General features: G+C 36.2%; 3 protein-coding genes across 4 annotated transcripts; 1 reads left to right on the forward strand and 2 right to left on the reverse strand.

The window, feature by feature from the left end:
* Positions 1-23,459: 23,459 nt before the first annotated feature.
* LOC120768906 (cysteine protease ATG4B) lies at positions 23,460-25,804 on the reverse strand. 2 transcript variants are annotated; one of them, XM_040095669.1, is made up of 6 exons: positions 25,422-25,804; positions 25,019-25,361; positions 24,878-24,957; positions 24,469-24,818; positions 23,987-24,362; positions 23,460-23,844 (listed from the first exon to the last, which is right to left on the reverse strand). In XM_040095669.1, exons 1-6 carry the CDS (start codon positions 25,561-25,563, stop codon positions 23,741-23,743), a joined length of 1,395 nt encoding a protein of 464 aa, XP_039951603.1. In that variant the 5' UTR covers positions 25,564-25,804; the 3' UTR covers positions 23,460-23,740. The 2 variants fall into 2 exon arrangements, with proteins under 2 accessions (XP_039951603.1, XP_039951602.1); XM_040095668.1 differs by having other exon boundaries at positions 24,224-24,362; positions 25,422-25,658.
* A 905-nt stretch (positions 25,805-26,709) lies between these two features.
* Positions 26,710-29,557, reverse strand: LOC120769019 (protein asteroid). The gene is made up of 2 exons (XM_040095861.1): positions 28,510-29,557; positions 26,710-28,452 (listed from the first exon to the last, which is right to left on the reverse strand). Exons 1-2 carry the CDS (start codon positions 29,488-29,490, stop codon positions 26,791-26,793), a joined length of 2,643 nt encoding a protein of 880 aa, XP_039951795.1. The 5' UTR covers positions 29,491-29,557; the 3' UTR covers positions 26,710-26,790.
* Positions 29,558-29,962: 405 nt separating this feature from the next.
* On the forward strand, positions 29,963-121,665 carry LOC120767961 (protein Star). Its single transcript, XM_040094352.1, has 5 exons — positions 29,963-32,282; positions 87,605-89,040; positions 117,641-118,179; positions 118,267-118,437; positions 120,174-121,665. Exons 2-5 carry the CDS (start codon positions 87,810-87,812, stop codon positions 120,390-120,392), a joined length of 2,160 nt encoding a protein of 719 aa, XP_039950286.1. The 5' UTR covers positions 29,963-32,282; positions 87,605-87,809; the 3' UTR covers positions 120,393-121,665.
* Positions 121,666-121,896: the final 231 nt, after the last annotated feature.

Genomic DNA, 121,896 nt, shown 5'->3' on the forward strand with positions numbered 1-121,896 from the left:
TTGGGCCGGTTCGGCCGTCGTACATTCCAGTTAAGCTTCGCAACAAAGTATATTTCCAACACATCTCACAATTTCTCACACCCTGGTACAAAGATCAACTTTTAAAACAAATTAGAAGCTAAAATACATTTGGATGTCAATGAATATGACGTACAGAAATGGTTCGCTCCCGTATCAGCTGCGACGATCAGCGCTATGCCACTACATCTAGCGCTCAGTTGCCCGTGCAAACAAACTGATCATCAACGTTTCGACCGCGTCCACCTCTTGATATTATCATTCTTCCAGAGCATGAGGGAGGCAGATATTGTTTAACGCATGATCGACAGATTCACATCGTAGCGCCCGCAACTACTCAGTTAAAAGATATTTCGGCCTACACGATAACGACAAAGCTTTTATTCAGCATGGATCTCTACTGCTTTCGGTTCCCCGAAGACCATAACAACAGATCAGGGTCTCACGAGTCCGCACATATCCCCAGCATTGGCAAAATGGTTGGCGCACTTTACAAGATACGCACGATCAGCTTACCATCCGGCGCCCAACGGCACGATTTCGCAGAGATGGCATCGTACGCTAAAAGCTTCACTCATGTGCAATCGACAAACCTCCATGGCCAATTTCTCCTTCCAACAGTGATGTTAGGACTGCGCTGTTCCGTCAAAGAAGACATTGGAGCATCCCCAGCAGGAAATGCTGTATGGCACCTTAATCTCTTTTCGTTTACTCCGGCGAATTTTTGATAACGGGGATGGATCATATAATCCACAGGAGTTCATATCCAAGGTATTCTTCCCGGTTTACAATTCAACACGGTATACAAAAACAAAAAATTTATCTGTGGATACAAAAAGTGACGAGTTTACACCACCAAGCTGAACCTTTATAAAAAGAAAATGTAACATTTGCAGACAATTCTAAATCGTGATTTAATCACTGGGAAGGGAGTAGCTGTGGCAACCTAATTTAAATATACGAGCCTTCTTGGCAACATTTTTTAATGTAAGAAAATCGAACAGAACCTATTTTAAGCATCTCTGGATGATAACAAAGAAACAGAAAAGAAGCCAAATATTTCGTTAAGCGTTTTTCTTGGAATTCTTCCCTTTTTATACAAAAATTTCAAAATTCTATATAGCGAGTTTCTTCATTATTTTCACTCATTTTTGAACAGCTGTAACTCCCCGAATTAAATTTTTTTTGGTTAAATGAAGCTTAAAATCTCACCTTTCCACTATACTATATGGCATAACACAATGTGATGGGTAGCACTAGAGATATACGACTGCAACGACATCTATTGACAGAATACGAAAACACTACCCAATAAATAATTTTAACTTATTAATAGAGGAGCCTCACAGGCTATAAGCGCTTTGAGGGTGGTTGAATTTTTCACAAAATTATACACCGCGCGGCTTGAAATCGAAAAAATATTCTTACTATCAGTTCACAACCAAATTGCCACAGCACAACAACTTATAACGACATTATTCATTACTTTATTCGTCGTTAGCTTCGTTAGTGAGGGAAAACCCTAACCCGCTACCGCAACAAATTCTAGTTAGCTATTTCCTCTTTGTGCACTATTTTCGTGGGCGTTGTTGATCGTCATTTTGGTTTTAATCAACTGGTTTGATCTATATATTTCAAACGCTTGATTTTTACCTTGACAATTAAAGTTGAAATTAAAAATTCGCGTTCATTTGTTCTGCTTGCTCATTTGACTTGACGATCGCTCAGCCGCTTGGTCACACACGTTAATTTGCATATTGTCGCCACATTGTATACTTTGTTGTTCTTCGAACGAGTGATATTCGCGATTAATGCTTCAAGCATGAATGCGACACTTATGAATGTTTATTAATTATGGCCGCATGCGTTGTTAATTGGAATATAGAGATTTTTAATTAATCGGCATATCGCGGCAAAGCAAAGGGTTCCGCCAGCCACATTAATGTACATATTTAGCCAATATTGCACTAAGCCGAGCTGAGCTGTGCTGAGCTCCACTCAGCTGGCATGAGCTCGGCTAAGTAAGTTGTGTCATATGCATGATTATTAGCTCTAAGCTCTAAAATAGCAATTGACAAAGAAGTGGGGAAAATCAGAAACGTTTGCTTTGTCGGTAGCAGGTCCGGTAGCAGAAACATGATTTTGATGGATGGATAAACGGCCGGTTGAGAAATTTATTGGTTATGTGCAATGGTACTTGGACAGCGTATGAAAGGATGAAAGAAGGCAAATGTGTTTGGTATCCATACTTTCTTGATACCTTTGTCCCATCACTTTTATATCTAGTGGAACGCTTCTCTCTGTTTCTTACTATAATTTCCTAAATTATCCGGAAACGTATCCAGATGATGCGAACTTAGAGCTTATATTTGCTTTATGGAAATTTTCAATTACCTTCTTCTTTATTGGCGTAAAACGGGTGCATATATTGGCTGCAACAAGATAGTGGTCTGAGTAAATTTTATGACCTCTGAGCGTAGGAACATCTAAAACACTGACAACGTGTTTTTCGTCTATCACAACATGATAGTCTAGATAGGTTGGTGGCCTGTCGATACGGAGACAGCCAGGTATCTTGATGAATTTTCCTATGCTGGAATCTAGTACTATGGATAACCATATTTCGGGCCCCGACGAAGTTGATCATCATGGAGGCTAAATTTACCAACTGTTATGCCTTCTTTGCCCACCCTAGCGTTAAAGTCACCAAGCACGATTTTTACATCGTAGCAAGGGTAGCTCTCATATTTGCGCTTCAAACGCTCCGACCGTTGGGACGTGGACGCAAATCAGCGTTGAAGAGCTTCGCTTTGATGCGAATTGTGGCTAGACGTTCATCCACCGGGGTGAATGACAGTACTCGGCGACGGAGTCTCTCGCCCACCACGAATCCCACACCGAATTTTCGCTCCTTTATATGGCCATCGTAGTAAATGCCACAAGGACCTATTCGCCTCAGTCCTTGTCTCGTCCATCGCATTTCTTGAACTGCGGTGGAACTTTCCTCACTTGCGTGAACTTCTACATATAACTTCATCCTCCACTTATACCCTAAATAAATCGAGAGCGTTATCGAAGTTGATAATTAAAATTTACTAAAATATCGATAAATATTAATCGTTAAATATAATAAATAAAGTAGTCGGAAAAAATAAAAATAGTAAACATACCATTTATACCCGGAATAAATCGATATTGGAAATTAAAATTTAAAAAACATATGTATGTATCAACAAATTTTAATCGATTAATATAATCGAAAAAATATTAAAAACTTACCATTTATGACTGGAATAAATCGGTATATGCATGTATGTACATTAAAAATAAAAATAAATATATATCGATAAACTTAAATCGATAATTATAATCGAAAAAAATAAAAATCTTAAAAAATTATCATTTATGCCCGCAATAAATCGATATATGTATGTATATGTGTATATTAAAAATAAAGAAAAATATATAGTATATCGATAAACTTAAATCGATAAATATACTCGGAAAAAAATAAAAATATTAAAAAATTGTCATTTATTCCCAGAATAAACCGATAATTAAAATTTAAAAAAATCGATCAACTGTAATCGATAATATAGTCGGAAAAACTAAAAATATTTAAAACTTGCTAAACACACGTGTTCCTTTAATTTTAGTCACTCAAAACAAGCAAACAATTTTTTGTGCATTTTCAGCTGAATGTGTCCGATATTCGATACAAATGAATCATCTAGTGCAATTTTAGTAGCCAAAGTGGAATTTCTGTTTGGAGACAAAGTTAACTTCTATTGTATTTGTTGTTGTTTCTTCATTTAAAGAACCAAAGCAGTTCTGCCAGTAACTTTTTTTTTATTTTTTACAAATTTTACGGTTCTACCCACTTGTGCTACTGAATGCATTAACAGCTGACATTTTGATATATGACTCATGAGTGGCTACTGCTTGAGAATTTTTCAGGTGATTAAATATTACTGGTGATATATAATATACATATATGCATACATATATATGTATATTTACTTATAAATATATACATATACCAAATATATTCATTGTTTGATTTTGTTTGTTTGTATGTGTACATCACATAATAAATATGAGTCCACACCCAGTTATTAGATTTTGAAAGCAAGTTTTGCCCCTTAGAATATTGATTGAAATCTATAATTCAAAAATTAAGAAAAAATATGTACACAAATCGCCTGCTTATGACAGCTGCTGCTCAAAAATTTATTATTGAGCAAACGGTTTGACAGAACGGTGTTTGCTGCTGGACGCCAAGCGCCAGAAATTTCATTGCGATTGAAGTGTTTTTGTTACACCTATATCTTTGTATGTATATGTAAGTACATATGCTTACAAGTCAGATAAACACACTTGGAAATCTTAAGCTAAAAATCTAAAGAACCAAACAAAACTACTTAATAACTGTGAATTAGAGCGCCAATGCCAAAGTTGGCAAGCGCATAAGGCACCCACAGTTGTATGTGTGTTTGTTGGTAGATTTAAATGCAGAAAACAAAAAGTATGAAAAGTACATTAAATATACACACCCGCAAGAATCGCAGCATATGTAAATTAGTTTCCGATAGTTTTTGGCTCGCAACTCCAACGCTTACTCAGTATCCAACGCTGACAATGGCAGTGACAGTGGTGACGGCCACACGGCAGCTTGCTACAGTTATAGCGCCATTTCAATAACAGTTTCAATTTCAATTGTTCAAATTTGAATTTTACATTTTTGTATATTTTGCATGTTCATAAATTGCAAGACACACTTACATACACACACACACGGGCACACAAGCGAGCACTTGAAATTTATGTCGTTTCGATGGAATTTGAATTGACAATTTGACAGCAGCAAAAATGTATTTGACGCGCCAAATGAAACGTGACAAACGATGTCGATTTTAACAAAAACAAAAATAAAAAATAAAAACACTAACAACGCTAACATTTACTCTACGCAGTGACGTTGTGACATGTTCTGATAAGTGTGGGTGGTTGGCGGTGGTGACCGGCTGTGGGCTGTCACCATGTGTGGCATGGCAGCACCATAAGCCTTGTTGATTGTGTAATCGCATGCATTGTTTCTGTTGTTGTTGTTGCGAGTGCTGTGGCAGCTGCCAAGCATAATTTGTGCGCATAGTGTTAAAAGTTCTTAACCATAAGCTTCATTACCATATATGTCTAAACTAATATTTACGTACATACATATGTATGTATGTTGTTGTATATTTTAGATTCGTAGTTTTTCTGTCGCAAAAAGCGGGAAGCTTAGTAAAATTACTTGTTGTCCCACACGACACGTGAAAATGTTATTAGCCAAATTTGTACGATTTTTTTTTGCAACAGACACTTAGCACAGCAATGCGTATGAGTAATCATGCCATGCTTTCTATGTATTTTTCTAAAAGCCTTTTTTCGAATCGTTTTTGGCTATTCCCAAGTGAATGGCGTTCAGAGAACTTTCTTCATTTGCTTGAACTTCTACACATGGCTTCATCCCCTTGGATCTCTGCATTAAACAAATTTGGAAACTTTTAATGATCCGTTCAGAAACAGTTGATAGTCAAATATTGTCCACATATTTGTCCATTACAGGCCTTTAAATTGTCTTTCTATACTTATATATATACTCTAAAATATTGGGTGGCTATAAGAGTCAACAGAAGTGAATGAAGCCCATTTAGGTGTTTTTGAAAACCTCAATATATGTGGAATGGTCTCATCAACAGCCAACTTCTTTCCCAATTGTTCAGTAGAAATATGAAATTAAAGTATTGAGCTACACATGTACTTCCAATCTACTCTTCTTGAGCCTTGATCCTGTTTCCTTGCCTTGATCATATACTCATTCTTTAAATATTCCCGTGCCTTAACTCAGTTCTTTAGCAACACCCCCGTTTTAAGGCTACTGACCATTAAAAGCCTCAAAATTCGCTTTTAATTCATTTGGAATCAAAGGGTAAGGGAAGGAAACCTGTTCTTAATGTGGCACTTAGGCATAACCAATTCTTATTTGCATATTTTGACACTGTATTTCTTTTGTGCGAGTCTTTGAAAGACCAAAAGTTTCCTCAAGAGGGAAAAGAATACTACAGACTTTGTTTTGCTGCCTCATAACTGCCGAACTCATATTCAAATATTTTAAAACATATGATGAATTTTCACACATCTATTTGTGAGAGAGAACATGTGATGAAGAATTCGCTGGCTAAGTGGAAAAAGATATATATTGCCGCAGAAAAATTAAAGGAGAAAGTGATGGCTGTACTATATATAATAGTATAAAAAGACGATTGATATATGATTTATTTGATTGCTTTGTAAAATATATACCAGGTTGTTCAATAAGTTTTGTCGTTTGATAAGAAAAACACAATTTTATGATGCAAAATACACTTTATTATTCAGTATAATCTCCCCGAACATTAATACACTTGCTCCAACGATCCTCCAATCTGTGGATCCCATCCCTGAAGTGAGAATCCGTAAGGTCTGCAGAATACGCTTCAACAGCCAATATGACCACTTCATTTGATGAAAAACACTTGTCACGCATACATTTTTTTAAGTTCTGTAAACAAAAGGAAGTGAATACGATGGCTGCTCCAACAATTCGAATTTTAATTCATGGATTATAGCCAATATCAAAATGCTCTTGTGACACTGCGCAATTTCCTGATGAAAAAGTGTTTTTTTCTTCTGAAAACCGGGTTTTTTTCACGAATTTTTTTCTTCAGATTTTTTCAGACAGATTGAAATGGAACTTCACATACGTTCATGTAAAGAGTTTTCCAACAAAACAAAAAAAATTGGGCTAGTAGTAACGCCCTCTCTTATCGAACGACAAAGCTTATAGAACAACCTGGTACACTGTAGTAAAAGGTGCTATTTCATGTTAAGAAACAGAATTTCAGATTTTCGGTTTGGGCGCTGGCTCTGGTATTGTAATTAGGATTTAAAGAAAAGATTTCTAGTTTATCTGAATCTGTAATAATCATTTTGTATTAAACATAGCTGGCTGTATAAATATTTTTGGTATAAGTATTACAGAAAAAAAATATATTTCTAGGTTAGATTTTACTAGGTCTATAATAATTAAGCGCAAAATTATTTTAACACATATTATTAAACCATCCACTAGCACAGTCTAGTCAAGCTGTCAATATACTATTGATAAGGCTTTAACTGAATTTTAAATAATTTTATTTAAGTACATATACACATAAGTATGTGTTTCTGCAGCCTTATGAATTTTCTCAAACATGTGTCTGTTTGTATGTTTGCATATTTACATTTGTGCCACAGCTCTTCAACGAATAAACGCCTGCTTGTGGTAGCATGCATAATTAACAATTAATTGATGTATGAAATACGCATGCGCACACTTATATGTGCATACAAATATACATAAATGTATGTGAACACATAAACTGCGGTGTAAATTGACAGAGTGACAGTGCGCCGAAACTGGTAAGCGATTACCGAGACAAAATATGAGCGCGCAATGCTGTACAAGAGTACATATATGGTTTTGTTTATGCAAATCTCACATATATACATATACATCTATGTATACGAAAATATATGTTTTAATATGTACGCAGTGTTTTTCAAGTAATGCGAAAATTTATGAATTTATGCTCCATTCAATTTGACACAGCTACTTTACAGAATGACTGATCGTCTACCGCTTTTGCTTTTTATTTACTTAATTGCAATTTATTGATAGGTCGTGGCGATATACATAGTTTCTTATATATATAAATAATTTATGTTTTAATTTTTTTTATTTGTTTCTTTATTTTATTTTTTGCGGCCATAGTCTACTTAGCTAGGGATGGTATTGTCAGAAAAAAATTAAAATAAATTCCAAAAAAAACTAAATAAATTGTCGAAAAAAATTATGTTGACAGCATTTAATTGTGTGTATTGTTGTAGTTGACAATATAAGCAGCTGATTATAAATAAGCATAATATCGAGATATGAAATGTGAGCTGTGAGCTGTGCGATGAGCTTCAAAAAATTATATGATTAAAGCGCATATCTTTTTGTGAACCCAAAAAGAGATGTACCTAATTCAAGGTGAAGCATTTTTGTAAACTCAATAATAAATATGTGGCTTAACAGTTATATTACACACACAGACATACATACACGCCGTTAATTTCAGTGTTTTGCGGCATAAAATGAAGCATTCACTACGCACAAAAGACTTAAGCGACAAACCTCAATGAATTGCACATTCTTTATGCTGTCAGCAGGCGTCTGCTACAGTTACCTTCAAACTGCAGTGCAGAAATATGTATGTATGTATTATAATAACTAATCTGCCAGCAACTAATATAACTTTTAATTTAATTATATGCACGCAGCGCTATGTACGTGTATGGCATATGGTGGAGAAGGCGGAAAATAAGGTGCGAATGTTCACATTAGAGATACGGTGCAATTATTCATTGGCGAAGGCATATTTAAATTAGAGCGTAAAAGCGGCGTGCTCATAAACATTAAAGCTTACACACCCATTGTCATAGAAATAGCCACAACAGCAATGGCGGAGTCAAGCACATGTAGAGGTGTTTACTACGGAAACTAAATACTACACTAGAAAAATATAACAAAAAAAAATAAAAATAAAAAAAAATTAAACAACAAATTCGCTCTGAGGGTGGCAGCGATTTTCATATACAAACACATATATCGCAGTGCGAATTTATCTAGAGCAAGTTTACTTAGCGAATGAAATTAATGGTCTTCTCATATTCCTTTTGTTTTGCCCACACAGTTTAGATGTAAAGTTGATTTATGATATGTTTTGGCGCCTAAGATAAATTCGAAATAAATTTGATTTATTGTAATAGTTATATAACCCTTTTGGGTACTACAAAGGTACATTAGTAATGGGAATTATCAAATATTCCGGGGAATAACCATAGATATAGGTGAATACTAGCCTGGTAAGAGTCGTATCATTACCACAGAAAGCCAAGTATTGCTCTAAATGAAATGTAGTAGGGGTTTTTTGGATATTCAATTAAAATTACTAGTCTCTGTTTAATGTCATTCAATTGTCATACATCCTTGGCTCATATATCTCATATTCGTGTGCAATTATCGCAGAAGAGAGAAGACATTAGTGTATCAATTAAACGCATTCAATTTGAGTTTCCCCCTAAGTAGACAGCTTTTCTTCACAAACAGATGCAATTTCCCTCAATCGTTTTTTAATAGGTCTTTGGCTCGCTATGTAGCACTGCTCTGAGTGCAATGTATCATGAAAAAGCTGTGCATTAAGTTCACAAATGGCTTTGATACAGATCCAATTTTTCGGTAAGTATTAAGGCGTCAATACATTTGCTCAATATTCTGCCATTTTTAACTGAATTCTTAAATTGCTGAACTGTGACTCATCGCGTAAGATTATAACTCTAATCAGAAATCTATAAACTATTGGTCCCCTAATGTAAAAAGTATTTGTGTTCAGCATATTGATATATTCGAAATTGTAAAGGCTCAGAGAAAGATTCAGCCTATGTGATGATGTCTGGTATTCCCGGAATTTGAAACTTAATTTTTAGTAAAAAGTGATTAAATTCGAGGTTCTCTATTTTTTTAAAGAAAAATCACAGAAAGTTTCTATAACTTTCTTAGCTCCCATGTGTGAAAGATTCAACTTCTATGATGAAACATGTGATTTGATCTACTACTTGACATACATACTCTCTGGTCACGTTTAATTTCGAAAATATCTCGGAAAATATTTACAGACATCAACAGACGAAGCAAACTATATAGCATTTTTAAATGCCATAGATGGAAGGGCGAACAAAGAACCTAAGAAAACAGGCTTGACCAACTCAATGCGGAAAATTTAGTCAGCACATCATAACCGGAGAGGAGACCTGGCAGTAAATCGCCTCATATGTGGAACATGTACCACGCATTAAAAAAGATATTTGAACACATACTCTCCGGCCGGGGAGAATTCGCGTCAATAGAGTGCGAGCGCAATAGTTTGTTGATGGCTACAAACTTGTAGGCTTCATTGGACGCATGCATAATAGAACTAAAACATTCCCTGAAGTGATGCGAAGGGGTCTCGGGCACGCAAAAAGATCCATGAGAGAAGGGTCAGTTTTTTTTCTAAAACGGCTGCACCGATTTTAAGGGGTTACATGAGTTTTCTCGGGTGAAAAACATACTTTTTTTTACAATTTTTTTCTCATATTAAAAGTGAAATAATTTTTTTTAGAATTTTTTATTATTAGAAAGATACATTACTTATTAACGAAGAAATTCAGAAATTTTTGGAAAAAGATATTTTAAACACGGCCATGGTGACGCCATTCCCGGTGACCTTTCGGAAAAAAGAAACTCCCGCGTTCGCAGGATAACTCCTCACAGTATCATCTAAAGAGAGAAAATACGTGTTTTAATTAAAACCTGAACTTGGACGAAGGAAAAAAAAACTGAAAAGTGGATTTTTGCCAGGCATTTTTACAAAAAAATTAAAATTTCGTGAAATTTTTTGAAAAAAAAAATTTTTTGGAAAAATCACGTTTAAAGACGGCGCACTTAGCCTAGTTCTTAAGGCTGTATCTCCGAAACTGTTACTCGGACATTTTGAACAATATTCTAGAGATGTTGTAAAATTTAATAAGACAATAAAAAAATCGATTTTTTTAAACCATGTGATCCATCCAATTTTAGAACTTCCATTTATTATAATAATTGGTAAAACCCGGTTGAAGTCACGGGCATAGCTATTATAATTTTAGGTTGTAAAAAAGTCTTGCGGTATTTTCGCTAGTTGGCATTGAAAGCGCGTAGTTCTAGTTTTATTCGTCGCATCGGGTCATGCTATACCTTTTTGGAAAGCTCATTTCACGCGCTAACACGTGTTTGATTGATTGTCGTTTCTTTTAAATTGTTCGTGAGTTATAGCGTCGCAAACATGGAAGCAAAATAAAGAGAAAATACGGCATATTTTACAGTACTACTACGATAAAGGCAAAAATGCATCTCAAGCCGCCAATAAAATTTGTGCAGTTTATGGACCCGATACAGTTTCCATTTCCACCGCACAACGATGGTTTCAACGTTTTCGTTCTGGTGTAGAGGTGGTTGAAGATGCGCCACGCTCCGGAAGGCCTGTCGTCGAAAATTGCGATAAAATCGCTGAATTGATCGAAAGAGACCGGCATAGTAGCAGCCGTAGCATCGGTCAAGAGCTGGGCATGAGTCATCAAAAATTCATTTCTATTTCAATAAAAAAAAAATTCAATAAAAATACCGCAAGACTTTTTTGACAACCCATTATATAAAAGTACTCATTTACCATATAAATCTTAAGTGGTTTGTTTTGTTTACAAATTCGACCACGAATCTATCGTAACCATTTTATTACCGTTATATTCGTATTTATTATTATGAATTTACTCACACATGTTTTTATACAGCAAACAGTACAAGCGATAGCTATATGAAGCTTATGGAATAATCTGCATCCAAAACTTCACTACTGACCTTGAGATGACAATTAAAATATTATTTTAATTATTTTGTTTATCTATTTTACGTATATATTTATTTTTTTCTTCTAAATATAAAAGTGAAATTGTTGCAATTTCATATTTTTATTCCACTAACAAAGATGTGTTACAAGGAAATTATTCATTATTGTACAAAGGAAGATGTACGTATGAATGTGTATGTATGTGTGTATATGTATTTATATGTAAAATGAAAGTGAAATGTGAAGCGTTTTTGCAAATGAAATTGTGGCTTCAAATTATTGATTGATGCTTACCGCTTTTATACAATAACAATTGGGGCTTTCACATACAATGGCGAGTGTTGAACGACATTTCATTTATATATACATACATATATACACATATAAATAATATCTGGTATATAGTAGTAATGGGCATTGACTGCTTTCGAATGTACTTAAACCACTTTGTAACTGGCGCAAGGTCAACGCTTTTGAAGATTTGAAGCTTTTGGCTTTAATATCATTAGACAGCTTGTAATTATTAATGAAATAACAACATTAAATTGCAACAAAAATCCAAATAGTATTTGTAAAAGTGGCATGTTTGAGTTGTGGGTGTCAAAGTGCTTTTAAAATGTTTCACATTTTGTGTCTTTGTTGTCTGGGAGAAAGGAAATAACGCCATTAAAGTGCAGGTGTATGCTTCTCATGAGTTTTTTTGTTTAATGCATTTTCATTATTTTGAGGTTTAGTTAGCTGTGGGATAGCTTCTTTGTTAGTATTAGTTAAGAAAACCTAAAATTTTTGAATTTCTGATCATAATATTAGTATTGAATACTTTTTTTTTTACTTTTCCAAATCCTCTCTCTCAAAAAAGCCTCATCTTGTCTACTTATTCTGAGAGCAAGGAAAAATGTTGCGGATTTCGTTCTTTCAGCCTTCGAAATCGAATTTCTATCGTTTTATTGCAATACTACACAATTTTAGACTATTTGAGCAGCGCTGGAATACCATATCTACAGTCTAGAGAAAACGTTGGCCAATTTCTAACACTGCTAGTACATCTTCAACTTTTATCGCCTAGCATTTCACTTACCAATATAAAATAATTATATAAAAAGCATACATTTCCCCCAACGAATCGGTAAAACTCTCTGGCTCCTCAACAATTATGTTATAAATACTAATCCATTTTGACTTGTTCATGCGTATCACATGCGAAGCATAAAAATCAGCGCCAATAAAATAATAAAAACCGAGTTTCAAATTAAACTTGTCAGCACAATAAAAGTTTCGCGCAATCTGCACATATGTAGCTACCTACATACGTATACCTTTATATGTATATAAATATATATGTACATACATGTATAATCATAAGTATATTAACTGTACCATTCTGGACAGCTTAGCATAAGCCAACACCCTCCTGGTCAGGAAAAAAGAATATGCAAAAAACCGCAGAAGCCAATAAAAAGACACGCCACCGCTTGATTTCCCGCTTATTTGTAATAAAAATAATATCAACAACAACAAATAATAGTGGCTGTACGGTGGCGTTATTGTGCTGGTTTCTATTTATTATATAACTTTTTAATTATTGTTTTCGAACCACATAAATGTTCTGAATAATAGTTTTTTGTTTTTTCAATAACAACACTTTTTGCTGTGGTTTTTGTTTTTTTTTTTTTTCTATTGGTAAAATTATTTGGCAATATTTCAGCTTAATTATGGCACGTTTCAGTCAAATTGGTTCTAATTAAATTGGTTGATTGGTTTGTTGCGGCGTGCGGTGCGGACAAATGTTGTATGACAAGATTCTGGCAACACTGAAAAGTGACTGTTTGAGCTTCTGTTTCCAAGAAATCTAAATACTAGTTTAAAGTCGATTATAAAAAGCCAAAAGAGTTGACAGAAATGCGAACAATTTTTCCCCTTGCCTGGCAACCTTCTTTAGAAGAAAATTTTTAGCTTTTGCTCCAAGCAAGGATCGAATCTACGATGATGAGCGCCGAGAAAATTTATAGAAATCTTTTTCGATGGTGACGGAAGCTCATGTCAAGGTATTAAACTTATATACGATCTTTATTGTAATGTCATTAAGATGAAAAGGGATATATGATAAGGTTAAAAAAATTATTTGAGTATGGATTCGAGGCTTAGCTCGGAACGTAACACCGATTACAAAGTTAAACATAACCAGAGAAAAGATTACAAACAGTTTGTATGGCAGCTATATTCTAAACTGATCCGATTTAAACAATATGTTCGGAGATTAAAGCATTGTCTTGGACAATAATTCGGATTTCGGTAAGATATCTTGCCAAAAAAAAAAGTTTTCCATACAAAAACTTGATTTTGATCGGTCAGCTTTTACGCAGCCATATGCTGTTATTATGCAATATCGGCGATTCCGACAAAAGAGCAAAAGGACGTGTGATTTTCAGATTGATTTCTCAAAAACTGACGAACCAGCTCCAGTATAGACAGAGGGTCATATCTAAATTGACTCAGCTTGTCAATTATTGATTATTTGGATATATACTTAAAGTTGAAAACATAGCCACAATTTTACTCCTTTAAAGCAGTCAGTAAAGTTCCAAATTGTACTATATTTCGGCAATAATGCATTTTATTATATCCTGCTACCTTTGGATGATTGTGAAATACGTTCGTAGTATTGTTGAATGCTTTTTTAATCAGTTAAATTTAATTTTTTCAATATTTTATTGTTCTTCTCCGTTCCGCTCTTTTTTCAGATTCTCATATATATGAATGTTATAGGAAAAATTACGCTAACCCACAAGTCATTCTATATACTGAAGAATCCCGGCAAACATATTGGTAAGTTTAATTTTTTTCTTCTAAATTATTATTGTAATTATAAAACATTTGAGTAGCAACCATTTTTCTATAAGTATAGGGAGATCTATTTCGAGTTTCCCTACTTTTCTAAAGAAAATACACAGAACTCTGTTTGACTCACCCGTGACCTGTCAAAAAAGGTTATTGCAAAAGGTACACCTACTTGGTTATATAGCATGTTTAATGAAGTGCTTGTAATGTGTTAGTAAGACTCAAATGCCAATAAATTTGATACAAACTATAAAATCGGTATTTTTCGGAGGCTATGTATCGGGTTCTTCAGTCTTTCTCTATAGAACCTTATATGCGATGTTGAGGGAGCTTATCCCACGGTTGTCCCAGTTGGAGCAGATTGTAGGGTCTCGCTTTTTATGAGTTGAGAACACACTTAAATTCCAATGGCCGGGCATGCTTTCGTCCGACCATATTCCACAAAGAAACTGATGCATGCTCCTAATCAGTTCTTCACCGCCGTTTTTGAATGGCTCGGCCGGCAATCCATCTGCCTCAGGCGCTTTGTTGTTCTTCAGGCGGATAATTGCTATCGAACCTCATCATAGTCGGACAATGGAACATATGCTGGTCCTGGACCATCTCCTGGTGTTATGATTTCACTGCCATTCAGCAGGCTGGAGAAGTGTTCCCTCCATAATTTTAGCATGATCTAAGCATCAGCCGCTGCATCACCTCTGGGGGTACTACAAGAGTATGCTCAGTCTTAAAACCATATGTTAGTCACCGCATCTTTTCGTAAAATTTTCGAGCATTACCCCTGTCGGCTAGCTTTTCAAGCTCTTAAAGAACTTCACTTTGATGCGGATTGGGGCTAGACGTTCATCCTCCGGGGTGAATGCCAGTCTCTCTCCCAACACGAATCTCCCACTGAATTTGCGGTAGTTTATATGGCCACTGTAGTAAATGCATATTCGTCTTAGCCCTTATCCCGTCCACCGATCTTCTTGGACGGTGGTGATGTCTGTACTTTTACAAGCTCATCCACTATCTGAGAGCGGCACCTTCCCAATTAAGGGACCGGATATTCCAAGTGCATGCTTTTAAATCATAATCCTTAATGCGTTTGCCGTGTTCGTCATCAAAAGAGGGAATCTCATCCGATGCTGTTGTTTATTTCTATTGGGAGCGTTTTTTACCTGGCGGGTCCCAAACCTAGCGCACAACCCTGGGGAGGGGTTGGTCGTTTCCTTCAAACGGATATTCTTTGGCTACCCAGAGGATACTTGGTCTAAAACTGGAAGTCATGAGTTGCTTGAGCCATAAGTAGAAGAATAGTTTCTGCCCACTCCCAAGTGAATGGCAACCAGAGAACTTTCCTCACTTATACATATAACTCCAAGATTATGTATCGGATTCATACAACTCTACCGCTTTTCATCCTTATGTCGGCTGCATGTGAGAGTTTGACTTCAAAAAAAAATGTCTTTTCGAAAAAATAGTTGATGTAATGCTAAAGATACATACTATATACATATGTACTTTACCAGGAAGAAAGTACTTTGTTGTCCCGAAAACTTAATTTTTTGGAAATATTTTTTCTCAGAAAGTATAATAGGTAAAAGGATCAAATTTTCCCAATCCCTGGTACTAGAACGAAGTAGAGAACATGACAAACTATGAGTTTTTGAAAAATAAAATCTCTTTCTTGTCTCTAATTCTTTTTAAGTGAAAACTTTTCAAAATTTTGGATGAACACGTGTAAAAATATTCAAGGCGATTGCTCAATTTTTGCGCTCGTCAGAATTTTCAGTAATTGGAAAAATGTGTCTTTGAGAAATAAACCTTTAAGCAAGACCGAGGCGGATCAGCGCGTGCTAATAGAGACAAAAAAATATATCATATTTTGAGCTGCACCAAAATGCCCCCTCTTTATTAATATTCCTAAGACTAACTTGTTACACAAATATTTGTGTATATTATTAACACGCGCTTGACACCACTCCACTAAAGGGTCGATAACTTTCGTCATTTAACAGATTTCAGATTTTGAGAGCATATTCTCTACATATTCGCAAAATATAAAATGCGATTTTTTTGATCTTACAAGGTAGAAACCTCCTTTAGGCTAGAAAAAAATCACTCAATTCGGAATTGAAATGCTTGCTTTCCAATAAGACGACTTAACTTCCGGACATTTAATGAATATAAAAATTTTCCGATTATTGTTAAATGTAAAACTATAGAGCAGAAATATTTATTTGTTGCCGACTTTTCAAAATACCCTCGTATTTCTTATACAAGGTCTGTCGCAAAAGAAACAGAACTTTTTAAATATAACTGTTTCTGGTAGCGCCACCTATTGGTGGGTATATGAAATAAAAAGTTTGATCTCTTGTTGACATTTCGTAAATATTTTAAGACAATTGGATAACTACAATCGATGTTATCGATCAAAAAGTGACAGTAGCTTTTGGTCATCGGTCGTAAAATGCAATTTGAACAAAGAGCAAATATTAAATTTTGTTTTAAACTTGGGAAAACGTTTACTGAAACATTTCAAATGATGAAAAAAATTTATGGTGATCAGTGCCTATCCCGTAGTAATGTGCATGAGTGGTTTAAGCGATTCCAAGAAGGTAGTGAGGACCTCTGTGACCATCAGAAGTCGGTCGTCTTCAGAAGTCAAAAATAAAGACAATGCTGATTTGTTTTTACGATTGCGAGAGTATTGTACACCTAGAGTTCGTCCCACCTGGCCAAACGATTAATGCTGTGTTTTACCTTGGTATTATGAAGCGTCTTTGTCACGCATTCGTCGTGCTCGACCACAACCGTGAGGCAGGGTCCTGGCGCCTGCTGCACGATAATGCGCCGTGTCATCGGTCGACGCTTGCCACTGATTTTTTGACAAAAAACTCCATATTAACCATTAATCACTCACCCTACTCACCTGATCTGGCACCCTGTGATTTTTACCTATTTGGAAAACTTCATTTGCCCATGAAAGGACACTGGTTTCAGGACATTTCAGCTATCCAAAAGGCGACGCCCGATATTCTCAAGAGCATTCCGAAAAATGACCTTAAACACTCATTTGAAATGCTAATTGATCGGGCTAAAGGCTGTATCGAAGCACAAGGAAACTACTTTGAATAAAAAAATATAACTTTTGAAAAATATTAATTTTTTGTTTTTTTTTTTTAACAGTCCTGTTTCTTTTGCGACAGACCTTGTATTTTCGTTGTCAAATTGGCATGCGTAATAAGTTTTTTTCTTAGCTGACACGCTTTAATTTGCCAATATATATTTTAGCCATAATAAATTGAAGTCTATTATTTATTAATTTTGTGTATTTTTACCCCCGAGCGATCTACACAGTTTTTTGTGTTTCGGAATTCGCGAAAAAGAAACCGAAAAGTGCTCTTAATTCACCTAATGATTCTTTAGCATTTAAAGCACTTTTATGAGCCAACCAGTTTGCTCCATCGACTTCTAAGCGACTATATTATTTCGTTTTTTTTTGTATTTACTTAAGTCAGCGTAACCGATGACGTTGGAATGCGGCGCTTATTATAATAAATGTTTGTCACCTAAACAAATAGAGGCAAAAGAATGGCGAAAAGGTAGATCAAAATGTTAAGCAGCAGTCAAATCATTAAAATCAGATCAATTAGTTTGATAGAATTCCATTTCAACGTAAATTAATTTATTGCGTAATAATTTAAAGTATTTTTTTATAAAAATACTTCCTTATTGAAAGTACAGAGGTCACTTTATATATTATTTAAATACATATTTCTAACTATAAGTCATTGACCTATACAATTGTAGAGTCGTTTCTTTCGTTGAACCATTCCTAAAACACTTCTGAGCGTGCTGGCAACATCCATGTAGTGATTTAGCTGTCATTGAGGATGATACACTGATTATAGCGATCTTTCCTTTTTCAGTGCCATGTTTTGCATCTTTTTCATGGGACTCCATACCACAGCGAAAACGACCATACTTTTCAAAACGAATTATTTCCTGCTTTAAAGTATGCCACAGTCTCGTCAAATATCTACTCTGTGTTCATAAAATCATAAAGCATCCTTTTGAGGTCAGCAAACAGGATATTTTTCAGAGTCAGAGTCATATGGAGACTCGTTGCATGCTGGACATACATATGTTTGAAATGTCGGAGTCGATTCTGGATAAGTAGGAGTTTAACCTGCCAGTATCCAGAGCGAAACTGCGCAAGGGTCACTCTCATTTCTCACGACAACTCGAACTCTTCGTCTGCAATGGGTGGTGGTTTGACTCCAAGTACGCCATTCACTGAGAGGAAGTCGGTGAAAGTGTTTATGGCTTCACTGTGAATGGCAGTCAGTACATGTCTGAAGTTAGTTGTGTACGAAATCTGGTCGGCGTACTGTCTTATGTCAGCGACGTAGTTGAGGAAGGACCTCTTAGTGCTCCTAGGAGGCCATTCCGCTTCAAGCAGATTACTGCAGGAATGATTTCAACGAGAACACCTTCACTGCGAGCGCACTGTGCAGATGTTCAATAAGAGACATCAAGAGGCATCCATAATAGTCCGGAGTGCCGTGTTCTGACATGTATGTAGTTTCCAAGTTTGCGTTTCACTACATCCAGGCGACTGTATTGGTGCGGCGTAATTAATGGCCGGCCGGCCGATAGCCTTGGATGTCGCCAACAACGTTTCTTTGTCTGCCCCATGTGACTTGAGGATTTTGTTGCGGCTTTGTACTTTGGCGGTCGTGTGAGGAGTAAAGAAGCACAGGCTGCCGAGTATCACACCAAAAATCTAAGGGTTACTGACAGTCGAAATTTAACTGCAATATTAAGGTCCAGTCTGTACTCCTTCGTCAAGTTTATGAAACTAGTTACTTTGGATTTAGTGATGGAAGAGTGTTAGGTTCCGTGCAGCGAGGAAGCGAATGAATTTTTGTCTTTTCAAGGTAGTTATTTTTGACCTTTGGCAGCTAACGGTTACATTTTTCGATGCTTTGGTTTCTGTTCATCGCATACTATCGATTGAGCTCCGCAATAGGGTAATTGAAATCTGTCGATCAACTTATGAATTTTTAATGGAAGGTTAAACATTTTATGGCATGGAGCTACTACAAAAACTTCTTATGGAATTTTATATTTTGTTTCCGTCGAGATTTGAAGGAAATTGAAGGACTTGTCTTATGACAGCTTAAGGTTCTTTCGAATACCTTCACCTAAGTTTTTGAACAGTGTTAATCCTCCTTTTCCAAAACAATCGACTATTTCTTGTAGTCTAGAGCTCCTTAGAGATAAAAGAACTTAGTTATATCTTAACAGAAATTACGAAAGTAAAGGAGTAGTTACCAGGTGTTTGTACTCTAGTGATGCAGTACCAGCTGAAGATGTGGCTGTGCAAAGGTGTTATTACAAAATTTCAGTGGTGATAAATACGAGGATAGACTTTGAGATCATAGAGCACGGATACTGCTATGGGCTGTGTATAGGCCAAAGCATATCTGAACGTAAAAACAGCCGAGGCAAGTGTAGTATACTTTGGACTAGTCCGTATTTGCCTGATATACTGATTAGAGATCATGTTACCAGCCTGAAACTTAGGACTTTTGTTATTCTACTTCTTAAACAATCATAACCCTACTATATCTCGAGGTTGGACCCAGTCTTAAGGTGTTACATACATTACATTATTATACTTAAGTGTAATAGAGTTTGGATAGAGGCTTTTTGTATCACAGGTATTCCTATTTCCCATATCGATGTGGAATTAGAGCCAGCTCAGCTCAATCAGATAGCTTTGAAATAGTCTCCCACGGATTTAATACGAATTTATTCCCTTGATTAGGATCGGAAAAGTTTTAGATGGATATTTGAAAAATTGATTGACTAATCCGCGTATATACAGACGGCAGGACATGGCTGATCATTTATAAATATATTTTATAGGGTCTACTTCAGAGTATTATAAACTCCATGGCAAACTATGGCCTGTTCAGAGTCAAAACATAAGCCAAGTTTTAGCCCGACATCTCTATTGTTGAATAAGTTACTTACTGATTAGTCAAATAAGGTATTTTATTACATTTTGGTTCTGTTTATCGGTAAGTGGTAGTACCGACTGATGGGCAGTTAAATACCGGAAACCCATTCATTACGTCATTCGTTACGGAGAACTCTTTATCTATCTTTATAAGGTTTAGGTATTGCAAACAAGTTGTTTGTTTGAAAGAACCGTTATATTAAGAAAATGTAACTTAATGCAACTTGTGGTTGTTGTAAGAAAAAGGGGTGTGGCTATAGACATGTGCCGCACATGCATGCTGTGAATTGGCCAATAAACTCTGAGATGTCAATGCAAATATTATATATCGGCGAACAAAATTTTAATATATGCAGATATGAATTTTTGCAATTCATACATACAAATATACACAATGTATTATTAATATATTTATCGCATATGCATTTAGTGAATTCATTTTCTTGTCCGATCTTGGCAGCATGTCAAATGCGAGCAATATTTAATGCCGAAAGAACAGACAAGGGAATGCATACATACATACATATATATATGTATATGTTGATTTACACTTATACCATTTTTATACCTTGCACAGGGTGTATTAATTTTGCTACAAAGTTTGTAACATTCAGAAGTCAACCCTATAAAATAAGTATACTACTGTGGGCAAAAATATAGTAAGACTTTTTATTTTAAATTTTGCGCGAAAACCCATTCATTGAAATGCAATAAATTTTGTGTGCGGAATCAAATTTCTGGTGCCGAAACATTCAGAATGTTGGAAAAGACCTTCGGTGATAATTTTTTGTCGCAAGCAAGTGCTTTTGCTTAATATAAATTATTGAAAGAGGGTCCAGAACGCGTTGACGACGAATCACGTCCAGGACGGCCATCGACATCTACTGGTGATCAACATTTGGTTGAATTAGTGCTTTTTTACTGGTATCATTGCAATATCGGAAGGATCAGTGGAAACCATTTTGAAAGATCATTTAGGCCTAAGTAAAGTGAAAGAATGATTGGTTCTAAAAACTCTCATTTTCTTCGAAAAACAGAATCGTATTAACGTCTGCAAAACAATGCTTTTCGACTACCAAAAAGTCATAAAACGTATTGTAACTGGCGATGAGTCTTGGATCTATGCTTGTGATCCGAAAGCAGATGATCAATAGGCCGATATCGTGGCAAAGGTGAACCAAAGCCGAAAAACCACCTCGAGGCAGGCCAAAAATCAAGGGTATGTGGGCTGTTTTCTTCAATTAGCGAGGTGTGGTGTGATCTGAATTTCTTCCGACCGGCTAAACTGTTAACAAGGAATACTATTTACTAATACTAAGGAGTCCGAAATTATGGGCCGACAACTCTTCATTTTTGCACCACGATAATGCGCCGTCGCATACGACATTGATTCTTCGTGAGTTTTTCGCAAATTTCCAATCAACATCGTGTCCCAACCACCGTATTCGCCTGATTTAGCTCCATGTGAGTTCTGGTTGGGCGCTTCGGGGAAACCGTTTTGAGTCGTTTGCATTGAAGACATTAAACTTGAATAACTACGAGCATTCAAGGCTATTCCGTTAATTCACTTTAAAAACTGTTTCGGAGATTGGCACAAGTGTATTGGGATCAACTGGGATTACTTTGAGGAGAAGGACATAGATTTTTAAAAATAAATTAAGTATTTATAAATTATGAATAAAGTCTTACTATTTTTAGCTCATAGAATGATTAGCGTGATGAGCTGAGTCGATTTAGCCATGACCTACCGTCTGTATATTCGCAACCTAGACCTTGAATTTTTAAGATATCGAACTGAAATTTTCCACACGTCCTTTTCTCCTCAAGAAGCTGCTTATTTGTCGGAATCGCCGATATCGGATTACTATAGCATATAGCTGTCATACAAATTAAACAAACGGAATCAAGTTCTTGTATGGGAAAGTTTTTTATTTGAAAAGATATCTTCACGAAATTTGGCATAGATTGTTCTTCAAGGCAACGCCACAGTCGCCGAATATATTGTTCAGATCGGACAACTATAGCATATAATTACATACAATTTACTCATAAAAATCAAGTTCTTGTATGGAAAAGTTTTTTATTTGAAGAGAAATCTTCACGAAATTCGGCAGGCGTTATTATCAAAAGCAACAATATAATCTCCGGGGAAATGATCTAAATCGCACCCCTGTAGAATATAGCTGCCATACAATTTGACTGATAAAAATCCAGTTCTTGTATGGAAAAGTTTTTTGTATGACAAGATATCCTCACGAAATTTGGCCTACATTATGGTCCAAGCTTATGCTATAATATTCAAAAAACTTGTTCAAATTGGAGTACTATATCATACAGTTGCCATACAAACTGTTCGAACCAAATCAGATTTTTGTATGGAATCTTTTCAATTTGTTTATTTTTTTTTGTATTTGTGTAGGGTATTATAGCTGCTTATGATCATATTTTGTAATAAAAATATTTCAATTAACCATTGCTAATTAAAAAAATCCAGTGTTGACAGCCTTTTCCGCCTATAAACCGGTAAATTGCATTTATAAAAGAAAAATTATTTCGATTTCACACTTTTTATTTTATTTTTATTTTTGTTTTTGTTTTGCATGTGCACAAGCATTTGTTGTACATTGAATTATTTAAAAATTGTTTACATAAATTGTGTCGTATATTTGTTTTTTTTGTCTGCTATTTATGAATTCATTGCATTTTTACTTGTCTGCATGCATAGGTTATATATCAGCTATACTATAGTTAACACGCGCCATATAGTACACTGGGTGCCACTTAGTGTTCGACACATTTGAAACTTTTCCAGCGCGCTTGTGTACATTTGTATATGTATGTGTATGTTTTTTCGTTTATGAAAAATTTATGCTACTTTATTGACTATTAAAAAACCGCACTATTTAACGCTATGTAATTCTTATTTGTCGCATTCTGCACTGCTTCGTACCAAATCTTTTGGCTTTATGACCAAATGAAGTCAATCCTTCGCTAAATTTTTGTGACACGCTGTACGCCTTTTTGTGGTACTCCTTTTATTAAAATAAATAAAAAGCATTGGCTTAAAGTTAGTGTTAGCATATACATACATATGTATATGTATTTATATAAGGAGCTGTATATTTACATTGTTAAGTGTGCTTTTATATAGTGTATCAAAAGGATATAACTAACAGTATTGCAAATTATAAAAATTAATTACATATATAAATTAAAATGCTGTCTTTCTCTTGCATTGTATTTCATACAGTACAAACTACCGTTTTTTTTTTTTTTTGTTTTATAGAAAAAGACACTTTTAAGATTCGTTTTGCTTCTATTTAGTATAACGATTTTCCTTAGACTATGAAATTATCTCGAAATCTTCATCCGAGTCGCCATCAGGGTCAACATCGCGGCCATTGCGCGTCAAACTGGTGGTGTGTATGTGATTTACATTTTCAAAGTCTGCGTGAAAAGAAATAAAAAAAACACTTATTATCACGTAAAACGAAAAAAAAATATTTTTTCAGAAGAAAATTTGCAAAAAATGTTAGTATTGATAAATGAAAGTTAGTGTTATAGTAAAATTGCATGTAATTTCAAGGACCTTCAGAATCACAAGAGCTTAGTGTACGATAGCAACGATTCTTATAATTTTCTAGGGCTGCTGCCGCCTCTGCTGCTGCGCATGTAGCACGTGCAGATGTGCCCAAAGATTTCGCGATAGTTGTGCGCGGTGTGTTGCTATTGGTAGCATCACTGGAGGCGGCCGTGGTTGAGGTTGTAGTTGTGTTACAGTTAACCAAACCCACCGTATTTATTGTAGTAAAATTTGACTCAATACCTGCCGATGGGGTCGATACCCATTCCGCCGAACGCGACTTTGTAATCTCGAGCAGCGGTTGTGTGCAGGCAGCCAAAACTTTAGTACGTAGGTTATCCAGTAGAACTTCGAAACTCAGGCGAGATTTGCAAAGAAAGCACTGCAAGCAACAAAATATGATAAATTTCAAAAAAATTTTAATAATAAAATTAAATTTTTTTATTATAGTAGTAATAAAACAAATTCTTCCCAAATCCCTAACATACCATCGCCATTGAAGGGTCCATCTGTTGGAAGCCAATACGTCCAGCATATCGTTGATGAAATGTGGCATCGAAATCAATCTCATCCTGCGTAGTCTTTTGTCCCACCGAGCCCGAGCGCTGTGTGGTATGTGGATCTAGGTACAACACTTCATCGTCCACGTAGCCAACAAAATAGAGCGCTTGATTTGGGCGACCGCCAATCATGCCACAACTGCCAGGCAGTTCGAAACAAATTTTCAATGCTGGCACATAAATTGGATTTATTTCACTGAGACCCAAACGCAGTGGAATGATGAGTAATAAAGGTTTCCAAGTTTCATCATTACTTGGATTTTCAAGGCATAGTGAATCTAGAGGTACAAAAAAATATTAGAATTCTGTAAAATAATGCATGAAGCAAGAAACTCACATATATCGTCAGTCACTATTGTGTTGTCCATAGCCACATGTATAACAATTGAGCACCAGTCGTCGTAGCGCACCAGTTTTCTACAAATCAAAACAAAATTTTAAATTTCGAAAATCTTCAAAAAAAAAAACAAACACTCACTTTAACACCTGCGCCACAGTGTTCGGACCAAACCACTGGCCAACTTTTTTATCTTCCGAATCGCCCATTAAAGCGATCTGATGTATTGAGAAGTAACTTTTGCGTGAATCCTCGAATCTATTGACTATTTTCAAATACGTTGCATCTCGTATCTCTGGTGTCCAAAACCATTCGCGGCCAAGATGCAAATCAATTAAGGCCTGTGCCAAAACCATTTGACCACAACGCAACGTGCAGCCCCAGCCTTTGTCGGTAGTTAATTGTGGCGCGCCAAGTGGCACGAAACCGCGGCGATATGTGCACCATAGACGTGATTGTATGTCTCGGCGTATTAAATCGAGTTCTGCAAAACCGTTGTATTTGGTTAATTAAAGAATTTCACTTTATATGTAATTAAAAAAACCTTGTATAGCATTGTAGCGTTTGCCCAGCACCCAAACGGTGGTGTTTGTTTTTGGTATATCGTCGGGTTCACCGACAGCGCCGGCCACAGCACCCGCCAATACGCCATCTGGACCTAAGTATGCTTCGAATACGCTATCCATTTTGCGTGATACATTAGCATAAATTGCAACTAGACGATCTATTTTTGCGATACTCTGCAAACGCAAGTAGTACGCACTCTCGCTGTTTCGGAACAGTTCGTCGGGATGCCGCCGCAGCCAAATGTACTCTGTCGCTAACACTATTAGGCAACAGATGACGAAAACACTGAATGCGAAAGTGATTAGGTTAATCCACCAGCTGCTGAAACAGCAGAGCTCAATGAAAAAACGTAGAATTTTGGAAATTCTGCAGACGCAATACAAGTAAGCAGATGTAAAACATTAGACGTTTAAAATCTATTTCACTGGCAACTATAGTAACTTTTAGTAATAAATACTTACTGAAAAACCAATAACAATATTGTTGATAAAACCGTTTATAGTGCGTCACCCACTCCGCGTAGTTATGTATGCCCTTGAGCTGTATTTTTTCTACATACAACTGGTTACTGATTTGGCACAGATATTTACTTGCTATAGCAACACACACGTCGTATCATCGGACTTCCTTCCAAACAATCCGTATTTGGGACACCTACACAAAATGCTGAAATCATCGGCAGTGTTTTTCGTACCTGAGTTTTTATCCTTTTTTTCGTTTTTACCTGTACATTACGCGATGGAAATAAAAATTTCAAAACAAAGACGATTTGTTTCCTCTTTGACAGAAACATAAAATTCCATTCACAATAAATGATGACGACAGATTATAAGCCTACTGAGCACGGTGGGACAAATGTTTAAAATTATAAACACATTTGGAGCTACTGATAACGTAGATGATAAATTAAATAATATGCAATTAATATACATGTATAATTTTATAACTCCTTTTGTAAAGTGTAAAACCATATCGATAATAGCGGTATTTAGTTAAATTTAAAAATAAATTTTAAATTAATTAATTCTCTATAAAAGAGTCTATCGTGAATGTAACTGTATTCACAATAGAATATACAAATTATTAGAAAAAAAAATAGTTGTAAGTTTATTTTTTTGGTATTTATGAATTCAAAAATTTATTTAAAGACATTATACGTTGTTATCACCATTTTTCTGTTTTTGATAGAGATCGTATACATCACTATAGTTTACTCAAAATACTTAAAAACAATTAACTTATTTAAAAAAGTTTCGCTAATATAAAACATTATTTTTATTTTTCGCGGTTTTCTATGCATACATACATATATAAATGTACAACAAATTTACAATATTCTTACATTTTTATCTCACTGTAAGGAATGTGCTAAACTTGTTATTCAAGTCTTCGAACACTTCTTCCGCAACTGCAGCCTCATCACTTCCGCTGCGATCTACAATATCCGCATTGGGATCCGCATTCTCCTGCGCAGCTGTAAGCTTACGCGCAGCTTGGCGTTTCTTTTTCAAAGCTTTTTTATTTACGACTGTTGTAGTTGTCGATGTGGAAGGTCGTTTCCAATGCGGCACAAATTCATCACACGATTGCCATAGATAGTTGTAGAAGTCAAACATCATTTGTGAGTCACGAAAAATAAAGTTTTTTATGTAATATGTAATATCAACACGCGTCTTTAACAAATCGTATAAATTGTAAATGAAGACACCACAAAATAGTTGACCCATTTTTGCTTGCTCATAGGGCATATCAAGCAAACCGTTTAGTCCATACAACTGAAAGACAATCGATTGGAGTTCTGAGAAGGCATGCAAAACAATTGTCGAATATGCATCGTATTTCTTTTTAAAAATTTCCTGCATATGAAAATGCTTTAGTAAATTATCCATGACGAGGTAGCAATCGGATTTTGGTATATACTCCATGCGTTCCGGTATAGATAACGCGAGCAGATGGTCCTTAATCGTGCGTGGATTACCTTTAAGCGCTTCAGTATCACGAACAATTTTTTCTTTTTTGACAATTTTGCCAAAACGCTTCTGGAATTCCTTTAGATCACGTTCGGCGGGTATTTTCGAGTCGATTGTACGCAGTACAACCACACATATAATTAAAGCATGAAGATGTATTAGGTCACAATTTTGTGATTTATGCAGCCAATAAACTATAGCAAGGAAATACAATTGTAGGTCTTTTGGGAGTTGTTCAACTTTTCCAAAAAGTTTTTCACTGTCCAAGTGAGGCATTTTATCTTTAAAAACGTTTCGTAAATGTTCAGGTTCAGGTTGCGCAGGTGTAAATTCAAATTTCTTTTCACTTTCAATGGCATAGCGCGTGTAATGTATATTTGTAACTCGCGGTCTTCGACCCATATAAGTAAACTCAATAGGGAGTGGTTCACCGTTCTCGTCAAGCGCGGGTTGCGTTTCCTCACCTTTTGCACTGTTCAATAATGTAAAAATATATCTTAAAATTGGCAGTGCAATTTCATTGCAATCGTTATAGGGAAAATGTTCAATTTGTGGACTGTTTATATATTTTCGAAGATGTACGAGATCCACAAAGTAGCGTGGTAGGTGTGCAGGATATAACTTTTCCAAGAACCAAGTGGGGAATTTTGCTGTCTTATCTTCACATTCATCCTCCTCATCTTCATCTCCTTCTTCGTTTTCGTTTTCATTCTCATCTTCATTATCTTTGTCTTCACCACCTTCTATTGCTTCATCTTTGTCTCCTTCTTCGAGATCAGAATCCTCTTCACTATCACTGTCTTCCCCACTGTCATCTTCCGGACATTCTTCATTACTTTCTGCGACATCGTCTTGTTCTTCTTCGACGCCTTCGACTTCATCAATAACATCATCACTGTCATCCTCCAGTTTCTTTGGCGGGTACCTTACAAATGCGTTATCATAATGTTTTATAAAAAAGTCATAGGAGTGACATTTTTCAATTGAATATCCACTGATTGCTGCATTCATTTGATCCAACAAAGACTTTCTCTGAACCTGTAAACGATTGAAACATTAAATATGTTTTTGAATCAATTTTCGGTTGGAACGAACCTTGCGCAAACGACTTAAAATTTTCGATAGTGCCGATTCCACAGTTTCATCTTTTAGCCACTGTAATATTACTTGTATTCTTTTCTGTTGACGTTGCACTTTTCGACTTCGCCCAACTTTGCCCATTCCTGCGGCGAAGAAGTTTTTGAAACAAGAACGTCCAATGTAATCATTGCCTAGCAGTGCTGCAAAAAGTGGTAACTTCTCTTTACAAATCGATCGTCGCGCTATTAAGTGCTCAATTCGGTATATGCAACAGTCCAAGAATTTGTAAGTTTTTCCCTTTTTCGGCGCGCGTTTTTCGATGTTATTCACCTGAATTTCACTTACTATGCGATTCGCCTTTGTCAATTTCTCCACACGTTTCGCTTCGTTTTTGCGCAGTTTACGCTGGGGCAATGTATCTTCCTTCGACTCTTCTGCTTCATCTAAACGCTTTGTATGCGCTTTTACTGTCAATGTAATTAGTGGTATATATTGCACATTATATATATAGAAATCAGAATCATAGGTAAGCACTGGGCATCCAAGCTTCCGGCTTAGTGTCGCCAACTCGTCATCTGCCTCAAACACACAACGCATCACAGACACTCCACAATCACGTACTGCATCAACAAATACTTCCTTCATGAGTAGTGGAAATATTGTGTTGGAGCCACAAGGATTTATGCGTTTGATTATGGCTATTTTTCCTCTCAACCGTTTACCGACTGTATGCAATTTGCGATATTCATATCCACCATCCATTAAAACATAAGGTTCAATATTACATTCAGCTAGCACTTGAAAGAATTCCACCACAGCACGATAGAAGTCATCATAGTCGCCACCAAAGGCTGAACAATTCCCCGACACGTCTTTGAATAAATTACAGGACAAGCTATCGCCATCGATCACCAGATTGCAATCATGTAATTCGTAAGGCAGCAGATATTGCTCTGCATGACGCGCTATATAACCGGTGAGTCCTCGCACACCCATTGAAAATTTTAATTTATAATCTTATTTGCGAGTATTTATTTGACCTGCTCACAAATTTGCGGTTTGTTTTGATTAGACCATTGGCCATGTGTTTTCCAATGACTACTGTCATTCACAATAAAATGTTTATTTATTAAATAAGCAAAGAGGATACAAAAAGAGAGTGCCACTCGATAAGTAATAAAATTAATAAAAAATTGAAGAAAATTAATAAACAAGTCACAGATTGTTTCTAAATTGGAAAATATTTTTTAATATTTTAACATTTTCATAAAAAATATTTTCCAATCAGCTGTACAGAATGCAAATTGGAATATTTTCCAAGTGGCACATACGAGTACATAGGTACGGAATGAAATTTTTCGTTCGCTAATAAGAAGAAGAGAATTTATATTTGCTTGCGGTGCAAGTGCACGGTGGATGTTTCCTATTTTTCGCAGTGTGTTTTAGAATATAGCAAAGTGTGCACGTATTTTCGTTCCAGCGCTTTATACATTTCATTTCGACGCTTTCTAGTAATACAAAAATTTAATAGTAACGATTTCACATGAATACGAATTGCAAATTGCAATTATTTCGCAATCAGTGAATAATATTGGGTCTGAATAAGCTTAAAATAAGTGAAGAAGTGACGAATACTAGCTATATATACTCGCAGCAGTAAATATAATTTGGAATTATAGAAAAGTGCCTTTTATTTGTGTGTGCGCGGCCATCGTACGATGAATCTTTGCTGGTGGAAGTGGACAACAAAAACACAGTAGCTTATAAAAAGAGTGAATGGTGCAAATAAAATATAAATTACGAATGCGAATTTAAGAAAAGATTTGTGCTTAGTCGCAAATACCATTAATAGTTGTATGAATTTAATTAAACCTGCGCAAACTGTAAACTTTACTCGAGCCCTACTTAAGTAAGTTGCTCTTGTATATTTAATTTTCCAATCGGTTTTACAAATGCCAAGCTTGTGTTAACTGCTTCTACTTTTTGGCCGCATTCGTAGTGTTTTTGGATTACATCTTCGCATTACACTTCTCTGCTGCACGGATTGCTTCATATTTTAGCAATTGGCCTTTTGACTACCGCTGCCGACAGTGCCGTAGTAGCAGCAGTATTTGAAGACGCTGTCTGCTTTGCAGCAAAAAGTTGACGTCAACGTCGCAGCCTTTGTTACCGTGAACGATTTTATGTGTCTTCTCTTGCGACGTTCATTCATATGTGCAGACATAAAATTTGTGTTAAAGCAAAGAAAAGTCAGAAGCATAAAAGTAACATTGAACGAATGTATGATAAAAAATGTGTCTAAAAGAAAACAAAGAAATTTTCTTCTTCTGCTTGGTATTGTTTTTCTTTAATGGGCGCAGCAAGTAAACGCACATAACTACCACCAATATAAACAGCTAGCGGCACTGGAGCAACCGAGACAGCAAACACACCAAAGAGCCAGAAATCGCTTTAAGACAAGTGTGTGTATTGCTTTTGGCCCTCTACTATTATAACATTGGCTTGTGAGTTTGTGTATTTGGTTTTTGTTATTGTTGACTGATTCTTGGCTTCTTACTTCTGTTGGAGCTTCATGCGGTTTCTGTGCATATGAGCAGTGCAGTGTGGCGCCGAAGCATTGACCGCACTCGGTACATTCACATACATACTATATGCATTTATATCAATCAGTATACTGGACTCTACACACATTTAAAGAAGTAAAATTTACAAAGAATTGCAATAAAGTAAGAAAGCATTGAATAAGAAAACCGTAACATAACGTGCAGAAAAATTGTGAAAACGATAAAATATACAAGTTCGTCTATTTTTGCAAAAATCCGAAATGAAAATCGTGAAATTTTGTTTGTGTGTATATGAAAATTCTTAGTATAAAGTGAAAAAGAAAAGTGAGCGCAGAAAATATCACCTCATCGCATCCGTCAAACGATTGCAACAATAACAAAAGTAACAGCATAAACGGGAGCAACAATTAATATACATACGTTGAAAAATTTGCTCCAAAGAAACCAAAAATACAAAAAAAAAAAGAAATAAAATAAAACACGTACTCGCGAACTGTTCATATTCGCTCATTTGATTCGTGTTTTTCGCAGTGCTATCCATCGTCGTCGTCGTCGTGGTCGTGGTTATCGTCGCTGCGGTTATTTTGCCGATTTCGTTGTTATTGTGGTCACAATTTGAACAGATTTTCTTGTGGAAAGTGTTATTTTGGCGTATTTTGGCAATTGCGCTCCAAACGACAAGTGTGTTTCGATTCGACGCCACGAGCGACATCGCCTCGAATATTGCCAACGCAAGCGCCGGTCAGGCAAACAAGCAAATCCAAAAAAGCATTATAATACGTGCAATCTTCTTCCGATATTTGCATTTGCACGCAATTCGCCCCCCTAAAACCCTTTCTATCGAAAAAAAGCTGTATTAATACATTCTATACTATTCGTCGCGTTTTCGCGCTGTTCCCTATCACAAGTTTCGCGCATTTGACATTTGCCGATTTGACGCATCGCCACATTCCTGCGGTCACACAGTGTTTGTTGGTTGAGTAGCGCTCGTGCAGTTCCAGTGCAAAGTGCTAAGCGAACAGGCATTCAGGTGTTGAAAGGATTTTTTTCAACAGTTGTGTCAGTTGGATGCCGGTGGCCTAATTGGATAACGTGTTATTTAGACATATTGCCTCGTTTTCGGATAAAAACACACACATTGAGTTTCAACATAAAAAAACAGTGAACTTTTGCAGTGGCACCGGAATTTGTGGATTATTGACAAATGATTCGAAAGCATTAAAGGTTAGTTGTTTTAATTTTTACTTCTTACTTAGTAACACAAAAAAGAAAAATTATGTGAAAACATATGACAATAAGTTCAAAATACCGAGTGAGCCTTTTTTTTACATTTATTTTATTTCGTATAGTAAATTAAAATAATAAATAAGTCAAAGATTTTCTGCCCATCTTTTGCTTGACAAGAAATAAGTTAAATTTTTAGTGAAACAAAGTTTAATAGTGCATATTTATTGAAAAATAGTTAAAATCAAATTTTTTTCATTATCTGCGATTATACATTTGAAATCTGGCTCTTTCCAATTACTTCTGTTCCCACGCTCATTGTCAATTCAGGTAAAAGTCCTCATTATTCACGAATCTTCCAAAACGAGTTTACAGACATTTTCATATGCATTTTGTGTGTGCGAAAAAATTTTCCGCAATTAATTTCTTAGAACTTTACTGTATTAAAGGCCGCACACAGTTTACGTGCATTTACTGTTCGCAATGATTGAATGACACAGTAGGTGGCGAGACAGCAGTACGTGTTTACTTGAAAAATGCTGCAAATCTTTGTATTTCTTGAGCATAAATGTACAAATTAACCACCCGCAAATCCTAATCAGCCAACAATTTTCATAATTTTCAATTGAAGAAATGACTTGGCACAAAATACCAGAAAAATGAGCATGCCATTTGTATTAAATGGGCGGAAAATTACTACAATTTTCACAGCGTACGAAAAGAAAATATGGAAGGCCAATTTTCGGGAAGTCTAGTAATATAAAAATGTGGTGTACATATGAATTAGGTGATCATCGTAAAAAAAGTGAAAATACGCATTTTTTTCTGATTCAAGAAAATAAAAAACATCAATTTTGTACATATGTATTTAGAGAAATTCGGGAAAAGTGATAACCGGGACTATGTAATTTTTTTTTTTAACCTCAAATAGTAAATGTTTTTAAAATTGATTCCTCTAAGTTATCAACACTCTAAAGAATGTTCATAAATATTTAACTTGACTATGAAAGTGCAGTTTTAAAATATTCAATTGAAAACCTTTGAAATCAATGAAATTGAGTTTCCATTGTACATGCCTTCAATCTCCAGACCAGTATAGCATACATCCGTTATATAAACTGATCGATCTAAGTCAAAGCTTTGTATGGAACACTTTTTTATATGACACTAAATCTTCACGAAATTTGACAGAGTCTACGGTACCATCTCCAAACATATTGCTCGAATCCGACTGCTATAGCATGCAATAATATAATATATTCATTGAATGCAATATAATCAAACCGATCAATTTAGATTTTGATTTCTATCGGACAGAATTCTGCCGCTACAACAACACCAATCAAAATCAAGATAAATCTCTTTTTTACCCTCTTATGCTGTGAGAATCGCACCTGTGAAGGGTATTATATCTTCTTTGCAGCCGAAGTTAATGTTTTTTCTGGTTAGAAATGCATTATGCATTAAGAGCATATAATATAGATAAATAAAAAGACCATTCCCGTGGCAGTTGGGTCTAGGTAACCGGAATGGAACTGTAATATTAACCATTCAACTCGACATTATTCCTTGAAATTACTTCGGGAATGTTTTCTGTCGCTAAAACAACAACAACATAAATAAATAAATAATTAAAAAAAAGCATCAATCAAAAATTTATTTCGAAAATGTATGATGATTTTTTTTATAGGTTTTCTGTCGATTTAAATATGTTTTTATGTTGATACCGCTTTATTTTTTAATTGGTATTATCAGGTTCAATTATCTGAATTGCACAGCTGAATTGCTAACGGTTAAGAACTGTTTAGTTTTATGCCCATCTTATTCTTATAGGAAAAATCTGAAAAATTGAAATGCACTTATCTCTTACCTTTCTATTTATCTAATGTCTCCATCTTCATATGTACCACTAAACTTAATGTATTTTGCACAATTTTCCAATTCACTCTTGAGACTAGCGATTTGCGCTCCACTTGCCAAGTTATGCCTGACACTTTGTTCAAACAATAACGCCAGCTGAGCGCAGTGCCCACTGCTGCAGCGAATTGAGGACGAAAGTTCACTGGAATTGTGGTGTCTTGTCGTATTTTTTTGGTGTCTTTGCCCAAATAATTGACGATTCCACACTTTTTATTATTTTTACTATTTTATTGCAGTAGTTACTATGCAAATGCGAATTGTGTGTGCCTTGACGGCATTTATTTTTGTACAATACTGGCTAATAAATAATATTTTATTATTTCACACATTGCACAACTTTTTACTTTTTTAATGTGTTTCCTTGTTTTAATCGATTTAGTTTGGGAAATTCTTGATTTACACACGTTTGTATTTTTGTATACTTTCCGCAAAGGTCTATGGTATTTTCAATGCTTTTTCGCTTACGTCAATCTAATCTAATTTTTTGTGGTTACTTTTTATGCCTTGAAGTGCAATTTTATTTCGCATTTTTATTAAACCACGTGTATCTGTAGATTATAAATGTTTTGTTTAGCTTTTAGTATTTTTATCTTTGCAAATTCCTCACGGATGAAGTTCATTGTTAAATATCATAAAGAGTACTAATTATTATTATTTTTTTTGTTTGTTTGTCTGCGTTTGTAATGTTAGAGTATTTTTTATATGCCTATTAACACTTATTCTTCTGTTTGGGAAGATGGAAATAATTAAGATTGGTCACTGAATTCATTATTTTTAAGTTAGAATGCCAACAACAACAACAAACAAATTGGAAAGTAATATCGAAATTGGTTTTTATAGGAAAATAAATATTCAAAAACTTAATTTGCGTATTTCTTTTTTGGAATTTTTAAAATTATTTACCTGTTAGCAACAAAAAAATATATTTCTTGTTTTGTTTGTGAGAGGGGCTATACCAGTGTGACGCATGAAAAATTAGCCGATTTTCGTGAATTTTTTTAAAAGAAAGTACTGGATTGAATGTTTCGACATTCTATGGACGTAATAAAGTATATTTTTAGCTATATTAAATTTTTTTTTTTTTTACAAAAATATTGAAAAATAACGGAGTTTTGTGCTGTCTGCGGAAGTGCCGAAAAAAAAGTGCCTCAACGGCTGGCATGATTGCGGTCGATTGAGGAGCTGAAACAAAGAAATCCAAAATGTTTATTAAACTTAAATATATTTTCTATACAATGAACTACGATCTTTGAAATATATCAAAAATTAAGAAAATGGCGTAGTTTTGAAAAAAAAAATCGTTTTTTTACGAAAAGAATTGTCGTTTTTTTTAATGCCAAATTGACAATTTTCAACCAATCAAAAAGATCGTAGTCTATTCTATAGCAAATGTATTCAACTATATCCAGTTTTAATTTGAAGTCGATCGGTCAATTTCTCGTTGAGTTATAATGTCAGCAATTTTGAAAAATGTCGTTTCGAGAAAAACGCGTTTAAAGTTTCACTTATACATGTTTGCACTTCTGAGCGGTCGCTATTTAGAACGCTGGCATTCAAAAACCGTTTAAGATACGACCTCGCCGATTTCACAGAATATTTTTGAATATATGTATAAGCTATCGAAAAAGCAAAAAAAAAACAAATTTTTTTTTGAGAGTGTCACACTGGTATAGCCCCTTAAGTAATTTAATCTCCGAGTAAATTGTTCAGTTTGCAGTAATGTATCATATAGCTGCCAAAGAAACAGACCACTCAAAATCAAGTTCTTGTTTGGAAACCGTTTTTTGACAAGATAGCCTCACAAAATTTGGTATGGATTATTGCCTAAGAAAAGTCTACAATCTCTGAACTTATTGTTCGAGTCGGACGACCACAACATATTGCTGCCATACAAACCGGCCGATCCACATTTAGTTAATGTGTGGAAAACTTTTTAAATGGCAATATATCTTCACTAAATTCGACGTAGATTATTGTTTCAAGCAAAGCCATAATCTCAGAAAAAATTATTCAGATCGGATCACTATAGCATATAGCTGTCATACAAACTGACCGATCTAAACGAAGTTTGTGTGATGCAAAACTTTTTTATTTGACATATTCTTCAAGTCAACGCTACAATTTCGAAAAAAAATATTCAGATCGGGCCACTATAACATATAGCTGTCATACAAGTTGACCCTTAAAAATCAATATGCATTTCTTATTATAACCTTTTATGCTATCAAAACATACTTCTGAAGCGTATATAGCTTCGATGTGGCTCTTGTTAACGTTTTTCTTATTTTGATATATCTTTCAATATAAACTCCGATTTCACATTTGCCACCAACTCACAAAATGCCTGATTATTTACAAATTCTCTCATTTGCTGCATACATTTTATCATAATAATTTGTGCAGTTGAACAATTCTTTGGAATTCCACTTTACATTACAACAACAACAAGGCAAGCAACATGTGCGTACAAACACACCTGCATTATGTTTGTTGTTGCACTAACGACAGCTGTAAATCCAAAAGCATACACACACGTAGCTGGATGGACAAACGCAGCAATCAGATCACCAGCCACACCAACAACAACAACAGCATGTGCACCACCAGCCTCACAAAAATAACAACAACAACAGCATGTGTACCACCAGCCAAGAGTACAAGCCCGGTGGCTGCGACGGCGACTGCATATTTGTGCTGCTGAGCATTACAGCGCTGCAGACGGTAATAATCACAGTAGAAATGTCGGTGTAAAAACTAAGTTAAATGCTAACAATCTGGCCGCCGCAACTGCCCCGCAGCATCAACAGCCAGTGGCAATGCCCAGTGCTTGTGCACTATTTAACCGGAGTCTGTGCTGTGAGTGTGTGTGTGTGTGTATATTGACAAGTACAGAATAAGTGCTGAAGGTATCGCTGGCGTTGGCAAACACGTTTCGGGACACCATACCAATATGTGCATACAAATGTGTGGCAGCAACAAAAGCAACAACAAAAAACATAAGTACTACTTGTCCAAAAATGTGTGTGTATTCATCTGTATATACGTATGTGTGTGTTGGTGGCCGCCAATGCACAGATGCTACAGCCAGAGCAGACGTCTGCTGACGTCTCTTGGCATTCATTCATCCCTAGATCATGTACACGTTCAAATTATTTGCCCTGTGTCCATTCTTGGTTTGTTGCTTTGCTCGTAAGATCAGCACGGGTTTTTTATGCTTTTGAATATTTCTTTCTCATGACTTGTTGTTGTTGTTGTGTTTTTATTACTTTTTTCTCATTAACATGAGCAGCAGCTGAGCCCAAAAATATGTGTGCCGGGCTTATACACAAACGTATCGTCGGTATGTTTATACATAAAGTGATCTTGAAGTCTCAAGAATTCCATACTGCTGTGCCCTAGCAGTAAAAAAAAAAATACAAATAAAAATTTTTTCCCACTTCTTCGGTCGCTTATGAAAATCCAAACTGACAGATGACAGTTTTTGTTATTGCTTTTATTTTTTAAATTTTATTTTTATAGTTTTTTCTCAGGTTTTATGCAGTTGCATGCTTTCTGCCGCTCTAATCGCCCCCTTCCCATACCTGGAGTTTGCTTTTCTCATTTACGTGTACGCTCTATGCTTCGCTCTCTTCACATTTTTTTCTCGCAGTCACTCCTGTTCCCCCGCATAACGCGGTTTTTCTTCCGTTTTCTCAGACGTTGATCTGCTTGAGATCGCTGATCCCTGCATTGTGCACACAACGGCAGTTGTTCGCCGCTGTCATCTGATATTTTGGGGAACTATGCATTCACTTATGTATGTCTTCCGAAGTACTTAGCAACGTGCGTACCTCGATATGTGACGATAAAAGTATATTTTTTATTATTATTAGGGCGCACGCGTACCTAAGTATGCACATATGTATGTATGTATGTATATTTGTGCGTTCTTTAGAATAGAAAAAGGAAGCCTTCTTATTTGCTGCTTCATATTTCCTCATGCGCTTCCTTCCAGCTACAGCTCTTCCTTTAGGCGAAGAATTTTATTATTATTCTTTTTTTAGCAGCTTCTGTAGTGTTTCATTGAGTTGCCATATTGATCAGCGATCATATCTTGTTTCCGTGTGTTGCTCTGCTAAGGGTGTTTTGTGTATTCTTTTTGCTTTTGAATATTTAGTTTTGAAATTTCTTGTTGAATTTCTCATACTCAATTCAATTTTGAATTATTTGTATTTGTCTCTAAGTCTTCAGTGATTTTTAGGTTATAATTTAGGCGTTTTGATTTCAGATATTTAAAGAAAATTTAAAAAATCCAGGCATCGCAATATTATCTTAAGCGGTTTCATTGGTTTCTTCGGAAAAAAATTAGCCTTTTTTCAATAATTTTTTCTCATTTAAAAAATTAAATACCTATTTTATTAGAATTTTTTATTGTTAGAAATATACACTATTAACGCAAAATTTTTGGAGTTTTGGAAAAAAATATTTTAAACTCAGCTATTGCGACACCATTTTCGGTGACCTTTCGGAAAAAATATGCGGCGCTTTGGCAGGTTAATCCTTATAGGATCATCTAAAGTGAAAAAATACGTGTTTTAGTTAAAACCTTAACTTAGAACTTGGACCTTACAAAAAAAAAATGAAAACTTAAGTGATAATTTCGCGACCTTTTTTTCAAATAGTTGTAATCGAACAAAAATCCTTCGTCCAAGTCTTTAAGAATTATATCTCAAAGACCTGAGTAAAATTTCAAGAAGATCGGTTGAGTAGTTCTCGAGAAATCTTGTCTACCGACTTCAAAAAACTGTTTCGAGAAAAACGCGTTTAAAGACGCAATTAGCCTAGTTTGCCTAGAGCGCACAAGTTCTCAAGGCTGTTTATCCGAAACTATTACACGGATCAACTTGAAAATTTGGCACCATATTCTAGAGGTGTTGCTAAATTTAAAACGGCAATAAAAGAAATCGATTTTTTGTAACCCCATATTACAAGTTCGTCTCGTTCGTCGAATGTTCGTTCGTTTGCGCTACACCGTCACCGTGAAATACCTTTTATTCTATCACACAATATGAATTCGTCCAAAGTACATATTTTTCCACCGAATTCCGAATTTTCAGTCTAAAAAATAAAAATGGTGTTCTGTAGATTTCATTCATACCCCTTTTTTATTCATTACTTATATACTTAAATACTATATATAGTATATAGGTGATAATGATATATCCGTTATACAAGTATTGCGCAATATAATTTTAATAGAATCAGTAATTTGGTTACAAAAAGCCTCTGCAAACTGGTCATTACAATTCCATATCTTTCGTTTATCAAGTATTTCAATTCACACCTTGCCCACAAGCAACAACAAACTGTGATTTTGTTGAAAGCAATGATTTGGCATAACATGTTCTGCTGTCATCGAGACGGATGTTTTTTCCCATGCATTTCTGCCTGCAGTGATCACTTTGAGTCATAGCTGCCTAACAAGAGTGAGTGAATTATCTCCATCGTTCTTGGCTGGCTAAACTGACGATTACATACACTGATCGATGCAGATTTTTGTAAAAAGCGGATACTAAGCAATTTTATTACATGTTGTGCGTGAAAAAAAAAAATAAGTTTACCACGAAGTTTTTGTTTTGTGTTTGACGAGCGGAGTCGTTTTAGGTATGTCCTTTGTTTATGTGAAGAAGTCTCTAAGTTTGTGAGATATCGGTCTGAAATTTTGCACACGTTCTTTTTTCCCCAAAAAACTGCTTATTTGTCAGAAGCGGCGATATCGAACCACTATAGCCTATAGCTGCCATACAAACTGATCGTGAAAAATCAAGTCCTTGTAGGAAATGTTTTTTATTTGACGAGATATCTTCATGAAATTCGGCTTAGATTGTTCTTGAAGGCAACGCTACAATATCCAAACATACTGTTCGGATCGGACCACAATAGCATATAGCTGTCATACAAACAGACCGATTAAAATCTAGTTCCTGTATGGGAAACTTTTTTATTTGAAAAGCTATCTTCACAAAATTTGGTATGAATTATTATTGAAATCAACGGTACAATCTCCGAAGAAGTTGTTCAAATCGGACAACTATAGCATATGGCTACCAAACAAAACAATTGATTAAAACCCAGTTTTTGCATGGAAACTTTTTTGTGAAAGGCATTATACATGCGTTGCATTCTATGATAAAATTTTTTCCTCAAATCCTCTTTTTAATTTTTCCAAAATTTATATTTTGAAAAACATTTTTCATTCAATAATTCTGTCCGGTTGAGGCTCATTTGCTACTTTTTGTGAAATTTCTGCACTTGTGAAATACATGCAGCACATCATTTTGCTACTTGCTGATGAAAGCTTAGCGTAACGTGCGGAAATCGCTTAATTTATACGCTGACTAATGCCCATGCTAACGCCTAACGATCGTCTTCAATTAAGCCAAACTTAACCGCGCTACATCATAGCTACATTTTTCGCTGCAAACTAGACATCATTTCCACATATAGAAATCCTCCGCTTTCCGACTTGTTGAACTCTTCGCCACAACTTATTTTTGCTGCCCATTTTCTCAACTCGTCTAAGCTAACCTCTGTATGTGTATCTTCCAAGGCTTACACAATTATTTCGGTCTGTTGTGCAATTATTCAATTGTTCCTAATGACAAAATGCGCAAATTTACATTTGAACTGAGCAACACTGTGTGAGAAATTAATGTACACAGAAGTGATTTATTAAAAATGTCAACTGGAGACCATTTAATTCATACAAGTACATACATATGTAAATTTGTAATATTTTGTTAGCTTAACACAGTTTGCGCGCCAGTTACAAGCGGTTTCAAGCCGTTACAGCCGCTGCAAAGTTTTTCATGAATGATCGCCAGAGCGCTTAATATTTGCTCTAGATTAATTCATATTCCCTCATGAGCTGCCCACATCCTCATGACGTCTGCGACTCGCTATCAAACCCACTTGAATTTTCACACATTGCAAAAAAGTAATAGAAAGATTTGCTGTAACTACTCGTACAAGCGCCATTTGTTCGCGCTCAATTATGTAGTTCATTCATACTCAAATGTCACTTTTGAATTTCGCACACAATTAGTGCTGAGTCGTGTCAATCCACTAACATCAACTGTTAACTTAATTGGATGTGATTGCGGCGATGATTCATTGAGAATGTTGCATAACGACTATCGGAAATGTTTGATATTTGGGGCAATTCGAGAACTATGAATTTTCCAGAACAGACAGGAAGATGATTTTGGTATGGAATGAGTGGTTAAAATGAAAAAAAGAACTCTCTGAACTCCGTGGTGTGGTAGTTCATCATGCTAAACTCGAGAACTCCAGGTCGGCATCGGTTGATCTGAAAATTTTTGTATCCCATTGATCTCGTAGCCGAACTCCAGGAATATCCGAAAACCGTTCCCACGACAGTCGAGTCTACGTTATCGGAACGGACCCGGATATTTTTATCCGGCTAAGGACTGTCAATTCTGCAGAATACTGCCGCTACAACAACAACAACAGAGTCTCCAAAAAAGCTTAAAAGCCCTAATTTTTAGTGAGAAACTAAACAAAAAACGTCCTAAAACCAGTTATGGAGTATTGTATATAGTATACAATTTCTAACTCTCCCTCTATATATCTTGCAACATCGCCTAAGCTAACAACACGATTTAAAAAACGAATTAAAAAGTTAATTCACCTGCAACTTCGGCTTTGCTACTTCATCCCCTGCCGGTTGGGTCTACGTAATCGTAAAAGCCTCGGATTTGTATCCGGTCAAAGACTGTCAACTCCGTGGCGTTGCTCACATTTATTTGAAGAATGTAGAAGCTAGTAAGGGAAAAAATTGTTTCTCACAAGTCAACCTTAATTTTATTCTTTAATCTCCATTTCCTCCATTTTTAATTTTTGTTAAAATAATAGAAGCACTCTTGGAACTTAGATATACCGCTGCTTGATTATAGTTTATGGAGTTTTCTATCAATCAAACTTGACTTAAAGACTGTCTTACAGGGTCTAGGCACTCAGCTGAATATTTATACTTTATTGCATTACTCAATTTCAACCAGTTTCCGGTGGTAACAAGTTAATTTTTCTAGTCGCCACTTTTCCCTTATTAAATTAATTACATAAACCGTTTGAGGATTAAAGATCGAATTTTGAGTATGAATGAAACGGTATTGTATTTATTAGCTTTAGCCAGCTTCTAATAGGAAAGAAGTTAATTTTTCTATTCACCACTTTTTTTATTAAGTTAGTGCCACAAGTGCCGAGTATAGGACAGGACGTCTTCAGTTTTTACGAACAGTTCAGACGTCCAAATACGGGCATCTGCTGTACAGGCACATTTATGGGTGGTACTTTTCCTGGCTCTGGTGTGTTTCCACCTTTCATCTATCCAGGCGGTGTGAGTCCGCTGCCCACACCACCAATCGAACCGATAGTAAACCGTTTGAGAATTATAAATCGTATTTTGAATATGAATGAAAAGGTGACAAAAAATGTATTTTATTTATTAATTCTTGCTTTTAGAAAGCTTATATTAACATAAAATTACTTTAGAGCAAAAGTTAATTGACCACAAGTCTCCTGAAATGAAGTCTAACAATATTTTCTTCTAGAAATGTAAAGCTTCATAGCTTTCTCAGCATTTCTACCATTAGTAGACTATTTAAAATCTAATAAAATTACAGTGATTAAAATTTTTACAGGGTGTGTCATTTGCATATAAATGTTTCCAGCAATTAAAATTGCTTATTAAATATAAATAGCAGCGAATAATTTAACTTTTAAAACAACAAAATATGCTGATAAAAACTGGTATTTTCATATACTTTGTACCCAACTATTACCACTTCGTCAGACATTTCATTTTGTGGCTTGCGACAGCAGTCACTTAATCATCACTCACGAATGTAGCAACGAGCATGACTTCAGCCACGACAGAGCAGTTAAAATATTTTAGTATCACTTAACCGTTACATTTTAACACATTTAGTGGCTAATAACGCCGAAATGCCGAAGATGTCGAACGAAGAATAACGAAATGGCAAAAGTGTGTAGGAGAAGTTGTGAAATTTTTTTTATATTTTGAAATATTTTTCTTTTTATATAAAATTAGCTGAGCAGCAAAAACGAAAATTAAGAAAAAAAGTTTGCAACAACAAAGTGCGAATCGAAATGAAACAAAATTGTCAGCGCCATGAATGGGCAAACAAGAAACCATAACATTAGTCAACAAAACAGTGCTAATAAATATTGGTAAGCACTGCTAGTCAACGAGGGTGCTGGCTAGCTGGCGCGCAGTTAAGTACATATGTATGTATGTATGTGTCTAGATTTTGACTACTGACTGTCAACAAGACAACAAGCAGCAGCCGGCAACTCGCAAACTACAAACCCATACATATGTAAGTATGTACTCATATGTAGGCACCAAACACAGCTGACAAGCTGACAGACGCTTTTTCCGCTTTGCGCCAAGCGTATGTATGAGTAGCTTTTGCGGGTACGCAAGCAAAGGCGTTCATACCACAAGAAGGTTGGCGGCAACGTAGTGGGACGTGAGGAGGCTGACAACTGTCTCAGAACTTTTTACGCTCGAGTAGCTAAACGCAGTGCAAGCAGCTTGACTAAATTTGTCTAAGCTCAGCCATGCTTGAGTTTGTAGATTTTTTTTGCATATACCGCTACTCGCTGACGTAAGTTCCATTGATGCTGAGCGCGCGTTTGAGGCTTAGTTCTGCGCCGCTGTGTATCCTGCTTGTATTTCTTCGATATTTTTTCGAACAATAAACCTTTATTTTAGTGGGTTGTCAGTCAATGGCCAAGCGCGCTACATATGTACATACATACATATGTATGTCTCATATGCATATGTGAATATGTATGCTTGTGTGTGAAGTCTTAAATTGTAATTCGTTCAAGTTTATGGTGTCGACAAAACCTGATTTCCTCTTCGGCAGCAGCCTTCAATGCCTCTTTAGGTACTTATTCACCTATTTACGTGTATTTACAAGCGAATCATGCACGTATTAATAGTGTAATATTGTATGTATTTTTGCTATTTGTAGCTGAATTTGGCATTTGGCTGAAATATTCATTCATAAAAGCAAAGCTGTCAGCAAGCTTACGAATTGTGAAATTTTTTGTTTAAAGAAACAGACTTACATACATACATATGTATGTTTATTTTTTAATATTTTATTTTGTTATTTTTGTGGATATTGTTTGTTAACAGTTAAATATATTTCAGAAAGTTTATTTTATTAATTTTTGTATTTTTAATTTTTTGCTTTATACATTATTTTTTAGTTTTTTTTTTATTTTTTATTTTTATTTATTTTTTTTTTTTTATTAATTTTTTTTTAATTTTTTATTTTTTTTTTTAATTTTTTTATTTAATTTTTTTTTTTTTTATTTTTAATTTATTTTTTAATTTTTATTTTTTTTATTTTATTTTTTATTTTTTTTATTTTTTTTTATTTTTTTTTTTTTATTTTTTTTTAATTTTTTTTATTCATTTTCGTTTGTTTCTATTGATTATTCTTTTGCGCATAAATTTATTACTTTTACCATTAAAAATTAGTTTATTTTTACTTTATTGGTTTTTAGTCCATTTTATAAAATATTATTTGTTATATATTCTTAAGTATTTTTAGATTTAGGATTTTGTATTTTTTTCTATTTTTTATTTATTACCGTTATCGCTAAAATTATTTGCTTAACTTATATATTCTTTTGCTTCACTAAAAATCTTAAGTTTTATTCGTTAATTTTATTTTTGTTTGTTTATTTTAATTTTTTAAAGTGTTTATTTATTTATTTATTTGTATTAATAATTTTTTAATGTTATTTCTGTCAATATAATTTACAATTTGTTTAATAGTTTTTTATTATATTTTTGTAATATTGTTTTAATATTTTCTATTTTCATTTAATTGGTTTAATTTTTTATTTTCGTTAATTTAAATTTTTATTGTTATTTTTGTTTTATTTTATTATTTTTTTAGTTTTTATTTTTTTTGTAATTTAAAATTTTTTTATATAATATTTTATTTTTAAATAAGTACTTTTTATATTTTTTTAAATTAATTAGTTATTTTGTTTTATTATTTACTTTTCTTTATTTTTTTTTTGTATTTTAACTTTTTTTTATATCATTTTTGTATCTTTCTAAAAAAGTACTTTTTTATATAATATTTTTATTTTTTTAAATAAGTACTTTTTTATATTTTTTAAACAATTTAGTTTTCTTGTATAGCCAAATTATTTTATTGTAACAATTTTTTTTAAATTTATTTATATTATTCGTTAGTTCTAGAACATATTCGATTTCATAATTTTTGTGTTTTTATTGTTTTTGTATTATTAATTTTAAATTATTTAAAATATATATAAACTTATTTTTGTATAATGTGCTTTTTTTATAAGTTTGTTTTGATTTTTTTGTTTTTTTAAATATTTTTTTCATATTTCTTTTAAATATTTTTTAAATTTTTTCAATTCCAATTTTTTTATTAAAAAAAAATTGTGTTTTAAATTTTTTTAATTAAAAAAAATTGTATATATTTTACATGTTTTATAACTATTTTTTACATATTTTATGATTATTTTTGGATTGTAATAATACGTGGTTAAATTTTTCTCTTTGGTCTTTTCCAAATTTTTACTTTTGTTTTTGTTTTTTTTTAATTCTAATTTTACCCTCCAAATTGCTGGTGGGCTGCTGTGTCTACTTGCTTTACACAGCGACTTTTATGGTCAACACACTTCCCGTGCAAGAAGTTTCCGGCTTTTATTGCGCACAGCTGTGCTCCAAACTTATGACCGCTTTACAGTTTTTTGGCTGCCTTCCTCGGCACACCGCAGCACGTCGCATCGTAGACCATTTTTAGTAGCTATTTTGGCCGAATTCGCGCACATTGTTGACATGTTGATGGATTTATTGAGTCATTGGCTGCGTTGTGGGCAAAGTTGGTGGTGGCCAATGTCGGTGCGGCAAGACTAGACACCACTTATGATTGTACAAACCATGCTGCCACTGCACTGTTTGCTTTTGTTTGTTTGCTTAGCTACTTTTCTAGCGCGCATACATAGCCACCGGCTCATACACAAGTGTGTGTGTGCGTGCCTTTTTTTTGTGTGGGTGTTTGTTTCGCTTTGCTAAGTGAAAAATCGCATTTCGAAGGCGCTAATGACTAATTAGCCGGTAACGAGTTTTTACTTGAACTTATTTCATTTATGTGAGTTCACTTTTCTATTTTTCTCCTCTTAGCATTTATTATTGTATTGTATCTTATTATGTACTTATCTGTGTGTGTATAGTTCTGAATTCGTGTCTTCTACGAGTATGCTACGTAAATTGTCATTTGCTGACCATCATTTGTGGGGGCAGGCACCTTCGCTGGCAATTTGCACTGGCCAGCAAATTCAATGTGAAATTAGTTGAGTTGTAAATTAGTTGAAATAATGCAAAACATTGAAAAGCTATAAGTATTTGATTAGTTCAATGTTACACGTTGTGCCATGTGCGTTGAGTTCCAGTAAAAGGTGTTTGTTTATAGAAGGCTTTAGAAAGGTAATGAATTCGTATTTACATTGGCTTTCTTTTCGTTTCATATTTTTGTTGCTCACTTTATTTTCCAAGAGTTCTTAAAGTCATAAAAGAAATTTATAAAGTTTGTATGCCCAGTTCAAGATATGTACATATGTATGTATGTATATTAAGTTGGCCACGAATTTTGTAACTCCCGCAAAGAAACAGGGAGACGAGCTATCTTCTATCTATCCGTTGCTGTTGTTGATGATGTTTTAGCTGCAGAAAACATTCCTGAAGTAATTTTAAGAAATGGTGCCGAGTTGACAGCTCTAGGCCGGCTAAAAATCCAGGTCTGTTCCGGTTACTTAGACCCGACTGTCGTGGAAACGGGTCTATATGTAGGTCTTTATGATCTTAGTTTTTGAAAGTCGATCTAAAATTTTGCACACGTTCTTCTATCCCCAAAAAACGATCAGAATCAAGGATCGATGAAAATCAAGTTTCGAACATATTGTACAGATTGGACCACTATATCATCTAGCTGACATACAAACTAATCGATAATCAAGTTATCTTCATCGATACCCTTTTATGGTATAAGAAATGCACTTGTGAAGGGTATTGTAACGTTGTTTTTTTCTCTTATTTTGTATATACGGTAGATCGTTTCTATCACAGACGGTTTAACGTAATCGGAATGGAGACTTTTATACGGTCAAAAATTAACCGCTCGGCAGAATTCCTCAAAATTAAATGCGGAATATTTTCTGTCGTTACAACAAACCTTACTCGGAGCTATGAAATTGAAGCGAAAGTTTCTTATTCGTTGCGACAACAACAACAGTTATGTCTATGAATCCCTAAGGAGGGAGGTTTTTCCGGTCAAGAGTGGTCAACACCTCAAAATTCTTAAAATTTAGGGAATCTTATATTCCGCTACAATAAGTTTGTATTTTTCTTTATTAAGGCCTTACTCCAGACTAGAGCACCAAAAAGGCCTTACTTTGATCATTTATTTGCCCGACGTCCGTTGCTCAATTTGAAAATCGCTTTTGGAAGCAAATCGTGTTTAAAATTTTACGTACAGAAGCTGATTACCCAGAAAATATTCTTCTATTTTCTTATATTAGATCCCTAGAGTGTAATTAATCGACTTTTTTTTTAATCCTAGACCTGCCTGGGTCATAAGGCTGACCATCGCATCAAAGATAAAGCAGGATCCTCGCGTTCTTTCTAATTCCCACATATCTGAGGTATAGATTAGCAGTTCCTTACAGTTCGACGGCAGATCTTTATAGTTCGACGGAGCGATTTATTTGGAAAGAAAATGTAGAGTGTCTTCGCTCAGAGCAAATTGTTCATCTCTAGCGTTCCACACTGAAATTTTGTAAATTTTTGTCTTCTGAAGTAGTGCATAGATCCAACGACAGATCACAAGAGGACAGCGGAATTCCGACTTTCGAAGCGCCTGAAATTGTGATAAGTGTGTCCTCTCTCGAAAGCTCTCTGGTTTTGCAGTTTTCAGCAATGCTGCTGTGACCTGGCGCCCAAACAAGTCGGTTAACAAAATAATTTGTTGCCTAACCCCATAAAAGAAAAAATAAAAAAGCTATTTTTCTACCTCACTGTACTACAGGTTACCGTCTTTGCCTTAGCAGGCCATATGTCTCCACTTTTCTGTGCTATTATTTATAGCTGTGCATGTATGTATGTATGTATAGTATGGTATGCATGTATTTTCAGTGCTACTTCAACATCTACTCCCATCATAACAAGCTGCCGTGGCTTTCTTAAATATGCCTCAGATCTCTTTAGTTCTTTTAAAGTTGTTGCTGTTTTTCCTTGCTTTTTTGCTTTTGTGTTTTATATTTTCCAGCAGCATTTCGCTGCTTATTTGTACTTGCATTTCCTTTACCTTGCCACTTTTTGCTGCACAAGAATTCTCAACAAAAGTTTACTCCAGCGGAACTTGCGGTGTTATTTTTAGTTTTAAACTTTATCGTTGCTTTTGTTATTGTTGCTTGCCCATTACTTTTGTAAATATATACATGCATCTACATATATATTTGTGCATTCCTTCCTTGCCTTTGCTTTTATGTGTTGCCCTATTGCAGCGCTGGAAAGTGCCTATTCGCTCGTCAGTCTGGCTGTCTTCAATTCTTACCGCCCCATCAAGTGCTGTTGTTGTTGTTGTACGCTTCAGCTTGCCAACACCTTTCTCATGCATTTGGTGCTTTTGTTGCTTTATAGAAATTGTATGTACATATATATGTATATATATAGTTTTCATTTTGTTTTTGTATTTCATTAATGCGCACATGCATGCATATTGTTGTTTTTATTGTGCTAAGACTTATTGAAGTGCTGGGCGGTGTGTGACGTATGTGTGATTTGGTTGTGGGGTGGGTAGGGAGCATAAATTACTTGATTTGCCGTTGGCGTAGCAGCGTTTGTTTATTAATTACGCTTCGGTCTTAGCAATTTACTTAAAATATTTACTGAATTAAAATCGAAATGCTGCAAAAATTAAATTTAAGACCAGCACTATATATAGAGACTATTTAATAGAAATAAAAATTAGATTTTAGTGTACATCTGATGTGTGTTTTCAATCAACTTGTGTGTCGGCAGCGCAATTATTTTATATTTTTCTGCTTAAAATTTCTATTCAAGTACAGCTGCACCGAGCAAATGTTTTATTTTGCGGGCTTTGTCGGTATATATGTTTGCTTATTTCATATCAGATGCGATGAGCCTCTGAAATTTTGCACACCTCCTTTTTTTCACCGAGAAGCTGCTCATTTGTCGGCACCAACGATCTCAGATCGCTTTGGATATGTCGATCAAAATCAAGTTCTTGTATGGGAAACTCTTTTATTTGATGAGATATCGGCACGAAATTTTGCATGAATTATTGTCTAATACATTGGTGCAATATCCGAAGATATTGTTCAGATCGACTCGCTTTAGCATATAGCTGCCAAACAAACTGAACGATCAAATCAAGTACTTGTATGGTCAACTTTTTCATTTGACGAGTTATATTCACGAAATTTGGCATGAATTATTTTCGAAGGGAACTCTATAATCTCCGAACAAATCGTGCACATCGGCGCACTACGGGATATAGCTGTCTTACGAACTGACCTATCAAAATCAAGTCGTTCCATCGAAAACTTTTTAATTTGTCAAGATATCTTTACGAAATTTTGCATAAATTATTTTCTAAGGCAATACTACAATATCTCTAGCAATCGATCAGATCAGACAGCTAAAGCATATATGTAGCTGTCATACAAACATATCGATCAAAATTTAGTTCTTGTATGGCAAAAACTTTTATTTGGTGAAATATTTTCGCGAAATCAGGCCTAGATTATGGGTTAGATAAAATAAGATAAATAGATGAGAATTGCAGCGCGACCTAAGGTCTATTGTGCCCTCTCCTAGGTCACAACGACCCACCAAGCCCCAGCATATTAAGAAATTTCATTATATTTCTAGGTGCTAGTGAGGTAGTATGATTCCTATTTGAAAACATGGATTCAAGGGCCTTTATCCAGTGTCTGCAGACCGCTAACCAGCAGGTGTTCTGGAGTTTCAGGCTCCCTGTCCCAGAACCGGTAATTTGCACAAGAAGCCACTATAGCATAAAGACGATTTACAAAATGCATAGTCTGAATCAAGAAAATTACTTTCCACCTTTTCATGCCATAACATATACACTTATCAAGAAAAAAGCTGTTTTTTTCTTGTTTTTATCATAACACACTCACCTCATTCGGTTATCGTTTAATAACTCATTCCAAGGTCTTTAAAGTCGTTTCGGCAAATAAAAAAAATCTGGGTCACGCGATTACGTTATCTACGATATGCTAAAAAATGTTTAACATTAAATATTTTTTATGTTTTTTTATTTTTTTTGTATTTTGGTTTGCCTTAATTACCCTCGCTTTTACTCTGAAAACACAGTTCTTAAGCAAAAATTAATATCTAAAAATAGTAATAATTAAATTGTTATCTCCAAGCATTTAATGTTCAATGCTCAAACATAAAAAGCAAGCTACAGTGTCTACCAGCAGTAATCGTACGCCACGCTCCACTTAACTGACAACAACTAAAAGATAAATAGTTGCATTGAGCACTAAATTCACTCGACTCACAGCGCGAAAGTGGTAAAATATGTAATTGTATTCATAAAAATGATTTACATACATGTATCTTTTTGCACAACAGCTTCATCATCTACATAACATTAATATTTAAGTAGCTTTTGCTCCTCGGCTACAGTCAGCGTCTATTAATTTCATTTAATGTTCACTTAAGATGACTTACTTACCGAAGTAACATGCTTTGTGGTTGCTCTTCGCCTCCACGCATTCATTAGTCTATTAAAACGGTATTGTTTACTATATTATATGAGAAATTTATGCTTTAAATGACGTAATTAAATTGTAATTGCACACACACATGTGTAAATATTTTTTTATATTATTAATTTCCGGGCAGAGACCGTAGATCATGGAATATTTTTTTTATTGTAGTATAAATATGTTCTTTATAGTTGACCTGCTGCTGTGTTCTTCAGTTTTTCATTAATTACAGTGGTGGGTTGTGTAAATGCAACTTCAGATATGAATAAAAATTATTTCTGTTTAGTTAAAAGATTTTAATTATATAATATATTTTTCTATTTCAATAAAATATTGCCAATTTTATGGGGAAAGTCGTAGTTGGTGAGTTATTTCGCAGTGGTAATCCATAATAGGATAACTTGGACATCTATTGGTAACATATGTATTCCACAAATAATACTTTGTGGATCTTATTCGACAGCGTTTATGTTATCTCTAAATGGGGTTTGTTAAAAAAAAGGGGTTTGCTTTCTCATTCAATCATGTTTTTTTCTTTCATTTGATGTTTTTTTACGTAGCGGGTCCCTGGGGAGGGATGTTCCGCCTTCTTTCTTTAGCTCGCCTTCAAACGGATGTTTTTTTGGCTACCCAGAGAATACTTGGTCTAAGTCGTGAGTTGCTTGCAGTTGTAAAAGAATCGTTTCTGGCCACTCCCAAGTAAAGATAACTTTCCTCGCTTGCTTGAACTACTACACATGAATCCATCCTCCATTTCGGCGTAAGCGGTGTCTACGCGATAAAAAGAAGAAAGAGGGGGTTTTCGTTATCCTTTCTTCAAAACACGTTTTAAATTATTTTTTTCTCTCATGTTTTCTCAAGCAACTCTGAATATAGGGTAACTTACTATATAAGTTTTAACATTTTTATGCTCAATAATAGATTTTTGAGAAAACAGTGATTCATTATCAAACTGTTGAGAAATACCTATGTAGCTCTCTGTTCAATTTGTTTATCACTTAGTCAATATTTAGCTCTCTTGTTTTCTTCTTACCCTTTTTCGCTATCGCTAGTTTTTCTTTCTCGTATTCTTTCTGCCTATTTCGTCGAAGCACTCTGTCTCTCCATTGTTTTAGAACTGTTATCATTATTTTTATTGCAAAATTTTCGTCTGAGATTAAATCACAATTCATTCTTATGAAGAACTCTAATTTTGAGTTTTTCCTTAAATTTTCCTAAAATAATAAAGGAAAGTTTGAAAAGTTATTGTGGCCGTCAAAAAAATATCCAAAGCCAGTATTTTCTAAAATTTTGTATTGCGTAAAAATGTTCTTTAACTCTCTCTTTCTCCCTTTCTCTCTCTCCTCTTTCTCTCTCTGTCTCTATCTCTCTTTTTCTCTCCTCCCTTTCTCTCTGTCTCTCTCTTACAAACCCACACTTCTTATCTCTCTCTTTCTCTCTCTATCTCCCTCTCTCCAAATTTAGGTGTCAACAATCATTGTTGAATAGATCATAACAATTACTTGGGCCTCAAACACTAACTCCAAAGCAAATAGTTATATGGAACCCCGATATTTCGATGTAGTAAAAGTATACCTGTTGTTGTCTCTCTCTCTCTCTTAATTAGAATTAAAGTCATAACCCAAAACTTACCGATCTTACTCCTCTTTCCACTGCATTTTTACTCACCGCCACTGTGACATAATATCTATTCACTTAGCCGATCGATTTATTAAAACTTACATATGTGTGTATGTATGCTGCCTTTCTAATTGACTTGAATGACGTTAGTAAAACTTGGTTATCACTACATGCTTAGCTTATTAATTTTATATACAATTCCAACAGTTTTCCACAAGAAAGTAAAGAAAAGCAACAAATAACACTAAATTAACACTGTTCTTCTGCATACATACAAATTGATGGGAATTTAGTTGTTTACGCAGCGCCCACCTAGGGTGACGAGTTGTGCACGTTTTTTTTTATTTTTTTTTTACCTGCACGAGGTAGGTTTTCCCCGCTGCCCTGCTGCCTTACGCAGCCCAAAGCGCTTCCCTATTTCAATTATAACTCATAACTCTTTTTATTACAAGTAAATATTCCAGGGAAGAAATAGCCAGTAATTTGATTTGTAATTTCTGCTGCATGCGCATACAAATTATGTACTTACAGTGTTGCACACACACACCTACACAGCTATTTGTGGCATAATTTCGCCTTCATCGATACTTTCTTGTTGGGTAAATCACTTAGCACATGCTCGGAACTCGGAAGTCTATTGACCAGTTTAACGATTTAATGTGAAATTTGTTGAGTTAGCTCATTGATGTTGCTGTTGTTACTGTAAATTCCCGAGATAACATTGCTAGGCGTACATTTCCATGAATATCTATAGACCTGCAAGTATTTACCAGACAGGTTCATCATATATGTATTTATTTAGGGTTAAGTCGGTGGTAGTAGATAAAGAATTGGCTTGTTAGCCCACTATTAGCACTTCATTAAGTGGACGTTGTCATGTGGCACCTACATACATACACACATATAAATGTTTATACGCACCCACAAAGGTTCTTATACTTCACTTCGAAGAGTTGACGAACCTCGAGTTCTAAATAAAATAAGTATATTCATGTTTATTTTTGCCATTCACTTGAGTATCGACAACAAATGCTTATGTGTGTATGTGTAGTGTATACTAGCATGACGCTTCGGTATTTACCTGTAAATACTCATATTGACATTTCGCTGTTCGACATCGTCATTCCGTCGCTTTTATTTGCACACTTGATGAACAATTGTTGTTTCGTCAACATTTATTATTTAGCCTTATCAGCGCTCCACTATTGTGTTGTTGCTGCTATTTTCTTCATTATATTGTGCCATAAAATGTATGAATGCGCGAGTTAATGTTATTAGCCCCAGAAATAACTGCAAATGTGTACTTGAGTGCCCTGGGTTCGCACCTTCGCCCCTGATAAGATTAAAAATATTAAACAATAGCAACAAAAATCGTTATGAAATATTTGTGTGACACGCCTTTTATGTTGCGCATAAGCAGTTAGCTTACAGTTATGGACATAGACATAGGTACCGACGATATCAAGTTGCAAAAATAAAATTTTTTAGTTGAAAAACTGCTTTCTTTATTTTCGTTTGTAAAATTTAAAGAAAAAATTAGCGGGAAAATAATTAAATTTTAAAAATTATTCGGTATATATAGTACTACGCCAAAACTGTACACAGAAAAGCCTCTGGCCTGACCGAGGAATTGCGCATCTAGTAGTAGAACGCTAGAAAGTACGTGAACACCGACCCGCTCCCATTCTATCGATAGCGGTTCTAGGGTGCCTTTCCTTGCTAGCTCATCAGCTTTGCAATTTTCTGCGATTCCGTTTTGTCCCGGCACCCTTACCAGTCTTATCACAAAGACACTCGCTGATATTGTTAGTGAAGCTAGGCACTACTCGACCAACCCTGAATGCACTGTTAATGAGTTCAAGGCTAGTATCGCCGCTCTGCTATCTGAATGGTCCTTTTTCTGAAGGATGCCGTACCCCAGAGCAGTAGATCCGCTGCTACCTTAAAAACTGTAACCTCGTCTTGGAAGACCCTGCAATGGATAGAGGAAATGTGGAGCTGGAGTTCATAGAGAGCTCCTGACAGTAAACGACTCCAACCAACTTTTTTTCTCCCAAGCTTTGACCCATCCGTAAAGAAGCTCACAGCTCCACTCCTCCAACGGCTTCTTCCCATCTACAACTTCCTCGCCGGTATGGGGTAGAGAAGAAGCCGCCAGAGTTCGGTTTGGCGACTCCATGATCCAAGTGATCTGGAATGAAGTTAAAGTGTATCAGGATATCCGAGTGTTCAGATACGTGTTCTTTTAGGAACTCAGATTTTCTGAGTCTGATAGCAATTTTCGTAGCCATACACCTGCCGACGATGTCTACGGGCACTATGTACACTAAGGCGTTAAGTGACGTTGTTGAAGTGGACCTTGGTGCCCCACACATGCTGATAAGCGCCGTTGAAAGCTCTCGAGTTTCTTTGCAAGTGTGGTTTTTTCTAGAGCCTTTCTAGGGCTTGACTATGGTGTCAAAGAGCCAGAGGGCTACTTTCGGTCAGGGACCCCATATTTTGCAAATGGCGCCACTACAGCAGTATAAGGCAATCGATGTTTTTTTGATGGAAAAAGGTTTCAGTCAAAGTTCGAGCAGGAAAAAACGTATAATTTAAAGGCTTCGAATCACACTATCAAACTAATACTCTAGATAAAAATTATGTTGAAGGATAAATCAATATTTTTTAGCAAAAAAACGATCTTTCATTTGTCGCCAAAGACTTTTAAGTCCATGTAATATGTTATTTCTCCAAATGTCAGTGGTTGGGCAGTAAGGTATAAGCTGGTTGTCATGGAAGTCGTCTAACGGGAGGCCCAATCAAAATTATTGTCCGATGATTTCCTAAGATGGAATAAGCGGTGTTGCCACCTATATATTTTTATTTATTGTTAAGTTTTTCTCATTTCTATAGTAATTTTTTCCATAAATTAAATAAAAGTAGACATATTGTAATGTTAAATCTAAGCCAGTGTTGCCACTTTTCGATTTTTTTATTTTTGTAAAATTTTTTTCATTATATTTCATTAACTTTTCCGATCAATTAAGTCGAATCAGCAGTGATTCCGTCCAATAAAGTCGAAGCGGTGTTGCCACCTTTTGATAAATTTATTATTTATTTTTTTGTTAAATTTATGATTTCGAAAAATTAATTCTCAACCAGTGTTGCCACATCTGAACAGTTAACTGATTTTTAATTAATTTCTTACATTTTTAACAAATTTTATTCGTTATTGTTATTGTAGCGGCAGAAAGCATCCTTTAAATTACTTTGAAGCATGCTGCCGAGTTGACAGTCTTTGGTCGGATAAAAATCTGGCTCCATTCCGGTTACGCGGTAATTTTGATTCGTTTTATTAAATAGGTGTACTCATTTTAATGCCCATATGTGTACATACCTTCAACAAACACATATAATATACTTTTGATCGTCATTCAGTTGATTTTTATTGCCATTTGATTTGCTCCGTTATTTACTTGCCACTCAGTTGCTTTGCACTTGTCCATTTTTCACAGCACTTATTAATAAATCTTCATGATAAATAAACATTTGGGTAAACTTTTTGGCGAAGTTCGTGTGTTTCTGTTGTGTTTTGCGCATTTCACCCACTTCAAAACAGCTTGCACAGATGTGGCATGTCTGCATTGCATCCATTTACCGTTTTGTTGAAATATATGTATACTGAGTATGCCGAGTGAGTGACCAAGTGTTTATTTAGATTATATTATGCGGTCGGTTGAAGGCGAGACGTCGACGAAGGCGGCCAATTGATGAATGATCTTGAAAATAAGTGCTTCGCAAATGTACTGAGTCAAAGTATTTAGTAGCTGTGAATGTACGAATGTCAGGATATCTTTAGCTGTGAGGAGTTCATAAAATTGCTGATCTTTTGTCTGCTATTTTCATACATACATATGTATATCTTTCCAAGTATTTTTTTCTTTTTTGATATTGTTTTTATTTTGATTTTTTGATTTATTTGTATTTTGGTTTCTGGTGCCTCCTTCTAGCTTTGAACTTGACCCAAGCGTAGGTGCAATAGTTGGTTGGCGTGAAAGTGGGTGGGTGCCAAATGGTGTTTGTGTGGGTGTGATTTGCGGAAACATTGTGCATTGGAAATTATTTTAGCTGTATTTTGTATTTCATTTCACTTTTTTTATTTGCATTGCAGTAAATAACGGTGATTTGTATATAGTTATAAATTTTATAAAATATGTGATTTGTTGTAGATACTAAGGATGTGAGAGAATGATTGCACAATTTTTTTTCTCTCCTTTGAGCATGGTATTTGAAAATTCATCAAATATGACGTCAAAGAAATTGAGAAATAATGTTTAAAAATTATTTAAGCGGTATTCTTCGCCATTAAATGCCACAAAGTAAGAAACTGAAAATATTCAATGACTGTTTGATACATCATATAGCAACACCTGCAACTCCTTGTTGTTTTTTTTACAATTTTCTTAATTTCTAAGCTTATCAGGCGAAATCTCTTTCTCTTATCTTTCTCAATTTGATACCACTCTCAACTAATTTGTTCTCTTTTTTTTCTATAATTGAATTCTTCTTATAAAATGGTCTTGAGTAAGTCGTACTAACAAAACTATTGCTTTCTAATCGTATTTTGTATGCCAAGAAATCTAACAATCCTCTTACGACCAATATATCCATAGAGTTTTCTCGAAGTCCTTTTTTTATTCCTTTATTGGTTCTGTTTGACTTCGAACTGCCGAAAAAGTAGTTCTCTAAACATCAGACATGATTCGGTCCTAAAACATAAACGTCTTGATATAACCCCACTTTCAGTTAAAATATGTTATTTATGTTTTTAGAGACCTTTTCCAAGAATATTACGGAATGAAAAATGTATTCGTAAGAATTCATATTTATGGCATATAGCTTTAGATCCTTAATTTGCTGGTTGGTGTTCTGTGGTATTAAATTTGGTACCCTTATGTGTTATGGATTTGCTAATCTTTAACCGATTTCTAAATCTGTCTTAAATCAGGTTTTATTTACTAATTTAACAAGGCTAACTAGTTAAGAAATAAAAAAATAGTCTTTCTCGTGTTTTATAAAAAGATTTTCGAATGTGCAAAGAACATTGTTCTGTTTGGTGTGTACTGTTGCTCTTTCCTTAACACCCGACTGAAGTTTTACGATACAAACATATACGAAGGGCTATCGCAGTCGGGTGGTAACCTTCTAGTCTCAAAATTGGATTTTAGGAAGGTAGTCGACTGTGAGCAAGAACATAGTTCCGTTTGCTCTATACTTTTTGTAGTTTCCTTAACTCCCGACTGCAGATTATTCGATACGAACACATACGAAGGGCCAACGCAGTCGGGTTAGGTTACCGACTAGTCTCAAAAAGGAATTTTAGAAAGGTAATCAACTATGAGCCGGAAACTGTAAATCTTCGAGTGGAGCGCAATCATTTTCAAGCTTCACTTCATCAGTAGTTTGAAGGCTTTTTGAAACTCGTAGAATCCACTTGTTGTCAGATAAGATACATGCGAGTTTTACCACGATTTTCTGCATGTTGTTGACCAATCCATTAGGCTGTAAGTCTAGTAGGTTTTATAAACAATCTTATCAAATATATTCTAAACTTTCAAGCTCTTTCTATCAATAATAAAATCTTGCTGTTGCTTGCCATGCGATACTCGTAATTGTGGTAATATAAATCTCCCTTGTTGCTGAGGTTTAGTCCATAATAAAGACTAAAACTAAAACAAAATGTACAACAACCAAAATGCGACCGCATTGATTTGCGGAGCAGACAATTGTGGTTACAGTTTTTGAAACCACAAAATATAACAATTTACAACAAAAACAACCGAAACTTGTCAACAGCAACAAGACAAAGGGTAATTTACAGTACAGTAGTCTTTTGCAGGTAACTGATAAACAACTTTTCTTGACAATGTAGCAAATTGTTTGTTGTTGTATTGTACATTTAAGAAAAGGGCGAAGACACCAAATGTAAAAACAAAGTAAAGAAAAAACAAGTTTTTCGCCATACGAATAGTTTCCTACACTTTCTAATGAAAATGCGCACAAAGCTACCGAGCTAAGCACCATAATGACTCAAAAGTGTTGAGCGGTGGTTGGCTGACGCCGCGCAATTTGTAGGTGAATGACTGTGAAAACAATGTTAACTCATGTATTAAAAGACAAAAGACAAATAAAAATTAGTTAAAATGCCGAAATTACAGTACATTTTGGTCGAAACTGTCTGCACAATGCTGAAAAACATCAAACATTTTTAATAACGAAATGTGTATGAAGAAATATTGAAGTAATGTAGCAACAGAAGAGATTTAAGTCGTGTGAAGCGTCGAATTTAGAACCAAGCCGATACGTGTGTGAAACGACTAAGTTCAGACCATATTTATAGAACGATTAGTGGGTCTCGATGTAGGCATAAATGTTAAATCAAGCTCCGTTATTATGTTGGGGTCGTATTTTTTAGTTGGTTTAGAAGACTCAATAATACGTCACGCAGTATATTAAAAAGTCTTTCCTAGAAGCGAATTTGAACAAGTTAACGTATAACTTTATATAAGCAATATGACAACGTTGGTCAGAGTGGTCGAATTTTCAACAATTGCGGATCAGATCCAACTGAAACCTACATATGTCTAGTTTTACAAGACTTTAAGTACCTACTGTTAAGCTTTAAACTGTGTTTTCAGAATTATCTCAAAAGAAAGAACGTGTGGTGCTAAGATCTTGGTTGTTATTGTTGTAACGGGTACCTAGTTATCCCTAGTCATCCCAATTAGGATGATAAGGATTACATAAGTTGTCATCGACGTCATCCCACGGTAGGCGCAGGAAACGTGCTGTTTCGACGTGATCGGGGCAAAGGGAGAAGGGTGTCAGATGAGATGAATTGACAGCCGGTTACCGGAATTGACCCGGATTTTATCCGGCCAAGTAATAAGAGATTTAACCCTGTTTTGATCGGTAACTAGTAAATAAATAATTTTGTCATGCTTAAACCATATCCGATCGCTTTGTTGTGGGTTTTGATGTTAGACGAAGACTGAAGGGCAGTGTTTGTCACGAAAAGTCTTTCTCCAAAAACTCGGACCAATTGATAACGGAATAGTTTTCGCAACCTGTACTCAGTCGATTCTGATGTAAGTCATGCAAAGTATTGGAATCTATTTTTGTCTCTCAGATTTTTATCCTTACAAAGGTTTGGTCGAACTACAGCGAGAATGAGGCGACAGAACAATAAATGGATGACGAACCGGGTAAAGTACACATATGGGTCAGTTTTTCTTGCATCAATTAGGAAGAGCTGATAAACCTTTGTCGGATAAAAATCTGGGTCTGTTCCGGTTCCGTAGATCCGACTGCCATGGGAACGGTACTTATATGTATAAATGTGTACTCGCATAACTGTTTCAATTTTATCAAGTGTGCAACATGTTGCATTGTTTACCAAAATATGATTATTTACTATTTAGTTGCATTCTATAGAGATCCGAGTATGTCCAAAATATTTTTGGTGTGACTGTCTGCAATGCTGCCATATTTGGTGAAAAGAGAATAGTGCACCTATTTTGGGCATGTCGTGAGTCAGAAACACAAAACTGTTATTGTCTTCACGCATACGAATTACCACGATGTGCTAGCCACTTCCTATACTACAAACTACGCAAGTTAAGGCATTACAGACATTTACTATATACTATACATACATATACATACATATATATATATATATATATATATTAGAACTTAAACTGCAGACAAACACACACTTAAAGCGAAACAGGTGTGCGAACAACAGCATAATTAATAATCGTGGGGAATGGGAAAGTGTTGAAAGAGGGCATGTGGAATCTAAGTACTACATTTCGCTTCCCGCAACAAGCATACAGTCGCATACCAACAGTAGTAAGACCTTTAGAAACAAAGTACGAATGTTAAACAACAACAACAGTAACGTGGCAGAAGCAAGTAACAAGCGTCGACTGGGCGCCATACCAAGTCAATGAAGGTTGGTGGTCAGTCGGTGGTGGTCCGCTGAAATTTTCAGTCGCCATTTTGTAGAAAAATTACCTACAAAATAGCGCTCAACTTTAGCTGCCTTGCAGAACACATGCTATGGTAGGCTCTTTTGACCATTTTGGCCCACAGTTAGCCAGTCCGACAGTTAGTCGGTGCAGCTTCGCTACTTACTACATGTACATACTTATTTCACCTCGCTGGCCGTTGCTTGGTCTGAGTGTTGGAAAAATGTGTCAACGCACATGTGACCGCTTATATACCCCAGCGTTGGCTGGCTTCGACGTCAGGCGACCCGTTAAATGAGCGCCCCTCTAAAGCGCCTAAGGGCACTCGCATTAAAACACCTTAAATGGCACACAGGGGATTGCGATGTTAGTTGCTGTTGCATAGCTAGGTGTATATATAGACTCGTGCGTACTTTTGCGTGCGTGTCAAAGCGTGAATCTTTGCCACTGGCGTTGCTGCAATGCTGCAATGCTGCAATCAAATATTAAGGTATTTACACACTTGCGTTTGTTTTTGTGCGGTATTTTGGTTCGTATCTCTTTTGTTATGTTTTTTCTTTTTTTCTTTTTTTTAATTAATTTTATTTTAATTAACATTTTTTTTATTTTTTTTTATTAGTTTTTTTAATATTTTTTAATATTTTTTAAATACTTTTTATTTCTATTATTATTTTTAATATTTTTTTTAATTTTTAAATATTTTTTTAAAAGGTTTTATTTACAAATTTTTTTAACTTTGTTTTTTAATATTTTATTTTTTAAAAATATATTTTTCTTTTTTTATTGGTTTTATTTTTTTAAATGCATCTTATTTTATTTTAATTATTATTTTTTATTTGTTTTAATATTTTGTAAAAATTCTTTTTTTTACTCTTTTATTTTTTGTAATACTTTTTTTATATAGATACTATTTTTATTGGTCGTGTTCTTTGTTTTTTTTTTTTTTTTTTGTGTATCTTCATTAATTTTGTGGCCTTATTTGTTGCGTGTCTGCATAGTGTCTCATCATACCGCTACTTTGATGGCTCATGCCACTTTCTACATGCCGTTGCGGTTAGGCCTCCCCCTGTCGGCTGTCAAGCTACATAAATGCACTCACGCACATTTCTGCGGTTCGTTGATTTTCAGTTCTCGTTGTGTTGCATTTGTTGTTATCTTTTTGTTGGTGCATTAGTTGTTGCTTGCATTGTAATAAATCATATTTGGAGTTTCGTTCAAAAATTCAATATAGTAGTGTAATTTTTTATTTGTGTGTGACATGAGGATGTTTTGTCACCTGCAAATGATTTATAGACCCTAGAATATGCACTAGCTAATTTGTAACAGGTGTGATTACTACGAGCCAGTAGTGTTGTTGTGGCATATTTTTGAGTTCACAGTTAGAAAATACCACTGAAATATCTCTTTGTTTCTGAATCTGAAGCTGAAGCTATGGCATGCCTTATTTTAGTCATTACCGAATGTTGTTGTTAGCTTGTACTTGTTGTAATCTTCGGTTTTAGATCCCAGGGTTTATATAAATATGTTCCGGAAGTTTGTTTATAGATTATTCAGTTCTCAAATATACTAGTTTCGGAGTTGCGATTTCTATGGCCTTTGATCTCAAGATCCCAGACTTGATAACTACTATAAATCATAAAACGTCTGCTCCATATTGGACTCTTTTTTCATGAATTTTTCGCTAACAGATGGTGCTCTATAATTTTCATCAAACTGAAATTCCGAAAAAATAAGTTCTTATAGAAGCTACGCTGATATTCCAGCTATTCATAAGTATAATTTCATTTGTACATGATTTTTTGCAATAGATCGGATGTTTTCTCTCATTTTTTTCTGTATCTAATTCTTAAGTTCGTTCATTTTCTCTATTCTTCCTCTCTATCTGATTCTTAAGTTCTTTATTCATCTGCTCCTTATTAAGTTTATGATATAAAAATTCTTTAAAAAGTTTTGAGGTTGAAGAAGTTATTTTTCTGCTTTGATAACAATCCTTGAACATGAGTTCAAATTTGATTCGGGGTGATCCGGTTCCGAGCAAAATACAAATTTAGTAAACAATCCTAAGCCACATGAATATTGGGAACACAAGTGGAGAGCCTATGCCTCCTCATCTCGCATTTAGGCTCATCCAACTCTTTTAATAATAGTATTTATATTTTCTATGTAATATTCGTAATTTTATGTTTTTGTTCGTTGAGATCACGACCAATATTTTAAACATCTGTTACAAAATCAAAAAATTCACTGTGCGCAATTCATCATATCCGTCCTCAGGCAAATTAAAACTTACGAAATTAAAATTTATGGACCACCATTTCAACTCCTTGTGTGCTATTGTTCAGATTTATATATTTTTATGGGCGTCTACAGACACTCACCCACAAAACACATTCAAGCTGCTACTTTTGTGTGACAAAATGGAGTCAACTACACTACACGCTCTTCTACTCGAAAGTTTTGCAGGCTACGTTCGAGGGGGTATATCCGTTTACCGAAAAAGAGTAAATACCTGCAATCTCACTGAGTCAAAGTAATTGCACGAAAAGTATGTAAAAATGTGTGCTCACTAAAATTATATTATAAAAGCAGAAAAATTTAATCACTGCATGTAAAAAGCACTATTATATCCCTACAACCTCTGGGCGAAAATAAAAATTCCTGGTACTGGTAAAAGCTGAAAGCCAACTTGAAACAAAAGCAAACTTTTGTTTAGCTCGTACAGACCTTCGTGCCGGCAATAAGTTAGAAACATTTGTGAATCCTTGCATGTTTATGCCAATTCTTATTTTGGCTTATGATTTTTTTGTGATAATATTTTTTTATATTTATTTCATTGTTTATTTTTTGCCATTTGCGAAATTACTGTTCTTAATTTTGCTTTTCTTGCCTTCTACCGTTTGCCATTTCACATTTGGCATTTGACGAACTTTGTTCGCGAAAAAGGTCAAACACCTTTTCCGTGTTTCCAGCGCATAACTTTAAATTGAATTAAGTGATTTGTTTGAGGTGGCATTATTTGTGAAATTTGGGCTATAGTAACATACTAATGTATTATTGTCAATTTGTTGTAGAAATATTTAATATTTTCATATGGATTATTGCTAACGAGTTCAGTTTAATAATTTTGCATTCAATTGTCGAGTCAGTTAAACTCAGTCATAAAACCCTGAGACCTATTTCTGGTATGTTTTGGAAGTAAAGTGAAGTATTCTCTTCTTTAGAACCACATCGCTCGGCAATGAACTCGATATGATCTACTTTTATCGCCTGTGGCCCTATTTATTACAGCTAGTGGCAAATAATACACATCGAAATAATGAAACTCTAATTCGGACCATTTTATTGACTTGAACGAAGTTAGCGGATTTGAATAATGTGTTGCAAATAAAAGCAGGGTTCCGGGGTTAATATATTCTTGAAAACTTGAGATGTTTTGTGCAAAGCAAACTCAATATAGCAATCATAAATTTAATCCAACTATTATGCCAATAATAAGTATCATTCTGTCTCCAACTACCACAAAAAAGCTTTGTCCATTCAACACCATAAATATTGGGACTGTTCAGTGTGATTTTCAAACTTCTTCAGGGAAATGTTTTTATCATAGAACATTTTTAACCGAATTGGTTATTCTTTAAGCACTTGCTTACGATAATAATCGAGTCTTACTACCCACTTTTAACAGAGATGGACTTATATTTTCTGTAAAAAATGTAATCTTCTGTGACATAAGGCATTTATAAGTCATTTCCACCGTAGCGCCATCATCTATTCGTCACATTTATGGTCTGAATATTTAAGGGGTTATATGGTACAGGGGTTTCCTCGGTTAAAAAAAGGACTTTTTATTTTTTTCTCATATAAAAATGAAATATTTTGTTGTTACAAAAATACACTATTGACAAAGAAATTCTGAAATTTTTGGAAAAGAAATCGGCCATTGCGACGACATTTCCTGTGACCTCTCGGAAAAAAAGATGCGCCCCGTTGGCAGGATAACTCCTTACGGGATCATCTAAAATTAAAAAATACGTGTTTTACTTAAAACCTTAACTTAGAACTCGGACGAAGGAAAAAAAAACCGAAAAAAGTCTTTAAGAATTGCATCTCAAAGACCTGTGTAGAATTTCATAAAGATCGGTTGAGTAGTCCTCGAGAAATCTTTCCAAACGACTTCAAAAATACAGTTTCAAGAAAAAGAGCCTAGCTAGCTTCGAGCGCACAAGTTCTTATGGCTGTATCTCCGAAAATATTACTCGGTTCAACTTGAAAAGTTAGGACAATATTTTAGAGGTGTTGTAGAATTTAATACGACACTAAAAAAATTTCGATTTTTTAAGCCCGTAAACCCATGTAACTCCATAAGTTTGTCACGAAGTTTATAACACCCAGAAATAATAGGGACTAAAAATGTTTATGTAAATTACCAGCTTGACGAGCTGTGTCGTTTCGGCCATGTCCGTCTGTCTGTATGTCCGTTCGACTGTAAATTCTATTGGTTCAGTTTTTGGAGTATCGATATAGAATTTTGCACATGTTCTTTTCACCACCAAACTGCTGCTCATCTGTCGGTACCGTTAATTTCGTACCATTTGAGAGTATAGTTGTCATAAAAACCAGCCAGCCCTGGTATGGAAAACCTTTTTTTTAATAAGGTATCTTACCGAAATTTGGTATAGATTATTGACCAATATAATGTTACAATTTTCGAACATATTGTTCAGATCGGACGAGTATATCATATAGCTGTCATACAAGCTTATCGTTAAAAACCAAGTTTTTGGTTGGAAAATTGTTGTATTGAACAAGAAAATCAAGGAAAATACCTTCATGAAAGATGTTTCTATATTTTATTAGCCAATCTTAGAGTTTTTTCTTGTTTTGAAAAAATTTTCTGTGCATAAAAATATTGATTTGATTTTTGGATTGTATGTATGTACGTATGTGACATGCTTTTATTTTCTCTGTAGTATTATACCATATAAATGATTTTTTTTATATAAAGAAAAACGTTTTTTGTGCAAGTCTTTATCCATACCAACGCTTTATTTGTTTCGCAAATAATCTACAATTATTTTATACCCTCAACTCATTCAACTACTCCACTTAGCACAAAGCGAACAAATACCCGCATAAATTAAAGCCGTAAGAAATTTATGTACTCCCGTACAAAGGCTTACGTGACGCCTTTGTCGCGTGCCAAGCTGCGCGTATAATCCCGCTTGCTTTCAAGTCAACTTCCCTACATTTCGAAATGCTTTGAATTCTTCCGTATTTTTACTGCGATTTTTGCAGCCGATTTGTGGCACGTTAATCCAAATCGAATGTCGGTGCAAAGCATGTCATTGATGTACCACGGCGATAATGCTATAAAAAGTGTACGCATGCACTGCAGTAGGGAGGCGAAGCGAAGAAAACAAACAACAAAGTTACAATTATTGACCGAGTGAGTGCCACGAAACACGCGGCTACCACGGTAGGTAGAACCAAGTTGATTTCCACTTCACGATTTCGCTTATACGATTTGATTGCATTGATCGCATTACGCAACGCGCACACACATACATACATTTGTACGCGCTTGTAGGTACTTTGTGGCAACTTTAACGGCAGGTGTTTAACCCTTATTGGTTGCTACATATATTGCGCCACTACTGCCATTTCACTAACCACTTCTTCGCTCTGCGCGCTTAACGTCAATTGCCGAGCGCGTAAATACGCCGCCGACGGCAGTCAATAACAAAAGTGCACGATGAGGTTCATGCGGCACACTGCTTGGCTGGCTATTTGTTGCGGCCATTATTGTTGGCGTTGTTGCCAGCGGCGCTGCTGCCACTTTTCGCCACTTTACGAGCGTCAAGCGGCGTGACATTTGGTGTGAGGCATTTGTTGTTTTGCCTTGGTGTGGTGCCCCCCTTTGTTTGGTTCGCAGCGGCAAAATACTGCACATTTAACCCCGTCAATTTCAATTTCGTTTATTGCATTCATTTTCGATTTATCGCCGACATTCGCTCGTATTGACATTTATTGATGTCGCTGATATGTTTATGTGTGGGTGCGTGTGTGCTTGTTGTTAATATTCCCATTGCGCTTTTTCATAAATTTACCAATACTACTTGCCCCGCACTATGTTGCAACACTGTGTTGCAGCGTGCACTGTGCCGTTTGTTTGCTTTGCAGAACATCAATAATTTTATTGGTGTTCAACTATTGCTCTATTTCTAACAAATTCAATGTAATTGCATATTTACTGTAAATATATTTGTCTAAATAAACATTGTCATTACAGCGAGTAAACGTATATCCGATTTCCATAATAGAAATGAAATAGTTTTGGCTGGCATAATTGGAAATATTCCTGTTTAATGTTTGTATTCGACATTTTCGGTGTTTAAAATAAATATCCAGACCAAAATTTGCTTTCTTAGAAAAACAGCGTTAAAGTAAACTTTCAAAAATTTCATGTAAATTCTTAAGTGTGCCACCTTGAATTGAAAATACCGTTTCATAAAAAAAAAAAAAATAAAATTTCACAAACAAAATAAGACAACCAAAATCAACATTTTTCTAGCATGAAATTTATAACAAATGCTGTCCTAAATTCTTGCGCTGGCATTTCGTGCTAAAGCGTCTCTCAGGTGTTGCCACAAATACTTAAAAAAAAAACAATCAATTGTTAAAGCTTGCCGGCCTCAAAACAATTTGTACGGCATATTTACCCCTTCCGCCTTTCCTCTTAATAAAATAGTTTTCTTTAAATATTTCCCATAAAATCATTTGTACAAAATAATTAATTTTCTGCTCCCTTGGGTGGCAACAGCTGTGGGAATATTTCATCTTGCGTCAATGGCTATATTCTTCTCCGGCTACATCTTCATTAAATACTCTGCTGAGTCAATTTTTTATGTGCCTCGTTTGATGATCGTCCGGCAAAGAGCATTTCATTTATTGCTCAAATCATTTAATTTTATCCGCTACTCTACCGCAAAGTGATTAATCTAAGCTTGTGAAAGTATTACAAAAAAATCAGTTTAGTTGTAATGGCATGTATTTAATTTTTTTATTATACGATTTCCTAGTCCAAATGCTGGGTTCGGAATTCATAATTAAATACATATGTTTTCCAATAGGTAACTAAGTTGGTTTTGCCATGATCGTCTCATCCAACTGTCTGTATATATAGGAACTAACCCTTAGTTTTTGAGCTATCGAACTGAAATTTCGCACATGCCTTATTTTCTCAAGAAGCTGCTCATTTGTCGTTTCGGCCGATATCGGACTATTATAGCATATATGTACATTATAAGGACAACCAAAGTATTTATAGAATTACAGGAATAAAGTTTCTTCAGAAGTATTTTATTTAAACTTTTTTTCGACAAATATTTGTTGATGGTTAGTGCTTGTTTTTTTTGTAAAACTTGGTTATCATATGCTCGTTAAAATATTTTTTTGTGACAGTTTTTGTTGATTGGAAAAAGTAACAACAAAATGTTAAGTAGTTACATGGGCCTCGGCTAAAACACATACTTTTTTAAAATTTTTTTGTTATATAAAAAATTAAATATTTTATTAGAATTTTTTATTCTCACAAACATACAGTGTTAACAAAAATATTTTGAAATTTTTGGAAAAAACATTTCAGACTCGGCCATTGCGATGCCAATTCCGGTGACCTCTCGAATAAAAGATGGCCCGCGTTGGCATGATAACTCCTTAGAGAACCGTCTAAAGTGAAAAAATACGAGTTTTAGTTAAAACCTTAACTTAGAACTTGGTCGAAGGAAACAAAAAAACATTTTTACAAAAAAATTAAAATTTCAGTGGAAATTTCGGGACTTTTTTTATTTCAAATAGTTGTAATCGGAAAAAGTCCTTCGTCCAAGTCTGTAAGAATTTTATCTGAAAGACATATGTAAAATTTGATGAAGATCGATTAAGTAGTTTTTAAGAAATCTTGCCAACCGCCTTCAAAAATACAGTTTCGAGAAAAACGCTTTTAAATACGGCGCACTTAGCCCAGCTAGCTTGGAGCGCACAAGTTCTCAAGGCTCAAGCTCCGAAACTATTACTCGGATCAATTTGAAAATTTTAGACAGTAATCGGACCGAAGTGTTGTAGAATTTAATAATATAATAAAAAAATCGATTTTTTGTAACCCCTTAATAGTTATACACAGATTTGATTATAGAGAAAGTACACGACTGCCTTTAAATTTAGTATTAAGTTGTTCCTCACCATGTGGAGTGCAAAGAATTTACATGGGCGCGGCATCTAGAGATCCATAGTTCTTATTATGACCCATCACAATGGTACTCGTATGTCCTGTTTAACGTAACTTAGAAAAAGGTCTTCCAGATGGTTATTAAAATAACCATAATTCCTGTGGTCCATACTATGGGTCTAATACCAAGAAAATATCACCTTCATATCTGCTTGCGGCCACCATGCCTTATGCTCTGTGTTTGTTGTTTATTTTAGGTTGACTTGCTGATTAAGGAATCATTTGAAATATTATTTTTCCTTTCCAGAGTTGAACTGAACAATTTTTGTCGCATCAATGCATAGAATCGTGTGGCAAACTGACAGAGATTCGTCTACAAAATCGCTAGCATATTCAAGTTGCCGGTTTATGTGAATGCTTTTCAGTAGAGACACTTAATTTGGACGTCAGTAGCATTTAGCTGTGATAAGTATTATAGAAGAAGCAGACGAAAATGACAGAGTTTCATGTTTTATATATAGACCGTTCCCACGACAGTTGGTTCAACGCAATCAGAAGAGATCGTGATTTTTATGTGATCAAAAACTGACAAATTGGCAGCATTCCTCAAAATTATATGTACATAGATCAGAGTAATTACAGCTACACATTTTTTCTATAGGACTCTTAGTTTCGCCGGAAATCGAGATAAATCATTCCTAACCCTTAAAAATTCAACCATGCCCCTTCACTGCCTTTTACCGACCTCAAATCGCCTGTGAACTATTTTTATCTTAAAGTTCGTTATTTTGTCTTTCGTTCTCGATGAGTATCAATCTATGTTACTATGAATTTATTTATTTTTATAATGTTTAAAGGCGTCTCCATTAGCTTAATAAGAAATATTTTCTGTCACATTAGAATTTTTTGGACCAAGGGACTGTCAATTAGGCAAAATTTGGTGAATTTTTTTTGGGAAATTTTTTGTCCGCTGCAACAATAATAACAGTCTGGCTTGCGAATTGTTCATTCGATAAATTTTTTATTTAAGAAAATTTCCACTTTTTAAAAATTTGTATTTATAAAATTCAACATTTCAGTTCAACTTTCTTAACTTTATAACTTCATTCGATGATTTTTTTTATAAAATTCAAATATGCATTATTTATTCATTCGATGAAATTAAAATCCAATTTTATTCTGCCCATTCGATGACTTATTTTTTTCAGAAAAATCCAACTATTTATAATATATTTTTATAAAACCCAAATACGGTTCATACATACATACGACCATTCTACAAAATGTTATAAAATTCTGAATGTATGTAAAAAAAATACCAAAATCCATTTAAATCAATTCGACTACAAACTAAACTAACTTACTAACAATTCGAATAAAAACTATTTCAAACACGCACCTGTCACTCGCACAAATAGCTTTATTTTTGCTTGATTGATGCAATTTTGAAACGCAATCCTTCCATACATACATACATACATATGTACATACACACACGCATACATATGTCTACCAATTGCAGTAAGTAAAACAATAACTTGTATGGCGCTGTAAATACAGTCAATAACATACAACTCTGGTATTGAAAACGAAGCAGCTTTAACTATACCAAAAGGGGAGACAGACAGAAAATTGAGTGGAAAAACTGAACGAAAATATTTCTTATGAATGATGAAGCAAGGGCCGGTATGTATAGTTGTTATTGTTGTTATTGCTATAATTCATAACGACCAACAAGCAGACAGACAGACAGAACCACATACAAACACACCAGCATATAGAAAACAAGTAATGTACCAAGTTATTCTGTTTCTTGTGCATATACACATACAACAACAACAACAATAATAATAATAACATTCATAACTCCACATTGCTTTTCGTTTTATGACTTGCCAGCTTGCTAGTTATTCCAAACCACTACTCCACTTTCAGCCCCACACACACAACTTGCCCAGCACTTCGCTCTTCATTCTTGCTTCCTCTCTGCCAGCTGGGCTACCGCCTGGCTTACACCATATATGGCTGTGGCATTTCGAGCATCTTGTATGTGTCTTTAAGTCCAACTTGATTATTTTATTCTTTCACATTTCTTATTGCTTCACCTACAGTGTTGGGTATCTCTTCTCACTGTAGATTCTTCAAAAGCCGTCTTTATCGTCTGCATAACTGTGTAAATATACTAGTATTCTTACTCGGACGTTGAATGCATTGGTACTACTTGTTTGTAGCGCTTTTATTGCTAAGAAATTCCACTTTTCAGGTGGTGCAAGCCAGCAGCAGCGCCTCAACCCAAACACAACCGTAGCTTGAACTTCCAACTGCGTGCTGTCGGCGCCGCCGTCGTCATCACTGCCGCAGTCCAACCCACTGGGTAACAAGTATATTTCTGCTGCATATTTCAGTTGTTGCTGTTATTGTTGTACTCCTATGGCATTCTACACTGCACTTCACTCAACTGTGGGTTACATTCTTTGATGCTCTTCGAAAGCACATCAACTTTATTGTTGCTTGTTTGTCCGACTTCGACACCAACTCGATGCTTTTGTGTTACCCCTTGCCCCTAATACATTACATATGTATTGTTTCGACTTGCCACAGCATTTGCTGTTTGTAGCAATGTAGACGTGGTAATAATCATATGAATGCGTTGCTTAAACCATTGTGCTACAAATGAGCACCGACTTGTTTTTAGTAAACCACGACTCTTGTGTTGCAGCCAAAGCGCTTTGCTGGCAGCGCGGTATTAGTTAGCCAACTTAGCTGTGCTACTAGCTGCGCTTATCTTTACGTTACATTCGTGTTCTACGGCGGTTAACCGAAGCGTTTCGAATTGAACGCAGGGGAAAAGAATTAGTCCAATAATATGGCAGTTGCCGTTTAAACCCCATAATGATGGGCACGAACTAAACTCGCAATCGTGCTGTTAACGTCGTGTGCCACAGTTGAACTGTATTGAATTTTCTCCAACCTTTCGTTAAACCTCGATTCGAGCGCTGTGATCTGTGGGTACTGAAGTGGAACGACTTTTGTTTGTAGTTCAGGTTTTGCCACTGGAAAACTATTGCATTTAGAATAATTAACCGGGGTAGATTTCTAAGTCGAACTAATCGTAATATTTCATTATCTTACTAGGCACCGCCTTTCGTTTTTTGACGCTTGATTAGAATAATCTGTGATCAATTGCGTCAAATGTGTTAAGTTTTTCGAAAAATTTTGACTTGCTTCAGGTTATAGATTTCTCTTATTCAAGGTGTTGTTGTTGTTGTTGTAGCGTCATAAAACATTTCTAAAGAAATTTCGAGCAATGGTGCCGAGTTGACAGTCCTAGGTCGGATCAAAATCCGACTCTGTTGCGATTACTTAGACTCGGATGTATTGGAAACGGCTTCTTGATTACACACCTTGACTTCCTGACTTAAAAAATTTAATTTAATGAATATTGACTATATATTCTTTGAAAACTTTCACTTCATCCAGCTAAGACCAGGCCGAAAACAAGTATTCATCCATAGACGATCACCTTATTATAGATCTTTCGTCTTTGCTAGATTATATTTCTCCTACAGCGGTGATAACACCTCGTTCCAGTTTAAGTCCCTGTAAAGCCTAGCATACTCTGGCGACTGGGTTTCTCTGTCTATATGAAAGCGATAAACTTGCCTGCGATTTCTAGATCAAAAAGTAACAACCACGTCTGACTACAGCAGATAAGCCACGAATTTTCTTCTAAAATAATATTACTAGACATTTCTTTATTTTTAGTGTTCAACATGCAGGTTCCAGGGTTCCTTTGCTTTTTAACTATTGGAGAGGGTATATTTTTCAAGAATCTTTGTTGGATTGTGGATCCATTTTTTCAGCTTATGTATGAACTCTTATAAAGTCACATATTATAAGGAATATTCAAGAGGTCTAACAGCAGACTCATATATACTTTTGTAGTGGGTCTGCCATGTGCTGGGGTTCAATAAGTTTTTAGAATGTGCAAATATCTTCGCAAATTTTTTACTCAAAGCAGGCAAAAGTGGTTGCTATTTAGCTGGCGGTAGACGTACAGACGTACTGCTAGGAAGTGCAGCCTCTTTCAGGAAGGTGAGCATTCACTCCAGTAACAGAGCTGCTATGTTTGTGCTGAGCTTGCCAAATTTCCGCTCAAAGCTAGACAATGAGTGTCAGTCCTTCCTATAAATATCTTCAAGTTGTATCATCATCAGACTAGTTTGGGTGCCTGGTTATAACGGAATCATTGGCAATTGCAAATCCGACGAGCTAGCCAGAGGGGACATCCTCGCAACACTCACATTGAAATAGCATCGTGTTGAATCCCCATTGACATCTTTCGGACTGGACCAATGAATCTCGCGTTCACTTAGAAGTCTCTGGATGACAACCCGCCTTTGTACGGCTGCAAAGCCCTTTTAGCTGAGATTAGTACAACACAAGAAATCATTCGAATTACTTGCTTTTAACAAAGTTCATCGTGTCGCAATAGTAGGGGTTCTTAGCCCAATAGGCAATAGGCATTCATGAGATAAGGTTACAAATCTTTACATAAAATAGTTGTAAACGTTATATGGAGGAGGGTGGGCGGAAGCATCCTGGTGCTCCAGCATTTTCAAGACTGAGAAATAAACATCTCGGCAGTCTTACCTTCAGGGAACCAGGTTACTTAATCAAAATTGGCATTGGCCGCTTCAACAAATTTCTGAAGTGTTCAAAGTGCTTTGTCGAATTGTAAGGGCCTTATGACCTATTTTATAGGAGTTTTACGTAATACAACGCGACGGGGCTCTAAGCAGTGAAAATGAGATCATTGTTCGGATCTACCTCATAACCTAACCAAAGCTACTAGTCAGACAGAATAAATATTTATTTCAGTATTATGTTTGGACTTTGCTTTTTCTAATAGTCCAGGACAAAATAAATTAAACCAAACTTGTTTGCGTAAAATATAGTATGGGTTTATCAGCTTCCTCAGATCCCTAGAATAGATCTGCGATCATATCGTAAATCAATCCCAAGGATAGTTTAATATTTCCAAAAATTCTTTTTTTGTCGTTGTTAGACGGTATACTTTGAAGCAATTTTGAATTCTAAACTGTAGAACTGGTGTCTCAGGTTTTTCAGTCCCCCAGAATGAAAACTGTTAACACATTTATTGAGTTTGGAATAAAACCAAATTTGTTTAAGATGATTCCTCAATAATATTTCTAATTAAGAAATTTTTTTAGATCCCAAAATATTATATACACATATTTTATGAACGATTATTAAAACTAAAATTTCATGCCAAACCGGACTTTGAAAATAATCTCTTTACTACCAAAAATGTTTGGACATTTCGAAGAATTTAAAACACATAAAAATTCCTTGAGGTTTTTAAGGCTAGAAACCCTCTACATAAAAGAATCGAAAACCGCTGCAACAATCAGTTTACAATAACAACAACTATCAAAGCAAAAATGCAACAATGAGCGCGGCGGTCGCCACAATTATGGCAGCTGATTAGTGAGTGCAGCGCAGCAGACCTCTTAATAATACACCACAAGACCACTTGTGTATATGTGTGTGTGCTATGGCAGCGCGGTCATACTGGCCTGTTGCGCTTGCGCAGCAACCCAATCAAGTCAGCCCCTGTGATTAACACGGCAAGGCGTACAACTCAGCGTAAACAATACGATCGTTTGCCTGTCGGCTCATGTCCACTGCTTAGTTCTAATAACAATCCCGAATGCGCACACCAGATGCACATTAAAAGTGGAATGAGCAGCAAATCGGAAAGTGGAAATAGAAAAATGAAACATTTCATTACATGTGACGGCGCAGACACAAAGGAAAGTAGTTATAATAACCTACACACACATACATGTAGCTCAAGACCTGTCCACACAAAGGCACACAAGGTGTTTGACACACAACTGACGTCGACGACATATGGCCCGAGCAGTCAGCACTGTCATGATTGCTTAGCGCTGCTGGTAGTGGACGAGGCAGCGGTAATCCAATGGAATGCTAAAAAATTGGGCGGCATAGTAATTTACTTAATCAGGATTCGACAACAGCAACAAAAATTAAACAATTTTCGGTTTCTTTATAAGAATTCTACATGCATGCCGCACTTTATCCATTTCCATTTATTTACCTGCGCTTGGCTATGCTTTTGAGAGACGCAGAAGATGCATGATGGATCGACCGTCGCACCGGCCAACCAACTTAAAGATGCTGATGTGATTTCGACGGCGATTTATTTGCGCTGCCAAGTGTGGTGTAAATAAAAGGTAGTGCGAGCGCTATAAAAATTACAAACAAAAATTGCACCTTTTCCAATTACTCTCTGCTGTACTTTTCTCTATGTGCCGAGGAAGGTGGTTGCCGCTGGTGGCCCTCATCCATCCGGTTGGCAAGCAATGATACGGAAATGCAATTGAAATGCGTGGATAGATAAGTAGAGAGGGCTTCAGGTCTTTCTTCTTGCTTTTTTTCTATTTATTTGGGCAACACACACACACACACATTGTTTGTTTGCGGCGTAAGGTTTCGTGGTTCGACAGCTGCTGGCACGTTTCAGGTGACAGGGGCCTAAGCAGCATTGTAGGTGATAAATGAAAATTGAGATTATTTGCAGAGGCACACACATAAAAGGCGTACGAAAACACATAATACACACATACACACACAGGAAGAAAGGAAAGAAAAACAAGCGAACCGCGGCACTGAAAATGCAACGGAAGGAATTCCGAGTGGAAAAGTACAGACAAATCGCACATTGAAGAAAAACACAGCAATGAAAAGAATTCTCCAGAAATTGCTGCTTGCAGATTGCAGACGAGCATCAATTGTCGGAAACCTGCTCTCCACCAGCTAATGCCTGTTAAATTACTAGCTCACTGGTGTATTTGTTAAAAAAAAACAATTTTTTCCCTTTGCTTGAGCACATGAAGAGAGGAGAGCAGATGTACAAGGAATTCTTGAAAATATTACATATGTATGTATGTACATAATGAACAGTAAGGAAAAACAAGGAAGTGAGTGATTGCTGGCCGACTTTGCTGCGTCGCGCAACAGTTTGTGATCTCTAGTGGCAGCATGTTTAAAGGGTTTCCTAATTTAGTTCAATTTTTATGCATGCTAATGTGTCTTTTTTATATTTTGGTCAATGTACAAGTGTCTAATATTTTTGTAAGATTTTTCCGGATTTTTCAGAGTGTCAAAATAAAGTGTTAATTCCTTATACTAAAGTGTAAGTGTGAAAGTATTAGTGAGTAAATGTGACATTTGTGTTCTCAATTACCTGGAGTACCGGTTCATGTTAATGGAGCGCTTACATATGTATATAGAGAACAGAAACTTAAATATCTTGTGTGAATATCGTGAGATTAAACCCAAAATTTAAAAGTTTCTTTTTCGATGGATTGTAGTAAAAGTGTCTAGTTGGTTAGATGGGTTCCAGTATTCAAATATTTTCTAGAGTATTCTTTTCACGAAGTTGAGAAATGTTTGTTTAGTGAAGATAAAAAGCATGTACTTTTCTGGGACTCAGACGGAGTTCCGTTCTCCTCTTTGTAGATATACTTTTTTGCCGCACGGTTGCCGCCTATAATTATCTCTTGAAATTTTCTTATGTTATGAAAACCGTTCTCGGTTTTCCATAACTTACGACGTTCTCATGAGCTGTCTTACACCTCGGTTGTTCTTTTGGAAAAAACAAGAAAAAACGTTAACTTTGGTTGCAACGAAGCTAAAATACCCTTCGCAAATAAAACATTTTCCATACAAGAACTTGATTTTTAACGATAAGTTTGTATGACAACTATGTATATGCTATAATTTTCCGATCTGAAAAACTTTATTCCGAGATTGTACCCTTGTTTTGAATAATTAACTTTGCCGAAATTGGTAAAGATATCTTGAAAAATAAAAAGATTTTCGTTCCGTTTGTATGGCAGCTATATGTTATAGTAGTCCGATCTAAAAAAATTGTTCGTAGATCATATTAATAGAATATTGTTGCCTTAAATAATAATCCATATCAAATTTCTTGAAGATATCTCGTCAAATGAAAACGCTTTCCATACAAGCACTTTATTCCGATCGTTCCGTTTGTGTATCAGCTGTATGCTATACTGATTCGATATCAACCGTTCCGTCAAAGCAGTTTCTTGGTGAGAAAAGAACAATTTCTTGTCGACATCTCAAAAACTGAGGGACTAGTTCGCAGACGGACACTGACTTCGGCTCCAGAACCACCAATTTTTAACCTTTTATGTTTTTATCAAAAGAGCGATCGCTCATCCGAGGCTGTTGTTTCGTTTTCCTTGGGGCATTTTTTACGTGGCAAGTCTCAAACCCAGCTCACAATCGAGGAGAGAGATGATTCTCCATCCTACTTTTGCTCGCTTTCAAAGGGATGTTCTTTGACTATCCAGAGAATACTTGGTCTAAGACCGGAAGTCGTGAGCTACGTGAACCAAACATATGTAGAAGAATCGTTTCTAGCCACTCCCAAGTGAATGGCGTTCAGAGAACTTTTATCGCTTGCTTGAACTTCCACACATGACTCCGTCCTCCTTTTATGTAGATGTAGATATAGTTTCTGTGGCTGCTCTTAGACACATTTACTTTGTTCAGAAGCCTGAGTCGTCCTTCATAAATAAAGTTCGAAATATTTAGTGTTAATTATCATTTTAAAGTTTTTTCATTTATCCCTACAGGCTCTTTCTGTATGTTGAACATGAAGTTATTCAACCTTTCAAAGTGATACTACTGAAATTCGCTTGATTTATGAAGATGTAACTGTTCAGACAATATAACGACCTTCTTGGTGGCTTAATATGACCTTGTACCTCGTTGATACAAGTGATCCTGAAACTCGTTGGGCCCTCACTGCACGTTTTTGTAATTTTAGCTAGATTGGGTTTGATATAGTTTGGTTTTGATTTGTCCTAGATAGTGACTCTGTATGACGATCTATGTTTCTTCATAGATTCTTAAAATTAATTTATTGATATATTACTAAATATATTATATACTCTTCACCTTATCTACTTTTTCTCCTCATTTGATAGTATACAATTCAAGGAATTTAAAATCCGTGAAAAACACAAATACTTTTAGGTACTGGTTATCCCAATTAACCACCCGTCATTTGAAAATATCTAAAAACGTGCTAATTAACAGTTATAAAGTGCTAAGCGAAGATTTTTCAATTGAAAAATTAAGGCATTTTTCTTAAGCACCGCGTGTGTGTGCCATTTTTGCAACGGTATTTTCGCAAAATGCATAAAATTACAAAAGGCCATGTCATGGTGGTCAGCTTGCAGTCCAAATGACCACACACGCAACCGAGCTGAGGGCGAAAAGAGGTTAACAAGAAAACAGCAGGACAGCAGGCGCTAACATTTGCTTATCTCAACGCTTAGAGCGTAAAATTTTTTCACCCAAACATAAAAATTCCGAAAATTTATATAATACCTCTCTGCTCAGCAATTTTTCATGTACAAAATGTCTTGCCTACCGAAATTTATCGTCTCTTTATTTGCTTCCCTTGCCTATGTCTTACGCTTGTCCTTAAAAATTTACACATAAAGCGTAACATATGGATGCGCATTGAACCAGTTTCGGCGCTATCAAGGTAAAAAACATACTTGTATGCGTGTGAGTGAACCCGCATATTCCTCCGATTAGTTATTGTGTGTCGAGACGGCCGAGTCACAGTGTGAGCGCATAAATTTCACGTTTCAGACGTTTAAGCACGTTCCACTTTTCGGCGCAGGGAAGCAAAGAAGCCAGTCATCATACATATGAAAAAAGAAATTCCGGAAAAAATTGTATTTTGGCCAAACACACAAAAAAGGATATGTTCTCGCACCGACGAAACTAAACTGAAAAAGTTGCCAGCCAACGAAGATGTTTGCGTTCCGCTGCGTTGGCGTGACTTAGAACGTGAGCGAGTGAAAAGCGTCATGCGGTAGACAGCGCAGACGTTTCGCAGATAACATAGTGACAACAGTCTCAGACTTTTTTCCTCCTTGTGTTTTTTTTGAATTCCTTTTGTTTAGCTGCTAACTTAAAGAAGTGTCCTTTTGCTGTCCGCCGCTCTCTCCCTCTATGCGCTTTATTTTTGGAGTTATGCCAACACATTTGTCCATTTTACATTTTTAATTATTTCCATTTTTTTGTTGCTATCTACCGTTTTTGCCCAAGGAAGTAGAAATTTTTATTGGCCTGACCTATAGCGCCTGGTGGTGGCCAAAGCAGCTAGCAATTGCATTCTTCTTATCGCTTTTTCGATTAATGTTAATTTTCTTACTGTTTCAACTGAGGAGTCGAGTCGGCCAGCCAGTATTTGGGATGACGCCATATGGGCAGAAGGACAGCGCGTCTTCTGCACTCATTCTATAGCGCTCACTTGTTTCATTTGCTTAACAACTGTGTTGTTTCGCGTTAACCTGCTGGCTGTCTGGCTGACCACGCGGTGGCTCGGTTTCGTTTGGCTTGACTTGACTTGGCTTGGCTTGTTACCGAGGCAGTGAGTGCTGTTGTCGCTATGCTCCAGTGGCTTTGTGGCCATCAACAACATTCTTTCAACTCGCCACTGTACTCTGCTGCCAAGAGAGTATTTTATTTATTTCATTTCTTGTTGTTGTAGTGACGTTACTTGTGCTTGAACTGGCCTTTCGTAATTGGTTTTAGTGCCTAAGTGCAATATTTCTACGTCTTAGACGGACTGCAGGCAGTCAGTTGTTCTGAATGAACGTGTAGCGTAGCTATGGAAAAGTGCATACCTTCATTATTATTTCCTTTCTTTATTGTTTTACATAGAGGCCACATTTACTGCGGACCTTTGCTCCACTTTAAATTAAATTCGTTGTTGCGCAAAACAAGAAACCATTCAAATAAAATAGTTTCCAAAAAAATAGAAATATGTGGAAGCTAGTAGGGCGAGAAATGTTTGAAAATTGCTAGGCATAAATGGAACTCCAAGTAATGTAAGCTTAAAGAAATATGAATAGTACTGGAATTTCATTAAAATTCGATTTTTGATCTTTCTAATGATCCGATCCGGAGACAGCTAGGTAGCTTGATGAGTTTTCCCATACTGGAATCCAGTACTACAGATAACCATATTTCGGAGTCCGGCGAAGTCGATCAGCCTCGACCCATTTGGGGATGTTTCCTCATGTATGCTGAATTTACTGACCGTTGTGCCAAAGATACCTTCTTTGCCCATATCGGCTCTTATAGGTGCGTTCCAAGCGCTCATAGAAGGCATCTTTGGTCGCATCGTCCTTCTATTCCGTCGGTTCGTGGGTGAAAACCAGCTATATGTTGAAGAACTTCGCTTTGATACGGATTGTGGCTAGACGTTCATCCACCGGGGTGAATGCCAGGACTCGGCGACGGAGTCTCTTTCCCACCACGAATTCCACACCGAATTTGCGCTTCTATATATAGCCACTGTGGTAAATGCCACATTTTTATGTTCCAGAGCGAAAATGGGCGACAACCATGAGAACATGAGAATGTAACGCAATTTTAAATTCCATCTGATTCTTTCACTTTCCGCTATAGAAATCAAGCTATGTATAAAGATATTGAGTTAAAACTTTCAACGAATACTTCCTCTGAAATGACTAATATTATCCAAGTCTGATCAAAAGTACTCAACCGTCCAGATAACTAATATGTGGTCCCTGGTCCCAATTGCGAACCTTTTATCTAAAATATCGCTCAACCTATCAGATATACTATATATGTATATATTCGAAAAGAAATTTCAATGGCTTTGATCCTTGGAAGACGCTAGAATATAAAATTTTCAGTTACATCCGAACTTCTTCTTTATTGTGTAGACACCGCTTACGCGGTTATAGCCGAGTTTATAACAGCACGTCGTCGTTCTTCCTTTTCGCTGTTTGGCGCCAATTGTTGATACCAAGTCTAGCCAGGTCCTTCTCCACCTAGTTTTTCCAACGGAGTGGAGATCTTCCTCTGCTTCCCTCGGTGGGTACTAGGTTGAATACTTAATCAGAGCTGAAATGTTTTCATTCATTCGGACGACATGACGTATCTATCGTTGCCGCTGTCCTTTAATACGCTGAACTATATCAATGGCGTCGTATATCTCGTACAACTCATCGTTCTATCCACTGCGGTATTCGCCATTGCTAATGCGCAAAGGGTCGTAAATCTTCCGCAGAACCTTTCTCTCGAAAACTGGTAACATCGACTCATCAGATGTTGTCATCGTCCATGTATAGCAAGATGGGGATGATGAGTGACTTGTAGAATTTGGTCTTTACTAGTCAGTCCGATGTAGCACTTATTGTCAAGAGTTATTCTGCGTTACTGGTTAAGCTGACGTTACTAGTGGTGTTAATGCTGGTAGCCGTGGTAGCCAAGTCGCGAATACGCCGACTGTTTGACAGAAGATATTTCGTCTTGCCCTCGCCCACTATCAGACCAAGCCTCGCTTCTTTGTCCAACATCCGAACTAAGCCCTTACTTATTTGTTTCGTTCGAAGAATAATTTGTTAACTATTTTTTCTATAATTTAGTTATAATCGCATGCGTCTGGAATGCGTTTTGTGTATAAAATTAGCTATAGCATCTAGCGTTTCTAAGAATTCATGCAATCAAGCCTTAATGCAATTCTTTAAAGGATTGGCCTGGCAAAGCAAGCTTATAAACTTAAAACGGGATGTGCATTCTATCCACGACTTGCAACTCCACTTTGCTTGCAACTTCTAATTGCACTGCAGTTGCCTTACGCCGAACAGTCAGCTATAAAGCAGTACTTTCTTCGCCAACAACAATTGCAATATTTATGTCTATTTTCCCTCGCTTTCTTTCGCCATTAATTTGCTACACTTTTCCATGCATTTTCCACAACCACTTCCAGTGCATTCCGGCTATTAAAACCCATTTGCAGTTTTCAAGGATTTGTTTGTGGAGCGGCAGCGCATAAAAGCGTCTGGATTATGTAATTAAATTTGCACGCTGTTTTGTTCTGGGCAATAAAATCGTAGTCACTTTCGGTCGTATTGTGTTTCCATGTTTCTGTATATTTTTATTTATTTTTTTTCACAGCAGACATTTATTGCCTTGGCTTGCAGCGTTATTTATTAGTTTTCAGAATAACTATGCATTTTCTGTTGTTTTCCTTTTTTCCCGGCCTCTTGAAATACTTGCACTTTGATTTTTAGCAACTTGCTGGTGGCCATGTACACGTCCTTTTGATGTAGGACCCCCGCAGCGTTTTAATTTGCACCAGCGTCTGTGCGCCACATGAGGCGCTCCTCTCCGCTGGGCTGGTGCCCTAACGCCGCCATTAAAACTTCAAAGCATATTTATTTCTTTTCCTTTTCTTAATCATGCGCGTAATTTTATTTCGGTTGCCCAAAATGCAATCGGAATTTATTTCATTTTCCCTCCAAAGTGCAACACTTTTATTTTGATTAAATTAAATGCAATGTTGCATGTGGCACTGCATGGCACTTGCACTGCATAATTTTCATCTAACAAGCCTTTTCCTTGAAAAGTGATTTTTCTTACATTCGTATTTATACAATTTCTTTGCACCTTCTTAAATGAAAGTGAAATGCCACGAATTAATTTTGTTCCAACAGTTCATTTTCACTTGATTTTCATGTCGCGTGTTATCGATCTTTTTTCGTGCCAATCATGCCATGCCGTTAATGCATTTCTCTCAATATATTCGTAAGTCACCTGACTGGCTGTCAAAAATATTTTAGCCTTTATAAAATTTATAATTTATCATCATTAAAATACTTCCGCATTTATTGGTTAATGTGAGCTTTCCAAGAGCTTTTAAGTTTGTTAATATTTTTTGCGGTTGAAGACGTAAATATCGATAATTTTTTTGTAGTCGAGTGGGGTACAATCGATATATTTCACCTCAGAAGTAAAGTATGAACATTTTTGATGGCATTTAGGGGAAGAGGGCTGGCCTAGAGCTCTTAATAACGGCCTAACATAATAATGTCAGACTTTATATTCTGAGAGTTAAGAAGAAGAAATGTGATTTTCTCTAGATAGTGAACCCTTCATCAGTGGTTTAGAGGGTCCAATCTGATCGAAACAATTTTTTTCGGAGATTGTAGCGTTGTTTCGAAGAATAAAATATACCAAATTTCGTAAAGAATTTTTGGTAAATACAAATTTTTTCCATACAAGGACTTGATTTTGATTAATGGGCTCCTATGGCAGCTATAGCTTGTAGGGGTTCAATAACGGCGGTATGATACGAGCAGTTTCTTGTAGGAAGAAGGACGTGTGAAAAATTTCAGATCGATACCTCAAAAACTAAGGGACGGGATTAGGGATGTAGGATTAGGGTAACCAGCTGATTCCAAATAAAGCCTGCCTGGTTGCTGGCGACAGCGTTGGCAATTGTAAAACCGATGAGCTTGTAAGGAAAAGCATTCTTACCTAAATTCAATCAGGATGGGAACGAGCAGGGGTTCCCCTTACTTCGAGCACTCGGGCGCTGGAGCTATGGGCTATGAGGACGTAACTTGTCCAAGGGGACGAAGGAAATGAGGTGAAAACATTATAACCCACTCTGCTTCACTGTCGAGCTTTTGTAGGGCTAATGTTGAAGCATCTCTGTTGTCATACATTTTACGAAACCGGCGAAATGGCTGGAATCGATCTCAACTGGAAGCTTTCGTGGGACTAATGTTCAAGCATCTCGGTTATCATACATTTTACGCACCCGACGAAATGGCTGGAATTAATATTATTAGCCGCCTAAATATATGTGTGGCAAGCTCTTGGCGGTTTTGTCGATATGCGATTCTCGTTTTGATCCATAACTAGGGGTTCTGGGCATCATAACGGACTCAGCGTCTCTAGCAGTCCAAGTAAGATTAATCGTGGCCTCACGAGAAATCAGTCTATTCACATAAACTAACTTAACCTAAGGGACTGGTTCGCTTATATACAAACAGACAGGCAGTTGAACACGAGTAAATCTTCTCAGTTCATCACGCTATATATACATTTTGGAGGGTCTCCGACGTTACCTTCTGGTAGATAAAAACTTCGTTCAGGTTATCAAATATCTTATGTAGTTACTAGATAAGCTGTCCAAGTGAGATCACCGTTATGATCGAACTCTTAACCTAATCTAACCTACTAGTTAATATTACTGCGAAACCGTTGTGTTGTGTTGATAAAATCAATAAAAATTTCAAGTCTTCTATTGCCAATAGAGCTGGCTACTCACAACTTCGTTAATAGGCTACTCTTCGCACTTCATTTCATTCTCATACACTTTAAACTCAATCATCAAAATCGAAATTAAATTCTCGTAACCAACAAAAAAAAAAAACTTGTTTAATGCCGCCGCCACTACAAAACCCTAGCTAACACCCAAATCCAATCATCATAATGGATTAAAAGTTTGCCAACGCCCCAAACCCTCTCATGGCACCCACCTACCAACCGCCCATTACTTTGCTAATACTTTTCGCAAACTTCATTTAACTCCGCGGCTGGCTCGGCTACTATGTTGATTTGCGTGCGCGTCGAACGTCTGGCACTTTCTTGTCAGCGACTCGCCGCCCCTACTCTAACATGGCGGTAATGATAAAGAGCAAGCAGCCAGCGAGTGGACTGTTGGGCGGATGGACAGCCGGGCGGACGGACAAATGTATGTACGATATGGTTCATAAATTTCCGACTGCAATGCTGCTGAAGCACGACGACGCTGTTGACTGCGACTACGACGACTTCGCTGGAGTTCATTACGGTGCTGCTGAAGAAGCGGTGTAGCGAATGACGGACGGCTGGTGGAAAAACATCTGCTGCCGCTGTTGCCACGGATGTTTTTCTTTATTGTTTTTGCTATTTTCGTTGTTTATGTTTTACAAGTACTCACTGGCGTAGTGGTTGTTATTATTATTGCTTGCCTGCTGTTGGTGCTTGCTTAGACTGCTGTGTACAAACTCACTTGCTCTTGTTTTTATTATTATTGTTGTTGTGTTTTTTACATGTTGTTGTTGTTGTATTTTTTGTTGCTTGTTTACCGCTGGTTCTTGTTGTTGTTGCACGCTGACTGCCTGTTGCCTGCTGCTGTTGAACTCATTTCATTAGGTTTGTTCGACTCGGCTGTTGCGCAGGCGCACAAGTACCAAGCTAAAAATACCTACAACACAAATATACATGTATATAAATACATACGTACGTGTATGACGAATATTTTTATGTTGCACCATCACCTTGTTCTTGTAGTTCATTCAGTTTTATTAAAAAAAAAAATATTTTTTCCATTTCGGCTCGCTGTTTTTTGACTGTCTAACTGCTCGCTGGTTGCGTCTTCGGCGTTGAACGCGTCGTTTCATTGCCTTTTTAATTTAGTTCGAAATGCCACATAGTTTTTGTATTTTTGCTTTTGTTGTACATTTCAAATTTCGGTAGTTCCTTTGTGTACTCGCAAACTCCGGCTTCCATGCGCTGCAGTCGTCATGCTCTCCATATTTCCACTTTAAAGCGCGTCATATGTTTGTTGTGCTGCTCGAATTCGTGTGTGTGTGTGTGTGTGTATGTTGTGCGTTTTTGACAGGTGGGACCTAAAAACCATTTTTTGCTTTACTTCATTCGTACCTTATGCCACATGCGCTTTGTATTTCATGCTTCAGTTTTTTTCCGTTCGCTGCATAAGCAAATACACTATTTTCATATGCACTTTCCTGTTCACGAAAAATATTTTTAGGAATAAAAAAAAAAAACAGATTTTTTCCGTATACGAATCACATTGCATTGCTTGACGGCAGTTGGTGCCTCGGCAAATTTGCTATGGATTTTTAACTAACCTTACCGGGAATGGTTGTTTGTTGTCGGCAAGCTGGCATCCTTGCTTCACAGGCTCCTTACACATACTCCATAAAGTGATCTTAGCTCCCCTATGGTACAGTACTGCCGCCACTTACTTTTTATATCGCCTCCAGATCGGGTCATTGCACTTTTCCCTTGAATTTTTATACCTACATTCCATTCCACTTCGGTTTAGTGCGCATACAAATGTAATTTCGAAATTTAAGCTATATTCGAGCACGCGCCAATGCCACATTATTAGCAAAGGGTTTCGTTATTGCTATGAGTACTCACTTTGAAAAGAATTTTCCAAGTATAGAGAGTATTTTATTTAGATCTATATGCAGCGCAACTAAATTCAGTACTTCTGCGCCATTGAGACAGTATTACAATTGTTCATCAACTTTAGATATTATAGGCTAGATATTGATTGCTTCGTTTTTGTGGACGCAACTCTATTCGGTAGATAGTTCGCTCATTGACAAAGAAATAAGTGATAGAACTTGAGTCCTGGTTTACATATTTTTTTAAATGGTTCCAACTTTCGTGGTAGAGAAGGTTACATGTCTTACTAAAAGCGAGTGCATGGCGCAGGGATACTTGACGCATCAGCGAAACTTTCAACATCTACACGGACGGATCAAAAAAAGCTGACGGAATGGGTGTTGGGTGCTATTGCTCTTCTAGATCTCCGCCATCCCTCAATCTGCCGGAATACCACCAGGGTAGGAAAGCTATGAATAACCATTTGAACGTCGATAACCAATCGACAATTAAAGCAATAATCTCAAATCACATTACGCCAGAGAATGTCCTTAAAAGCAGGAACGCAGTAGAGTTAGTGGCTTCCAGAAAGCGTCTGCATATGTATGGGTTGCGGGTAACGAAACGGCTGATGAGATTGCCAAAGGTGTCATCCGCATGACTGCCGAACCAGTACAGGAAAGCGATACACTGCCAAGCAACCCGTTGAAAGCGATACACAACTAAATTTCCAAAAGGGCTGACAAACGGATAAGGTTGAGATGGAATGCCTTAGAGGCATGCAGAATCGCCAAAATTATGTGCAAGGTAGCGGAATGAAAACACGCAAGCTTTCTACTCACACGGTCTCGATAAAACTGCAGTACAGTTGTTGGCCAAGTCACAGTTCACAACTTACTGGTACCACTTGCGAGTCGTAAGGGCATTACTAACGTGGTTACATGTAGAAAGTGCTGGAAAGTGGGCATGAGAAATATGCTGGAAGACCTCCATTTCTTATGACCGGCCTTGTCTAGAGCTTGTCTAAGATATCTGAGAGCTTCGTAGTTCAAGGCACTGGATAATTTATCAGAATTAGATAGCAAGTCTCTGTTAAACTTCACAAGAACTGTTGACGTCAAGCACGACTTAACCTCTGTATGTATTAATAATGAGCATACATCTGGCATTACAAAGCACCTGTAGGTCTCTGTATGGCGGTACGGCCAGTCAGTGTAATCTAGTCTAACCAAATCTAACTTTCGTGGCAATGCTCTTAGCTTCCTTTAAACATCTATTTTTCCTCATATTTGTATCTTTAACGACTATAGTCCAGGTACAGTAATAAATATATAATTATAAAATTAACATTTCTTACTAATTTTTGGTTAGAAATATATTGTATCCTCTGGTCTTTATCCGGAGTTTTGAAGATTGGATACTCTCTCATAAAATAAGTTTTTCTTAAAAAATGTACCTTATTTCTAAGCATAATTTGTATACATCGCTTTTCAAACTCCACTAACTTCTACTCTCATTATATTTCTTTACAGCTTGAAACATTTGTAAACCAAAAAACTAATGTGCAAAACAAAACAAAATGTGCTGCATAAGTCACTGTAAACGGAAAACATTACTACTCGTAAATTCAAGTGGCAAACTCTAATACCACCTGAAGAAAACCCAAATAAATATTGCTTTCAAAAATCTAACCTCTAAAACCAACCTACTAAAGCCTAAGAACTAAAAAGTGAGACGATGTCGACGAAATTCTCAGCGCATCCCGACTTGGCTATCGAGCAACTGCAACGAGCCGAGTTGACGGCGCGTCAAAATTCAAATAAATCGCACGCACATCATAGGCGGCATCACTCGGCGGGAGCGGGCACTACGAGTGGCTCCAACACACCCACTAAGTCAGCGAAAAATGCTGCGAAACAACTCAATTCCAACAGCGCCGCAGCTGAGCAGACCAACTTCAGTAGCACCGCACGAGCTGCTGAGCCCCATGAGGCGCATTTCAACGACGCCTTCCCTCGCCTAACGCCTGTGCGAACCTACAACACAACAACAAGCAGCCGCACACAACAACATGTGGATGCATTGGATAATAAATTCGCCTATAACACGGATGGTGTCGATGTAAATACGATGGTTTTGGCTTATATCGATGATATCGATCTCAATTGTGACGATGAAGAAGACGATGTTTACATAACGAATGCAAACAGTAGGTCGAGCAACACCAAAGACTGTGTAGACTGTACGCCGTCCACGACATTACGGTGGTCAGCGACCGCTGCAGCACAAGCAGCTACTGCACAAGAGCAAGCCGAGCATGCTAGGTCAGTGGATGAGCCGGATTACTTGCAGCATCGGTTCAGTCGAACGGCGGAGAACTGTAATAGCCGGCATCCACAGCTGCAACGCCACAGTGTTGATTACTATACCGCCGACCCGCGTGCCTCACCCATACACGCCATCAGCGATGGTTGTGCCAGTGGTGTAAGTAGTGCTTTAAGTTCACCATCAGCCAGCACAGTATCCTCGCCACTCTCAACGCCGACAAGACTTGCGCCACACTATCTACAACAAAACCAAAATCAACCAAATAGCAGTAATTGCTGTCAAAAATCGCTAGCCAGCGGTTGTTGTGGTGGCGGCAGCGGCGGCGTCGGCACAAATGACAGTGATAAAGCTTGCAATCATCAACATCACCATACACAGCATCTCCATCATCAGCATCACCAACACACAATGACATCATCTACATCGTTAAAGTCCACATCCAAGGCAGCGGCGGCGGCAGCGGCAGCAGCAGCAGCTGCGGCGGCATCGTCGTCGTCGTCAAGCGGATGTAAAAAGTCACAGAAATACGATCCCCGACTACTAGGCCCGTCACGATATCGTCAACTATTGCCAGTTGTGCTATGCATTCTGTCGTTCGCGATCGTTTTTAGCATATTAATTGTTTACATGGATACGACAGGTGAGTTCTATAGATTCTTAAACACATTTAACTATAAATTAAATATTTAAGTTGCCTTATTTTCTAATCATCTTTCTATATGTACTATAATCTATGTTTGTCTTAAGCGCCAGCAGCTTCTTTCCTTCGTCCACTGCCACTTATTTGCCTTTGCAGACATTTGGTTGTGGCGCCTTACTTGTTGTCACTTCCTGATGTTTTATTTGTCTTATAATTCGATATCTTGGCCATGTGTCTACTATTATTTCTTACCTGGATGCTGACGTATTTTATAATTGTGTAGTTCTACTTTTTATCACGGTTGCTTCGGTTTTTACTGTTTGAGTTTGCTTCATATTTTGTGTGTTTTGTACGCGCCGGAAGCAAACCCCGGCGCTTATTCGACGTCAAGCCTGAGGGCACACTTTTGCGGTCAAATAACAGCTTGTTGATAAAAAAAACAATAAGAATATACCAAGTACCTTGCAGTTAGTATGGAATTAGATCCGTATGAAGAACAACTGTCGTTGTTTATTCTTGTTAGAAAGAAAGAAATTCAAAATCTACTTACCCTTTATCATATTTCTAGCGAACGTCCACAAATTTTAAAGCTTCCTAGTTGAGTCTACCTTGCAATTTGCGCTAAGGACCATAAGTCTTCCGTAGAACGTTTCTTTCGAAATCTCGTAACGCCGACTTATCAGATGTTGTCACGGTCCATGCGATGAGTGACTTTTAGAATTTGGTCTATGTAGAGTTATTACGCGTTGGATTTCGAGGCTGAAAACGCGGGAGCCAAGTCGTGAATGCGACGTCTGTTTGTTTCATGACTCGAGATATTTCATCATCGTATCGTTGTCAACAGTTTTTGGTATTGCTCAACGTCAGTTTCCACAGCCGTATTAGTTTTGTTGGGATACCAGACATAGCGGCATAAAGGCAGCTCCTTTTCGTGCTGTCAAAAGCGACGAAAAGATAGTGTGTGTAAATCCTCTTCTCACGGGTATTTTCCAAGATGGTAAATATTTGGTTAGTTCTTGATTTTCCAGGTCTGAAACCAGACTGATAATGTCCAATCAGTTTGTTGATGGTGGGCTTTAATCCTTCACATAGTACGCTCGATAGAACCTTATATGCGATGATGAGGAGACTTATCCCACGCTAGTTGGCGCAGTTTTCGGGGTCTCCTTTTCCTCACTGAGTTATTTGAATAGCTTGGCCAGCAATCCATCGACCTCCGACGCTTTGTTGTTCTTCAGACGGCTAATTGCTATTGGAACTTCTTCATGGTCGGGCAATGGAACGTCCGCTCTATCGTCATTCATTGGGAAATCGGGTTTACCATCGCCTGGCGTTATGCTTTCACTGCCATTCAGCAGGCTGAAGTAGTGTTCCCTCCATAATTTCAGGTTGCACTGGGCATCAGTCACTAGATTACCGCTGGGGATTCTATAAAAAACCTCTGGTACGCAAATATTTAATTAATGGCGGGGTTTTGATTTCTATAATTACCGATTGTGTTAGAAGCGGATTTGCCTCGACCTTTTTCTCTCATTAGTGTTAGTTACGCTAATTCATCTATAGAACTCATTGGTTTCAATCCTTAAAAAGTGGACGCTCCTCGGCTAAAAAAATTACTCTATAGTGAGTTTTAGCCTACAAAAAGCTTCACATGAAACCGATTAGCACTTCGGAATGGATTTTTTGGATATAGGAAGAGCGAGCAAATGAAGTATACCAAGTTTTCTTGAGATGAATATGTTGAGAGTTCTGCCGTCCTTACACTAAGTTAATTCCGGTAACATATTATAAATTTTCGTGTGAATTGGCTTAAGATCCTTACTGAGTTAAATCGGGTCAATTTCGCTATAGTTATAACCCGCGTTGATTCCGGTTTTGTGCAACCAGCTGTCAAGGTACTTGTTTTCAGACCAACTCCAAATAGAGTTAGATCGTCAAAAAACCGATTTCCGGAAAAAATCTTGCAAAATATTTGTTGTTGTTGTAGTAGCGGCAAATTGTGCCGATTTGAAAATCCTTGGCCGGATAAAAATCTGGTTCCTTTCCGGCTACGTAGACCCGACTGTCGGGGAGTTACTCAAATTTTGGTCTTTGATATAAATTTTTTATATCTTTTGTGAACTATTCTATTTTTATATATTAGTCTCAACTCTGAAACATTGCGACTTCCTTTGCGATAATTCTTGTTCATTTATCTTGATATCAACTAGACACTCGACTACTCAGAAAAATCTTCAGTGATAATTGTTTTCATTTTACATAAATGCCACGCAAACGACTCCGGTCCTTGGTGAAACTCGCTACTCCCACCTGACAGGAAAACACCAGCGTTAATAGCCTTCCTAACTAAGTAATTATGTGAATGGAAAAAGAAGCAGCAACAAAACAGCGAAATAATGACATTACAAGCAAATTAGAAACAAACCAACCGAAAAAAAAAATGCAAACTTCAAGAGAAATCCAAAGAAGCAAAGTAAGCTATGGCAGTAAGTAAATATTGACACTCGCCAAGCGCTGAGTAGACATTTGCATTTACCTTGCCTTGCCTCAACTACGTTGCCACCCACCACCATTCAGCGCCGTGTAATGAGCAATTATGTGCATTATTACTTCGTTAACTGAAAAAAAAAAAGAAAAATATTCGTAAGCAAACATAAAAAACGCGAACTCTCAAACAAATTTGCATTGCTTTGCCACAATTGAGAATTCTACAAGCAGCCGACGACGCCGTCGAATTGCACCGCGGCCCTGCGAAAAAGTGCTTTGGTCGTCTCGGTGCACCGCTGCCGTGTGCTGTGGTTAGTGCCACTGCCGGTTGGCAACAAAGCGCCGATGAATGAATTGGACGAGTGAACGACGGACGGATGGACGGACTGAGGCGCAGGCCGCGGTGTCAATCCGGCAACAGCTGGATGATCGCCGGTCGCTCTGCCGGCGCATACACAATGTCTGTCTATGAAGCATATGCTTGGTTGCAGAGGCGCATGTGCTTTTGTTGCTGTTGTTTGTATTGATTGCCTTGTTGCAGTTGGTTGGCTCTCGCCGAGGTTTCCAGTTGCCTCGCTGACTGACTATCTGAATGCCTGGCTGACTGCCTGTTTGTACGTGGGATTTTTTTTCTAAATCTTTTACTTCTTACTACTGGCTGCCCTCTGCAAAATGCTTTACACGCGCCAGCCAGCGACCTCAGCCAGACAATGAAATGCGCCACCGCTAACCATCCGCTGTCGCTATAACAATTTCGCGCACTCATCGGTCGCTCATACCTCAGCTGTGACTCATCTTTGGCGTCGGATGTAATTACAAACACACTCCTTAGATATATGTGTATGTATGTATATTTATATATTCCTACCTTTTGCTGTTGCAGGCGTTATGCCGCAATGTTACTGCAGTTATTTTCATTTATTGTTGCTGTTGTTGTTGAGTTGTGGTATACGTGGATTTGGTTGGAGGCAATTTCATTTATTTAATTCGCTAATCGTCTCTGATTGCCTGATTGCAGTGTGTCGTTGTCTGTTCAACTTGTTGTAGTTGTTGTATTTCTCAACAATTAGTTGTTGCCTGCTTTTTTTTTGCAACTTTTTGCGTGAAATGGTGCAATATCCTGTCTTAGCTTCTGCACTATTATTTCAATTAAAGGCAAAGAGTGTAAACTTTCAACGAAATCACAACAAAAATGAACTTGGAATGAGTGATGTTGACTGACTGGTTTTGTTATTCAGACTCTGTAAAGTATTATCAGACTATCTATGTTATATAAATCCTATAATTTTAACCTTTGTGAGATATTTGAGCGAGGTTGTTTTTTTATATTTGAAAAATTATGCGCTTTTACTTCCTGTCATCAGGTGATGAATTTGAAATATGAGAATATCGAAAAAAGGTTTTATATAGCTTTCCGGGACTGGCCTAGTTCTAAATAATGAGCGAATTTTTTCGATGTAGATGTTATATTTATAGCCTGAACAGGGTATATAAAGTTTGCTATGAAGTTTATAGCGCCCTGAAGGAAATATCCGATTCCCAATACATACATATATAAATGATCTGGGTGAGGAGCTAAGTCGATTTAGCTATGTCCGTCCATTTGTATGTAAACTAGTACCTCAGTTTTTGAGTTATCTGAAATTTTGCAAACGTTTTTTCCAAATAAGTTGCTCCTTTGTCGGAACTAAACGATATAGCTGCCACTGAGCGATCAAAGTAATGTCTATCCCCACGAAATTTAACAAGGATTGTGATATAAAACAGGGCTATAATCGCCGAAAACACCGAGTGTTACGACCGTTCTTACTTACTTCCGTTCCCACGACAGTCGTGTGTACATAACCAGAACGGACCCGGATTTTTTATCCGGTCAAGGACTGTCAACTCGGCAGAATTCTGCCGCTACAATAGCAACAACCACTCTTACTTCGCTAAAGTGGCTCCCTTTACCTTCTAAAGAAAATCGGCCAGTCCAAGTTGCTGCGAACGGCGCCGAATCGACTCTCCACGGTCCTCGTGTACACTCTCAGCTACGGCTGCAATATTTTCTTTACTGCGTGCTGGACGTGGTCTATTCGGTCGAATATTATCCAATAATGAATGCTGGGTCTCAAGATGGGTGATGGTGTTGCGAGTATTAGACCATAAGTTGGGCAAAGCGCATACAACGAGAACCCCTAAATGGTTGCTAATCTGGGTTATGCTGTTGCTGTTTTAGCGGGAGAAAATGTTCCCGAAAAAATTTGTAGGAATGTAGCAGAATTGATTGAACCCGGCTCCTTCCGTTTACATGATCCCGAAAGTTTTTTTTTTCATTTGGCCAACCTTTTACATTTTTATTTCTTATCCCAGTAATTCCACTCTAAAAGTGGTGTGAGTCAACAGTATTATAAATTCTTTGGTTTGCAATTTCTTAATAAGTTTAAAACTGTCAGAAAATGTAGTCAGACTGGAGGTATCTTCGCACTCAGGCCGGCAAAGCGTATTTGCGATCGATATGTGAGGGCTTTAACTTAATATTTTGCGCCTAAGAATAATATTAAATCTATAGTTTCATTACGGATATTTTTGGTCTAACTAAAACTTCCTCCCTAACCTCACTAATGTAACCTAACCCAACTTTAATGTTGTAATTATGCCATTAAAAGAAGTTAGACCGCAACAATACATTAATAAGAGCGACTTTTGTCTTAATTACATAATGACACACCCTTTACTCGCAAACTTTCATTGAGTAGTGTCGTTAGTCGTGCATTTTACAGCAAAACTTTTTCCATTGACTTTGCGCCATTCATTATCAACGCATTAAAAGCAATTTCAAAACTCATACTCTCGGAGAGGCGTGTGGAAAGAGAAGGCGTGAAACGTTATAGACGCACTCTAGGTTACATTAAAAACAACAAAAATAACATAGTTGTAGTTGTATTTGGAAGTGACAACATTCTTGTGTCGCTTTTGTCTAGTCACCATGGCGTCCACTTAATTGCAACGTCCGCTAAGACTTGCAAAACTCTCGCTTCCGACTGCTGCGTGGTGGTAGGCGGCAGTAGTAAGTGGCAACTCCGCGCACAGAACTTGGCCAACTCAAAACAAAGATTGACGGAGGGTGGGGTAGTAGTGTTGTAAGAGCAGCCGTTGATATTTGCAAATTAGTGTGCATACGAGTAATTTGCATGTCGTCGCGCTGGACGCGCTGTTGTTGCCGCCGTCATTGCTGGGAGCGGTGCGCAAAAGCCGCACAGAGAATACAACACAGTTGATGTGAAGAAGACACAATTCACACTCGACGTGATAAATGCGCGATAAAACAATGATGTTGACAAAATAAAAATAGTAAAATAAAAGATTCTTAGCCGTTCAAAGGAAGCGGTCGTGCTTTACCGCCGAAGCTTGTCATGAGTATTTAAATTGTTGTTGTTTGTACAGACATATACAGGCATATAGCACACTCGACGGACGTGAACCTGGACAATTTTCGCTTTGTTTCGCATAAAAGTTGTTGTTGTTTTGGTTGGAAGCCTCCGCGCTATTATTAAGTATCCATCAGAAAACGATTTGCGATGTAATTTGCTGATAAGACATGAAATATTAAAATTATTATTTTGTTGTGAATATTTCTCTGCTCCTTTATTGTTATTTTAGTCCAATCGATATTCTTTTATTGCTTTGCCTTTGTGATTGGTGCCATGAATAGCTGATGGAATTCATAAATTCAGCTTATGAATTTTAATTTCAATTTTTATATGAGAAAATGGTTAATAGTTTTATTGACTGTTTTCAGTTATTATTTTAATATTAAGTGGCTTTTGCTTGTAGGTCTGTAATTTTTAATGAAGACAAAGCTTTAGTGATAAGTGCTTACACAGACGCTCGAAGAAGTTTCGCTGACTCCAGTAAGTGAAGACATAATTTTTTAAATCACATCTACTTCGAGTGTTTGATTCTGAGCAATTTTTGGTCGTCAGTCAATTTGTGCGGAACAAATGTTCGGTAAAAATGCGATAAATCGATGTTTTGGAGATGTTCAATTCCATTTCCATGAATTTCAATGATGATTTCGGCTAATTCTTGATGAATTCACGCACAGTTTCGATGGAATTTCCGGTGATCAAGGATTTTGATTGGCCCACATGTTGATCGTCATTTAGTATGTTCTCACGACCACTTTGAAAACGTTGAAACCACTCTTCCACTCTGCTATGGAATAGGCAATCATCGCCATAAACTTGTTTCATCAATTGAAACGTTTCGGTAAAAGTTTTACCAATTTTAAAACAAAATACCGATAACACAAACATACTGACACTTAAAACGCAATAACTTCACTTCCAATGGATGAAATGTCATGAAATTCTCACTGGACAATCGATATAGATAGCAGATTCTAACGACAGACGACATATAGATGGTGCCACCAGGAGGCGCTAGATTCAAAAAGCATACTTTGGAACGCTCCTTGTATAAGAGGAAAGTATTAGTATGGGACCAAATCAGGAGAATATGTTGAAGGAGATATCACTTCGTAGCCTAGTTAGACCAAATTGAAAACTTCTGACTTATTTGAAATTTACTCTTTTGACTTGAATTTTTTTTACAATTTTGTCTAGAATTACTTCTCGTAGAATTAGTTCTCGCAGCTGTTGTTTTATTTCAGGGATATAGGTAAGGTTAGGTTAGATGGTTGATTTGGAGAGATCGGACGTGGACTTCTATATGTAGTCCTTTATGAAGTCGTAGGAGAAGAACTCCTGAGATGGTGAAATGTCCGAAGGTATTCGGTCCCAAGTGTTTTAAGTCTGGACCTCCCAAACAGGGACAGTCAAGAAGGACGTGTTTTGTTGTTTCCACCTCATCTTCTTCCATACAGCTTCTGCAAATGACGTCTGGTAAAATTCCCAGCCTTACAGCATGGACGCCAATAGAGCAAGGGCTAGTTAAAGCCCCACAACTAGAGAGAGGCTAGCCTTACTGAGGGCAAAAAGATTACTAGATCTCTTGCGGTCGATCTTGGGCCAAAAAGTTTCTGCGACAGCGCGTATACGATGGTGACACATCGCTGGCCAGACTGGAGTGTAGTAGAACACAAGAGGATACGAGTGCGCCGAACCGCTCCCATTCTGTCTATAGCGGTTCTAGCGTGCCTTTCCTTGCTAGCTCATCAGCTTTACAATTTTCTGCGATGCCGCTGTGACCTGGCACGCATACAAGTCTTATCTCAAAGACACTCGTTGCTTTTGATAGCGAGGTTAGGCACTGCTTGACCAACCCTGAACGCACTATTAATGAGTTCAAGGCCAGTTCAGGGATATAAGAATATGAAAATATTAGAGATAGTAGTATTCTTCAAAACTGACAGACATAAACAGCTGCTGTAAACACACAGGTTGACAGATCGCTCTAATTTTGGCATCATAATTAACGACAGTTGTTCCAAACGGTACTTTCTTGACAGGGTGTATACTTTATAGACTATCTTTAGCATATTGTAACAGAGGAAGAAAACATTAAAATGACCTTTCTGTATATGTAAATAGGAATATGAAACACCCTGCACTCTCATGTAGCTACTAAAGTGACGTCAGAAAACGAGTCTATTGAATTCAGAAAATAGTGTCACATACATAGATACAACAAGTTTTTCCAGCAACAGTTACCCTTAGCTGCAATTAACTTGTATTTCGGTCAAAAATTCGACCTATAACCGGAAATATTTTTATTCTCTGCCTACATATGTAAATTAATATCAATTAATATCATATTTTTAAGAAAATCATTATTCAGTCTACTATGAGGGACTTTCAGTCGATCCCATAATCCTTAAAAATTTTATAACGAACATTAAATATATAGAATATAAATATAATATAGAATACTATATATGCACATTTTTATATATGTACTTCGTCGCCTCTTGCCTTAAACACCTCGCTATATAAGCGCCTTTCATTTCCGATTATTTATAGAATCAATTAATTAAGTGACACTTAAAAGCCAAAAAGAAAATTCGAAATTAAGCGCCAGCAAACTTTTTATTTCGAATTCTTCAAAGTGTGCTGAATCGTAAAATTTTAATACATTTAACTTATTTTTTTAATATCTTACCCCAATTAATCCCTTTCACATAAACAGCCAATGGCTGCCTGCACATGTATGTATGTCTACATAACGTCTCGCTGTCATACATATAACCACTTAAATAATTTCCCATTTTCCATTTTCCATTCTTAATTTATCTGCTGCCATTAATTTATCTTTATTTTAAATCATCTTATCAAAGTGACCGCCAACCATGCTTACAGCAGCTTATTATTCGCCGCTCACTTGGCTGACGGCCCCGCCTCTTGCGCGCTCACACCTTGCCGTTCATAAATTAAATCCGGCTAAAAATATCAACATTAAAATTCATGTTCGTCTGTATATCTGTGTATCTCAGGTTGGTTTGTCTCTGGCTGCCATATGTACATCGATCCATCGAATGCATTGCATTTATAGACGAGACGAGACACACACAAACCAAGAAGCATCGCCAACCACATAGATGGGTCTAGGTCTGTGGAAAGCGTTTTAAAAGCCGCGCCAGACAAATTGATCGCATCCAGACGACAGACGAACGGCCATTGATTTTTTATTTGTTGAAAAAATTTTCACGAAAAAAATATATTCGAATTAAATGCTTTGCTTTTTTTTCTTTTCTCAATTTCTCAGAATTCTTGTGTACATAGGTAATATCGCTCACTTGCTCGCACAATGTTGCTGCTGTTGTTGCCATCGCATGTTGCTGTCACTATGTCAACTTAGCTTATTAATGAAACCTATGGAGTGGTTAATTAAGTAGGGACGCCACTGTTTTCGGTTGTGCTTAAGGCAGGAATGAAGAGAATAATATTTTTTTTGTTATATTTTGGAAATTTTTTTGTTAAATTTCGAAAAAAGAGAACTGGAATTATTAACTTTGATGGGTTGATTTCAAGGCTGCATTGTTAGTTCTAAGTTTTGGTGTCTCTTGTAGCAGGAAATTATAAATTTCTGGGTAAAAAAATTCTATTGATTTTCGGTGCTGAACTCGTGAGTTCCCTCTCCGATCACCGATCTTCATTTTAATAAAATTGAGTGTCCAAAAAAACACTATTAAATAGACATTTCACATTATTTGGAAATTTTCTAAAAGCGTTTTCTCGATATCTCGAAAAAAGTTGGCATTGTAAAATATTTGGAATATGAAATTAATATATTTAGTAAAAACTTTTCGAAAACTGATCTTCTTATCAGAACCACATAAGAATAGCAGTTTTCGATTTTGTAGAATCGAATGCTTTTTTAATGACCAAACGGCATTCAAGTTATTTTTCTCTCTATCCAAACAAATCCGGTACTTATTGTTTGTAGCTTTATTTTCAGTTCGATATCAGCCATTCTGCATAATATCGGTATATTCTGTCCGAAGTTAACCCTTACGTGTTCAGAGTCATTAAGTTCTCATAATAGTCACCCTCGCCTATTACTAATTGTTATCAAGTATCAAGAATCACTGCAACACCACCTTATAGAGAGATCTTAGCCATCAACCAGACCAGCTCCGGAGCGACTGCGGGATCCTTCTCGTCCAGGGTAGAATAACGGAACTATTCGATCTCAGTAAATTTCATCTTAATTAATATCTTATCTGGCAGAAATCTTTAAAGGCTCTTCTGGCCTAGTGTAGAATAACTGAAATGTCGCTGCGTAGGAGTTCTTATTGGTTATTGTTTAATAGGCGTCCATGCGATAGGGCAAATATATTATCGGTCAGAAATCGTCAAAGGAATCACTCGTTTCTCCATTATCCGGCCTTCGCAAGACTGAGGTTGAAACATCTCGACAGTTAGACTTTCGGCGAACCAGGCTCAAAGGACTTTATCGAAATATGAGCGTCCTTATAACCATTATTAAGGAGTTTTAGCTATCACAACGGACCGGTTTTCTAGGCTGTCCAGCGACCGAAACTGATATTAGCCTCAAACCGCTTAAAGAATTATGACGGTCTTTATGACCAAAATAAAGGAGTTTTAGGTATCTCGGCGGACGGAACGGTGTTCTAGGCTGCCCAAGGAAGATCTCTGGCGATTGTAACAAAATCAGTTTGTTAACCTAACTTAACGTAAAGAGAGAAAAAGAGAGAGTGGAAGTGTTTCAATTCAACTTTCTGATTCCTCTAGTGTAAGGGGTATATGCTATGCACATATATATTTACGTATTCTAATTGGAGAAGTATAATTTTTCTCTATTTTAACCGCGTCTTTCGTGCTCCTGTTGCTCTGTGCCGCCTGCTTACTTTTTCATACGTTCATTCTCAGGGCCAGTTGTAGCGGCGCGGCTTAATGAAATGATAAATTCTTTAACTAATTTGTCGTGTCTAAGAAATAAGTATTGACATACATGCATACTTACACACATCTGCATATCACGTACTAAAGGCTGGCGTATATGAGGTCTCACATGCACGTAGCACATTCATTAGAATTAGTTCCCATAAAATTTGTCTGCAGCTTCAGATGTCTGCTCACTTTTCATCTTTTTGTCAGCTTTTTATTTGTGGGTTGTTTTGGTGTTGTTGTGCACTACACACTTTGCTGGTCTATGCTTATCAAATACACGCATATGTGTCCATATGTAAATACGCTTGTCGTCTAGGCGGTGGCGGCCTAAGTGTGACTTTTCGAGCACACCGTATTTGTCGTCCGCCATTCATGATTCATCAAATTAAGTTCTTGTCTTGTTTTTTTTCTTGGTCAAATGCTTTTCTTTCACGCCCTAAACAGCTAAGAAAGTTTTTTGTGGGGTTTGTTGTTGTTTTTTTTATATTTTTTGTTGTTTTTGTAATTTTTTTCAGGCGTTTGTTGTTATTCCTGTTTTTGTAATTTTAGTTGTTGGTGTTGTTGTTGATTTATTTGTTGTTGCTTCTATTTTATTTTTTTGTTGTTTTTGTAATTTTCTGTTGTTTTTGTAATTTTTCAGCTGTTGTTCTTGTTGGTTTTGTATTTTCAGTTGTTATTATTGTTGTTTTATTTGTTATTGTTGTTGTTGTTGTTTTTGTTTTATTTCTTGTTGTTGTTTTTGGTTACTTTGCTTTGGGTGTGAATTTGTCCGAAAATATTTTGAATAAGTTCTTTTCACTTGTAGATCATCATGATTCTATACGCTATTACTCTTGTTGTTGTTGTAGTATAATATTTGTTCTCTTTGATGATGTGGCATTTGTTATTGTTTTATGCGTGTGAGCGCTTGCTATTTGACAATATTTATGCAATCCAACGGTAGGTGGTTGCAGTCACGTTCCAAATAATATTCACCGCAACACATGTAGTCTCCATCCACAAGCAATTTATATGTATGTATATATTTCGGTTGTTTGTATGGATGTATGTGTGTCGTCATTTGAAAGCATGTAGAAGTTGCGTTGATTTTCATTTGGCCAAGTGTGCGTGAGAAAATCGCGCAGAGGGTTGAGCGCCTCAATTATAAGGGCCATGATTTGGTAGAATTTCCTCCAATGCACAAACACACACACCCGCATTTATGCATACTCGTATAGAAAATGCAAATCATTCGATTGCGCGCATATTTGCATTACAAGCGAGTATTAGTAATGGATCAAACGACGGCGTAAGGGTCTCTAAGTACATGACTCAGGTCGCATAATCGCGTCAAGAATGCCTTTCTTAACATACACACATTTCTTTGCTTTCTTCCGCCAGTTTACTACCTGTTTTTCCCCCACATACTCCACTTTAAGTATTGTTTGTTCTCTTTAATTCAAATAATTCGTTCCATTTTCACGCCATTCCCCGCCACTTTTATTACAGACTTTATAAATCTAAAAAAGTTTGTTTGTTTCTATGCATTTGTGTTTGTATGTGTGTCTAACGCTTTGTTGTGGCACCACTTTTCTTCCTCTTGCAGTTAACCGTTAACTTGCCGGTTTCTGGTGTACCCAATTTCGACGTTATCTGCTTGTCAATCTATCTATCAACTCGAATCATTGTGCGCATTTCAGTGCTTTTCTACACACATACATGCACACGCACACTTGCACTGTTGTTTTTTTTATGCCGTCACTCACACACACGCGTAGTTGCATACTTTTTGCCGCTGTAAGTCGCATATATTTCTTGAGTGTCGCGCACTTGAGCAATAACTGCAACATAAAATAACAAAATTGTTGTAACAACTCAAAGACAATGACAATTTAGCGTGTACCGTTTGTACCTGCACTAAATTACATACACACACGTACATGTATACAAAGTGTGTGCAGAGCACATTCATTAAACCACTTTTAGTGCCTTCACCCATTTGTCACGCGGCCAAAAGGCACAGTGTGCCGAAAAATTGCTACAAGTTGCCGGATTTTCAAAATTTTCGATTTTGGTAACAAAACGAAGTCGCGCAGGACCAAATCAGCAGCATATCAGCAATGGATGGGGAGGCAGTTCGCCTGCTGGTGGACGTGTGAGTCGAATACGGCATGGAATCGGGCCAATAATTCGGTCGATTCCACTGCTTTAAGTGCTTGATGTAGATCACATCTTGTGAACCTCATAAAACGATAACCATCACCTTTCCGGCCAAAACATAGTCCTTGCCTTCTTTGGGGCAGAGTCGCCAGAGTAAGTCCACTGTTCCACCTGTTACTTGGTCTCAGGTGTGTAGCAAAGGATTCATATTTCGTCGACGTTCACAAAGCGAAACTGAAACTCCTTCGGATTTCGCTTGAATAGCGTAAAACTCTCTTGTGAAGCAGTCTCACGATTGCTTTTTGACTGAAGTGAACAAACGCCGAAGCCATCGTGCAAAGCTTTCTTCTGCAGGATATGACTCAAGTGAACCTTTTTGAAATGGGGGACTTTTGTCAGGTTATCTCTCTGGAAGAATTCCGACCTACTTCCTTGCATGTTGAAACTCGTAAAACCAACTTTTGTCGGTAGTTGAAAGCCGCTGAAGACAACCACAGTTTCTCGAAAGCAGAAGATGCTTTTTTCTATCTTCTTAAGCTACATTACGATAGTTAAAAGGGATGATTCCAACAAATGTAATCTCAAATATCCCTCATTTGTTTTTCGTCGAAAAATATTTTTGTTCAATAAAATACAATTCTTTAGTGCGGACCACTTTGTCTATTGTGTTTAACATCATTTATGGCGGGAATCTTTGTTTTATTCTGGTTCTGTTCTTTGACCTCAGCTGCGGTTTAAGTATAAATAACGAGTTTGTTGTCGCATCATGAATCATGGAAAGTACGGCGGATCTTTATTTCTTTGACTCTGGTATTTGTTGTGGTTCTAGCAGTAGGAAATCGTTCTAGAAGTAATTTTGAAGATTTTGGCGCGTTGAAAGTTCTGGGTTATGTAGACTCGACTATCTTGGGAACGGAGGACTTTTTTCGAAATATTGACACTTCTGGATCTAGATATCTTTGTATACATACAGATTTTGTCCAGAAAGTAATAGGACTGAGTCGATATCTGGGCTGTAGGGCAAAAAAGACAATGAGCGTCGTTTTTACTTGGGAATTGCTCATTCATCAGCGACATCTTCCCAACCCTCCAAAAAGGTCTGGTGCCACCGAAACACTCCACTTATTGCTAAAGCAATATCTGGGTAAGCCTGCTTGATCATATCAAGCGTCTCGGTCGCAAATTTACTGAGTTTCACACAGAATTTAATCGCGTACCACTGCTCTATGCTGCATTTTCGGCTTGCACCACTCACAGACACACGTCGCGCGGAAATGTTTGTCCTGACTCTCTAGATGCTCGGAAGGAACTGACTAGCCGCTCGTTTGTTAGCTAGGAACGCCCTCTATCGAATCCAGTCGGTGGGCGCACGTTCCGAAGTACAGTCGCGCCGGAAGAAAATCAGTCCTATTATTTCCCGGACAAACCCTGTATATTCAGTTGCGATGAAATCAAGAATTTTCTTCGGGAACAACAACAAGGAGCTTTTTTCGTCTGGCTTTACAAAAATGGCTGATGCCACGCCACGCTGGGGGTTTGCATATAAATTCCAACTCAGATAGAGCTTTTAAAGGCATCATAACAATACCCGAAATTCCGTTTCCTTACTACTTCGTTAGTTTTATATTTTTCATTACTTTGAATTTTTTTCCTTTCCTGTACACTGTAGAAAATGTTGTCAGTAGGTACTTTTTTTTAATGATTAGTACCATCGCTTGCTTTCAAAACCTGCAAGTGCGTTTGAGGTTATGTCAACATCAGCTAAACATTTCGTTAACAACCAACGCAATGACAAATCCACTGACAGTAAAAAATAATAGCAAAAAGCGCAACATATGTATGTACAGACGTACAATAACAAAAATATACACACAATGCAAATTCATTAATGGCGCATGGCGCTCATTATTGTTTATATACTAATACATATGAATTTGATTGCTCAAAAATCTCCAAGAGTCGCCTATATCCCATATCATGCCTGGGAACAACAGCTGGTCGATGATGATAAATATGAGTTTTATACAGATTTGTTAAAAGAATGGGTGCGTTCATTAGCTGCAACAAATTAAACTAACATGAATGTTCACACTTTATATGTGTATATGTATGTAGCTTAATGTAATCAAATATTTCCATTACATGATTATAATAATGCAATAACGGGTAAGGGTATGGTTGTGCCGCCTCTTGGCACATTTGCTGCAGGCTTCATTGATTAATTGATTGATAGCTGCTCAAATGACCCACATCAGCCGGCGTTTGCACGCGCCCTTGATCAGATCAATTTCGATAAATGCGATTACACATTGATTTTGAGTGCCCTTTGACACGAATATGTGCATCCTCCACCGCCCATGCAATAAAGTGCAATATGCGTCATGCGTCCGCTAAAGATCTGACAATGCCTCGTCAACTACCCTACTGATTTTCCGCATTTTAACGAACAGTTTTAATACTACTTTGTTGTTTTTGTATTTCACTCTTACAATTTTGCACCAAAAACAGCGTGAACCCCAAGTACTCATACTTAAGCTCAACGCTTAGCAGCAACCCTCACTCATACCCATAACTTCAACCATGGTAGCCATGTTCCCCTCCACCAAAGCCTCAGCCGGCAGTGGCACGATGGTGGCACTTGAAGCGATTAAAATCTTACTGCTTACTTATTACTCTTTTCATTTGCTTCTTCCTCCACATACTTAAATAAATATATTGTAGGTAGAAACTGTATGCATTTAATTTTAATCATTGCCCGGTCGCTTGGCTTGGTGTGTGGCTCCAGCGCCACAAATCCTAAGCCGCAACCCAACTCTCTGCGCATTTTGCTCTCGCATGTAGGGTTTGTTGTTATTTTACTTTATTTTTTCCCTTTTCATCGTTCATCACCGTTGTGATTTCACGATTTTCCGCTTTATGGCGCTGCGCCGGTTACCGGCAGTTGGCTGACGGCGGCTCAAGTCGAAAACTGTGCGCAGCAATAGAATTAACGCAGCGTGCAACAAACGATCCACTTTCGTGACGAGCGGCATATAGGCGGCTGTATAACACATGCTACAGTGTTGCATTTGCATTTGTGTGTGTGGTGTGGATGGCCTGTGTGGAAAGTGTAAGTCGCCTAGCACTCATATCCGGGTAGCGTGTACTCGCCGTTTGCCCGCATATTGGTGTTGGCTTTCCGATACATTCAAATTATGCAAAAATAGTTGCAACATATAAAATGTCGCTTTTGAGTTATGCATGCATAATGTATTTGCTTGCAACCCCTTGTTGTTGTAGCGCCATACCCCTTTGTGCAATTGTGCAATTTACCGTAAGCTCTGTCGTCGAAAGCGTTTTGGCTGCAAGCCACACTAAATTTATTTTGTAATTTTCGCATATTTTATTTTTCATTGCCATTCAATTTTCCCTGTTTCTTTAATTTATCGCATTTTCCATCGTTTGCCTTTCCAAACGGTTTTTTTTTTTTGTTTCGCAATTTGTATTTCTTCGCTGGTTTTTGCCACTTTTTGCGAAACCGATAAAGATCTTAAGCGTTTCTTTATTATTCCTCGAAACGCAGCCAAGCACGTGACACACAATTTACACTCGTGTTTTTGTTTTCTTGCGACTATGTGCTTCTTTTTCGTATATAAGCCGGCAAAATTGTATTCTTACATATTTCCACTAGTCGTTTGTTGGCAGTTTGCGACTCGTTATTCATGCCCGATTATTATTTTATGGTTTTGTACATTATTAATAGATTAGTTTATGATGGCGGTGAATAGATTAGTAGTAAATGCTTGTTATTTACATATATATTACAGTCGTTATGACTCGCATTTGCTAGCTGGTGTTCTTACAATATTTTCCGTATAATATTAATTTAATGGGTGTAATTTATTTTAAAATATGTGAAGAGTTTTTCTTAATCAAAAACCTTGAAATTGAGGTATTACTTTCTTAATCCAGAGAAAATAGGCCGAAACCGACCGCACCCCAGCAGTTAATTGATTGATAGAGATATTCCTAGGCTCTGATAAACCAAAAAAAAAAAAACATAAATTGTTTTCCTAGTTCCTAGATGTAACAGGGATCTTGTTGCCTAAATCAATCTAAGTTAGACTTTAGTTTGTGCTTGTCTCCTCTGTTCCATGACTAAGGCAAGGTTTAGTTTATATCGGTTGGCTATCATGCCATACTAAACCTACTGATTCTTAGTAATGCCACATGAAGGTGAAGTTTAAGGGATCGTCTCAGTGTAACCCTTCGAACCCTTCTAAACCCTTTTTTTAATGTTTAAATCAAGTAATCGGTCCGGTGTTTTTTTTTTATAAATAAATACAAAACTCAAGCTTTGAGAGTGGAAACCGTTTTGAAAAACACCATTCTGATAAAAACGCGAACGAGTATTATGTTCCCTTTCTACAAGAAACGCTGTAGCGACCGTAATAATTTGAATTTCGCTTTCAAAACTTGAGAGAATGTTTATTACAGTGTATACTATTAGATAATGCAACAAAAACAAATCGATTTTTCGAAAATTTCACACTGAGACGATCCCTTAATTCGAGCAGGAGTATTCGTCATACAAAACGTGATTGCGAACATTAAGATAGACTTTAATTTTGATATTTCTTCTAGTCATTTGAAATGCGAAATTTTTAGATATACAATATAAGACAAGTCTTAGGTCAACAAACGTTTTTCAGTTTTTTTGAAACGGAGTAAGAGAGAAGTTTTCAATCGAGGCCCTTACATATGATCTTGGCTATCCTGCATGTCCTTCAGTGATTCCATCTCACCCTGAATGTTCACTTTCTGCATGAGTCGTTGTTACTATTACTCATCCGATTCGTATGTGATGTCAGTAAGTTGTGATCTCTTATTAGGTCAGCAACAGCCTTTCAGTCTTTTCGAGACGGAGTAAGAGCCTGAGCCATCTGTTAGTCCTTTCGTAAATTTTATTTTGTGTCGTATTTAACGATTCCATGAATCAAGAAAATACGCATAGCTTTTGCAAAAATTAGGTTACAGGTATATCGAGGAATGGTTTCGTTCCACTGTTGAATGTCTGGGTTCATCAATATCTATTAATTATAATCACTACTTTAAAGGTTACAGAGACACTTCTGGCATGAGGTGAAATACCAGCGTTCCAGTAAGCTCTTAGTCCTCAGTAAAGCTCGTTTTTTCTTAGATGTAAGAAGTCTGACCCGCCACTGTCCGTTGGATGTCATTTTGGTGTTTAATTACCTTAGCAGTTCTATGACGGGTTCAAGTCTCTTCGTATTATTACAATTTAGTTCATTTTCAAATGCCATGTTTGCAAGTTGTATGGAAGAAGAAGGAGCGGTAGAACTATTTCGCACTTCTTGTTTGGCTGTCATGGTCTTAAGGCGTTAGGCTTAAGACGCATTGGCACTCTGGTATTCGCCTATCCGTCTGGAGTGGAATTTAGGTCGTCAATTTCCTAATTTCTTTTCGAATTCCATAAAATTTTTAAATTAATCCACCTAATATCTAGAGGGTAGCTGATAAAATTTACTTTTTAAGTCTGTAAATTTTCCCTTCATATGTATATCTTTGCTAATATTACCAGCTTTAGACAAGAATAGACCACCTTTTGCAGTGCCGCAAAATACACAGCTGGCGCTTTGACTGAAGAAGCGCGCAAACATTCCACTGATTTTTTCATTCTTATCGCATATTTGTGTTTCAAACTAATTAGTCTAGGGAATTGCCAAAAAAGCAATATAATGCTGTTCACATAACAAAAAACCAAGAAATCATAGTCTAAAAAAAGCTTGAAAGAATAGTAAAAACGCACAATAGGTTCACCCATTATTTAACGGTAATCATTAGAAATCAAAGCATTGTGAACAATAGAGAGGTTAAGGGTGCATTTTTGTTTGAGTGCTAGTACCGTTAGTGCCTAAATACGCACAAAATCAATAAAAAGGTATTATTTACATAACTATTATGTGGCTATGAACCAGAAATTTAGGCATTTATGTAGGTGTAACAGAGTGTACTAATCGATTGATTATAGTATTTTTCAAGTATTGGGTTTATATTTGAACTCCAGCCACACTATTGTTTTCGTTTAAGTGCACGCGCCGTTGCTGGAGTGCGGCACTCGTTGCAACAAAAAAAGCCAAACAATAAAAAGCAGCAACTGAAGCAGCCATTTTCTACTACGTACCCTTTCTGCCCTTTCTCGTTAATGTTCGCATTCTACCAGAAGAAACACATACACATACATATGTGTATGTATATAAGTATATATTCGTACGCTCAAAAAGTTTTCGTCGTTTCATGAATAATTGAATATGAACAATATTTGACTGTGACATATTGTTATATTTTGTTTTTGTACCTCATTTTTGTGCTCCGCTTATTTTCACTCACACTCCAAAATTACTTATTCAATGCTGTTGTTTCCCTCTTCAACAATTTTTTTTTAATTTTTTTATTTTTTTTTCTTTTCGTGAACTGTTCAGGGTAAAATTAATTGCAACCCCTGCAAAGGTTTAAAGGTTTAAGCTGCCATTAAGCAGTTTCTTAAATACCTTGCTGACTATTATTCAACTTAAGACAGTGAGTTGAAAGAAAACGAAAACGACTCGCTTGGCTGCTCTGCTATCACCATTATGTATGTATGTGGATCTCAACAACCCCCAGTTTTTTAATTGCTTTTCTACTGTCTCAAACTTTTTTCGTTTATTTTTTTCTGTTTTCGAATATGACCTGGCGAAACATTTAACTGCAATTAGCGACTGATGACCGACCGTTTTGCATAAAGTTAAGCATACATTTACTACATATATACTATATATTTATGTTTAAAAAAATTTGCTTAAATGAAATATCGTCTCTTTTGTGGGCCCCATGGCTTATGAAAGCACATAATTGAAAGGGCGTAACGGCACAAGAAAAATTAGCAAAGCGTTGAAATATTTTTAAATAATAAAGTGTGCTAACGGGGGGAAGTTAGGCGGCAGCTCGCCACGCACACATGGAACAACGATAGTTCAGTGTAGTCATAAAGTCTAGCTATAAAAGTTATTAATTTTCGTGTAGAAATGCAACTAAAAAAAGAGGAGAAAACCTAAAAAACTATACTAGTATGCCTTGAATTCGGGCGGGTTCGAACTTCGGTAATCTAACGCAGGCGGTTTTTAGTTTTTATTTGTACACGGTCTGAATAGTCTTTGGCTTCAACGAGAGAAAGAAAATATCTCTCCTTGCCTCAAAATACTAAATCTTGATTAGAATTCTGAAAAGTTCCGTCATATATAATTCAGTCATCTTCAAGTTATTGGTTTCTAAAGTGACCCAAATGACTTCAGCGACTATTTGTTTTTAGCCAGACTCTTTTTTTTACCCAACATTTTCACAGGTTGGGCACCAAAATGTGACGCATTCGGAGAAAATTTCACTGAAATTAGTGAGACTAGCTGGAACAAGTTTCAACGGTATCAAAATATTGGAGAACCGTTACAACAAATGCAATACTCTATATGGAGATTAAGTCGAGTCATGAAACCATAACTGCAAACAAAGTCGTTGTTAGGCTAAAGAATTTTCAACTCATTAGTGGCGTTTGAAATTTCAGCGTGAGATTTAACCGAGTTTGTTCGTATCCAAAACGTATGATAAGTTTGTAATCTCAGATTTGACTGAGATTCCAATTATGAAACTGAAATGTAGATAAACTGTAAAAATAATTTAAAAAATTTAAATAAAAATGTTTATTAACATTTTTTTTTAGATAAAATATTTTTTTTATATTTTTTTTTATAAAACATTTTTTTTATAAATTAATTTTTTTATGAAATATATTTTTATAAAATATTTTTTTATAAATTTTTTTATAAAATTTTTTTTTATAAAATATTGTTTTTTTAAAATATTTTTTTGTAAAATATTTTTTTATTAATTTTTTTATAAAATATATTTTTGTTATAAAATATTTTCGTTATAAATTATTATTTTTTTTTTTTAAAATGTTTTTTTTAATTAAATATCTATTTTTTTAAATAAAATATTTGTTTTTCTTTTTATAATTTGTGAAGCTTTAACAAAACTGTTAAGGAAAAAATTAGCTATAAATACAATTTATTAGTAATATTTTTAATAATTGTTTTTTTTTTATGAAGTTTCTGTCATTATTTTCAATATGTTACGTTGGTTATAAAACTCTTCCGTATACTTCAGTGACTTCCCCCAACTCGACTGAAACAAAAAGCTTCCTCTTTCCCCATTTGCATATACAAATGAAAATGAATGTAACTAAGTCATAAATTTTTGCCATTTAGTATTCTATACACGTGCCATAACTTGACGCATACACACACACACACACACGCACATGACTACATAGTTTTCCCGGCACCCACACTACTAACTAAACACGTACATACACTCGCACATAAAGTTTCTTTTACCTCTTTAGCACCACACTCTTCAGCGAGCTCCAACTATTTCTCCCTCCATTGATGTTGCCGGCAAAATGTTATATTCAATTGTTGTTCATACCCAAAATAACACACTATAATCATGTTACAGTGTCATAAAATCGAGTAATCCATTAGCTATACTTAGATCGGCATTAAATGCGGTAAATCGATCTGCGTTCGAAACTCATAATGCGCTGCTCAAACATACACTCCTACAAATGCTTGTATGTGTTAGCCTAGCCGTAAGCTCGACTGTCGGTTCGTCATTTGTTGCTAATGTCTGTCTATGCGTTGTTCAAATTTGGTACTATTTTGGTGTGGACCATCAGTTTGAAGTTGAAATTGGAGATGATTTGCGCGTGTTGTTGTTTACCAAATCTCCTTTACTGTAATTTATAGTTGCTTCCACGATTTTATTGCTATTTTTAAATGATACGCAGCTTAGTCCCACTATTTATGGAATTTATAGCGCAAATCGATAGTTTTGATTTGTTATGTGATACTTTGGCATTTATTGTTGTTTATTGACCACAATTGCCATGCTTTCGGTATTTAAAAATTGTTTGTATTCAGTTAATTATTTTACATAGGGTTTTGTTGTTGATTTTTAACTTTCAGGAAATTTATTTGCTCGGTTAAATCCCGTTAAGATAAGTAGAGCGCTTGTTATCGAAAAGTTAGTAGTATTTAATGCTAGTTTTATGTAGTAAACATTGGACTTCGAAAAGTTATTCCAAAGGTAAACAACCTGAAAATATTTAGAAAGGTTATCGGACTCTCCAGAAATTATTCAATAAATATAAACAAAAAAATCTGAAGTTGCCAGTTTAGAGTCCTCAAAAAAGGTCTAACTATGTTAAGTTGCGGAAAAAGGAATCGAATTTCTTTATCAGGTCTATATTTGAGTGTAAAAGGAATTATATTTACCTTTTTATACAAAATGGTGGTTACGAAGCCAATTTTTGGAATCACCTTCTTCAAGAAACGACGGTGATTCTAAGAACCATTTCTATCTGAAGTAAAATAAATACCAAGATCTTAATCTACTTAAGACTGGTTAGCAGAGTACGAATATTTTTAACTTTGAATCAATTTTTCGCAAAAATTCTTCTACCGAAAAAAAGCTGTAAATTATTTAAAAAAACGTCGCAATAAAAACAACAAAAACATATACAGTTTCATGTATAATGTTATTGTGAAGCTACACTTAAAATTTTTTTTAGCAGCCTATAGTATGTATATTTAAGTTTAAAATATATTTTTTTTTGATGACCAGAGTTCCATAATCTCTTAAGTGAACCTAATTAGAAAATTCAATTTGAAGATAAAAATTGTTTTTGGTTTTGATATCTTCTCTTCTTGCAAAATATATAGGTATGCAAAACAGTGCTTTGTATTTTTTTTATCATTTTTAAATCCATTTTCCACTGTTTGTACTTTGTTGTAATCTTTAATGTCACTTAATGTATTATTTGTTTCAGTGTAAAAAGTGTAAAATGTAGCGAAAGAAGTACAAGAAAAAAATTAGTTTTATGTATACTTTTCTTTGTTGTAATAAAACAAGTAACATTAATTACAACGACAGTACCATTAGAAATTTCTCCTAAAATATTAAGCGCTTTTAAATTTAATTTTTTTTACTTTCTGTGACATTATACTATTCAAGTTAGCGGCAAGGCTTGAAAATCAACAATTTACTATCAGAAACAAAGGGCGCAATTTACTTTTGTTTTCTGATTGTGTGAACTTTGTTTTTTTGCCTTTTTCCGTTGGATTAGTTTTAATGTTTGTATTATTTTTTATATTTCTAATGTATTTTGTTTTCTATTTGTTTGTACTTTTTATTAATTTATTGTTTATGTACATATGTTGTAATTTTTTTTTTAATTTTTTTTAAATATTTTTTTTTTTTTTTTTTAATTTTTTAAATATTTTTTTAAATATTTTTTTTATTTTTTATTTTTATTTTTAGTTTTTTTATTTAACATGTTTAATTTGTTCGTAGGCATATGTTTTTTTTTTTTTTTTTTTGTTTTTTTTTTTTTTTTTTGTTTTTTTTTTTCTGTTTTAAAGGTCTAAAGGTCTAAAGAAGTTCGTATTTTTAGCTTCGCTCGTACATATGTACATACATTCACAATTCAAATTTCAACAAATATTTGATTCAATAATTTTAGGAAAAAGCTTTCGCTTTCCATCCACTTTCCAATCTAGGGAAATGTTCATCACCATTCCGGAATATTTCATTGCCTATTTTGAGTTTAACCATCATCCACATATTCTCAAACGGGTTGAGATAGGGGACTGGGCCACACCACAGTACTGATATGATTTTCTTTTAACCACGATTTTAGGAGCCCAAAAGTGTGTTTGGGGTCATTATCGTACTGGAAAGTCCATACAAGTGGCATTGCCCATTTCCCAATCGGCAAACGGCAGCATAACATTAGTTAAAATGTCCCTATAATATACCGCTATCTTCATGTCAGTTATACGATGAATTGCAGCAATAACATTACAGGAGAAGCACCTCCACATCCCCATCCATGTTTTACTGTGGCAATTGTGTGTAAATCTCGATGCATCTGACCATAAATTTGAGTTCTAATTCTGCTTAGTTAAATTTAAGTGTGATCGAGCAAATCCCAACCTCGCTTTTCTATAACATAAATGTTTTTTTAGTACATCTTTAACTACGCAGACTAAACTCCAAGGCCCGTCTTTTGATAGAGCAGAGACTGATGTCGACTTTAACGTCGGTGTTAGCTTTGGGGTATTTTGTAAAGAAATTTTTTATTTGCCGGTCTTCTCTTACGGTTGTAGCACGAGGCCTACCTTCTCTATGAACTACATGTCCTTCGTCCGAATAATACGGCAAATCTTTGATTTATGTATGGAATATTTTAACGGTATTTTATTTTGCGATAGTCAATTTCTAACATCTTCTTTTATTTTTGTTTTAAAGTCCGACCTGCTCGGAAAAAGAGAAAAACAAAGAACACAAAAACTACTTTAGCAACAAAAAAATGGTAGAAACAAATATTTGAATTGGGTTACCAATGTTTTGACCACAACTGTATATATTATATATTTAAATAGCATCCGCTAGTTAATTTAACAATTGTTTACGGTCTTTTATTCTATTTGTATCTTTTTGATTTTTAAGTTATTTTGAACTATTAAAATAGTGGCAACCCTTTCCATTTCACGATTAAAGACAAATTTACAGTTTTTTAGATGTTTTTGGCTTATTTGCTTATTTTTTTCAAAAAGGTGGCAACACTAATTTTTCAATTTACGCTTATACCCAGTTATTTAGTTTTTTAACTTATTTGTTTATGTATTTTGACATTTAAAAAGGTGGCAACTCTAAAATTTCTTTTCCAATTGTTTAGTAGTTTTTAGATACTCACTTGTATTTTACATTATTGGAGAAGGCAGTTTCAAATTCCGTAAATTCAAAAATGGTGGCAACCCTAATATTTCGTTTTTTGTTTGAAAGAATATTTTACTTAGAGGATACAGTTTGTTTCTATAAAGACTTATATTTTATGATAAATGTTCTTCAGGTTAAAATTTCGTACATAATTCCATTAGGCTTCTGTTTTTTTTTTTTTATATACGTAAATATGTAGTATATTTTATTAATAGTGACTAAATTTTGCACTTCTCAATTTTTTCCGTTTTTGTGCTTGCCACCTAACCTTGTCATAAAATAAATTATTACCATAGTACACTATAAACATTTCCATTGTACACCTACTTTATTGCAAGTGTTGAAAGTAAACTTTATAATGTTATAGAATAACTTTAAAATCGTTAGACCAAAGTGCTGTCGTAAATAGTAGTTGGTTGGCCAAAAGTGGGCGGTTTGTTGAGTGAGTAAACAGAAATTGAAAATGTTAGAAAATTACATAGAAAATTAAAAGCAAACATTGTCCGAAAAGAGTACAACACGGTACATGCCACGTATCGTTGCCACATACACACACATTGTTTTTTGCAACTCTAACGGTCACTACAAGTTAGTAGCGCTGGCTAAATGGGTGTGAAAACTGCTGCGGGCATTTTCAAATTAGCAAGCAACTAACACCTTTTGCCCATTTCCGAACACACTTCCTTTATACCCAACACATACTCACATGTACATATGTTTGCGTATGTGGCACGTATCCTTTCGCCTTTATTATCCTTTCGTTTGCGTTTTATTACCACCTCGACGCGCCAACAAACGCTTCGCTGCCCGTCGGTGGCATAATATGTTGCGAATCGGTTACCTCAGCGCCGCAGCCAGTGCCGTGCGGGGGCGTGCCGCTTTCACCTTCAACTTTGACAGCTTGTAATTTATTCAAATGTGCGCCAGTTATTTTACTTTTTAACATATTTTTCGCATTTATTTGCATTTTTTGTTATTTTTTTTGCTTTCGTTTTTCCTTTTGCCGGCTGCAATAGTTTTGGTGTCGGCGTTTTGTTGTGCCATTTGGGCATAGCATGTGAAAGTCAAATAAACCATTGGACTGGATCGTGCGAGTATATAAATTTGCACTAAGCATTTCGCAATTATTAATGCTTTGTTGTTGTTTTTTCTTCTATTATATATTACTATTGTTTTTCTTGTTGTTCTAACAACGGATTGAGGGCGTTTGTGTTGCTTTATTAGCTTTATATTATATAATGTAATGATTTCATATCTTTATGTTGATTAGGTAATTTTTGCAAGGACACGCTTTTATTTTTTTCGTTTTGCTCAAAGTAATTGTGGGGTAATTAAGCTCTAATGGTTTTGAAATGAAATGGGTGGACAAATCGTGTTATTAAATACGTGAAATTTAAGTGAATTTCTATTTTTAAGTTCGTTTTTCAAAACTGAAAAGGACGATGATGGAAATCTTTGATCTATGTTGGGAGTTAAACCTTCAATATCTGATTAAATTTTCTTCAGCTCGTAGAAAGCGGTGCCCCATTTTGTTCATCAGTGGTCTTTGCAGTAAATCTATGCAAATATTGTACCGCCTAGGTAGTGTTGGAGAGTTTAAGTTCTAATCTCGGTAACCTATGCTTATACCAGGGGGTCTAAAAAATTCATCCGATATATTTCGTTGTTAGACCGAACCTTCAACATAATTCTTCTTCTTTATTGGCGTAGACACCGCTTACGCGGTTATAGCCGAGTTTACAACAACACGCCAATCGTTCTTCCTTCTCGCTGTTTGGTGCCAATTGAAGATTCCAAGCGCAGCCAGGTCCTTCTCCAGAGCCGTATGACTCATACAGCTCATCGCTCCATCGAATGCGATATTCGCCGTTGCCAATGCGCAAAGAACTATAAATCTTCCGTAGAATCTTTCTTTCGAAAACTCGTAAAGTCAATCGTCCATGCCTCTGCACCATATAGCAGAACGGGAATAAGGAATGACTTACATATAAAATTTGGTCTTTGTTCGTCGAGAGAGAATTTTACTTCTCAATTGCCTACTCAGTCCGAAGTAGAACCTGTTGGCAAATGTTATTCTGTCTTTGATTTCGAGGCTGACATTCTTGTTGGTATTAATACGGGTTCCAAGATAGACGAAATTATCTATATGATATCTTATAGAACGTTGTACCAGCTTGTTTAAGCTCTGCAGCTCGAATTAGTCAGTTTACATAGCCGTATTAGTTTTACAAGAAAATCGAATTCAGACATAAAGGGAGCTCCTTTTCGTGCTGTCAAAAACAGCTTTGAAATCGAAAAAGAGCATTCAGAGCTCGTATGCCACACAGGAAGTGTGCAGAATATGCGAAGATGAAACTATGAATTATGTGGTATAGATCTATGTACATCGCAGTTCTTCAAGGTTTCCAATGAGGTAGTCGGTAACTTGTTGTTTTTTGACTTTTGCTTCTGCCCCCCATGGCACTGCTAGTGATTAAGTTCACCTTTGAGCTTCAAACGTCGCACCACTTTGTCATTATCCAAAAGGACTTTGAATCTATTTATTACGCAGTCAATAAGACTTTAAATTTTTTGGTTTTTAAAGCACATTATTTTTCTGGATTATTTCACTAGCAAAGCTTGTCTTCAAATCTTCGCCAATTGTATCCTACAGAGGAATGTACACTGAGACACTGTAGTATTCTACGCAAGTTTTCACGCAGACATTTTTGCGTTTTGTTTGTCGGCCGCAGATTTCTGGGTTTTCTTCGTCAATTTTTCGTTCTGCCTCCCATTTTTTTCGTGCCTGAAATGTTTCTCAGCTTTTTGTTTTCAATTTTGGAACGATACAAGTAGCGTATATATCATATTTGATGCCTTTGCCAGATCAATCGATTCCTCCATTTTTTCCCCCACTTTGAATCCGCCGCTGTATAAACTATCTACGTTTGTCCTTAAAGAGTTCATTCCATATTATAGACCTCACCTTCAGAAGGCATGTATGGAATTTACAGATATTGAACAATTGGTTCATGAGTATTTATATCAAAATAAATCTCATGTGTTAATGAAAGTAGTCGATATAGATCACTAATCTTGAAATTTATAGAACGGTGGTCGTCACCTTTTCGGCCAATATGATAGTCTTGGTCTTCTTCGGAGCAGGTACGCCAGGTGAAGTTCACTACTTCAACTCATCCCTGAACTCTAGTAAGTACCAGCCAATGACTGCTATGAAGTGATCTCTCGATTGCGATTGTTGAGTGTGCAAACATGGCAGCCATAGCCCCGACAGCTTTCTCATGCCCAATATGGCTTCCAGAAATAAGAATGTAAACATCTGACCGATATTGGTTTTTTGCAATTTTTCTAAAATTCGTGGCCACTTAAGCTGCTACACGCGGTCAGAACAGAAGTCCGAGCTCGATGCTATGCCTTGCGATAATGTCAACATCGGCCGATGAGATTAAGTACGGACCGCCCGTATAGTATAGTATATTGAACCTTTAACCGTTTTGTATTTATTTTAATTTATCTTTTTTTCTATCACTTCCGGCGCTGCATTAACTAAATTCTTCAGAATTTGAAAATTTAAAATTGAAATGCAAAATTATTAAATTGTAAACACTTTTTCCGAGAAAACACTAGTGATTTCAGGATTTTAAAAATAGTGCAACAACATTATTTACATGCATATAAATACACAAAAATTAACTTAGAAACAATTCACTAAAATTTCTTTTTATTCCACAATTTATTTACAGAGATTCGTCATAAGCAATTTCGACTGAATATGTCGCGCGATTATGAATTCTTCGGCGTAGCACAAGATGATCCCACACTAATAGCATTCCTGCGCGAAATCCATATGCGCAAATATCCCATGCACTTCGTGAAGAATGCGCCCATCGATGATGCCACTGCGTCACCGGCGGTAGCGGCAGCGGCGGCCGCAGCAGCAGCGACTGCTGCAGCTGGTGTGGCGCGATTAACTGCTGCCGCCAGCGGCGCTATAACGACGCATTTCAATTTCAGTAATCACTATGAAGGTCTCACGGCCGAAATGGCGCATTACGTCGCCGATCTGGTGGGTGGCAAAGAGAATGGCGCCTTCATACAGTCACTGCCCGGTGCGATGGGTCATCTCATGACTGCACCATGGCTGGCGGCAACATTGAATTGGGCGGGCTTGGTGGTGGAACCGGAACCGCGTCGTTTCTTTACATTGCGCAAACAGAACGCGCAACGGCCGGGTCTGCAGGTGGTGCACGCATGCATATCGCCCAATCCGTATCCCAAAGAGGTGAGTGTTGTGTTAGCGTTGGAACAGTTGTTTTTATTTCCAAATTAAAATTTTGTTTTGCTTTTTTCATGTTCGCGTTGCCGCTAGGTTACCATACACAACGAAGAGTCGGAGGTGCGCATCAATAGTCTGCTGGATGAGGAAACGTCGTGGTTCAATTCGCGCGTCAAATGCTTTCCATTATATTCGCTAATGTTAGCGTGCAATCGTGTGACATATGATCTGCTGAGTTTGGGCGTTCATGGGCATGAATTGGAGGTATGCATAAATGTATTTGCTTTTATTTAAAATATTTTCTTTGATATAATTTTTTTGGAATCAATTTTTTTATTAATTTAGTTTTATAATATTTTCTTATTTTTAATTTTATAATTATAACCTTCTAATGCGTTATATTAAGAAAGATCTCCTTGTGAGTTTTTCCGAGTTTCTTTGGTGCAATTTTTGTTCAGCCAAACTTCCTGCTATTCCCAAGAACACAAGAAAGAAATGTAAGCAGAAGTTGAGAGGGTTACATATATGAGACCTGCATACAGATAATTTTTATAAGGTCTTATCGGCGACAACTTTTCGTTAAATTTGTATATTTCTCTTGGCCGATGTCAAGTCAATTTTGAACATATTCCTTAGTCATTGTGAATAAATCGGTGAACACAAATAGGCGTGTTCACCGATTGATTGATAAACGAGGAATGCACTGCGACCTTAGGTCTATTGTACCCTCACGCCTATTTTTCATATAATACTATTTTGAAGATTATCAGTTTTAATGAACAGCAACTTGATTGTCCCAACATTTTCGAAAATCGGATATACAGTTCGCTAGAGGTTCTAATATCTTTCAATTATAATTATAAATCACTCATTACGTACTGCTGTGGGCAAAAAATAGTAAGACTTTTTAATTTACATTTTGCGCGAAAATCCATTCGACGTATTATTATTTTTTTTTATGTTGGTCAGTGTCATGTGTGCTAAATTTCACAACAAAATAATCATTCTGACATCATTAGAATATCGGAAGGATCAGTCAAAACCATTTTGAAAGATGAATCACTCAATTTTTTTCAAAAAACAGCGTTTTTTTAACGTCTGTGAAACTAACTATCCGACTAACAGGATCTCATGAATTGTATTATTACTGGCGATGAGTCTTGGAATTATGCTTACGACCCGGAAATAGAGATCAATCGCCCGAATATCGTGGCAAAGATGAGCCGAAACCGAGAAAACCACAACAAAGCAGGTCAAATTTAAAGGTTATGTTGACAGTTTTCTTCGATTATCTAGGTGTGGTATACTCCAAGTTCCTTCCGACCGACCAAACTGTCAACAAGAAATACTATTTCAGAGTTATGCGTAAAAAAAGCCAGAATTATGGGCCGACAACTCTTAGTTTTGGAACCATGATGATGCAAAGTTTTTTGGCCAAATTTTCTACCAGCATCGTGCCGCAACCACCTGATTTAGCTCCGTATGACTTCTGGCTATTTAGCAAATTCAAACGACCGCTCCGGGGTAACCGTTTTGAGTAAATTGAAAACATAAATTGTCAATTGAAGACATCAAACTAGATACGCAGTTCCCAGTTTTTGAGATATCGATCTGAAATACTTGCACTCCCTCTTTTCTCCCCAAGAAGCTGCTCATTTGTCTGAGCCGCCGTTATCGGACCACTATAGCATATAGCTGCCATACAAACTGAGCGATCGAAATGAAGTTCTTGTAAGGAATCTTTTCTATTCGCGAAAAGTGCAACCGAAGTTAACATTTTTCATTGTTTTTTCAATTAATAAATGTATTTTGCCGAAAAAGGCAATATTTTTTTTCGTTGAACAGTTCGTTGAGTCTTTTATTCAGTTTTATTAATAACAATTAGAATATAATTTGTAAAATATTTATTAGTTCTTATAAAATTAAGATCCATATATAAGTTTTTAAATTTTTAATTTGACTTCTTCACCATTCTAACGGAATTCTCTACCACCCTACAGATCCTACAAACGCTACCTTTCGATCGGGTACAAATCGAGGCGATATCCATACACCTAACAGAGGACATAGCCAGAGGCTACGTAAACGAGCTAACCAAGTTCCTAGCGGGTAAATCGTATAAATTACAAAAGACCTTCGGTCGCAATTATTTCTACCAACGAATCAAAACGACGAGTCGAACACGAAAAAAAGATATACTATTACTCAAAACGCCTTAATTAGCAGCAACTGCGGTTGGTGTTGGCGGCCTTGCTGTGAACGAACCAACGATTTGGGGAAAATACCGTTAAATAAGCTATTGCCGCCGTTGCTATTGCTAAAACAAAGCTATTACTTTAATATACTTAAAAACACAAAAACAAATAAAATAATTATTAATTAGTGCGCAAAATTGCTGCGAAATTATGAATATAAATAAGAAGAAGAAGAAGAAAAACCAACAAACGAGCAGCAAAAGACGTAAATCGAAAATTTTTTTAATAAACCAAAAGAAAAGCAAAGTAATTATAGCAAAAGCAAAAGCGCGCGCGTTATTAAACTATTGCAAACGACTTGAACGTGTGTTGCAAGGTTCTAATAGTAAGCAATGCGAAACGATAAAAAAACAAAAATAATAAAAAACACACAAAATTTGCAAAGCACACAAATTGCGTTAGGTGGTGCGTAGAGAATGAAGGCGACGCGAGTCATAAATAAATTAAATGAAAAATTATCAACAGAAGCGCGCGCATGCGCAGACGCACTTGAAAGTGTTGAAAGCGCGCAACAGTAATTTCCTTAAACGACGCAGCTATTTATAGTGAACTAAGTAAGAATTTTGTATTTATAACAAATAAAGTGGAGTCTTCTCGTTTAGACGCTCCAATTTTTTGCAAAACTGCACGCAACATTTGCCTTCATTCAGCGTTAATTCAATATCATTATTGTTTCACGCGTATGCAAAAACAAAAAAGAATCGAGAATTCATCAAAATTATAGCATTTTTGTTGTGTTTTCAATCACTCTCACTATTACTTTTAATGGCTAGCTTTTAAGTTACAAAATACAAAAACAGAAACAAAAATGTAAAAATGCAAAAATGCAAAAAACGAGCAACAATGTTTGCAAAGAAGTGAGCAGTAAGCGTAATTAGCCAGAAAAATCGATAACGATTACAAATTGTCGCTGTTGTATAAATAATAATTATAATTTAATTTAATAATTTAGTCTACTTTGCACACTTACCATAGTTTAGTATATAAAAATAATTTAATTAAATGAAAGAAAATGCTTTATGAAAATTTAAATTATTGCCTAAACGAGTTAAATTGACGAGAAGTGAAGGAAAAAAAAAACAAAAACAAAAGAAAATATGGTATGTGAATGAGAGTCTTAGATTTTTGATTATAGCAAAAACAAAAACACAAATGAAAAACTTTAAATGTTAAAATAGCAGTTACTGAAATAATAATACATGCATATACAAACATATGCTCTACATATGTGTATAAATATATATATTTATAGATTTATGGTAATGCACATTTAAATAACTGACTGTTTCGCTATTAGTTTGTCAAATTATTGTTTAAAAAGTAGCCAAGCGACACTTTATTCGCACACACACGAACACACACAACATAGACGAGGCTGCGTCGGCGATTTTGTTGCGAAATGTATTTGCTTTAAAGCGCTGCGTGAGTTGCTATAATTTTATAGAAAAAAATCTGCTATAAAATTTGA

This window comes from Bactrocera tryoni, chromosome 2 (assembly GCF_016617805.1).
Source record: "Bactrocera tryoni isolate S06 chromosome 2, CSIRO_BtryS06_freeze2, whole genome shotgun sequence".
Taxonomy (NCBI): domain Eukaryota; kingdom Metazoa; phylum Arthropoda; class Insecta; order Diptera; family Tephritidae; genus Bactrocera; species Bactrocera tryoni.

Bases quoted from the DNA above. Each gene is read 5' to 3' on its own strand.
- LOC120768906 (XM_040095669.1), bottom strand. From the start codon at position 25,563: ATGGATAGCGTATTCGAAGCATACTTAGGTCCAGATGGCGTATTGGCG. The intron at 24,363-24,468 runs GTATGTTAGGGA...TGTTGCTTGCAG, and splicing joins TGGACCCTTCAATGGCGATG to TGCTTTCTTTGCAAATCTCG. The intron at 23,845-23,986 runs GTCCTTGAAATT...CTTTTCACGCAG, and splicing joins AAGCTCTTGTGATTCTGAAG to ACTTTGAAAATGTAAATCAC.
- LOC120769019 (XM_040095861.1), bottom strand. From the start codon at position 29,490: ATGGGTGTGCGAGGACTCACCGGTTATATAGCGCGTCATGCAGAGCAA. The intron at 28,453-28,509 runs GTTCGTTCCAAC...AATCGTTTACAG, and splicing joins TTTTAAGTCGTTTGCGCAAG to GTTCAGAGAAAGTCTTTGTT.
- LOC120767961 (XM_040094352.1), top strand. From the start codon at position 87,810: ATGTCGACGAAATTCTCAGCGCATCCCGACTTGGCTATCGAGCAACTG. The intron at 118,180-118,266 runs GTGAGTGTTGTG...CGTTGCCGCTAG, and splicing joins CCAATCCGTATCCCAAAGAG to GTTACCATACACAACGAAGA. The intron at 118,438-120,173 runs GTATGCATAAAT...ACCACCCTACAG, and splicing joins TTCATGGGCATGAATTGGAG to ATCCTACAAACGCTACCTTT.